The sequence below is a fragment of the Peromyscus californicus genome, unplaced genomic scaffold (genome assembly GCF_007827085.1).
Source record: "Peromyscus californicus insignis strain IS unplaced genomic scaffold, ASM782708v3 Scaffold_2__1_contigs__length_46816999, whole genome shotgun sequence".
Taxonomy (NCBI): domain Eukaryota; kingdom Metazoa; phylum Chordata; class Mammalia; order Rodentia; family Cricetidae; genus Peromyscus; species Peromyscus californicus.
The window spans coordinates 25,513,014-25,654,769 of NW_026294540.1; the positions used below are offsets into that span (position 1 = coordinate 25,513,014).

Genomic DNA, 141,756 nt, shown 5'->3' on the forward strand with positions numbered 1-141,756 from the left:
TCTTTGGGAGGTGACAGTTGCTCTGGTCATATCCCTGGCCTCACAACTTTCCTCTCCTCATCAGGGAAGTTCATCATGACAGCCTCTAGTGACACGACTATCCTCATCTGGAATCTGAAACGTCAGGTGCTATCCACGATCAATACCAACCAGATGAACAACACTTACGCTGTTATCTCCCCATGTAGCAGGTAAGGAAGAGAAAGAGGATAGGTAGAGAGCAGAGGTAGTTTTGAGAAATGGGGTGGGGACACCTGGATGTAAGCCCTAGCTCTCCAAAGCATGAAAGGATTTCCCACAAGCCCCCATCGTCCTTAGTGTCTGTTTCTTCACCTACAGTGTGTTTATTTTTGCAGTGCTGAGGATGGAAAGCAGAGCGTTGTGCACGTTAGGCAAACACCCAAGCACTGCACATCGGAAGCCCCTCATCATGGGCTTCATCCCACTTGTTTTGTTTTGAGTCCAGTGCTCACTGTATATCCCTGACTGGCCTGGAACTCACTGAGATCTGCCTGCCTCTGTTTCCTGACAGCTTGGATTAAAGGCTGTGCCACCATACCAGGCCTTTTAAAAATATTTGTTGGTTTGGTTTTATTTGTTCTGAGACAGGATCTCAGTGTGTAGACCTTGCCAGCCTGGAACTCACTATAAAAAACCAGGGTAGTCTCAAACTCACAAGAGATCTGCCTATTCTTGCCTCTTAAGCATTGGCATTAAAAGTATGCATCACCGGGGCTGGAGAGATGGCTTAGAGGTTAAGAACACTGGCTGTTCTTCCAGAGGTCCTGAGTTCAATTCCCAGCACCCACATGGTGGCTCACAACCATCTGTAATGAGATCTGCCTCCCTCTTCTGACCTGCAGGCAGAACACTCAGTATTTACATAGTAAGTAAATAAATCTTTAAAAAAAAAAAAGTTTGCATCACCACACCCAGTCTTATTATATTAATTTTAATTTTAGTTTGAGACAAGATCCTGGTAAGTTATCTATACTGCCTTCCTGTTTACTCTGTTAGCCCAGGAAGGCCTTGAACTAGAGATCCTCCTGCTTCAGCTTCCAGACTAACTGGGATTGAAGGGTCACACCTCCTTGCCTGACACGGAAACACTTTAAAAAGGTTCCTTAGAAGCAGGGCTGTAGCTGTAGATGACTTGCCTTGTGTTTATGAGACCCTAGATCCATGCCTAGCATCACCACAAGGTGCTGTTTCTCCAAAGAGAGATGGCTAAGAGCTGTTAGGACAAGATGTCTTTAACATTTGAATTTTAAGAGTGTGGGTTATGTGACAGGTTTGTGGGTTCCTGTGGCTTCACCCCAGATGTGAAGGTCTGGGAGGTCTGCTTCGGGAAGAAAGGGGAATTCCAGGAGGTGTTGCGAGCCTTTGAGCTGAAGGGCCACTCTGCTTCTGTCCACTCTTTCGCTTTCTCCAATGACTCTCGGAGGTGAGTACATCCGTGCATTTTCTTTCCTTTGTTTTTTTTGGTAGTTTGGTCTTAGTACAGATAGCCAAGGCTGGCCTTGAAGGCCTCATCCACCTCCCTCTCTCTTAAGTACTGAGATATAGGTGTGTGTACTTACCTGGCAATTTTTTACTTTGTCCTGTTTGTGTTTTTTGACACAGGGTCTCACCTGGTAGCCCAGACTGGCCTTGAACTCATATTGATCCTCCTGCCTTGCCTCAGCCCCCAGTGCTGAGATTATAGGTGTGAACCAGCAAGCTGGGCTGAGCAGTGGGCCTAGCTAGGCTACAGGTCTAGGCTGCCGGTCTGGGCTGCCGGTCTGAGAAGGGTGGAGGACTTGATTCCCAGCAGGCTGTTGACTTGGCTTCCTAGCTGCAGTCCCTTGGGCTGCTCCAGTGCCTTTCCAAGCCGGGGTTGTTGAGGCTCTAGCTGTGATTTCCCACATTACAGGATGGCCTCTGTCTCCAAGGATGGCACATGGAAGCTGTGGGACACAGATGTGGAATACAAGAAGCAGCAGGACCCCTACTTGCTAAGGACAGGCCGCTTTGAAGAGGCCAGCACCATGCCTTGCCGCCTGGCACTCTCCCCTGACACCCATGTCCTGGCCTTGGCCACTGGCACCAGTATTCATCTCTTCAACACGAGGCGTGGGGAGAAGGAGGAGTGCTTCGAGTCTGTCCACGGGGAGTGTATTACTGACTTGACTTTTGACATCACTGGTCGCTTCTTGGCCTCCTGTGGGGACCGTGCAGTGCGGCTTTTCCACAATACCCCAGGCCACCGGGCCATGGTGGAGGAGATGCAGGGCCTCCTGAAGCGGGCCTCCAGTGAGAGCACCCGTCAGAGGCTGCAGCAACAGCTGACCCAGGCCCAGGAGGTCCTAAAGAGCCTGGGGGCCCTGAAGAAGTGACTCTGGCCCTGGGTGGCTCTGCCTGCCCCAGTGGTTGCCACTCTTTCCCAGGTGCCCCTGGGGTGGAGACCTGGAGGAACCTCCCAATTTCCTTCCTGGTGGCCCCTGCTTTTTCCCATTGAAACTATACTTGCATACTTAGATCTATCTCTCTCTCTCTCTCTCTCTCTCTTCTTGTTTGACTCCTCCCAGACTGAAAGGTGCTGTTTTCTCACAGGCCCAAGGGTGGAATCTGTCTTCACCCAGCACTAAGAAGAGGGGTAGAGAGAAGTGAGACAGAGAGAGCAGAGTCTTTGACTGTGTGGCAAAAGACCCTGACACCCAAAGAAGTTTGTGAGTGTCGAGGTCAAACCTGGGGGACACCAGAGAACAAGGTGGCTGTTGTATAAGGAAGGGTGCAGAATGTGTTTTATAATGCTGCAAGGTGAGTCTCCACCTGGACCAGGCTCCTGTTTCCAGCAGGAAAGAATTCAGGACTGGTCTTTGTTGGCAGTGGTCTATAATCACAGCACTGTACAGGCAAAGGCGGGAGGATCAGGGGTTCAAGTCCAGCTTGGACTGCTTAGTGAATTGCAGGACCTCCTGGGCTCCATATGGAGAGAGAGCTTGACTAGAGTTTTTTTCTCTGCATTTCTTCAGTTTTCCTATTTGTAAAATGGGGAACGATGCTCTCTGTGGCCTGAAAAGATGTTGTGAGGCTAAGAGCATTCTAAAGTTCCCATGCATGGAACACAACAGTGCTGTCCAGTGTCATTAACTCTCAGATAAACTTGTAACTCTAACTTTGGTCTGCAACCAGATTAGAAAGAATCACAGCCCTCGGGAAGGCTGAGGCTCCTGGGGCTTGGCTTGCTCATTATCTTGGTTGAATATGGTGGTTTGGTTCCCGTGCCTTGAGAAGTAATGCCATCTTAACATGGCACTCCTCTCTGTGGGAGACCTCGTGGACTTATCACTTCAGTGCCTGTTACATGGGACTAGCTAGTGATGCGGGCTAACACACACAAACAAGACTGGCTCTGCTGCCGAAGACCCACGTTGGTGGGAAGGACCTGGAGGCTGGTGTCTGTGAAGTGCTTTTTGGTCATTCCCAGCTGCAGAGGATGGTGTGGACATGGGGAGGAAGTGGAATACACCCAGTGAGAGATTGGGTCTCAGCCATGTAAATTGGAAGACCGCTTGGATCCAAGGGATAGGGAAGATGTCAGGTCAGGAATCTGGGAGGGCTTGAATCTAGCAAAAAGTACCCATTTCGGTTAGTTTTGATCTCTCGCTTCAAAGGAGGGCCTCTTGCAGCCGTCCTCAGCGCTACAGAATGTTTGAATAAGGCACAACCCTGAAGTTGACCTTGATGGCTCCCTTGTCGGCACCCTCTCCTTCCGCCGCCACTGCTGCATCCAGATGGCCTGCAGCAGCCGCTGTCTCTCCGTCTCTTCTGTTACCATCCTGGTCTTCTCCACTGTCACCTACTCTAGGTAAGGTATTTGTTTCCAGCCACATGATTTCAAGTCACTTTCCTACATAGTTTAGCCAGCTTTTGAAAAACATAAAACAGATCAGATCGTGCCATTCCCAGTTACAAACCCTTCAAAGGCTTCCCTCTGTTCTTGGACTAATAAACCCCTGAGCTCGCTCTGGCCTGCATAGTGTACTGACGTTTTTCCCCTCCTGTGGTCTTTCTTTGCGATGGTGCAGCCCACCCCATTCTTCCTGTTTCTTTACTAACCCAAGCAGTCGACAGGCTCCAGGCACGGGCTGGCCCTGCTTGTGTGCTGCAAGCATTTTTCCTTTCTGTTGGCAGACTTGCCGGTGCGATCCGGTCCTTGGTGACTTTGACTCCAGGCAGTTGCCTCCTCAAACACTCCATCCGAAGTAGCCCTTTCCACCAATCCTGTCCTATTGGTGACATTGGTGCTTTTCTTTCTTTTGTATGACTTGGTGCTTTCTGAAACCATCTTGTTTGGCTATGTATTTGCTCCAGTGCCAGTGATGAGGGCAGTCGAGCGTGTAGCAAAAGGGGGCCTTGGGCAGTCACCTGATGGTGAGATGGAAAGAAATGGTAGAGACTGCAGTGGGCTGCTGGGCATGTGTCCTGGATGCACAGTGGTTGGTAGCCGCTACATGTTGTTTAAGAATTCCCCAAAGTTGCCAGTTTCGGAGAAGTTAGATGTTGGCATCTTACTTTGAAACGAGGCACCACTGTGAACTGGACCAAACACTGATGTAGGACTTTGCGGCTCATCAGTCTCATTGGCACTTAAGGATTGTTCCTTGCTTTTCATTTTGCAGTCCTGGGGATGGAACCCAGAGCTTTCTGCAGGGTAGACAATTGCTCTGCTGCTGAGCCATGCCCCAGGCCTCATTAGGAGATGCTAGACAATGACTCTCCTGCTCAGCCCCAGCTCCAGCCCTCACTATTAGATGCTAGACAATGACTCCTGTTCAGCCACAGCCCCAGCCCCTCACTGGAAGATTCTAGGCAAAGGCTCTCCAGCTCAGCCACAGCCACAGTCCTTACTAGGCAATGCTAGACAATGACTCTCCTGCTCAGCCACAGCCCCAGCCCCTCAGTGGGGGATTCTAGGCAAAGGCTTTCCCGCTCAGCCACAGCCTCAGCCCCTCAATGGGGGATTCTAGGCAAAGGCTCTCCAGCTCAGCCCCAGCCCCTCAATGGGGGATTCTAGGCAAAGGCTCTCCTGCTCAGCCCCAGCCCCAGCCCCTCAATGGGGGATTCTAGGCAAAGGCTCTCCAGCTCAGCCCCAGCCCCAGCCCTCACTGGGCAAATAAATGCTCTGCACTGGGCCTCCAGCACTAGTGTGTGAATTGCTGAAGAATGCATTGGAACATGAGCTTCACAAAGGCAGAATTCTTGATGCCTTGTTCTGGGTCCCAAGTCAAATAGCTGGGACAGAGTAAGCTCTCAATAAATAGAACTCAGACTAGAAGTAATTGACAAAAAAATTGAATTTCTTTTGTTTTTCTGCACTCGGCTCTCCACTGTGGATTGAGGTTTCTGATGAGATCAGCCATATTGAGGGCAGTATGGCCACATAGAGATTTGGGTTTCTGGATATACAGCTCTGCCTTATGCTGTGTGTGCATGTGGGGTCTGGTGCACGTCTACTTTGGTTGTCAGAAGCAGCTGGAAAGGCTTTCACTTGCTTTTGAATGTGGGCTTTGAGAAGTAACTGGTGTCACGGCTGCAGAGGGAAGGTAGGGAACCCAAGAATGCTGAGCCACTGAAGTCAGAAGTCTGTTCTGAAATCAGCCACGTCACTCACCTGGGGCTTGGAGTGGGGTGATCACATAGGCTGTCTTGAGCTTGTCTCCTCGTCTGTAAAATGGGAATAAATGCTGTCCTGTCTACCTTGCTGTGTTGATTCTTTGTGTGTGCGTGTTTGTTTACACTGGGGATTAGACATGTGGTCTTGCCCCAACCCCATTTTTTTGTGTGTTTGTTTGAGACAGGGTCTCACTTTGTAACCTTGGCTGGCCTGGAATTCATAGAAATCCACCTGCCTCTGCTTCCTGGGTACTGGGATTCAAGGCATGTGCTACTACACAGCTCTTTTTACCTTTCTTTTGAGCTAGTATCTCATTAAATACTTTGCCTTTGAACTTGAGATAGCTGAGCTTGACCCTCTTGAGTAGCAGAGCTGCATCTTCATGCCTGGTAGCTGCTATTTCCTACTAGTGAGAGCCTTACAAAAGGTCATTGCATAGACTTCCCAAGGTTAGAACAGTGCTGTTCATGCCCTAGGAAGTGTCTGGCTATTAACAGAGACTGCCAAGTTTTTATGGTCCTCAAGGGTGGAGGCAGCATTGATAAATACTGATTTTACACAGCGTGGGACGGCGCATGCTTGTAACCCAGTACTTATCTAGTTGAAGTTGAAGAATCATGAGTCTGCCCTGTGCTACATAGACTCCAAAACACAAAATTTAATACTACTTCTGAAGGTTTTTAATTTTGCAAAACAAAAAGGTGTGGTACTTACCTTATAACCCTATCACTCAGGAAGCTGAGGCAGCAGGACAGCAAGTTTGGGACCAGAGAGATGGTTCAGTGGATAAATGATCTTGCTACCCAAGCCTGTATCCTGAGTTCAATCCCAGGTTCCACATGAAGGCGTAAAGAGCAGTGACTCCCTGTTTACTGCATGTATCATGCATATACACTATAAATTTTTAAAAACTTAAAAGGCTGGAGAGATGGCTAAGTGGTTAAGAGCACTGGCTGCTCTTCCAGGGGGCCCAGGTTCAATTCCCAGCACCCACAATTGTGGTGATATGTTGTGTGCCCTAATAAACTTGCCTGAGGATTAGAGGACAGAGTCAGCCACTAGATTAGACATAGAGGTCAGGCAGTGGTGGTACACAACTTTAATCCCAGTGCTGGGAAGCACACGCCTTTAATCCCAGGAAGTGATGTCTGGGCAGAGAAAGGTATATAAGGTGTGAGGAAACAGGAACTCACTCTCATTAGGCTGAGGATTTTGTAGCGGTAAGCTAGTGGCTGGCTGTTCTGCTTCTCTGATCTTTCAGCTTTTGTCCTGATATCTGACTATGGGTTTTTTATTAAAAGACCATCTTAGATTTGAACAACACATAATGGTGGCTCACAACTGTAACTCCAGTCCCAGGGGAGCTGATGTCCTTCTGGCTTCCACAGGCGTGCATTCAGGTAAAACACCCATACACAAAAATGACATATTTATGTATATGAGTCATCTATCTGCATGTATGACTATATGCTAGGAGAGGTTATCAGATTCCACTGTAGATGGTTGTGAGCTACCAGGTGGGTGCTGGGAATTGAACTCAGGTCCTCTGGAAGAGCATCCAGTGCTCTCAACTGCTGAGCCATCTCTCCAGCCCCCCATTTTTTTTTTTTTAATTAAAAGAAAAAAATGACGGGCTGGAGAGTTGGCTCAGTAGCTAAGAGGACTTGCTGCTCTTTAGTGGACCTAGTGGATTCCCAACACCCTCTTCTGACCTAGGCAGACATCAGGCACTCACATGGTGCATGTACATACATGCAGGCAAAACATAAAACAATAAAATAATTTTTAAAGACAGGAAAGAGAAATAACAATGTATAACCTGTTTTTACCAATCACTTAAAATTGAAGAAAACTTGGAAAAGTACATAGAAAAGCCTGTTGATTCTTGATGATATGTCCAGGTAAGGAAAGTATTCATGTAAAAAATTACTCTAGCCACTGTGGTGGTGCATGCCTATAATCCTAGCACTTGGGAGGCAGAAGCAGGAGGATCATTTCAAGACTTGTGTGGTGGGTATATAGCCAGGTCCAAGTCATCCATGGCTTTTATCAAAAAAAAAAAAAAAAAAAGAAGCCAGGCATGGTGGTGCTTGCCCTTAATCCCAGGCCTCGGGAGAGGTAGAGGCAGATGGATCTCTGTGTGTTCAACACCAGTCTGGTCTACAGAGTGAGTTTAAGGCCAGCCAGAGCTATTCAGCGATACCCTGTCTCAAGGAAAACAAAAATGGCTAATGATAGATGGCGTAGTAGGTAAAAGTGCCTGCTGTTGCCGGGCGGTGGTGGCGCACGCCTTTAGTCCCAGCATTCGGGAGGCAGAGGCAGGCGGATCTCTGTGAGTTCGAGGCCAGCCTGGTGCCTGCTGCCATGCCTGACAACTCACTTCGATTCTGTCCCCACTGACTCCTGCAAGTTCTCCTCCGACTTCCACTTGTGCTATGCTATGTGTACATATACACAACAATTTTTTGGTTTTTCGAGACAGGGTTTCTCTGTGTAGCTTTTGGAGCCTATCCTGGATCTCACTCTGTAGCCCAGGCTGGCTTTGAACTCAGAGATTCACCTGCCTCTGCCTCCCAAGTGCTGGGATTAAAGGTGTGCGCCACCACTGCCTGGCACAACCATTTTTTTAGTGCTTAAAAAAAGGGAAAAAAAAAAAACAAGCTGGGCGGTGGTAGCGCATTCCCTTAATCCCAGCACTTGGGAGGCAGCAGCAAGTGGATTTCTGTGAGTCCGAGGCCAGCCTGGTCTACAAAGTGAGTTCTAGGACAGCCAGGGCTGTTATACAGAGAAACTCTGTCTCAGAAAAAAACAAAAACGAAAAAACAAACTCCTGGGAGATAGCTCAATCAGTATAGCACCTAAAGAACCTGAGTTAAATCCTAAAAGCCCACATAAAAAACCTGGAGAAGCCGGGCATGGTGGTGCACGCCTTTAAATCCCAGGATTTGGGAGGCAGAGGCAGGGGGATCTATGAGTTCGAGGCCAGCCTGGTCTACAAAGCAAGTTCCAGGACAGCAAGGGCTACACAGAGAAACCCTGTCTCCAAAAGCCAAAACAACAAAAAAGAAAGCTAGAGGTGGTGATGCATGCTTATAATCCCAGAGATAGGAGTATCCCTGGGTCTCGCTGGCCAGCCAGTGTCGCCCAGTCAGCAAGCTCCAGGCCAACAAGAGTTCCCTGACACCAGAAACATCTGGCCTTCACACCCAAACATACAGACACACACGGGTATGTACACAGAGTTGTTACATTCAAAATGTTTTGTTTTAAAGATTATTGTAGCCACACATACTGGTGCACACGGGCAGTCTCAGCACTGAAGTAACTGAGGTAGGTCACTTGAGTCCACAAGTTCAAGAGTAGCCTGGCCTGATCAACACAAACCCCATCTCTTACTTTAGAGACAACAGATACAAAGTCTCTGTTTTATGATTGGGGAGCAACTTTCTTTGTGCTGGATCAACCCAACCTTGTCTCCACTTGTCCCAATATCTAGAAACTTAATCTGGAGACTCGGGTCTTCTGTAAGTTACAGAAACAGGTCTTCCTTAGCTTGCTTTTGGGGCCTACCTTTTGGGACTGAGGGTCATGGAACAGAACTGGTATAATCTGCAGCTGCAATTATCACAAACGTGCCTGTCTTGTGATGTTGGGCCTGTCCTCAAAGTCTTCCTCTGCCCTTCATCTTACACAGGCTGTTTCCGGAGTTCAGGGCAGTTTAGGCTTGGGAAGTAAGTATGGTTTCTACTTGCCTTTTGGTATACAAGTAGCTGCTGCTGCTGCTGCGTGCAGTTCTTGTGGTTTTATTTAAGCACAAATAAATCATACATGTGAGTGAGCCATCTATCCATTTTCTTCAGTCTGGCCTGGGCGTTGGTGACTCTGATGGTGCTCTTTCCAAGATGGCTTGCAGTTCTTGGAAGCACAAACATGTACATGTACGCATACACGCACGTGCCTGCACACACACACACACACACACACACACTCACGCTCATATATGAAGTATCTATTGTGTGCTCCTGAAGGGCTAATACAAGTGCACCACATAAGAATGGCCAATATAGCCAGGCGGTGGTGGCGCACTCCGGAGGCAGAGGCAGGCAGATCTCTGTGAGTTCAAGGCCAGCCTGGTTCTACAGAGGGAGTTCCAGGACAATCGGGGCTGTTACACAGAAAAACCCTGTCAGGAAAACAACAAAATAATGTTAAAGAATGGCCAGTATGAGGGCACGCTGAAAGGAAGAAAAGACGGGCGGGTGAGACAGCTCCACGGATAAAAGGCACTTGCCTTTTTCTTGTTATGTTTGAAGCACTCAGCATAGGAAGAGTGACTGTACACCAGGAGCAGGAACTGCTCCTTGATGCTGTGGACCAGAAATTTCTGGAAGTCACCGGGCAGCGTGTGCTTGGTGTTCTTGCTCCCCTAACCAGTGCTGGACCTCAGGATCTGTTGTCAGATAATTATGGGTATCCGCCAGTTGCACTTGACTTTGACACAATGGTCTGACTGGTGCAGGATGAACTTCTTGGTCCTCTTGGATGACTCTGTTTGACCAGATGCCAGAGGGCAGCCGTGATGCTTGAAAAGAGATGGCAGCCACCTCACTGGCATCTCGGAAGAAGAAGGCATATCTGCTTTTTAAATTTTTGGGTTACTTGTTTTGGTTTTCTGAGACAGTGTTTCTCTGTGTAGCCCTGGCTGTATGGGAACTTGCTCTGTAGACCAGGCTGTCCTCAAACTCGGAGATCCGTCTGCCTCTACAAGTGCTGGAATTAAAGGCTTGTGCTGACACTGGGTTATTCGTGTTTTTTTTTTTTTTTTATTAATTTATTTTGCAATACAATTCAGTTCTACATATCAGCCACGGATTCCCTTGTTCTCCCCCCCTCCCGTTATTCGTGTTTTAAGACAGTATTTCACTATGTAGCCCTCGCTGGCCTTAAACTTGGAGATCTGTCTCCTCCATCTTCTAAGTGCTGACATTAAAGGCATGTGCCACCACACCTAGCCAAAATTTGTAGTTTTATGGCAGGGCCTTGCTGTGTAGCTCTGGCAGCCTTGAACTGCCTCAGTTTCCCAAGTGCTAGCGAGTCACCATGCCCACCTAGTTTTTCACATCTATTTGTGTTTAGTGAAATACCACTTCCAAACTTACATAGCCTAGGCTGGCCCAGAACTTCTGGCAATCTGGCAGCTTCAGCTTCCTAAGAGCTGAGATTACAGGCATGAGACACCATACCATACCCAACACAATCAGTCTTTTAAACTATAGAACATAGATAAAAATAGTGGTACCATGTAACAGTGACCTGTCATATTCGAGAGTGTTTATGTGTGTGAGGGCACACATGTGCTAGAGCATGGATGTGGCAGTCAGAACAACTTTCAGGAGTAGGTTCTCTCCTTCCACTGTGGAATCCAGGTATCAAACGCAGGACCTTAGATGTACACAGCAAGTGCCTTTATCCACTGAGCCATCTCACCAGCCCAAGTCTTCCCTTCTTCCTTTCAGCATGCCCTCGTGGTCGCCATCCTTATGTGGTGCACTTGCATTAGCCCTTCAGGAGCACACAGTAGATACTTGATATATGAGTGAGTGTGTGTGTAATGTGGCGATGGGGATAGGCATTGTACATGTTTACCTCACACTCTACTTCTGACCTACCCTCCAAGCCTGGATATTTCATATTTGTGGCTTAACACAGTAAACATATATGCTTATTCCCTGATGCCAAGGGGATGGATGTACACAGAGATGCTGACCATTTAGAGCTCCAGAGAGTAACTTGCATATAGCACTTTCCAAAACACCTTTTCAGACTCTAACATCTTAGGAATGACACATCAAGTTTTATTTCTGTGTTACATGTATTTTCTACAGCAAGCATGCCTTTTCCTAAAATCAGTAACACTGGAAGCAGTACTAACCTTTGAAGGCTAGGGATGTAGGTCAGTGAATAAGTACTTGTCTGTATGTGCAGGACCCTAGTTTTCATGTTCAGCACCATCACAGCAAATAATCTCTTGTAGCCTCTCTTTTCTGTGTGGCCTAGGCTGGCTTAGAACCTGAGATCCTCCTGCCTTAGCCCTCTGAATCCTAAGACTACAGGCACATGCCACCATAGTCAACTCACTTTTACTTGTATTAGTTTTTCTGAGGTAGCACAGAACTATGACCACACTGCAGATGGAGGAATGGAGACTTCCTGAGCTTAAGTGGCAAGCACAAATTCAATCCAAAGTCCGAGCGTAGCGCTCAAACTTGTTCCTAGTGTTTCTCTCTGTAGAGTCTTTGACTTTGCCATCCACGAGGTGATCCCTTAAAGGCAGGGGCTTTATAAGCCTCAGGAGTCCATTTGTATGTGTTTGTGTACATGTGTGTTCATGTGTGATACTTGGGATAGAACTTAAGGCCACATGTTCTAATGCTGAGCCATGTCCTTAGCCCCTCACTGGCTGATTCTAGCAGGTGCTTTACCATAAGCCACACTCCATCCTTTATTGGATGATTCTAGGCAAGTGCTGTATGACTGAACAATCCTCTAGTTCTAAGCCTACCTCTTTCTTTATTCCTCAAAACCTAGGTCTTAATGGAGCCCAGAGTGGTCTTGAAACCACAGTGTAGCTGAGGCTGGCCTTGACCTTGAATTCCTGATCTTCTAGCCTCCATCTCTTGAGTGCTGGGATTAGAGGTGTAGGCCACTGTGTCCTGCTTATTTCAGAAAGGGTCTTGCTGGGTAACTCATGTTGTGCAATGTACAGTTCCAGGCTACACAAGGAGACCCTATCTCAAAAATACAAAAGTTTTTAAAAAGGAAGGTTTGCACAGAAACGTGAAGCGCAGAGGGAAGGGAGTTCCTGGTGGCAACGGCTTGGACTCTGGGGGAGAGAGGATTAGACATAGCAGTCAGGTGGTGGGCCTCCTCGTACCTCTTCTAGGGTGGGGAGTGGGTGTCCGTGAACAACATCGGTGAACTTACCACACCGCTATTGTGCCTTGCATTCTTTTCCTGTTCCCTACTCTCATCTCAGTGGTGCTTAGAGCATCTCCTTCATCCCTGTGTCCTTCAGTGCAGGGCATAATGTTTGGGCAGTGCCTGGCTTCACTTATGTTGGATCAGCCCGGTGTGGGGAACAGATTTACCACCTTCGACCCTGTTATTTCAACGGTAATCCTTTCCCTGCACTCGCTACTCAGGCTCTTCCACCCACCAGGTAGGAGCTGTTCAGGAACCCGTTACCAGCAAACATCATAGACTTTTCCAGCCATGGTGTTCCTTAGCTGAGAGGCTGACAGTCATAAATCAGAAGCTCTGTCAAGTTCAGGGTTACCTACACGTTTACCTGGATGTTTCTCATCCTCCTCTCCTTTGGCAGGGTCTCATGTAACCCAAACTGGCCACAAACTTTCAACGTAGCTAAGGCTGACCTTGAACTCCTGATTTCCCTGGAACTGCAGGTAAAATTCTGTCTTCATTCAAACAAGCACCTATGGAGCACATACTGACAGCTGCAAGGTCACTGTGTATACTTCTCTGTGTTGTTTTTGTTAGCACGGTCTTTCACACACCTGTTTTCTAATCTGCATCTTCTACTGTATCAGAAGTTTGTTCTTTCTGTAGCCTTGGCTTGCCTGAAACTCACTCTGTAGACCAGGCTGTCCTCGAACTCACAGAGATCTGCCTGCCTCTGCCTACCAATTGTTGGGATTAAAAGTTGGTCACAATCCCTGGTCTAGAGTTCTTCCAAAGGAGAAACACTTAGGACCTCAGTAGTTGGTCCAGTGCACAGGAAATAGGCAACGCTTTATCCAGAATTGATGAGTTCCATGACAGTAGAGTACTAAGTATGAATCAGATGAAGAATATTCAGGAAAAGTTGCAATTTGAGCAGGCTGTTGGAAAAGTAGTTGATTCAATGAGAAGAAAATTCCAGATGGGTAACAACAGATGAATACAAGGATGGGAAGTCAAGATGAAGAAAGGTGTGAAATTAACTCTGGGACACAGCTTTTTAGCTGAGGAGCAAAGATGTTCTGGACAGTGATGACACTGGTCTTCGGTTCCATGAAGGGCCGGGGACCATCATGGGGTTAATGTGTTTAACGGCAACAGAGTCTGACAACCTGACCCTCAGGGGAGAACCGACTCTCACAAATTGGTCCTCTGTACCATACACACACTTAAAAAAATTTTTTTTTCTCAGGTGTGGTGGCACACAACACTCCGAGGCCGAAGCAGGTGGCTCTTGAGTTCTAGGTGGGCCTGGTCTACATAGCAAGTTCAATTGCATAATGAGACCTTGTTTCTTTTTCTTTTTTTTTTTTTTTTTTTTTGTTTTTTTTTGTTTTTCGAGACTGGGTTTCTCTGTGTAGCTTTGCACCTTTCCTGGAACTCACTTGGTAGCCCAGGCTGGCCTCGAACTCACAGAGATCCGCCTGGCTCTGCCTCCCGAGTGCTGGGATTAAAGGCGTGCACCACCACCGCCCGGCGAGACCTTGTTTCAAAGGAAGGAAAAAAAAAAGTTCATGGAAGCTGCAGAATAGGGAAGTGGCGACTTTGGGATCTCATCCCACCACCGGCACCATCGCAGCCTCGCCTGGCACACACCACGTGCGGGCTGCATTAGGCTCTGCCTGCCCGGGAGGAACCCACGGGTCTCTCGAGGCGCACAGCAGGGACGCCCCGGGCGGGGTGCGCAAGCGCGCTGAGGCCTCAAGGGCCCAAGGGGCGGGCGGGTGCGCGCGCGGTCCCTCGCGCACGCGCGCTCGGAGGGGGGCGACGGTCGCGGTGACGTGCCGCGGCGGCGGCGGCGGCGGCGGGTGGACGGAGGCGCGTGAGGCGCGTGATATCCCGCGTCTTGGGAGCAGTGTCCCAGGCCCAAGCCACTCCCCGCCGCCGCCATGTCGGGCCGTTCGGTCCGGGCCGAGACCCGTAGCCGGGCCAAAGATGACATCAAGAAGGTGATGGCGGCCATCGAGAAAGTGCGGAAATGGTGAGGGGCGGGAGCGGAGGGGGTGCCGACGTGGGGTTGCGGGAAACCCGGCGCGGAGGATCGCCAGACGAGTACAGGCAGAGTGGGAACCAAGAGGCCGGCCCTTGGGGGGGAGGGGGCCGGAGCAAAAAAGCGAAAGGAGGGCGCGCAGCGTCTGCGTGAAGTCAGAGTCCGCCCCGCAATAGCCAATCAGAAGGACTGTCAGCCCGTGGCCCCTCCCACTGGCTTTCATTTGTTTGTTTCCGGCCGCTGTAGCTGGGCGGGACCTGGCGCTGCACTTCCTGCGGGTTACAGGACCTCGCGGAAGGGCCGTCTGGCCGCTCCCGGTTCGTCTTCCGCTCCTGCGCATCACAACTGCCCGGTGATGTCCGTTGTTGCCAAGTCTTATGTGGGATGAGTGGTTGAAATTGAGTGAGAGTTTGTAAACACATGACTGTCGGAACAGAAATGCCTGATAACCGTAGATCAGCGGCCCTCAGCCAGTGCATTTTCGATACCTGAGCTCTCAGCGCCCAGGCGGCTGTGCCTGCAGATGTTTAGTGCCAATCCAGATGGAGCGAACAGTCTAGATCAGAATCCCATTGCATTGAACCGTTCTGAACCAACTCTTGGAGCCTATTCCCCCTTACTTAATGATTAGTAGTTTCATTACTGTTCTGTTTTTTACACTAGAACTTAACTCACAGAGATCTACCTGCCTGCCCCTGCCTCCCAAGTGCTGTAACTAACAGCATAGTGGCGATTCTTGATTTTTGTTTTTTCAACACAGGGTTTCTTTGTGTAACAGCCCTGGCTCTCCTGGAATTCACCCTGTAGAACAGCTGGCCTGGAACTCAGAGAGATCTGCCTGCCTCTGCTTCCCGAATGCTGGAACTAAAAGCGCCACCACCATCCGGCAAGATTTTTTTTTTTTTAATCCACATCTCATGGCATTCCTCTGCCTCCTATGTAATTCCTGATCTCCCCCTTTTATTTTTTAGGGTTTTTTTTTTTTTTTAGTGGTAAGGAAATGAATGAAGCAGGCTACCTCTGTGCCCAATTAACTTCTAGCTGTGTTGAAAAGTCTGGGCTGAAGTGATGGGCTATTGGTTTGGAGTATATACTTGAGAAGACACAGGCATATAATTAAAATTTTTCTTTTTTTTTTAATTTTTTAAGTTTGGATGCTGGAGAAATGTCTCAATGGTTAAAAGTTCCTGGCTGCTCTTGCAGAGGTCTTGTTCAATTCCCAGCTCCACATGGCAGCTCATAACCAGCTGTAACTCGTTTTATGGGATCCCACAACCTCTTCAGCATCTGTGGGCACAGCATGTGCATGACACACAGACACACATACATATAAAACACCCACACACATAAAAATAATAAAATAGGGGGCTGGAGAGATAGCTCAGTGGTTAAGAGCACTGACTGCTCTTCCAGAGGACCTGGGTTCAAGTCCCAGCACCCACATGGCAGCTCACAACTGTCTGTAACTCAAGATCTGACATTCTCACACAGTCATACATGCAGCAAAACACCAATGCAAATAAAATAAAAATAAATAAATTATATAAAAAAATAATAAAATATTCAAAAAAATTTTTTAAAGTATTGGTTCCTCAGAGCCCCATTTTGAGATTCAAGATCAGGTCCCCTCATAGACTTTTCCTTAATTGTGTTAGGTTGAACTTCGAGACATTTCACATTTAAACCCACCCTTGTTCTCCCAGTTCTGGGGATAGAGCCCACAGCCTTGTTCATGCTAGGTGGTTTCTCTACCACTGAACTATATACACCCCAGTCTGGTGTTTGACTTTTGTTTTTTTTAACTCAGAAATACTGAGCTAAATGCAGGAAAACACTCCTGCCCTTCCCCAGCTACTCTAGGAAAATCACTTACTTGAGTCTAGGTGCTTTAGACCTAAACGACATAGTGAAATACCTCTCTTTTTTTAAAAAAAAAGTTTAATCACTCCGGAGGCAAAGACTGGATGACCTCTGTAAGTTTGTGGCCATTCTGGTATACATAGCAAGTTCTAGGCCAGTCAGGACTACTTAGTGAGACCCTGTCTATCTCAAAGACAGAGAGAGACATTAGGACGGGAGCGATGACTCAGTGGGTATTGCAAGACAAGCAGGCCTGGAATTCAGCTCCCCAGTGCCCAGGCAACAAGCAGGGAAAGTGCTGTGGCTTCTGCTTGTAATCAGGTACTCAGAAAGGGGAGACTGCGGATCTCAGAGCAAGCTGAGATAGACCGGCCAGAGTTGCTGAGCTCTGGGTTCAGCAAAAGATCCTGGCTTCTTTATTTAAAAGTTCCTTATTTTATGTATGAGTGTTTTGCCTGCATGTGCACCAGGTCTGCACCTGATGCTTGAATAGGCCAGAAGAGGGCATTGGATCCCCTAGAAGGAGAGTTCCGGACACCTGTGAGCCACCATGTGGGTGCTGGAATCTAACCTGTGTCCTCTGCAAGAACAAGTGCTCTTAACTGCCAAGCCATCTGTAGCTCCCCAGGTCCTGACTTAATATGAATGGAGAATGATCAAGGAAGATAATATGACATCTATTCTGGGTACCCACACAGGCAAAACATAGATGCAAATACTAAAATTGGAACCATATGGAGAAGATTAACATGGCCCTTGCTCAAGGATGACATGGAAATTCATGAAGAATTCAATACTTAGAAAAGTTCAAGGACTGGGGGTAGAGCTCAGTGGTAGAGCCCTTGCCTACCATCAGTCCCCAGCACTGCAGAAACAAAAAAGAAAAAAGCTTGAAATGGGCCTGATATCATAGGCATGTGATCCCAGCTACTTGGGAAACTGAGGCAGGAGGATCACAAATTTAAGACCTGTCTAGGCAATTTACGAGTTCCTATCCCCCCTCCTCTCTCTCTCTCTCTCTCTCTCTCTCTCTCTCTCTCTCTCTCTCTCTCTCACACACACACACACACACACACACACACACACACACACACACACACACAAAACAAATAAACAGAAAAGAAGCATTTTTGAATGACTAGGGATGTTGCTTGATGGTAGAGCACTTGCCTAGTATGTGCAAGACCTTGGATTCCATCCCTAGTTCTCACATCCCCTGCTCCAAGCAGGAGTAATGCTGAAAGCTGATTGGTTAGCCTGGTTCAGTTGAGCCTAGAGACTGGTGAGGCCTTAATTTAACTTAGGGTGACCTTGCTTTGCTAGAATGGTGGTAATTCTGCTATTTCTACCTTACCAGGACAGAGAAGAGTGTTGGGGGAGGGGATTGGTTTTGCTCCTGTGCTGGGGATGGAGCTCATAGCCTTGGCCATGCTAAACTGGTGCCGCCCACTATGTTGTATTCCCGGTTCAGAGACACAAGGGTAGCTACAAAGCTTTGAACTTCAAGATTAAAATCTGCGAATTTCTTCAGTGTGGGTTTTGGCTGTGAATAGTTTTGATTACCCAGCATGCAAATGCTGCTTGTTCTTTTCCCGTGATTGTTCCCCCTTTAGAGGGATCTTAAGTGGAAGATAAACACAACAAGTCCGGAGAGCTTAGAAATCATCTCTACGGTCCTCATTGACCCCCCCCCCCCCCCCCCCCCCCCCCCCCCCCGGGGATCATAATCAGGATCTGTGAATGCTAAGGGAGCCCTCTAAGACTGAGCCACACTCACTGCCTATCAAAGCCTCCCTCTACCCCCAATTTGTGGCAGTCCTCCTGCCGTAGCCTCCCACATGCTAAGATTAAAAGCATGCACCACCACTGCTGCTTCACTTTATTTACATCCTGTTATACAATCCTATCTTTAGGTGTAATTTGATAAGAGAAGTATAGAAGGCATTCCAGGGACTGGAGAGATGGCTCAGCAGTTAAGAGCACTGGCTGCTGTTCCAGAAGACCTGGGTTCAATTCCCAGCACCCACATGGCAGCTAACAACTGTCTGTAACTCCAGTTCCAGGGGCTCTGACACCTTCACACCAATGCACATAAAATAAAGTTTAAAAGAAAGGCATTCCAGATCAAAGTGCTGAGAAGCAGAACAAGAACCACAAATGTGCTTTCTTCTAATTCATGTTCCTCTTCCAGGGAGAAGAAATGGGTGACTGTGGGTGACACCTCCCTGAGGATATTCAAGTGGGTGCCTGTGACAGACAGCAAAGAGGTAAGTGAGGGGACCAGCATCAGACGGTGGCATATTCTTTCTCTCCAGGAACTGAGTTGAAAATGCCCCAGGCTCTCTCGTCATGGTCTGTGCGAGACCTTCCTTTGTTCATAACTCCTTTGGTCTCTCTGTAGCCAGACTGTAGTCTAAGCCCCGTTCCTGTGTTTGTTTGCACAGTTTGTTGTTGTTTTCCATTATGGGTGTTCTGCCTGCATGTATACAAGTGCACCACCATATCTGTGCCTGATTCCCAGGAAGGTCAAAAGAGGGCATCAGATGCCTTGGAACTGGAGTCATGGATGGCTGTGAGTCACTAAGTAAGTCCTGGAAATAAAACCCATATCCTCTGCAAGAGCAGTGAACATTCTTTAACTGCTGAGCCATCTCTCCAGCTCCTCCACATGTTCAAACTATTTATTATTTATTTATTTATTTATTTATTTATTTATTTATTTATTTATTTATTTATTTGGTTTTTCGAGACAGGGTTTCTCTGTGTAGCTTTGCTATTATTTATTTTTATCTTATGTGTTTGTGTGTTTTGCCTGCATAGCACATATGTGCAGTGCCTGCAGAGCCCAGAAAAGGGTGTCATATCCCATGGAGCTGGGATTACAGACAGTTGTGAAATACCATATGGGTGCTAGGACTCAAACTTGAGTCCTCTGGAAAAGTATCAAATGTGCCTAGCCACTGAGCCGTCACTCTGGTCCCATATTTTGGTTTTTAGACTAGATCTCTCTGTGTAGCTCAGTTTGGACTGAAAAAGGGTTATGTAGCCCAGACTGGTTTTGAACTCACCATCCTCCCCCTTCCCTTCCTGAGTGTTGTGATTCCCGCTGACACCCAGCTGTCAGTCTAGTTTTGTGGACACAGTATGGTTTCCTTGCTGTCAGTGACTGTTTCTGAGTTAACAGGAGCAGTTAGTTACTTTAAAATTCACTGGCTCACAGAACCCAAACAATATTTATTATCAGACCATTGAAGAAAATTAGCAGCCAGATGTGGTGGCATACACTTTTATTCTCAGCACTTGAGAGACAGACACAGGAAGAGTGCATGATGTTCAGGGCCAGCCACAGCCACATTTACAAGACCCTGTCCTAAAAATAAAGAGGTAGTTGCCTCCTGCTGTGATCTGGTTAGCTCTCCCTGCAGTGTATAGATGGTATGCTTACACATCTGATTGTGCTACATGCTTGTCTGAGTCATTGCCCTGGGTTCATTTGGGCGTCCATGTGTTCATGAAAAATGCCTTGTTTATATGTAGATTCTCTGCAAAACCTATGTCTAGGGATGGGGTGTATTATTCAGAGGTAGAACATTTGCAGAGTGTGCAAGGCCTTGGGTTCCATTCTCAGCTTTGGGGAAATACATACAGCATGGACTATGAGCCCCTTCCCCTTTCTGGTTTTTCTCTTAGCCTTCATTCTGAAGGCTCCACATGTATGCATCACTATAGATAGAGCTCTTGCTTTTGAGTCTCAAATTGTTTTCCCATTTCCATTGACCACAGTTAGTCACACAATTTTCAGGGTGATAAAATACTCATATTGTCTATAGTCTTTTTCTTTTTTCTTTTTTTAAAGATTTATTTATTTATTATGTATACAGTGCTCTGCCTGCATGAATCCCTGCAGGCCAGAAGAGGGCACCAGATCTCATTACAGATGGTTGTGAGCCACCATGTGGTTGCTGGGAATTGAACTCAGGACCTCTGGAAGAGCAGCCAGTGCTCTTAACCACTGAGCCATCTCTCCAGCCCTATAGTCTTATTCTAACATTCAAATATAAAACTCAAGATGAACATGTTAATGTACATCTGTGATCCTTGCACTTAGGAGGTGGAGGCAGGAGGATCAGGAATTCAGAGCCAGATTCAGCTGCAGTAATTAGTTCAAGGTCAGCCTAGGCTACATGAAACTTTGTCTCAGAAAACCATATATACTAGTTGAGATGGCTAGTAGTTAAGGGTACTTACTACCCTACCAGAGGACCAGAGTTCTGATACAAGAACTCACATCAGGCAACGTACAAATGCCTGTAACTCCAGCGCCAAGAGACTTGATTCCTCTTGTATAATATTAGAGGGACCAACCTTAATATTATACATCCCAGAGGCTCAGGAGAGAGAACTACTAACGGCAAGGACTATTTTTGGGAAATAGAATCTCAGCACACCGAGCTCTATAGTTCACTTGCTTTAATTCCTCTGACATAACATCCTATTTACACAGCTTCAGTTCTGTTCTCATTCCTAGCTCCTTTCTTGTCTGATTTCTCTATATTTATCTATTACTCCCTCTAAGTTCTATCTTAATTCTCTCGTCTTAATTCTGCCTCATCTAGGTCCTTTTCATCTCGTTCCTACCCAGCTAGTACTTCCCCATCTGACTCTTCCTCATCTTCCATCTCGTCCACACTTTCTCTCTGGTCAAAATCCTCCTTATCCCTCTCCATTCTCTGTCTCTCTGTTCTTTCAGTCCCCCCTAAGTCTCCCAGGAATCCAGTTATAAACCTAAGCAATAGCAATCCCCTGGTCGAGCCAGTTCACCAGGCTTGAATTCTACGGGGTCATAAAGACAGGTAAGAATTTTCCTCAGGCAGTGACCACCAGGCTTTCTTTAACAATCCAAAATGGGAGTGATAAAAGTGGAGGTCAACTGAGTGCTAATGACTGGTTAGTATATCATAAAGGGGATCTACGTGCTCAGTCTACATTCCTAGAAGTGGTTAGGTAAGAAGTTAGGGGTCTATTAGTAAGATTGTGTAAGAAAGGAGGGTCTCACCCTAAATTGCACAAGAAATAAAGCTATCTGCCTGACCTAGGAGACAGGTGTTGTTTCATTTGGCCTTGGATGCTTGATAGGCAGTTTAGATAAATACACTGTTAGGAGTTCTTGGAAGCACACAAGAAAATCATTTTAGGAACCAGCAATATATATACAAAAGCTAAAATATCACCAAGACTCCTTAAGCCATGGCTTGACCTTTGGAGAAGTCCTTGACTTTTCCAAGTAGTAGCTTTTGTGATAGTAGCTGAATTCCATTATGTTTTCCTGCAGCTTGCAGCAGATTCCCTCTTCTGGCCCCCATAAATGGGCTAATACATACAGACACACACATAAATAAAAAGTAAAATAGATCTAGGCTGGGTGATAGTGGCACATGCCTTTAATCTCAGCACTTAGGAGACAGGGGCAGGTGGATCTCTGAGTTTGAGGCCAGCCTGGTCTACAGAGTAAGTTCCAGGATAGCCAGGGCTACACAGAGAAATCCTGTCTCGGAAAAATAAAAACAGGTAAAATAAATATTTTAAAGAAAAACGTATAGAGTGCTGAGATTTGCTGCATATGCCTGGCAGCCTTATTTCAATACTTGGAACCTATGTAAAGGTGGAGGGAGAGAGCCGACTCCACAGAAGTGTCCTTTAACTTCCACATACATGCCATGGCATGTGTCATCCCATCTTATATTTATAAAAATATAAGGCGAGGGCTGGAGAGATGGCTCAGTGGTTAAGAGCACTTGTTGCTCTTGTGGAGGACCTGGGTTCCATTTCCAGCACCCACATGGTGGCTCACAGGCTGCCTGTAACTCCACTTCCAGGGATCCAGTGCCAGGCATGCACACGGTGCACAGCCATACACACAGGCAAAGCACTCATGCACATAAACAAACCTTTTAGAAGGACACGGAGAACGCTTGGGGTGTAGCTCTGTGGTCAGTCTCCCCTAATGCTTGAGGCTCTATTCCTTCTCTAGCACTGAAAAAAAGTCTATGTCTATGTATAGAAACATACTTGAAACAGAACTCTGCAGTCTAATAAATACGGGTCTGTGTCCTTGTAGTATACCTCTAGGTACAGCTGGGTGGGTGGTGCACACCTGTAATCCCAGCACTTACTGGGATTAGGAATTCTATGCCAGACTCTGCTGCAGAGTGAGTCCCTGTCTCAAGTGAATAAATGGAAACACTGTGGTCCAAGCATAGAGCATCCTTGACTCTAAGGACCCTGTGCCACTCTTCTCTAGGAGTGACCACTCCCTTGTCTATTTCTTACTATCACTCTGATCATTTTTAGGGATTTTGAACTTTATACAAATGAGTCATAGGGCTGGAGAGATGGCTCAGCAGTTTTGAGCCCTGGATGCTGTTCCGGAGGACCTGAGTTCAGTTCCCAGTACCCACATGGTGGCTCACAACCCTCTATAATTCCAGTTCCAGGAGATCTGATACCCTGTTCTGGCCTCTGCTGACACCAGATACACATGTGGTGCACAGACATACACAGGCAGTGTACCCATACACAGAAAATAAAAATTCAAAAACCAACCATAAAGTGTCTATTTTTATGTATGATTTTTCTTTATTGTTGTTTTTCATTTCTTTCTTGTTTTGCCTAGCACTATAATTATGATATAGTTCATATCACAATTCCTGTTGTCTTTGGTCCTGTTTTTCCTTTTCCTTGTAGTATTGAACTTACTTTCTTTTCTCTCTTTTTCTATTCTTTGTTTACAGTTTTTCTTGATGAGGGTGAGGGGTGAGACAATGTCTTTCTATGTAGTTGTATATTCTGGAATTTGCTGTGTAGATCAGGCTGACCCTGAACTCACAGAGATCTGCTGCCTCTGTCTCCTCAGTGCTGGGATCAAAGTTGTGCGCCATTATGCCTGACTATGTTTTGTTTTATTGATAGAGGATTTCTGTCTGAGTTGTAGGCTGACCCTTTGATATCCGGTCTGTATCTCCAGAGTACTGGAATTGCAGGCATACTCCATCAGGCCTGATCGTTATTACTCCCTCCTTCCACATGGGTGTAGTGTGCATGTATGTCAGGCCTGATCCTCCTTCCACATGGGTGTAGTGTGCATGTATGTTTACACATGAGGGGCCAGGAGTTGATAACAGGTGTCTCTCTGTTACTCTCCACCTGGTTTACTGAGGAGGCTCTCTGAATTAAACCCAGCTAGTGTAGCTGGCCAGATGGCCTCAGGGATCCTGTTCCCACCCCCCTAGCACTAGGGTAGCAGGAAGGGCTGCCTCTTCTGCCCAGCTTTCCTGTGGGAGCCGGGGATCTAAACTCCCTCACGGTTACACAGCAAGCCTGCTGTCCACCGAACCATCTCCCCATCTCTCTCTCTTAATGTCCTGTATGTAGATGTCTGGCTTCTGGCTTGTGTGTCACAGAACAGTGCCCCCAGAGCACTTGTGTTCAGTGTGGAGATCAAGAAGCATTCCCAGCATTCCAGACGATGGATCCCCAATGTATATTTTGGCCTGTAGTAACTAATGCTGAACTGTATTCCAGAGTGGCGACACCAGTTTCGTTTCCACCAGGACCACACTGCAGTGGAAATGTGGCTGCATACCAGGCTGGGTGCGGCCTCGCCAGCCCTAAGCATGTACTCACTGGTGACGCTCCTCTGGAGCAGAAGCCCTGTCAGTGCCTCCTCACCAGCTTTCTGCATGTCCTTTAGGGAAGGGAAGCCTGTGCAGGTCTTCTGCCCGTCTTTCCCTGTGTGCACAGAGTCCTTTTCTTGTTTTCTTTTTTGAGGCAGGGTTTCAGGCTGGCCCAAACCCACAGAGTACACTGGGAATAGTGTGAGTCTTTTGAAAATTCAAAGCCCACTCCAACTGACACACCTTCTCTGTATTAAGAGTTTTCATTGATGTGATAAAGACCATGACCATAAGCAGCCCGGGGAAGAAAGGTTTATTCTAGCTTACAGCTCTGGGGTCAGTCAGTCATTCTCAAGTCATAGTCATCAGAGGAAGTCAGGGCAGGAACTCAAGTGAGACTCTGGAGGCAGGAACTGAAGCAGAGGCTGTGAAGGAATGCTGCTTTCTGCCTGGCCCACCAGCCTGCTTTCTCCTAGTACCCAGGACCACCAGCCTAGGGTTGCCCCATCATCAAGCAAGGCAATGCACCACAGGCCAATTTGATGGAGACACTTTCTCCATTGAGGTCCCCTCTTCCCCAGTGACTCTGGCTTGTGTCAGGTTGACCTAAAAACTACCTAGCACTTCCTCCAGCAAGGCCACATCTAATCCTTCCCACAACTTGGTACTTCCACCAACTAGGGACCAAGTATTCTCATTGAAACCACCACACACACGGAGTTCCAGCCATGGGCTACATAATGAGACTCAGAAACAAAACCCAGAAAACCAAAACTGGAACCAACATCGACATCAACCAAACCTCACCTGCTAGTTTGCTGTGCCTCTCACTCATTTGTGGGGTCTTTGTAGCCTTCCCACGGGAGGTGATTTTTTTGCTCCTGAAACCTGGATAAAGAGCTATTCTGTCATTTTTATCAGTCTTTGGTTTGGTTGCTTTTTGCTATTACTTCCTTTTCATTTATTTGCTCTTAGTCTTTTTCTAGTTTGTTGAATTGACTGTTTGCTCCTGTGGGGCAATTTTGTTTGTTTAGTTATTTTATTTTGTGTGTATGGGTGTTCTGACTGCATGTATGCCTGTGCACCATGTACATGCCTGGTGCCAGCAGAGGTGAGAAGAGGCCAGCAGATAGATCCCCTAGAAGTGGAGTTACAGATGGTTGTGAGCTGCCGTGTTGGTGCTGAACCCAGGTCCTGTGGGAGAGAAGCCAGTGAGTGTTCTTACCTGCTCTTCCATCTCTCCAGCCCCTGGTTTTTTTTTGTTTGTTTGTTTGTTTGTTTGTTTTGTGAGATAGTCCATGTAGCCTAGGCTGGCCTCATACTTGCTATATACACATATACACCCAAGGACAACCTTGAACTTCTGGTCCTCCGGCCTCCCAGGTGCTGGGATTACAGTCATGCACCATCATGCCTGACTTCACGCAGTGCTGGGGATGGAGCCCGGGCACACAAATGCTAGGCAAGCACTCTGCCACTGAACTCTCAGCGCGCGCGCGCGCGCGTGTGTGTGTGTGTGTGTGTGTGTGTGTGTGTGTGTGTGTGTGTGTGTGTGTGCGCGCGTGCGTGCGTGCGCGCCACCTGCATGCCTCTACCCCTGGCTTTTAGGTGGGTACTGGGGCTATGGACCGAGCTCCTCATGTCTCCCTGGCTAACACAACGGGACTGAGCCATTTCCGCAGCCTCCAGCAGTTTTTTTAAAGGTGGATTTTCTTCGTTGTGTTTTTTAAAAATTGATTTGGTTTCTTTGTTGCCTAGTACAGCTGTCTCACAAATGTTGGCATACGTGATTGTCAACATGTCTCTGACAGAGTTGTCGTTACAAGTTTTTCTTAAGCTCTTCTCTGATTTTCTCTTTAACTCTGAGGCTTATTTACTGGGAGAGTTTTGAGATTTTTTTTTTTTTTTTTTTTTTTTTTTTTGGTTTTTCGAGACAGGGTTTCTCTGTGCAGCTTTGCGCCTTTCCTGGGACTCACTTGGTAGCCCAGGCTGGCCTCGAACTCACAGAGATCCGCCTGGCTCTGCCTCCCGAGTGCTGGGATTAAAGGCGTGCGCCACCACCGCCCGGCGAGATTTTTTTTTTTTTTATAGTGCACTGGCTCCATGGTGAGTGCTTGAGTTCTTAGCGTGCATGAGATCCTGGGTTCAATCCCCACTGCTGCAAGAGTGCAAAAACTAGTACAAGACATAGACATCCCAAAATACTAATACTATGGTTACACTTTTTGACCTAAAATGAATAGGGCTCTTTTGTTTCTTTTTTTTCAATATTATTGAGAAAAAGTGAAGTTATTCTGGTCTTGTTCTTTGTAGTAATAAACATATTTGTAACTAGCTTAATGGTAAATATCCCATAGCTGGGGAGTGTTTGGGTAAATCATGGCATATAGGATATTGTGTAACTACTGAAAAGTGTATTTATATAGGTAAGTGGTGAAGTGTTCACAATTACATTAAATCTAGTTCTGCATGGGCAGACAGGGTGGCTTAATGGTAACGGCCCTTGCCACCAAGCCTGGTGGCTCAGGTTCAATTCCCGGGAAGGGGAGAACTGACTCCCACAAGCTGTCCTCTGACCAACACACAAGTTCACATATATACACACACAAAATAAACAGTTAACTGTCATTTAAATCAGTTAAAGAATAGTTCTAACACCTTTAATCCCAGCACTCGGGAGGCAGAGCCAGGGAACCTCTTGAGTTCGAGGCGAGCCTGGTCTATAGAGAGAGTTCCAGGACAGCCAGGGCTACACAGAGAAACCCCCGGAAAAAAAAAAAAAAAAAGAAAGAAAGGAAAAAAAAAAAGCGGTAGGCCTGTATATGAAAATGAAGGTGAAGGAAAAATAAATATTGGTGATTTATGTGTAGGGCTCGACTCGAGGCTTACCAACCACTGCTTTGTATCGCTAGGGCAGCTGCAGTGACTAGGTATGAAAAAATAAATATCGGTGATTTATGTGTAGGGCTAGACTCGAGGCTTACCAACCACTGCTTTGTATCGCTAGGGCAGCTGCAGTGACTAGGTATGAAAAGCATGAGTTGGTGTGTCTGAGACTACAGATTTCAGCCTTGCCTTTTGGTATGCCCTCTGCTGAGGGGCCAGTCCTCATGCCTCCCCTGTGGCCCCTTAGGAACAGCCTCATTCTGTGTGAGGGAAGTGCTGTTACCGGGAGAGCAGAGATGAGGCGATCATTCTGAGAGGATGCTAGCGATTACAGTGGAGCCAGTAGGCGCTTTTCCCTGGCCCTGCCCTGCCCTGCCCTGCCCCGCCTTGCCCTGCCCTGCCCTGCCCTGTCCTGCCCTGCCCTGCTACATCTGTATTGTTTCCTTTTCCCTAAACTAGAGGTCAAAAAAAAAAAAAAAAAGTCAGAGTCCAGCACTCGGGAGGCAGAGGCAGGAGGATCTCTGTGAGGCTGAGGCCAGCCTGGGCTACAGAGCGAGTTCTAGGACAGCCAGGGCTGTTACACAGAGAAAGCCTGTCTCGAAAAACAAAAAAAGCCAAGGGTGTTTCTCAAATGCCCCTGTTTTTTCGTCACTCCTCCACACAGGGAAGGGCTGGTTGAGCGCTGTGGTCAGGGTAGAAGAGAGCCATGGGGCTGTAGAAGAGGCTGAGTTCCCTGACCCCCTGTTGCCCAGCTGCTCTGCTTTGGAGTTCCCTTTGTCATGCTCCACCTCCTGCGTTCCCAGTTTCCTGCTACTTCCGGTCAGACCTCTGGGGACTTTTAGAGAGCGAGTGTCCTTGTCTGTCCGTGTGTCTGTCCCCCTTCCCCCCCCCCCCCCCCCCCCCCCGTGAGTCTCCTGCTTAGCTCTGTCATATTCCTCTTTTTTTTTTTTTTCTTTTATAGAAAGAAAAGTCAAAATCGAACAGTTCAGCAACCCGGGAAGCTAATGGCTTTCCCTCTGATGCCTCAGCCAATTCCTCTCTCCTTCTTGAATTCCAGGGTGAGTTGATTCCATATGTCTTCCTTGCAGAAAATGGAAAACTTGGGGGCTAGAGAGCTAGTTTAGGGGTCTCACTTGTTGGTCTTGCAAGGTCACAGGTTCAATTCTCAGCACCCACATGGTAGCTCACAACCATCCATAAAGGCACTTCCAGGGGGTCTGATGCCCTCTGAGTTGCACAGGCACCAGGCACACGTGTGGTACGCATACACACACACAGGCAAAATGTTCACACACAAAATAAAAATACATCTAAAAAATAATTAGAAAACTTGAGTGAAGTCACAAGAATTAGAACATACCTGGAGCCATGTGTGGTGGTGCACTCTAGAGGCAGAGGCAGGTAGATCTGAGTTCAAGGCCAGCCTGGTCTGTTATAGAGTGACTCCCAATACAGTCAGGATTACACAAAGAAACCCTGTCTCGGAAAACTAAAAACTGGGTTGGAGCAATGGTTCAGTGGCAAAGAGTATGAACTGCTCTTGCAGAGGACATGAGTTCAGTTCCCAGCACCCACATCAGGCAGCTTACAACTAGCTGCCTGTAACTCCAGCCCCAGGGAGTGTGACCTCTTCTAGTCCCCCTGGGCGCTTGTACACACACACATACACACACACACTGAAAAATAAAAACATACATAGGGGAAAAAAAGGACATGGCGCCTGCCTGGGCTGGCAGTATGGCTCAGCAGCGCTGCCCAGCATGTTCAAGGCCCCGGGATCCCTCCCCAGCACTGTGAGGTCTTCTCTCTGGAAAACTACCACCTAGCATTCAAGTCCTGTGCTTTCGCTTGGATTTCAGTTCCGAGAGCCTTTCCTTTAATCCTGATGATAACCCTGCAAGGTAGATGCTACTGTTCTCATTGTCCAGGGTTGGGAGGTGAGGCTTGGAGCAGAGGCTGGCTATCTACAGTTCTGTAACCAGTGGGTGTTACCCCTGGCTGTCCTGGAACTCACTCTGTAGACTAGGCTGGTGTCTAACTCAGAGATCCACCTGCCTTTTCCTCCTAGGTGCTGGGAGCGAAGGCGTGTGCCACCACTGCCCGCTAGAAGCTCTCTCTTTTTTAGGGTGTCTGTTTTATCATGCTGCTTCAGAGTGGGCCACTCCCAGTCAAGGCTGCTGCCTCCGGAGACAGCCTGCCTGCGTGACCCCTGCTCCGGCACCACGGCCTTCTAGTACGGTGGTTTTCAGCCGACGGGCCTTGGCCCCTCTGGGGTAGAATGACCGTTTCACTGGGGTCTCCTCAGCCCGTCCGAAAGCAAAGCCACTTACACTACAGTTCCTAACAGCAGCCAAGCCACAGTTAGGAAGGAGCAACAAGATAATTTATGGTTGGGGTCAGCGCAGCATGCGGAACTGTTTTAAGGGTCACAGCATTAGGAAGGTCGAGAACCACTCTTGCCTTTCCCGCCTACACAGCATCTTACTGACAAGGTAATTCATGTCGTTCCTCGTTTTCGCCCTCTGTCAGCCCGTGATACAAGCACACGGCTGTTGTCACCCACTTAAAGAACCTGACATTCCCAGAGCCACCTGCGCCAGTGACAAAACTTCGCCCTTCCTTGTTCCCTGAAGCAGTGCTTGGGGTTGAATGTGCAGCCTCATGAGTGCCAGGCAGGCTTCTGTCTCGGGGCTGTGTATGCAGCCCCATTTTCATTTTCATTTTGAGATAGCATCTCAGTAAGTTTCCCAGGCTGGCCTTGAACTTGAAACCCTCTGCCTCAGCCTCCCAAGTGGCTGATGTTATAGATAGGTCTGTGCCACCAGGCCTGGATCAGAACTTTTCGCTTTTTCACAAAAAAGGCCACTTCCGCTGTAGTGTGGAGGAGAATGGTCTGAGAGAGGAAGACTTACACTGTCTCTTGGGAACTGCATTCGAAGCTGCAGTACAGTTGCCTCTGCGGTCCTCCTTCCTCCCACCAAGGTCAGTGTCACAGAGGAAGGAGGCACAGGGACAGAGTGTCCAGGAGACAGGAAGCCGCAGCCTGCTGGTCATCACCTCATCCCGTTGGTTTGTACTGCCTGGGCCTGGCACTGGGATGCTGGGGACAGGCCGCTCCAGAGACTGCCCATACAGTGTGAGAAAGGTGACCGGTGTGTGTGCATCAGAGCTCATGGGATGGGCCTTTCCACCCTGGTGAGCACAGGGGCTCCACAGAGAAAGTGATGCTGTCACGGAGTGGTGTTGCAAATGTATAGGAGCTTTCCAGGGAGTCTGGGAAGAGAAGCCATACCAGCCAGCAGCAGGAATGTCGGCAGAGATAGGGTTCATGGAGCTACACTTGGTCAGCTTCCTCCTGCTGGAGCCAGGCTACAGGTTAAAGACTGGCAGACAATGAGACCTGAGGACAAAATCGTCCTCTGTCTGCTCTAAAGAGTGCAGGGGCATGGAGCATTCTCCACCTTAGCATCCTTGCGCAGCTGGAGTGTTTGTTCACTCTGTCTGTGGTATGAGGCCATCAGGTTCAAGGCCGTCACATCAGGCTAGGCCAGTGGTAAGTCTGAACTGAGGCTTCATTCAAGGAAGGAACAAGTGCGAGTGGCCAGGACTGGGACTCTTGGAGGCGATGTTGGAGGGGGAACAGTTGAAGCCTCTGCTTTTAGTTTACTTGGTGATCTTAAACCTTTAGACAGAGCCTCGGGTTGTAATCTCTCATCCTTGGGGCGGTCATGTGGCTGAGAGCCTGAGGTGACCACCTCCAGATACCACAGCCTCCTTCAGGAATCCGGAGGGCCAGACACGTGGTGCTGCCATTCTGTGTGCCTGGGGAAGCACAGATGGTCGGTCCCCTGCCTCCCACTGTGCAGTGAGAAGCTACCAGGCCAGAGCTGTAATTGGTAGGCAATAGAAAACATGCTTATATAAGCAGAGTTCCACATTCCTGGGTTAGAAATGGTGTGCTCATAGGTTTGGGCTGCATGTACTATATATTGTCAAGTAGAAGATGCTTGGGTTGGGATTATGGCTCAGTTGGTAGAGTGCTCACTCAGTACACAGGAAACCTGGGCTCCATCCTCGGCACCACACAAAGCAGGTACATGCCCCTGAGCTCAGCACTCAAGAGGTGACAGCAGGAAGATCAGAGTTCATAGTGAGTTCAGCTACATAGTGATTGTTGCCAAGTGTGGTGAGTCATACCTGTAATAAGAACCGGGGAAGCAGAACCAGGAGGATCAATGTAATGTTGAGGCCAACCTGGTCTATGGAGTGACACCTGTCTGTAACACCAATTGCTAAACGGTCTTATTAATAAAACAAACAAACAAACAAACAAACAAACAAACAAAAAAACCCAAAAAAACAACCCAGAGCCAGATATTGGGGTGAAAGCTGAAAGATCAGAGAAGCAGAACAAGCCACAGCCAACCTCACCTTGCCATTTCCTCAGCTGATCCTGTTTCCACGAATCCTTAGACTGAAAGCCTCTGAGTCCTCACCCTGAAGGTCTCAGTTGAACTGCTGCATACATAGTTCCTGTCTCCTCACACCTTATATACTGTTCTCCAACCAGCCATGTCACTTCCTGGGATTAAAGGCCCGTGTGCTTTCCAAGCAGAGGCATGAGATCTCAAGCACTGGGATTAAAGGTGTGTGCCACCACTGCCTGACTCTGTTCCCAATGTGGCTGTGAACTCACTCTGGATCTCTGTCTCTCAAGTGATAGGATTAAGGATGTGTGTCACCACTGTGTGGCCTCTATGTCTAATCTAGTGGCTGGCTCTGTCTTCTGATCCCCAGATCAGCTTCAACTCTGCAGTTAATTCCCAGGGTACCAGGAACTCCACACAGCCTTTTTTTCTGTTTTGTTTTCAAGACAGGGTTTCTCTGTGTAACAGTCCTGGCTGTCCTGGAACTCACTTTGTAGACCAGCCTGACCTTGAACTCACTAAAGATCTACCTGCAGGGGCTGGAGAGATGGCTCAGAGGTTAAGAGCACTGACTGCTCTTCCAGAGGTCCTGAGTTCAATTCCCAGCACCCACATGGTGGCTCACAACCATCTGTAATGAGATCTGGTGCCCTCTTCTGTGTACATAAATAAATAAATCTTAAAAAAAAAAAAAAGATCTACCTGCCTCTGTCTCCCAAGTGCTGGGATTAAACCACCACCGCCCAGCTCAGGCTTCCTTTTTAGAGGCATCTGTATCAATGGTAACTATTGGCAGCCCTGGCTGAGCTGCTTGGCCGGCGTCACCCCAGCTGTTACTTTACTTTGTTTGGTTTCCAGATGAGAACAGCAACCAGAGCTCCGTGTCGGATGTCTATCAACTCAAGGTGGACAGCAGCACCAACTCAAGCCCCAGCCCCCAGCAGAGCGAGTCCCTGAGCCCTGCACACACCTCAGACTTCCGCACTGATGACTCCCAGCCACCCACACTGGGCCAGGAGATCCTGGAGGGTGAGTTGTGGGGGTGCCTCCTATACATCTTTGGCCCTTGTTAACTTCTGGTTTGTTTTTTTTTTACCCGTTACCAGTGAGCCACACAATTGAACTTGTTTGGGTGTGGATAATGTGTTTGCTGTTAGCTGTGTGCTGTTCTGGCTCCTTCCATCTGTTTACCTAATGTTGTAGCAGCCTCTCCTAGGACAGGGAGGCCTAGTAGGAATGATGATGTGTGGAATGGCAGGTGAGCTTTGCTTCCCAGTGTCTGCCACCCAGGCTGGGATGGTGGTCCTCTGTGGTCTAGTCACACCTTACCCATCTTACGTGAGGGCCGGTGGCTCCTCAGCCAGGCCTGCACATGTGCTTCCAAGGCCTCCATCCTCCTGCCGTGGCTCAGGAACTCCCCCGGGGCTAATCTCTAATCTCGCTGCTGTTGCAGAACCATCACTGCCTGCATCCGAAGTCGCAGATGAACCTCCCACCCTCACGAAGGAAGAACCGGTCCCACTAGAGACACAGGTAAGAGGGCCGTTCTAAGGAAGAGAAGAAAGAGCCGAGGAATTTGGATCGCACAGCTGTGCTGTGGGAGGGGAGAGTCTGCTGGGGAAAGAGAGTCACCAGGTTCTAAAGTAGGGTCAGGGTTTGGTCACCTGTGAGCAGGCAGAGGGTAGGCTTGAGGCTGCAGTGTGATGAATGGGCAGGGCTACTCAGAGGGATGGCTTATCATGCTCTGTCCTGCTATTTCTAGACCACTGAGGAAGAAGAGGACTCGGGTGCCCCGCCCTTGAAGCGCTTCTGTGTGGACCAACCCACAGTACCGCAGACCACGCTGGAAAGCTAGCAGCGTCCCGGCCCCTCGCCTCCCGGCCCCTGCCTCTATTTATTGCATCCTGGCCTGGCCGAGCTCTGATGCCGGGGTCCAGGCGAGCACGAGGGTCCAGAGCCTGTGTGGGAGCCCTCTGGGCTAGAAGGCTGACGGAGGGCGTGGGGTCGTCACCTCATCTTCCTGTCCCTGACACCTGTGTCTGCTTGCTCTTGAGCAGAAGAGCACTCATGTCCTTTCTGCACCCCAAGTAGGCCAGAGCATCAGGGGGTTCATTTGTCACCTCCAGAACCACTGCACGGAGCTGCTGGCGCTGCCTCGCGGAGAAAGGTGTGGAAGGCACCCAGAGAAGGGTGCTTAGATTACTTGAACTTGAAAGGAGACTGTAGAGTCCTGGACTGAGCCACAGGGCCAGGGCCCTGTGGGCTGCTGCTGGAAGAGGGGCTGATCGGTCGATGTGGAGAGCCTGGGGAGAGGCTTTCCCAGGAGGGAAGGGCTTTCTCCACCTGTGGGCAGGCGGCGACCCATGGGGGAATTGCATCCTGTCCCTGAGGCAGGCCTGCCTCTGCTGGGTGCCCCCGCTGCTCCCAGCCCTGTGCCTGCCAGAACCTTCCGCCTCCCCACACTCACTACGCGCGCACACACGCAGCTTCCGGTTTCACTGACCATTTCACGCCAGCATCCCTGCCTCCTGCTGCAGAAACCCCAGCCAGGATTGGAGGTTCTGACCACAGTACCTGCTTCAGCTCAGACTTTCTAGAAAGTTCCCTTTTCTTTGAAATCTGCATGTTTAACTGAACTTTATGATTTTATTTTTTGTCGGAAAAAAGAAAAGTTTAAGAAAAAATGGAAATGGGCAACAGCAAGTGAAGACCTATTTTAGCACTGAATAGAGTATTTTTAAAATTAAACTATTTGAAATATGTCTTGTTAGCATCTGGTTGCTTCTTTCTGCAAGGTTGTGGGAGCAGGCTTGGGGTGGGTGCCTGCTTGTGAGGTCAACATAGCTGGTCCTGTCCACTGTTTTACTCCCATGGAATGTTTTCAGGACCTTTGAAATTAGTGTGAGGGGTAAGTATAATAGCAGCCTGGAATGCTAGCGCCCAGGAGGCTGAGGCAGGAGGATCTTGAGTTTTGAGTCAGCCTGGGCTACTTAGGGTTTTCAAGGCCTGGTTAGGCTTCATGGAAAGACCCTATCTCAGGAAAAAAAAAAAAAAAAAAAATTAGGGTTGAGGAAATGGTTGGAGTGGGTAAAGCATTTACCTCGAAAGTGTGAGGACCCGAGTTCCAGCCCTGCCTACATAAGGCCAGATGCAGTGGTACTGTCCATAAAAAAATCCCTGTGTTCCTATGTGAGCTGGGAGACAAAACCAGGAGACTTCTGGGAGCTCGAGGGCCGGCTAGCCTGGACTGTACAGGTGGACAAGAAATGGTGGAAGGTGAAGACCAAACTTCAGGTGATCCTCTGACCTCCACATGAGCTCTGGCACATGCTGGCACTCACATGAACATACATATGTTATATACATACGTACATATATGTTGGAGATGGGGCTTGCTGGTTAAGGACAGTGAGTATTGCTCTTCGCAGAGGGGACCCAAGTTTAGTTCCAGCCCCCCAAGTGGCAGCTCAGCAATCAGGGCTTCTCTCTTCTGCACCAAGAACAAGGCACACTAGTGTACTCACAGCACTGGAGATGTGTAGGCAGGAAGACCAGACATTCAGGGTCAGCCTCAGCATGGTGGCACACACCTTTAATCTCAGTGCTTGGGAGGCAGAGGCAGGAGGATTTTCTGTGAATTCAAGGCTGGCTGGCCTACATAGTTCCAGGACAACCAGGGCTAAACAGAGAGAGATGCTGTTTCAAAAGCACTTAGAAGGCAGAGGTGTGTGTGTGTGTGTGTGTGTGTGTGTGTGTGTGGTGGAGGGGGTTGAGGGAGGGGGTACCTGGTTCAAGCTGCCTAGCCATATTGGTGAGCTCTGGGTTCAAGTCAGAGATTCTACCTCATTGAATGAGATGGAGATCAACGGAGGACTTTTGAAATCAACCTTGGACACACACACACACACATATACACAAGTGACCACACACTTCAGAGGTGGAGGCAGGAGGATCCGAAGTTCAAGACCATTTTGGCTACAGAGTCAGATCAAACTCAGTCTGGGCTTCATGAGGCTATCTCAGAAATAATTTTTTTTTGCCAGGTGGTGGTGGTGCACACCTTTGATCCCAGGATCCAGGAGGCAGAAGCAGGAGGATCTCTGAGTTCGAGGCCAGCCTGGTCTGCAAAGCAAGTGACAGGCGGGGTTATTGAACGGAAAAACTCTTGTCTCGAAAAACAAAAAGTAATAATAATTTTCAAGTGTGTGTGCCTGAAATACAGTGGTAGTGGAAGTCAGAGGACAACCTGCAGAGATAGTCAGTTCTCTTTCCAACTCGTGAGTCCAGGGTTCACGCTCAGGTCCTCAGACTCCACAGCAAGATCCTCTACCTGCTGTGCCTTTTTGTTTGTTTGTTTGTTTGTTTTGTTTTTGTTTTTCTCGAGACAGGGTTTCTCTGTGTAGTTTTGGTGCCTGTCCTGGATCTTGCTCTGTAGCCCAGGCTGGCCTCGAACTCACAGAGATCTGCCTGGCTCTGCCTCCCGAGTGCTGGGATTAAAGGCGTGCCATTTTGCTGCCCCTTCACCAGAGAAAATTTAAAGCAGAAAGTCATTATAATATGGTTTAAGCCAGAAATAATAACGGCCCCCAAGTAGGAGACTGTCGGGAAGGCAAGAGAGGGAGCTAGCTGTAACATTTTAAGGCCGCAGATTCGACATCATCTGGCTGCCCCCTGGCTGCTAACTCCTACATAAGAAAGAGGTCAAAGTTGTGCCCGTGGAATTAGTAGGAAGGTGGGCAACGGTATAAAAGATTGTAGACTATGGGAAGGGGTTTGTTTCATCGTTCATTCATTCTTTGTGTGTGACAGAGGACAACCTGAAGAAGGGTTCTCCTAATATTCGGGTCCCAGGGATTGAAGTGAATGAAAGGCCTTGGGCTTGGCAAGACGTGCTTAACCTCTGAGCTACCTCAGCAACCCTATTTTTGTTCTTTTTATCCTATTGGTTTAGCTTGTTTTTCTGAGGCAAGGTCTCACTATATAGTCCTGGCTGATCTAGTGACTATGTAGACCAGGCTGGTCTGGAACTCTCAGAGATCTGCCTGCCTCTGCTTCCGAGTGCTGGGTGAAAGGTGTGGGCCATTTCACCTGGCTGTTTGTTTTTAAGACAGAGCCTAAGGTAGCCGAGGCTGGCTGCCAACTTGCTATATAGCTTAGGATGAGCCCGACCCCCTAAATCTTCTTTCCCCCACTTCCTAAGTTCTGGGAGTATAGGGTCTCACTACCATGCCCCACGTTTGAGATAGTTTGAGTCTGAGCTGCTTGGGTGAAGGCTTGTGAAGGGATCCATGGGGAATGAGTGGGTGACTGCTCCATGGGACAGAGTATAAGGCAAGCCCTAGGCTGGGTCCGTGTCCTGTGGGGGACTGCAAGAGGAAGCCCATGGGCATCTCGAAATGGTGCTTTTCCCAGCAGGAAACCAGTTCCTGCTGACTAGGAACAGACACAGGAGGAGGGCTGTAGAGGATGCCTGGGAACCGCCAACTTTAATCTCTGTCCTTTAGTACTAATTTGTTTATTCAAATGGGAGAGAAGATATATAGCATGAGTAATCATGCTAAAATTATGATTAAAAAAAAGTCTTGCACGGGGGTGTAGCTCAGCTGGTAGAGAGCTTGCCTAGCGTGCATGAAGCCATGTGTCTGAACCCCTGAGCAGCAGAAACTGAGCACGGTACACCTGTAAGCCCAGCTCTGGGGGGTGGTGACCAGAGAGGTTCAAGGTCATTCTCTCAGTTACACAGTAAGTTAGACGCCAGCTTGGCTTAAAAGAAACCCCGGTCCCAAAAACAAAATGAAAGCCTTGAGTTGTGACTGTCTGCATATGACCTTCAAAAGCCTGGCCACATTCGAAAGACAGGGACTCCAAGGCCCTGGCCCTCCCTGGGGATCTGTCAGAGCCAATGGCTGCCGGGGGAGTCAGAGGCATCTTCAGTGGTGTAGTAACTGGCAAACTGTCCATGCTCCTGAAAGCAGCCGTCATGAACCTCATTGCGTCATACACATACAAAAACCACAGAAAAACAAACAGCAAAAACAAACAAACAAACAAAACCAAAGACAACAACACCAACAGCAAACCCAACATGGAAGGGATGCGCGTGGTTCTAGTTCAGAATAAAGAGTCAGAGGGAGCAGGAGGAGGACACGAAAGGGTAATGGAGTGAGTATGATCAAGCCTGCAAGATGGCGTAGTAGGGTGCTTGTTGCCAAGCCTGAGGACCCGAGTTCAATCCCCAGGATCTGCGTGGTGGAAGGAGAGAATTGACTCCTGCCAAATTGTCCTCTGACCTTCCCATGTGCACAGTAGCACCCATGATTCCCCCTACAAATAAATAATAAATATAAAAACACGACAAACGTGTATAAAAATGTTATGAGGAAACCCATCATCATGTAATTACATATAAATCATATATGCTAATAGGAAGCCTTGATCAAAAGCCCTGATCATGGAATGAAAGGGGATGTGCTTGGAAGAATTAGAGGGAGGAATTCAGAAGGCAGTGAAGTGAGCAGAGGCACAGGGTGAAGCCGATGCAGCCGGGGAAACTGAGGCAGCATGCCTATGAGTCTGAGTCAATGCAGCAAAATTCTGTCCCAGCCAAGTAAAAGCCTTTTTCTTTACCTTTCCTTTTGTACTTTGATTTCTCTTCTCCTTCTCTCTCTCACCCCCACTTTTAAGACAGGTCATAGTCCTGACTGGCTTTGAACTCACAAGGATCTACCCACCTCTCTTCCCCACTGCTGGGATTCTGATCTCCATGAGCACTAGGTGTCAAATCCCCATCTCTAAAGCCCTATTATTTTATTTTATGTGTGTGTGTGCTTTGCCCAGCTGTGCCCAGTATGTGTGCAATGCCCATGGAGACCAGAAGAGGGTGTCATACCCCCGGGATTGGAGTTAACAGGCTTTTGTGAGCTACCTTGTGGGTTAACAGGCTTTTGTGAGCTACCTTGTGGGTACTGGGATTCAAACTCTGGTCCATCTCTCCAGCCCTGTAAGTTTAAATTTATTATTGTTATTATTGATTTTAGAGTCTCACTATGTACTTATTTTTTAATTATGGGGGAGGGGTTTGGGGGTGTGTGCACGGGCCTTCAGAGTCCAGAAGAGGATGCTGGACTCCCTTTGAACTTGAGTCACAAGCAGTTGTGAGCCATCCCATGTGGATGCTAGAACTCAACTCAGATCCTCTGCAAGATCAGTCTTTTGTTTGTTTGTTTGTTTTTAATTCAAGACAGGGTTTCTCTGTGTAGCCCTGGTATCCTGGAACTCACTCTGTAGACCAGGCTGGCTTCAAACTCAGAGATTCACTTGTCTCTGCCTCCAGAGTGCTGGGATTAAAGGCGTGTGCCACCGCCACCTTCCCTGCCAGTATATGTTCTTAGCCTTAACCCATCTCGTTGTTAGACCTCTTTAATTTTTGTTTTAAATGATGCCCATGGGGGTATGCCAGGGTTGCTCATGTCGATCTTTCTGGAATTACAGGCAGTTGTGAGCCCTCAATGTGTTGTGAATCAGAACAGGAAGTGCTCTTAATTGCTGAGCCACCTCTCCAGCCCCAATATCTTTATATATATTTACATATAAAATTATATATATATATAATATTTATATAATTTTAATACAATTTTACTTATTTACTTACTGTGACAGGGTCTTGCTATTCAGCCCAAGCTTGCCTGTGAGACTCTTTGTAGACTCTTTGTAGCCATGAACTCACTCAGGATCCTCCAGCTTCAGAAGCATGCACCACTTAGTCTGACTCATACCCCCCCCCGTATATTCATATACATATATATACACATATATTTCATATATATATACATTTCATATATATATGAAACTTTTACACTATCCTTTCACTTATTTTTTATTTATTTTTAAATTGTGTATGTGTGCGCGCACGGTAGGGGTGTAATGTACGTTTGAGTACTGTTGCCCGAGGAGGCAAGAGGAATGGGAACTCGGAGCTGCAGTTACAGACAGTTTCGAGCTACCAGATGTGGGAGCCCGGGAACTGAACTTGGGTCCTCCGAAAGAGGAGTTACACGATCTTAACCCCTGGGCCAGCCCTGCAGCCCCTCTTCCATATATTTTTTTTTAAAAATAAAAAACTTCTACATTATCCTTCTCCGTCAATCCTGAGAAACAAGCCGGCTGTTAATCTCCGTTTCGCAACCACACGGATGTCTGTCTGGTCGAGCAAGGTTGGGGGTCCCAGTCGCCCTAACGCGGAACCTCTGTTTGGGGAGGGCCCGAGTTACTTCCCGCCCAGCCCAGTTCCACTCGCGTCTCCCCGGGCGTGGCCGAGCACGGCCCCTTTAAGAAGGGGGCGGAGCGCGAGTGGAAAGACAAAGCCCCTGGCCGCGCGCTCCCCCTCCCCCCCTCCGGCGCACCACACGGACAGCGGGTGCCCGGATGTCGGTGTCGCCGCCGGTGACAGATGGCGCAGTGTCTGTATCGATGACAGGGCTTTCTGCTCTGACCTCTTTGAGTCCTCCACCTTTCGTCCTCCCCCTCTTCCTCACTGTCCCATTACTTTTTAAGTCCGCCACCGGAGGCCCGGCCGCCAGTCACCGGCTCTTACATAACGTGACCTTTCACCTCTTCAGACTGCCCTCTAGTGCGCTGCAACCAAACTACACGGCTGGGCCCCCCCCCCAGGGGGCGGGACTCGGGCGCGGAGCGGCAGCCGCTCGGAGCCAATAGACTATGAACGCCGACCAGCCCTCCGCCTATCGGAGCGTCCGTCCCAGGGCGCCACGGAGGAGCAAGTTAGTGTGTGCGCTGGCCCGGCCGCGGGGGGGAGGAAGGGAATCTCCCGCCATTTTTCAATAATTTCCTCCCGTGCCCGCTGGAGAGGAGTCGTGACTAGCGGCCGCCGCGGCGGAGATCGGCGTGAGGTGAAAGCCGCCGGAAGGAGCGAGGAGAATCCCTCGGTTTCTTCCCCTCGGCGGCGTTCCCCTTGCTTCCATGGCCGTGGCGCGGTCCCGCCGCCAGCTCTGAGGGAAGCCGGAGTTCGCGCCGCCCTCTCACCCCTCCCCTCCCCCATCGCCCCGGGAGCCAGGCGCTTCGCTCGCTCGCTCGCTCGCTCCGCTCGTTCGCTCGGAGCCGCCGGGGCCTAGCTCTGCGAGGCGGAGCGGCCGAGCCTCCGGCGCTCCGTCCCCGCCGCCGCCGCCGCCGCGATGGCGCCGCTGCTGGGCCGCAAGCCCTTCCCGCTGGTGAAACCGCTGCCGGGAGAGGAGCCGCTCTTCACCATCCCGCACACTCAGGAGGCCTTCCGCACCCGGGAGTATCCTTTTTTTTTTTTCCCCCCCCCTGTGCGCGATGTGGACGCCCGGCCGTGGCTGCGCAGGGCCAGGGATGGAGATGGCGAGATGCGAATGGGCCGCGCGCGGCTCGCGGGGCAGCTGTCACCGCACCGGGCCATCCGCGGGCCGCGATGCCCGGGCCCTGCCTCCCCGGGCTGGGATCGCCGCGGCGCGGCGGAATCCATCGGGCCGTCTCCTGCCGTCCTTCCCGGAACCGCGCGCCTCCATCCTTTCTCCCTTACTTTGTCCCCGGGGCTTCGGTGACGATCGCAGCACCAATTCCCTCCTCCCCAACTTGGCTCCGGGCCCTAAGGGACTCGGGAGGGGAGCCGGGTTTCCTATGCGCATTTTATTTCTCTTCCTTTCCTCTAAATGAAAGCGGCAAGTTAAGTTTTTGAAATTGGACCGGCGCGGCCGCGTGATCCGGCTTGTGCAGGCTTCCTCCGCGTCTTGTCTGGGCTGTGCAGGGACACTGATGTGGGTTGTGGGTTTCGTTTTTCTCCTCCCGAGTGGACTTCAGGCCAGGGATGAACTGACAGAACCGTAAATCACAAAACCTGGCGTTTACTTCTCACCCACTGAAGGTGGGAGGGAGCAGGACCGTGCCTTGATGGTACTGGTGGCATTTTCTTTCCCAGAGAACAAGCAGGTTTGAAATGTACAAGTTTCATTTTTTTTTTCTTTTTTGAGAGGGTGCTTTGTGTAGCTCTGACTGGCCTCGAACTCAGTATGCAGTCGAGACTGGACTTGAATTCCTGATCCTTCTTTTTCCCCCTCCCCAACTGGCTTGCTTTCTTTCCTTTTCTTTCTTTTTTTTTTTTTAATTTTATTATTTCTTTACTCATTTATTTTTTGAGACAAAGTCTTACCATGTTGTTCATGTTGTCTTTAAACCAGTTGCATAGCCTGCAGTAACCCTGCCTCGGCTTGATCAACCTTACATACAAGCCTGTGCCACCATTCAGTAGAGTTAAAAGTAGGTAAAAATACTGAGACGTCCTTAACGTTTTTGTTTTAGGAATGTGAAACTGGTGTTTTAAAATAGGAAGTCTCTGCATTTCTGATCATTGCTTTAAGATTTCTTGACCAAGCATAGCCTCTTAGTTAAAAGTTGTATCACTTTTTTTGCAGGGTTGGGGAAATGTAAGATGAATCTTTTAAGGCTTATTTGTTTTTTGAGACAGGGTTTCTCTCTGTAGCCCTGGCTGTCTTGGAACTTGTTCTGTAGACCAGGCTGGCCTTGAACTCACAGAGATCCACCTGCCTCTACCTCCTGAGTGCTGGGTTTAAAGGCGTGCACCACTACTGCCTGTTCATTGGCTTGTTTTTTAAGAAGATAGATTTCGGTATCAAACTACTTTTATCATCCCCTTTCCTTTAACAGACTAGATTTTGTTGTAATTTCTGCTGTACCTGTAGATCAGAAAGGATTCTGGTGAACTGCTTCAGTGTACTCTTGCCCTTTGCTTCATTGGTGTTTGTTTTAATTTTCTTGTAGCCCAGGATGACTTCTAATTTATGTATTGGAAGCTGGCCTTGAATGCCCAGTTCCCCTGCCTCAACCTCCCAAGTGTCCACCTGCTCAGCTTGATCTTGGCTTTAATAGAGTGTTTTGAATACTTGGGGTATTTCATTCCCTTCCCCTCCTCAGTACTTGGGGGATTGAACCTAGGGCCTTGCTCTGCTAGTAAACTACATCCGTAGCCCTCTGCCAGGGCATCATTAACATGCTGAGGCTGACTCTGAACTCACCGTGTCCCTTAGGCAGGTCTTGAACTGGGCTTGTAAGGCCTTTACCCCAGCACCGTCCAGGACAGCTTCGTTTTTGTTAGTGTCCGTTCTGAATCCCAGTTCACCTACAGAGAGTCTTGGACCAGAGTCTTTTTTTTCCTTCCTGTTAGTTTTATCTGTCTGAGTGTTTTGCCTGTGTCTGTATCTGTATCACTCATGTTCCTGGTTCCTCTGGGGGCCAGATGAGAGAGAGCATTGGATGCCCTGGAACTGGACTTAAAGATGATTGTGAGCACCGTGTAGATGCTGGGAATTGAACCCAGGTCCTCTGCACTTAACCTCACTGTTGACTCTAGTCCATGTATGGTTGTTGTTGTTGTTGTTGTTGTTGTTGTTGTTCTTTTTCAACAGGGTTTCACTGTGTAGCCCTGTCAAGCCTGGAACTCATTTTGTAGACCAAACTGGCCTGAAACTCACAGCTGCTCCTACCTCTCCCTCCTCTAAGTGTTGGGACTAAAGGCGTGCGCTACATGCCTGACCTCCGTGGGGTAATTTTGATCATGTATGCCTGTAGCATGTCTGAGCTGAAATGGGTCTTAGAGGTGGTCTAGATCTCCTGCCTGCCTGCTGATCGACCCAGGAGAGTTAAAGTTGGTGTGTTAAAGGTCATACACTCTGAGTGTAGATGATGAGAGTTGGTTGGGGTTACAATCCAGTGCTCTTTCAACCATGTCACAGTAAAGAACAAGGGAAGAACAAGGAATTGTGGTACTCGGGATGGAACCCAGGGCCTTGCGTGTGCTAAGTACATGCTGTACTACTGAGCTGCATGCAGTGTCTGGGACACAGCTCATGTTGCCCTTGAGCTCTAATCCCGCTTCAGCCTCCCAGGTGAGGGATTTCTGGGTGCTAGGATCAGTCTTGTGCCACCAGGCCTCACCTCCTCCTTTGATTTTAATTGAATTAAAAGTTTTTTAAGACTTGTGTATTTTATGTGCATGTGTGTTTTGCCTACATGTATGTATATGCACCACGTGTGTCTGTATATGGTTGTCACTATGTATTATTAGCTGAGAACTAAACCTAGATCCTTTGCAAGGACAACAAGTGCTCCTAACTGCTGAGCCGTCTCTCTAGCAATGCTCCCCACATTTATCGAAATATTAGTCTACTCTGTCAGTTTATAATATAAGCTATGATTAGATGATATTAAGTGTATTTAGCTCTACTAAGTACATTATTTCAAAGGTAACATACTTGCTTTTTAAAACAATTTCCATGATATTGGTAGAGTAAAAGTTTACTTCTGGGACTCTAACATAGTCTCTTTGTATGTCATTCATTCATGTATTTTTTTTTTTATTGAGGCAGGGTTCTCACTATGTAGCACTGGTTGGCCTGGAACTCATATGTAGTCCAGGCTGTCCTTAAACTCACAGAGATTTGCCTGCCTTGGCCTCCTGAATGATAGTATTACAATTGTAGGGTACCACACCCAGCTATTGTTTTTGAACTATTGATGATTACACTAATATCAGAGGTGGTTTTGTTTTTCAATCTGATTCTAGTGCAGTATGATAAATACTTCAAAAAAGAGAGAAATTCCAAGCCAAGAGGTATACTGAGCCATTTGAAAAATGGCCATAGCCAGCTAATTAAGAACTACTAACAAAGGCTTTGTTTATTTATTGTATGGGGGAGTGGGTGTGTAATCCTGTGTATACATACCATTGTGGAGCATGCTAGGCAGGCATCATCATAGTACTATTTCCCTAGTCCTACAGACATTTTCTTAATGAAAAGTGAAACCTGAATCACTTTAAATGGTATGTATTTAATAAACATTCTTTTTTTAGAGTTTCCTATACCAGTGTTTAGAACTTTTTAACAGAGGAATTCTTTAAACCGATTATATTTAGAGCAAATTGCTCTCCTGGAAATTTCCAGAAGTGGGGGCACTTTGAGGGTGGTTTAGAGAGCTCTGGACTGTGTGGCTGGCTGGTTGGCATGTTTCTTTATGAGGCTATTAGTGGTTCCATAGAGGAGAGCAGATGTATGGTTGAGCAACAGCTGTATTTGAAGTATTACCACTCCTCAATTTATGTTTATGGTTATATTTTTAACAAGATTAATTTTCTCTTTCTTTTGATTGCATGTATAGCTACAACAAGTTTTTCTGTTTCACCTTAAAGCAGTGAGCCTGTGTGTTCTTGACAGTACTTGGTATTCTTCCTTGAATTTACTGTGTAAGCTGACTGGTGGCTCATGGCTGTAATCCCAGCATTCTGAAACTGAGGCAAGAGGAAAAGGGATTTTAGGCCAGCCTGGGTACAAGAAGACCCTGTCTCAAAAACGAAAGGGCTGAAGAGATAGTTCAATGTTAAGGGCACTTGAGGCTCTACCAGAGGACCCCAGATTGCAGGCTCACAACCCTGTGTAAATCCAGCTCCGAAGGAATATAATGCCCTCTTCTGGCTTCTGTAGGTACTACACATACATAGCATGCATTCATTCACACATTCACAGACACCCCCCCACACAAATTGGTTTTAATTTTTAAAAAGAAAATGAATTTGAGGATAATTCATGCATTTAATGATTGCATATTATCACTATTGTAGATTGTATCTATTGTATTCTCCCTTTGAATCTGGGCTATTCTTTGATAGGGTAGTACCATAGGCAAGATACTCTTGCTAGAACATTAGTTTATTAGAATCAGGTTTGGTATATATTTTTTTTTGTTGCTTTTAGATTTATTTTATGTGTCTGAGTGTTTACCTGCATAAATGAATCACACTAGGTGTGTTCCTGGTACTCATGGAGGTCCAAAGAAAGAGTAGGGTTCCCTGGGACTGTAGTTACAGACAGTTGCAAGCTGTCATGTGGGTACTGGGAATTGAACCCGGATCCTCTGGAAGAGCAGCAATCAGTGCTCTTAATCCTTGAGTCATTTCTCCAGCTTTGTTTGTTTGTTTTGAGACAGGGTCTTACTATGCAGCCCTGGCTGTCCTGGAACTCACTATGCGGACCAGGCTGCCCTCAAACTCACAGAGATCCACCTGCTTCTGCCTCCTGAGTGCTGGGACTAAAGGTGTGTGCCACATGTCCAACCCTTCAGCTCTGTTTTTGTTTTTTTTTTTTTTGAGTTATAGTCTGACTTAAAGAAATCCAGACTGGCTTTTACTTGGTTTTTACTTTGTTTGTGTATGTCTTCTTTAGCTCTGGCTGGTCTAGAACTTTAGGCAGTTCCTCCAGCCTTAGCCTTCTGACTGGTGGTACTGTAGGTATGCATCACTAGACCCAGCTAACAGTTTTTGATATTATTTGGCCATAGGATGGTCTATTAAGTAAAGCTGGGTTTTAAGCAGGAGCTGGAGCTACCAACAACCTGTTGTTGACTCATACTTTTGTTGTGTGCATCAGTTGTGGTATTTGCTGAATTTTAGAAACAACCATCTTAGGAGTTTTGTGGTGTGCTACAAGAACTCTTAGATGCCTTAATGAGGGACTGTTGTTACTTGCACAGTATATCTGACTCTTAGACTGAGCAGAGCATGTTTGAAGAGTTGGTAACTGTAAATAGAATTAGGTTACGGTTTTTTGGTTTTTTTTTTTAAGATTTATGTATTTATTATGTATACAGCATGTATGACCAGAAGAGGGCACCAGATCTTATTACAGATGATTGTGAGCCACCATGTGGTTGCTGGGAATTGAACTCGGGACCTCTGGAAGATCAGTCAGTGCTCTTAATCTCTGAGCCATCTCTCCAGCCCCCAGGTTATAGTTTTAAATAAATCTTTTTTGTTGTTGTTGTTTTGTTTTGGTTTTGGTTTTTCAAGACAGGGTTTCTTTGTGTAACAGCCCTGGCTGTCCTGAAGTTCACTTTGTAGCCCAGGCTGTCCTGGAACTCAACAGAGATCAGCCTGCCTCTGCCTCCCCAGTGCTGGGATTAAAAGCATGTGCTACCATACCAGGCTCCGAATAAATCTTTAAAAATTAAAATAAAATTATTTTATATGTATGGGTGTTTTGCCTGCGTGTGCCTAGTACCTTCAGAGGCCAGAAGAGGGGGACAGATTCCTGGAAACTGGAGTTAGGGATGGTTGTGAGCTGTCATGTGGGTGCTAGGAATAAACCCCCAGGCCCTCTGATCTAAAACACGGAGCCATCTCTGCATCTCCCAAAGTTGTAGTTTTGATGGGGTTTATTTTTCTGTTGCATTATAGCCCATGCTGGTTTCAAACTTTGTGTGTGGCACAGGCTGGCTTTGAACTTGGGGCAGTCTTCCTGCCTCCACCTTTCATGTATTGAGATTACAAGTGTATGACAATGCCCAGTTAATTTAATATAATAGATTATTCCAGATTAGAGTTGTTAATTGATTGGCAGTATGATCCAAAGAGAGAAAAGATAGAATTAAAAAGCAAATCTGAGAGTTGGCTTTATTAGTATTCTTAGGACTATACTTGTGTGTGTTTGTGACAGACTCCAGCCTCTGGAATGCTGGGATTGCAAGTATGTACCACCATGCCCATCTTTAGTTACTTTGGTTTCTTGTTTGTTTGCTCGTTAATTTATGTGCATGGGTGTTTTTCCTGCATGTGTGTATGTGCACCACCTGTATGTCTAGTGTCTGGTGGTCAGAAGAGAATATCAAGTCTCCTGGAACTCTACAGATAGTTGTGAATTTGGATTCTGGCAACTGAACCTAGGTTCTCTGCAAGAGCAATAGGTGCTCTTATCCACAGAGCCATCTATCCAGCCTCTTTAGTTATGCTATTTAAACTTCCGTATGTTGTTGGGCCACTTTTAAAGACTGTCAGTGTCTTGGTCAGTGTTCTATTACTATGAAGAGACACCATGACTACAGCAACTTTTACAACAGAAAACATTTAATTGGGGCTTAAGACAAAATGTCAAAGCAATTCTCAAAAGGTTAAGCCATCTATAACTGATAAGGTATTTACAGTTTCAGAGGTTTAGACCATTATTGTCATGGTGGTAACTGAGAGTTCTACATCCTGACCCACAGGCAGCAGATAGATCAAGACACTGGGACTAGTTTGGGGTTTTGAAACCCCAAGCCCACCCCCAGTGACACACTTTCTCCAACAAGACTATACCTACTCCAGCAAGGTCACACCTCCTAATCCTTCTCAAATAGTGCCACTTCCTAATGACCAAGCATTCAGATATATGAGCCTAATGGGGGCCAGTCTCATTTAAACCACCACAGTCAGGTACTTTTGAAAGAAGTAAATATTACTAGGCTAAAGAGAATACAGCAGCATATTGTGGTAAGAGTAGTTGTTCAAGTCATGAAAAGTAAATGCATAATGACACAGTCTAGGATTTGAAAATACCTTATCAGTTATAGATGGCTTAACCTTTTGAGAATTGCTTTGACATTTTGTCTCAATTACATGTACAGCAGTTGCTGAAACAAAAACCTCAATTGACATTTTCTGTGAGTGGTTGCTTGGGAGTGAGTGACTTCTTTTGGTAACCTAAAATCTAAAATAGAATTTAGAGGCTCCTGACTTAGTAGTCTTTTAACAGTTGCCCTCCCCTCCCGTTTTAATTTTGTTTTTTGTTTTTTGAGGCAAAGTTTCATGTGGCCCAAGTTGTGTAACTGAGGATGACCTAGAACTCCTGATCTTCCTGCCCCTTCCTCCTAGGTGTTGGGATTACAGGCGAGTGCCACTACTGGCTTTAACTACTTTGAGCCAAGATAAAGCATGTTGCTTGGAACACACTGGGATTGGCAGCTAACTCTAGTTGCAGCTCCGTTTGTGTTCTCGTATAGCATCTGTTACTATTGGTGCGCAGAAGTAAACTAGTCACTTGCTATTGGAATTTGAGTATGGCTGGCTGAGAGGGAGCTCCAGTTGGGATGGTGGGAAAGGCGCACTATTCTTTTTCCTCTCCCGTCTCACTCAGGAAGACTGAACAACTAGTTAATGGTTTGGTGAAGTTAGTGTTAGCAGAGCCAACATAAAGACTGGAATAAATTGTATAGCAAAGTCATGTTTAGGAGTGTATGCAGTTGGCTTAATTATTTTGTCTTGTGATACTGGAATTGGACGGACAGTCTGACGCATGCTAAGGCAGATGCCCTACCACTGAGTGACAGTCCCAGCCTGGAATTTGTTTTTTAAGTCTTAGGAAGGAACAAGTGTTTTCAAGGTAGATAGAAGGGCTGATGGCATTGACCCCAAACTGCCTGTGGCATGTGGTCATTTTATCTTACTGTAGACTGAATTTTTAAAGTCCATTTTAGGTTTCTTTATTATTTTAGGTTTCTTTGTTTTATTTTAGAAGTGTTTCACTTGCATGTGTGTGTGTGTATGTCCCATATTCGTGCCAGGTGTCTTAAGGAAGTAAGGAGGTACTGAATCCCTTGGAATTGGTGTTATGAATGGTTGTGAGCCACTGTGTGGGTGCTGGAAACCTAATCTGAGCCCTCTGCCAGAGCAGTAAGTGTTCTTAACTGATGAGCCATCTCTCTAGCCCCTGTGGGATAAACTATTTATTTTTTCATTTGTATTTTATGTGTATTGGTGTTTTGCCATGGATATTGAGTTCCCTGGAACTGGAGTTACAGACAGTTGTTAGCTGCCATGTGGGTGCTGGGAATTGAACCCGAGTCCTCTGGAAGAGCAGTCGGTGCTCTTATTCTCACTAGCCCCTGTGGAATAAACTTTGTGACCATCTGAGTTGTGTTACAGTTTCATTTAACCTTAAATCCTTATTCCTGCTGGGTGTGGTGGTGCATGCCTTTAGCACATGGAAAGGAGAGGCATGCGGATTTGATTTGGATTTATGGCTTCATTCACTTCCTGAGTGAGATGGGAGAAGAGAATAGAGTAGTGCCATACATGCATACACCATGTCAACTTTCCCACCATCCCTGCTGGAACTCACTCTCAGCCAGCTAGTTACAAGTAAAAGACCCTTGTCTAAAAAAGTCTTTATTCCTCATGACTTGTATTTTATTTTATTTTTAGTTTTAAATGGTTTGTTTATTTTTATTTTATGTGCATCAGTGTTGTACCTACATGTATGTCTGTATGAGGGTGTCGGATCCCCTGGAACTGGAGTTACAGTTGTGAGCTGCCATGTGGGTGCTGGGAATTGAATGTGAGTCCTCTGGAAGAACAGCCAGTGCTCTGAACAGCTGAGCCATTTCTCCAGCCCCATGACTTGTATTTTGATTTGCCATTTGCCATGTGCCACCATGACTGGCTTTTTACAATTTTCTTTTGAATTTTTAGTTCTGTAAAAATTGTGAAATGAAACCTTGGTGAGTTCATGAAATTTCATTTGTATCAAAATATTAAAATTTCTTTTTACAGCAGTTTATTTATTGTGCATGGTTCACATGTGGAGGTGAGAGGACAGCTTGTTTGGGGGGTCAATTCTTTTCTTCTATCATATGGATTCTGGGGGTCAAACTCAGTTCATCAGGCTTGGTAGTGATTTCTTCAGTCACTGAGACAACTAAATGGCCCATTATTATTATTTTGTTGTAAAATGTGGCCAGCTGTTATCATGCTTCAACTATGATCATACTTTGGATTTATGACTTAAACAGATTCCATTCTTATTTTATCTTGCTCTACATTATAGAAAGGATACTTGGATTTTTTTTTTTCTATAGATAGGTCTTTTCTGAGTGTTTTTTTTTTTTCTTTTGTTTGTTTTTCGAGACGGTTTCTCTGTGTAGATGTGTTGGTTTTTTGTTGCTTGACTATTTTCCTGAGCTACTGCTGACAGAGAGTATGAAGCCCGCTTGGAAAGATACAGCGAGCGCATTTGGACCTGTAAGAGCACTGGAAGCAGTCAGCTAACACACAAGGAGGCCTGGGAGGAGGAACAGGAAGTTGCTGAACTGTGAGTAGCAGATGCCTTGCCCTTTGGCACCGTCTTCCCTGTGTCACGAAAGTTGAGTGAGGATAATTGACCCTTAAGGCAGTGTTTGTATGTAGAGGTTTGGGGCATGAATGGAATACATTGTGGTAGTGTACAGTACTGGTGTCTGGGTGCTCTTGCTTAGTAGCGTTTTGCTGGTATTTAAAAGTGTGCACTTACTGGGTATTTTACTAGGCCTTTGGGTGTTTTTTTTTTAACCTTGTAAGTACTTTGGAAATACAATTCTAAGTAAAGGGCTGATAAGATCTAGAAGTAATATCAAGCAACAAAAATTAGACTAAAACTGTATTGGCCAGAAGTTCTGCAAAATACACTTGGGAAATGTTTGATGTGATTTGGTAACTAAGAATAGAATGTAAGAAGCGATGGCGGATTATTGAAAAAGAGCGAAGGGGACTGACGAGATGGCTCTGTGTTAGGAGTACTTGTTGTTCTTGCAGAGCACCTGGGTTCAATTCCCAGCACCCACATGGTGGTTCACAACCATCCATAACTCCAGTTCCAGGGGATCTGATGCCCTCTTCCGACCTCCTTGGGCATCTGGCATGCGTGTAGTACGTGTGTATTTAGTTAAGGTAGAAATCTTTATTTTCTGATTATGGCAGTATTCTGGGGAATGTTATTCAATGGTATAACACTTGCCCAGCATGCTCAGGGTCCCTGGTTTGATCTCTAGCATTGTTAAGAAAAAATAGTGTCCAGTTTTATTTTAAAAAGATATGTGGGGCTGGAGAGATGGCTCAGCAGTTAAGAGCACCACTGCTCTTCCAGAGGTCCTGAGTTCAATTCCCAGCAACCACATGGTGGCTCACAACCATCTATAATGAGATCTGGTGCCCTCTTCTGGTCTATAAGCATATGTGCAGATAGAACACTGTATACATAATAAATAAATCTTTAAAAAAAAGAAAGATATGTGATCTAGAGTAAAAGAATCTGAACACTTACCATTCAGCCTCTCTCTCCTGAAATAACCTCAGACAATGAACTTTTAAAACTTGATTGACTTGAGAGAATTAATGGAAAGAGATTGACTTTGTAGGGTATAGGTAGCTATGGATGGCATAGAGTGAAGCAAGATAATCCAAACCTAACACAAGGCTGAAGGTGCAGCTCTTCGGAAGGCTTACTGATATTCCCCTGGTTCAATCTCTAGTACCTCAATAGGCACACTTAACCCTGGCATTTCTATGATTGTTCCCATACTTGATCCACTCCTCCCCAGTGCTTCAAATAAGTATAAAATGATAGGGTTGAAATTGCATGTCTAGTTATCCATTTAGTTTGCTTTGTATTTTCTTTTAAAGGAATCCAACTGTGAATATCTTTGCATATATAGCAGTTTTGATAAGTGTTGCCCAGTTGCTTTTTTTCTTTTTTTGAGATTAACCTTATTTTCTGTGTATAGATGTTTTGCTTGCATGTATGTCTGTACACTATGTGAGTGCAGTGCTCTCAGAAGCTAGAATTCTCTTGAACTGGAGTTTCAGATATTTATGAGCTGTAATCTGGGTGCTGGGAATTGACCCTGGGTCCTGGAAGAGCAGCCAGTGTTCTAACAACAGAGCCATCTCTTCATCCCTCCAGTTGCTTTTCAAAAGGACTGACACAGGCTGTTATCAGTGTCTGAGGACCACTTTGTGGTGTTCACTGCCATCCTTGGTGTGACAGTTACAATTACTTTTTGCTAGATAAATGAATGAAAGTGGTAACTTGTTTGACTTTGCTAGGGCTTTGGATTAAAGTCAGGAACTAACATGTAACCTTTCCTGGGGCAAATGTGATGGTGCACACCTTTAGTTCCAACAATCCAGGAGGCAGGGGCAGACAGATCTCTAAGTTCAGTGCCAGCTGAACAGGGTTTTGCTTTGTTTTTCAATTTTTTTAGATTTGTTTATTTTATTTTGTGCATTGGAGTATTTGCCTGCCTGCATGTATGTGCACCACATGCTTGCTTGGTACATAAGGAGGTCAGACGTTAGATCCCCTAATACTTGGGATGGTTGTGAGTTGTTGTTTCTGTGCTGGAAACTGAAGTTGGGTCCTCTAAGAACAGCAAATGCTCTTCCCTGTTGTGAGCCCTCCCTCCAGCCTGCTGTGTGCTCTTTAATCCTTGTTTCTTTTCCAGTGCTCTGCATGTATTTGCTGCAGAAATGTTTGTTTTGGGGGGAGGGAGTGAAACACATTGTCTGAAATCCTCAAGTAATAAAATTTTTCTTTTTTCTTTTTTTTTCTTTTTTTTTTGGTTTTTCGAGACAGGGTTTCTCTGTGTAGCTTTGTGCCTTTTCCTGGAACTCACTTGGTAGCCCAGGCTGGCCTCGAACTCACAGAGATCCGCCTGGCTCTGCCTCCTGAGTGCTGGGATTAAAGGCGTGCGCCACCACCACCCGGCAAATTTTTCTTAAGAAGTATTTGTTTTACTGTTACCTTAAAATTGCCCTAAAATGCTAAGTCTTTTTTAAAAGAGTTTGAATGAATCTCTGGGTGAAGTTTCTTGTGTTTTCTTGCTAACCTTGACATTTATATATATATATATATATATATATAGTTTGAAGGAAGAGTTCCCTACCTGGTACGAGAAGCTCGTTCTGGAAATGGTTCACCATAACACAGCCTCCCTAGAGAAGTTAGTGGACTCTGCCTGGCTGGAGATTATGACCAAATATGCTGTGGGAGAGGAGTGTGACTTTGAGGTAAGTGCCTGCATTCTTGTTTACCTTTTTTTTTTTTTTTTTTTTTTTTGGTTTTTTCGAGACAGGGTTTCTCTGTGTAGCTTTGCACCTTTTCCTGGAACTCACTTGGTAGCCCAGGCTGGCCTCGAACTCACAGAGATCCGCCTGGCTCTGCCTCCCGAGTGCTGGGATTAAAGGCGTGCGCCACCACCGCCCGGCCTTGTTTACTTTTGTTTGTTTGTTTTTTGAGAGAGAGTATATCTGTAGCCCTGGCTGTCCTGGAATTTACTCTGTAGACCAGGCTGGCCTCAAACTCAGATATCCACCTGCCTCTGCCTCTGCCTCTGGAGTACCAGGATAAGAGGTGCGCGGTGCAACCACCCGACGATGAAATACTTTTTGAGAGAGTTTTATCTTACTCATTTTTTTGTTGCTTTGACTTAGGATGTTGCTCTACATCCCATGCTGGCTCAGAACTTATGTGCAGCCCAGGCTGTCCTCTGAGTTGCGGGCATCTTCCTGCCTCAGCCTCCCCAGTGTTGGGATCATAGATGAAGAAGAACGTGCACACATGCTTTCTTGCTGTTGCTGCTGCTGCTTCTTTCCCCTTTCTCTTTTAAGCAGTGTGACAGATTTATTTCACACAAGTTCTCATTGTGTTTGTTTACTTAGATATTGGTGTTTATATATGTGCGGGCACTCCTGTACAACAGTACAGAGGTGGAGGTCAGAGAACAGCCTATGGGTGTTGGGTTTTGACTTGCACAGCTCAGATTGTCAGTTTGTTGGCACATGCCTTTATCATTGAACCATCCTGCCAGCGTGAACATAGGTTTATTAAGAAAAAGTGAAGCCGGGCCGTGGTGGCGCACGCCTTTAATCCCAGCACTCGGGAGGCAGAGCCAGGCGGATCTCTGTGAGTTCGAGGCCAGCCTGGGCTACCAAGTGAGTTCCAGGAGAGGCGCAAAGCTACACAGAGAAACCCTGTCTCGAAAAACCAAAAAAAAAAAAAAAGAAAAGAAAAGAAAAAGTGAGAAAGAACTTTGGTGAGTAGAAGTGGCTCCAGGAAATGCTTTTCCAAGTAGGAGGAGAAAAATGTTTCCAGAAACAAAATAAAGCAACCCCTTATCTTTGCATGCTATTACTTAGATGTTGATTTAAATAACTACCCATCTTTGCAAACCGAGAATGTGATTGTTGGTTTTTTTAAGTGGCTGGCTGTCTGCTCAGTGGCAGAGTGAGTATGCTGTAGTAGCCAATAAGTGATGAGATCATTCAGTTCATATATGTCTGTCTGATACCTCACTCTGCTTGCACTTTATTTCATTAATGTATTTAATGAATTTACACTCATTCTCTGTGTTTTATCTTTTTATTTGTAATGTCTGAGGTTATCAGTGATTTTGTTTACCGGCTGGTTTGGTTTTGAGATGGTCTCACTATATGCGAGGCGGGCCTTAGTGTTTAAGCAGTTCTCTGGCCTGGTCTCTTTGTATTTGTTGTTTTTGAGACAGGGTCTTTCTACATAGTCTTACCAGTTCTGGAACTCACTTTGTAGACCAGACTGATTTCCAACTCAAAGAGATCCACATGCCTCTCCCTTTAAGGGCATGCTATATAAACCTGGCTGGCTATTGAGTTCTAATCACATTCCTGGTATCAGTCACATCTTGACAAAAAACAGATGGTGGACTTGAATGGTGTAATTGAATTGAGTTTAGTAAAGGGACTTTTGAAGTCGGGCAACAGTCTGATCTAGCACAAAGAACACTTTACCAGAAGTCCTGGTTGCTATGAGAAGTAGGGAGATTGTCATTTCTAAACAAACCTCAAGGAAACAAAGGAAGGCAGTGGGTCCAGAAAGTAGAAATGAGTTAGGCAGTGGTGGTTCACGCCTTTAATCCCAGTACTCTGGAGTTTAGCAGTTCTTTTATTTCTTTTTAATTACCCGTGTGGGTATGAGTATGTGAATGCAGATGTCCATGGATACCAGGGTGTCTGATTGATCCTCCTTGAATTGGAGTCAAAGGTGGTTGTGTGAATATTTGGATGTGGGTGCTTTGAACCCTCCCGAGGTTCACTGTAATCCCTGAGCTCTCTCTCCAGTCTCTGCTTTTGTGTCTGTTTGAGACGGGGTTTGATTGTAGCTCAGGCTGCTCCGTAAATCCGTAGGACTAGGTTTGCCTTTCCTGTGTCAGTCCTTCTGCAACTTCCTCTAGAGTTCTGGGATCCCAGTCACGTGCCACCATGCCCAGCTCGTTTCGTTTCTGTGGTGAGACAATTAGATAGTGCAGTAGACTGACATTCAAAAAGAGACCAGACAACTGATCTGTAATGGGCACTGAAGGGTAAGTAAGTGGGGAAAAGGTAGTCCTTTAGCAGATGGGTTCTGTAACGACTGCATATGGATTTATACAGTTTCTTTTTGAAAAATGAAAGTAAGTTCTTGTCTGGATATGGTGATACACACTTGTAATCCTAGTACTTGAGAGAAAAGGACAGGAGGATTACCACAAGGGTTAGGTGAGTTTGCTCTGCATGGTGAGTTCCAGGTTGCACAGGACTACAGTGAGATCCCCTCTTAGAAAATAAACCAAAAAGCACACAGGCTCTTGAACTGTACTTGGTATATATTAAGCTACCACTGCAATTACTCTTAGTACATTAGTACATGAATTATGCAATAGTATTATTTCTTTAAGATTGATTTTACTTTATGAATGTTTTGCCTGCATAAATGTATGTGTACCAAACACATGCCTGTTGGATTACCTAGAACTGGGGTTACAGATAGTTGTGAGTACCATATGGGTGCTAGGAACCAAACCCCTGTCCTCTGCAAGAGCAAGTGCTCTTAACTGCTAAGCCATCTCGCCAGCCCTCTGTTTTATTCTATTTTAAAATTTTCTGTTGTTGAAACAAGGCTCTGCTGTATAGCCCAGGCTGACCTTGAACTCACTGTGTAGGGGGTGCTGGAGAGGTCCTGATCTTCCTGCCTCAGCTCCTGGAGATTGTAGATTGGCTTAATATTTTTGTACCAGATCGTTTGTTTGTTTAGTTCAGTGGTTCTCAACCTGTAGGTCAAAACCAAATATCCTGGATATCAGATATTTACGATTCATAACAGCAGCAAAATTACAGTTATGAAGTAGCAATGAAATCGTTTTATGGTTGGGGGTCACCACACATGAGGTGTCACAGTATTAGGAAGGTTGAGAACCACTGGTTTAGTTGATTTTTGAAACTGGGTCTTTGAAGTCCAGGCTGGCATGGAGTTCACTGTGTATTGAAGACTGGTTTTGAACTCAAAGCAATCCTTCCCCACCCTTCCAAGACATGATACTGTGTCAGGCTCATTTTATTTGCTAAGATACTTTATTTAGGCCTAGAAATCTGAGAAACAAAGTTTACCGTGCCTGGATACTTCAGCGTTTTCATGAATTTTTTGTTTGCTAGGTGTCTTAGTCACTGTTCTATTGCTGTGAAGAGACACCATGATTAAAGTAACTTTTTTTGTTTTGTTGTGTTTTTCAAGGCAGGGTTTCACTGGGTAGCTCTGGCTGTCCTGGAACTTGCTTTGTAGACCAGGCTGGCCTCCAATTCACAGAGATCTGCCTGCATCTGCTCCCGAGTGCTGGGATTAAAGGTGTGCGCACTACCACCCAACCTAGAGTAACTCTTGTAAAGGAAAACACTGAATTAAGGGCTTGCTTACAGTTTCAGAGGCTTAGGTCATTGTCATCATGGTAGGGAGCATGGAGGAACACATGGCATGGGACAGTAGCTGAGAGTTACATCCTGATCCATAGGCAGAGACAGACAGACAGGCATACTGGGACTTTGGATTTTTTTTTTTTTCTTTCATTTTTTTGAGACAGAGTTTCTCTGTGTAGTTTTGGTGTCTGTCCTGGAACTCACACTGTAGCCTAGGCTGGCCTCGAACTCACAGAGATCCGCCTGTCTCTGTCTCCCGAGTGCTGAGATTCTTAGCTTGGACTTGGAAACCTCAAAGCCCACCCCCAGTGACACACTTCTAACTAGGCCCTACATTCTAATCCTTTCAAAGAGTGCCACTCTCTGGTGACTTAAGCGGTCACCAGAGCCTATGGGGGCCATTCTTATTCAAATCACCACATTAGGCGTGTGTACTGGGTCATGTTTTCTATTTCTTTAGGTTTCTCGTTCTATTTACTTATTAAGTATCTCTTAATTTTCTCTACCACTTGTATAGGTTGGAAAGGAGAAAATGCTCAAGGTAAAGATTGTGAAGATTCATCCTTTGGAGAAAGTTGATGAAGAGGCTGCTGAGAAGAAATCTGATGGGGCCTGTGATTCTCCATCAAGTGACAAAGAGAACTCCAGTCAGATGGCTCAGGAGCACCAGAAGAAGGAGGCGGCAGTGGTCACAGAGGATGAAGGCAGGAGAGAGAGTATTAGTATGTATGAGGCCAGCGTGCTTTTCAGTCGAGACTCTCCTCATTTCTTACACAGAATAGAGCATGCTTTAGCAACCACATGCAAAAGTAGGTTTTCATACAGACGTGATTGTATTTGTTATGATTCCAAAAGCCACTAAAACTCCCTAATTAAGACTATTCCTAACTAAGATGTAAAGAAAATTGGATTTCCTTTAATTTTCCTTTTTTTTTTCCTTTTGATTCAGAGTCTGAATATGTAGTCTAGGTTGGCCTCAAATTTGGAGAGGTCCTCTTGTCTCTGTCTCCTAAATTCTAGGATTACAGGTATGCACCAATATTCACCCAGGATTCTTTCCTACTCTTTGGTGGTGGTGGTTTGTCAGTTTGATATTTTTTTTTTTTTTTTTTTTTTTTTTTTGAGACAAGGTCTTACAATGTAGCCCTGGCTGGCTTGGAACTTACTAGGTAGGCCAGGCTGTCATGGAACACACGGATATAAGCCTGCCTCTGACTCCATAGTGCTCAGATATAGGATGTGTGCCACCACACCCTTCCCTCTTTCCTTTTTTTAAAGATTCTATTTATTTATTTATTTTATGTATATGAATACTGTATCTGCATGTTCACCTTTATAGTGGAAGAGGGCCTCAGATCCCACGATAGGTGATTGTGAGCCACCATGTGGGTGCTGAGAATTGAACTCAGGACCTCTGGAAGAGCAGCCAGTGCTCTTAACCGCTGAGCCATCTCTCCAGCCCTTCCTTTTACTCTTAAAGCTGAAAACATGTAGGTGTGGAGAGAGGAGGCAGTGGTCCAGGTAGACAAAGCACATTCTTTTTTCTTTTTTTAAATAATTTATTTAAATTGATTTCATGTGCATTGTATGAGGTGTCAGGTCCCTGGAACTAGAGTTATGGACAGTCACGTGCTGCCATGTGGGTGCTGGGAATTGAACCCCGGCCCTCTGGAAGAGCAGTCATGCTCTTAACCACCGAGCCGTCTCTCCAGCCCCATTTTTTTTTTTTTTTTTTTTTTTAAATAGACAAAGCACATTCTAATCCTTCCTATTCTTTACAGTGCAAGCTAGTGTGGTGGCTTTCAGCTCCTCTGTTTTTCTGTTTGTCTCTTTTTATCTAACTCTTAGGTAGGGGCCACTAGAATCACTCACTGTGATGTCCAAAAATAATTTTTACAGAGACTAAAATAATGTTTTACAGTTAGAAGAACTAAAAACATTGCTCACTAGGAAAAGTACGCTTGAGAGTACTACATATCCTATGCCTTTGTCGTTTACTTAATTTGACTGTTTAGATAAGGAAATTAACTGCAGTAGAATCCTTTTGTCTCAAAATGATTACACAGTGTTTGTTGTACATGATCTGTAACTGTTGATCAAATAATTTCACTTCACTGTTTGAATTGCCACTTTGTCTGCCATCCATTCTGTCATGTTCAGGTGGTTTGGATCCATGCTGATTATTTTGGAAGGCCTTATGTAGTCTGAAGGACACTTCTGAGACTAGTTGTAGCTGGCCTTGCAGTGTTATTTCTGTTGTGAATGCACATGCCTACCATTTCCAGTTTCTCTCCTGAAGTTTTGTTTATTTATAAGTTTATTCTATTTGTATCTATGTGTATGTGTGTGAGTCTGTGTAAGTGTGTGCCACATGTGTGTAGGTACACAGAGGCCAAGAGAAAGATCCTCTGGATCCAGAGTTACAGGTGGTTGTAAATCATCCAGTGTGGGTGCCGGGAACCGAACTTGGGTCCTCTGGAAGAGAACAGCAAGTGCTCTTAACTATTGAGCCCCATCTTGCCAGCCCTCAAAATGTGGGACTTCTGATTACCTGAGGTTGCAAATTGTTTTTGTGGGGTAGGAAAAAGAGTTAATATATGAACAGGAACACAGCGTGTTAGCTATGTGTTCTTATTTTGGCTTGATGTTTTATTCTTTGTTTTTTTAACACTGGATCTCTTGTGACCAAGACTAGTTTGAATTGTAGATAGGTGTGTACCACCACACCCAATGATACTCTTAGGTCCTGGTGAGAATATTGTCTGCTCTTCCTACTGACCAGTGGCTAGTTCCTTTGTACTGTTAGGATTTAACTTCTATCTTACTTTTTACATTTTTTTACTTCTTTGCTTTGCAACAGGGACTCAAGTAGTCTAGGCTATCCTCATGCCCACTGTAACTGAGGGAGATGTTCTTGACCTTTCCACCTCTACCTGGAGAATACTGGGTCATAGGCTTGTGCACCAAGTGTACCAAGTACTTGGCACTTTTTCTTCACAGGCTCCTTGACAGCCTAGGACTGTAATTTGCTCTGTAACCCATACTTACTCTCTTGAGTTCTGGGCTTACAGGTATATCAAATGTTTACCACCATGCCTGTATTAATTTCTGCCTTCTAATGACTTACGATACAGTTTTTAATCAGGTTGCAGATGACCTCTTACTTGCCAGGTACAGAAATTTTTTTTTTTAAGACTTGTTTTACTTTTTGAATTTTTAAAAATTGTGTGTGTGTGAGTGTTTTGCCTGCATGTATGTCTGTGTACCACTTGCATGCCTGGTGCCTATGGAGGCCAGAAGGTGTCAGATTGTGTGGAATTGGAGATATAGATGTGAGCTGCCATGTGGGTGCTGGAAATCAAACCCAGGTCTTCTGGAGAAATAGCCAGTTTGTTTTTTGTTTGTTTGTTTGTTAACTTTATTTTCGTTGATGGGTATTTTTCACCTGCATGTATGTCTGTGCACCACATGCATGCAGTGCCCACAAAGGCCACTAGAGGGCATTAGAGTTTCCTGGAACTGGGATCACCTTTGCTTGTGAGTCCTTGTGAGTGCTGGGAACCAAACCTTGGTCCTCTGAAAGACCAACCTCTGCAGCTCTGAACCTCCGAAGTATCTCACCAGTCCCAGTTGTTTTTTGTTAGATTTAACACTGGCGGTTATCCTGACTTTTTTAACCTTGTTTTATTATTTCCTTATTTTATGTGTATAGGTGTTTTGCCTTCATGTATGTCTTTACCATATGGATGCCTGGTGCCCACAGAGGCCAGAAAAAGGCATTGGGTCCTCTGGAGTTACAGACAGTTGTGAATCACCATGTGGGTGCTGGGAATCTAAGCCAGGTCCAGGCCATCTTTTTAGCCCATTACTCATACTCTTTTTAGGTGTTTCATGCTCACCTTCCAGAGTATTCCTTTTCTGTGCTCAGAGTATCTGTGCTTGTCAGACTGTATTGTGGCTTGTAACCATTTATTTACTTAACTGACTTTTTGTGTAGCTAGCTCCTTGAAGTTACAGGTATCACATCTCATCTTTGGGTCACATCACCATTGCCTGGTGTAAGTGAGGAACTGAGTCAAGTTATTAGTTGTGAGTGAATAAGCTGAATTAAAATAATTTATTATTATTATTTGCTAATTTTCTATTGATTTGACTAGATGACAGAGCACGTAGGTCTCCACGAAAACTTCCTACTTCGTTAAAAAAAGGAGAAAGGAAATGGGCTCCTCCAAAATTTCTGCCTCACAAATACGATGTGAAGCTACAAAGTGAAGATAAGGTTGGTTAACCCTCTTCCATTAGTAGATTTTAAGACAGTATTAGAGGGCTGGTTTTCTTGGAGAAAATGTGCTAAGGAAAAATGTAAAGGAGTGTCTTCATCATAGAAATTTGGAGTGTTTTCTGACTTTTTCCTTTAGAAGGTAGTATGTACGCCTTTTCTTTGTAGGAATTGGCAGACTGTAAGAATAACTTTGCATTTGAGCATCTCAGTTTGGAAACTAGAAACTTTTGCTATTAGTCACATCATTGCTAAGGAATTTTCATTTCCTTTTTTCAAAGTAAAAGAAGAGGCATTTGTAACATAAGTGAGGTTACAAGAGGAATCCCTCCTACAGTGCTTTTATGAGGAATCTTGTAAAGCTCCAGCTAATGACTTGCCCTAGTCGGCGCCCTTAACGTCACATAGTACTGCTCTTTTTTACTTTTGCTTTTTTTAAACTCTTCCTACTCTCGTGCCAGGTATTGAACTTAGCCTTGCTGTGGTCAGCAAGTGTTCTATACTGAGTTACATGCCCAACTGTAAGGTGTGTGGCTTTTACATTTTTAATTTTTCACGTGGGACTAAGGCTCAATCCCAGCCCTTCCTGCATGTTAGACATGTGCTATCTATCGTGGAGCTATTTCCAGGCCTGCTTTTTAATATGTCCTTTAACATGTTCAGAGTCGGGATGTGTTAAAAAGCAGCTGGCAAGGGTTTATTTCCTCGCTCTAATCCTGGTAATTGGGTATGGAAGCAGGAGACTCAGGAGTTGAAGGTCATCCTTTGTCACACAGTGGGGTTGAGGGAGCCTGGGCTACATGAGACCTTGAGTCAGAAAACAACAGTTCTTAAATTGTAAATAAACTGTATGGGCTGGGCGGTGGTGGCGCACGCCTTTAATCCCAGCGCTCGGGAGGCAGAGGCAGGTGGATCTCTGAGTTCGAGGCCAGCCTGGTCTACAGAGTGAGTTCCAGGATAGGCGCAAAGTTACACAGAGAAACCTTGTCTCGAAAAACCAAAAAAAAAAAAAAAAAGAAGAAGAAGAAGAAAATATATATTTCATTGATTATACCTTAGATTTAAGAAATACTGGCATATTATTTTCGTGTTTCTACATGTACATGAGTAGAATTTTAAATTTAATTGGAAAGAGAACTAGGATGTTGAAGGCAATCATATGTTTGTTTTCATAGATAAGCCTTTCATACAAGAAGGTGCTCAGCCCTGTGAGGTTTAACACTGGCAAAGATCTTCTATGGGAAGACTCGCCAACCAGTTTTTTGGCCTTTTGCTTTGAGGCAGGGTCTTGCTGTATAGCTGTGGCTTTGCCTAAAGCTGACTGTGTAGTCCAAGCTGGCCTCAAAACTTGTAACAATCATCTTGAATGCTGGGATTACAGAAGTGTGGTACCATGGTTTTTTTGGAGGGGGGAGTAGGGAGGAGAAACTTTTTTGTTTGTATTGTTCTCTCTCCCCGTTGCTTAGAATTTTGACAGCTCCTACTGTTTTACAGTTAGTGATCTGAACACATAGGTGAATTTCTTACCTCTCATTTAATGATTAGCTAGTTAAAACATGCTGGGCAAACTCATCTACTTTCATTTATTTTCCTAATGATGGTACAGATTGTTCACAAGTCATAAGCACTGGTTATGGGAAGATAAAGTTCAACCAAAAAATAAATGATCTGTCATCCCACACTTGGAGATAATCATTGGTGCATATGAATTGGTTATCAGTAGTTAGGACTCCAGTGGCTTTTAAAGGTAGAGAAAAAAATATAATAAATATATTGTTTGTATCTTGCCCCTTTCATTAACTTAGAATAAGCATCTGTGGTTTTCTTTTGTTTGTTTGTTTGCTTGGTTTTTGGTTTTTCAAGACAGGTTTTCTCTGTATAACAGTCCTGGCTGTCCTGGAACTCATTCTGTAGACCAGGCTGGGCTCTAACTCACTGAGATCCGTCGAACTCACTGAGATCCGCCTCTGCCTCCCAAGTGGTGGGATTAAAAGTGTGCGCCACTACCACCCAGCTCATTAAATATTCTTTTTTTTTTTTTCATTAAATATTCTTTTTGGTTTTTCGAGACAGGGTTTCTCTGTGTAGCTTTGCACCTTTCCTGGAACTCACTTGGTAGACCAGGCTGGCCTTGAACTCACAGAGATCCGCCTGTCTCTGCCTCCCGAGTGCTGGGATTAAAGGCGTGCGCCACCACCGCCCGGCTTGTTTTCATTAAATATTCTTAAACTGTGAAGTGAGATAGTAGTGTGTGAGATAGTCACTGGAGTAGCTTATGAAACAAGGAGACTCCTCCGCTGTCCTGCTGGGACTGCCTCTGACTCAAAGCTTTTGGGGAAGCCCAGACAACTGCTTTGTTTTTCTTGTGTTTTTGTTGTTTGGTTTTTGAGACAGAGTTTCTCCGAGTAGCCCTGGCTGTCCTGGAACTCCCTCTGTAGATCCAGGCTGGCCTCGGAACTCAGAGATCCACATGCCTCTGCCTCCTGAGTGCTGGGAACAAAGATGTGTGCTGCCACCACCTCTCGGTTTTCTTCTGTATTTTTGAGACAAGGTTTGGCTATATGTTACCCAGGCTGGCCACAAGCTCACTGTCATCCTCCCTCAGCCTTTCAGTGCTGAGATTATAGGAATGCACCAAGCATGAATCCTTGATGGATGGATCTTTAGGTAATCCTCATCCTCTTCTACTAAAAGACTTCCTGTTTACTTCCGAAGATAAAGTCGTAGCCAGAGAAGTTGCTGGTGTGAAGTTGGAAAGTGTATACTCATTTTAATTGACATTTTATGGACAGATTACCCAGGGATTCTTTTAAGTTGAAATTCTATCTCAAAATTCTGCTTTTTCTTCTAATTTATAGGTGGCCGTCTGTCCGTTCCCCTCCCCCTCCCCCATGGAGTTACAATTCATCCTTTCTCTTTTGGAGACGGTGTGTTTGTTCTCATTCTTAATTGCTTATGGTCCCAGTGCTGAGTTCTTTGTTTCTTTTTCACCTAGATCATCAGCAATGTGCCAGCAGACAGCTTGATTCGAACAGAGAGACCACCAAATAAGGAGATACTTCGGTACTTTATTCGGCATAATGCCTTACGTGCCGGTACTGGTGAAAATGCACCTTGGGTGGTAGAAGATGAATTGGTGAAGAAATATTCCCTGCCTAGCAAATTCAGTGACTTTTTACTTGACCCGTATAAGGTAAGGTCACTGTTAATGTTGGACACCTAAATAAAGCATTGCTAGATAAGTTCCTGTTCTCTAGTAACTCACAGTAGAATTAGATTTATGGCAGATTTTGAATTCTTCAAGCCGGGGTTTCTTTTTGTAGCTTTGACTGTCCTGGAACTAGTTCGGTAGACCAGGCTGGCCTTGAACTCAAATGCTGGCATTAAAATCGTGCACCACCACTGCCCAGATAGATTGTGAACTCTTAACAACCGATAATTCATTCAGGAACTGAAGCAAAGATCATGGATGGATGATGCTTATTGGCTTGTTCTCTGTGGCTTGCTTGGTCTGCTTTCTTATACAACTTGCAGCCACCCTCCCAGCTGTGGGGTGGCACCACCCACAGAAAGCTGGGCCTTCCCAAATCAATCATCAGTCAAGAAAATGCTTTATAGTCTTGCCTGTGGGCAGTTTGATGGAAGCATTTTCTCAGTTGAGGTTTCTTTTCCAGATAACTCTAGCTAGGGTCAAGCTAACAAAATACTAACCAGGATGTTAATAAAAGTTTAAAAATTGTATTAACTAAACTGAATTTATGTGCTGAACATAGTGATGCACACCTTTAATCTGAGATGCAGAGGCAGACAGATCTCTGAGTTAAGAGACCAGCAAGCACTAATTAGAACCAAATAAAAGTGGGTGACAGCCAAGATTTTGGCTTAGGCACCTCCCCCAACTCCTTTGTTTCCATTCTTCTTTCTCTCTGTGGGAAGTTCTGGGCCCAGTATCCAGCACTGCAGCAAAATGAAACAAAATCAAAAAAACCTTCCCAACTAACTTACTAAAAACAGAGAGATGGAGATAAGTTCTTTATGAATATTGCCTTCAAACTCCTGCTGTGTTGTTTGAGTGACTGAGAAGAGTGGGAAAGGTTGGGGTTGTCTCTTGGTGATAGAATACTTGTTTATCATGAGAGGCCCTGGGTTCTGTCCCTGTGCAGTGAGTAACGAAAGAGACGAGATATGTGCATGTGGTAGCTAGCACCTGACTTCATTCCCAACACTCAGGAAGTAAGTGGATCTCTGTGGGTTCAACTCTGTAGTCTGGTCTACACAGTAAGTGCCAGGATTACATAGCGAGACCCTGTCTCAAAACAAACAGACAAATAAAAAACCCAAACTAGAGCAATAAGAATCAGGCATGTGAGTCTGGAGAGATGGCTGAATGGTTAAGAACACTTGCTTCTCTCCTAGAGGACCCAACTTCAGCACGTCATGTCAGGCAGCTCACAACTGGCTGAGACTTCACTCCTATAAATGTGACACCTCTGGCCACTCAGCTCACCTGCACTCATGTGTACAGATCACATAAAGACAGAAACATACACACCTACAAAGATACCAGGCACTCATTGACAGTGTTTCCAGTTGGTCTGACTGCTTAGATAAGCTGCTTTTATTATTAAATTCTGTTTCAGATTGAATTGCTGCAGATTATTTCCCCATTGTTATAGACCCAGAAACATTTTCTCTGCCGTACAGTCCTGGTGGTCCTGTTCTTTGTGATGAGAACAAAGTAGAATACTATACCTTCTTTTTTTCTTGTGGCCTCTCATGTTACTGTCATAACTATTTAGCAGTGAGAAAGGGCCTTCGCCCTGTGCCGAATGGAAGATAGTGGAGACCCTTAGCACATAAGTGGTTTTATACTTTTTCAGATCCCCCTGAGTCCAGCCATGCCGGCTCCCATTTGGCTGTGACTACCCAGCATGCTTCATGCTGAGATGATCCAGCTACTGAAGGACTGCTCACGCCGGGAGCCGGCCTGTTGGGAGGGGGTTGGGTGAGTTTATTTCTTCATTTTTTTTTTTAGGAAGAAACAAATTTTTCTTTTTTAAATGTGGTGTGACTTGATGAAAATAGTGGCTGGAACTCTTCTCAATTAACTGTCCATATTATTTCTTCTTAACAGTATACTTCTAAGCAGAAGTGAAAGCACCTTATTTTAAATTGTATTTAAATTATTTTATGTAATTATTTAAAAAAAATAGAAATAGAATCATTGAGTTGGACATCCCAGTTCTAATGATACCTTTTAAAGGTATATATTTAAAATCTTAAAATGAAATTTTGTCTCTTTTTCTTTTTCTCTCCCTTTTGTGTTTTTTGTTTTTGTTTTTGTTTTCCTTTTTGGTTTTCGAGACAGGTTTTCTTTGTGCAACAGCCCTGGCTGTCCTGGAACTCACTTTGTAGACCAGGCTGGTCTCGAACTCAGAGATCCACCTGCCTCTGCTTCCTGAGTGCTGGGATTAAAGGTGTGAGCCACTGCTGCCTGCTAGTGTCTGTCTGTCTGTCTGTCTCTCTCTTCTCTCTTTTTTGGTTTTCGAGACAGTGTTTCTCTATGTAGTTTTGGTGCCTGTCCTGGATCTCGCTCTGTAGACCAGGCTGGCCTCAAACTCACAGAGATCCGCCTGGCTCTGTCTCCTGAGTGCTGGGATTAAAGGCGTGCGCCACCACCGCCTGACTAGTTTCTTTTTCTTAAGACTTTTAGTATGCACCTGAGCATCAGCTGGAGTGTTGGTGTGTTTGTCCTGTTGTGCAGTTGTTTGGACTACTTGAAGAGGAGGCCAGTCTGAAAGCATACACTTGTTTTCACTTGCTGCTGGGGTTTGCCAGACTGTCTCAGAAATACTCCACTATTTGAAATACTTATATTATTATTGTCTATAAATGAATGTAACCTTGGATAAGTTATTGACTTTTGCTTATTCCTCTTTAACATTTTGATATTTAGTTCTGGGAAACTACAACCAGGAAATTCTACTTTGGGGGAAGGTATCTTAGGAGTCATGGTTAGAGTTGTTCTGTAAGATGGTGAAACCTTTGTCCTGAGAAGGCTGCTATGGAGCAAAGCATTCAGTTTTAATTGGGCACTAAAGCAGCCAGTTAAAAGACTAACCTATGGGGCTGGAGAGATGGCTCAGAGGTTAAGAGCACTGACTGCACTTCCAGAGGTCCTGAGTTCAATTCCCAGCAACCACATGGTGGCTCATAGCCATCTATAATGAGATCTGGTGCCCTCTTCTGGCCTGCAGGGATATATGCAGACAGAACACTCACTATACATAATAAATAAATCTTTAAAAAAAAAAAAGACTAACCTATAGTTGATAGGGCTTTTTTTTTTTTTTTTTTTTCCATTTTGAGACAGACTTTCATTATATAGCCAGGCCTGCCTCAGCTTCCTGAGGGACTGATTGGTAGGCATGTGCCAATATGCCCTGGAATTCTGAAAAGTCAGCTTGGGCTTTAAAGTTGGTGGGTTTAGTTACTAACTAGCCAGAAGAGTTTAATTGTGGCCTAGCCTCTCAAGTCCAACTGTTTTGCTTTTCTGTTTTCTTGTGGTTCTATGGGCTTCTTTCTTTGATTCTGTCCTTAATGTTTAATTTTTTTCTTATTCTTTTTTGAGACAGAATTTTGTACAGCCCAGGTTGTCCTCTTTGAACTGCTCCCCTTCCTTCCCTCCTGAATACTGGGATAACACCCATGTTCCCCCATGCCTGACTAAACCTCAGTTGACATTGTTGGACATCTTAGTAACAGTTTCTAACCCTGGCAGCTCTAGCACTCTCCAGAGCATCATACTTTTACCTCTTGGTTCTTAGGTTTCTATCACCTTAGCTATTCCCCTGTGCCTATCTTAGGGGCTCTCAAGCTCATGTTTTGTAGTCTCTATCCTGTTCACTGGCCTGTGTGCAATCCACTCCCACAATTTTCTTCAGTTAACCCTGTCCATTCACGAATGGGAAGTCTCGTGGGTTGTCCTCATGCATAGCTGCTGCCTGGAGTAGAAGTTGTCATTAGTCTTTTTCCTAAAGTGAACTCTTGTTTAACTATCTCATTTCACTTTGGCTGGCCTACAGAGATCTGCCTGCCTCTGCCTCCCGAGTGCTAGAAAGGTGTGTGCCACCAGCTCCCGGCTTAGTTTGTATTTTAATTGTCAACTTTACTATTTGGCTTATTCTGTTCCTTTTTTTGTTTTGTTTTGTTTTGAGACATGGTTTCATGTAGCCCAGGCTGACCTTGAACTCCTAACCCTCCTGCCCCTCCCTGTCTTTCAAGTGCTGGGATTGCAGTCTTGTACATTTCACACCTGACTTACAATTTCATTCTTTAAAATATTAAAATCAGTTAAAAATTTAATACATAGTGAATCAGAAACTGCTATTGTGTCCAGTGGACCAGATTCTAAACTCTTAAGTCTTTTTGGTTTGTGTTTGAAACTAGGTCTGACACTATAGTGAAGTCTGACTTTGAGCATGAGAAAATCCTCCCAGTTTCCCAACTGTTGGAATTTCAGGTGTGTGGTGTGATTCCACACTAGCCCTCTACCCCACCTACCTTTTGTTTTATTTCTGATAGACTATCTCACACTAGTCCAAGCTGACCTCAGACTCATTCGTACATGTCAGTCTTTCAACCTCAGCCTCTGGAGTGCTTGGATTGTAAGTATGAGCAACCATGCCAGGCCACCTCTTAACTAATTGTGTGTGAGGGAAATGAGGTCTGGAGGCTTGAGGAGCCAGAAGAGGTGAGTGTAGTAGTGGAAAGGGGAATGGACTCGAGGGGAACGTCCTGGGAGTGTGGGGCCAGCTAGGGTCTCTGGGTGTGCCAGCAAGGGATTTGTTGTAGTTTCTGTTCCAACCATGGTTATGATGAACATGTACAGCCTGGGGCAGAGTCTCTGGGTGTGCCAGCAAGGGATTTGTTGTAGTTTCTGTTCCAACCATGGTTATGATGAACATGTACAGCCTGGGGCAGAGCAAACTGGGGTTTTCCAAGTAAATGCGGAATATGACGAAAATTGTAGGGTTCTATGTGATGGATTGTAATGATTGCCTAGAATTAAATTGAGGTGAAGTAGGGTGGAAGCCAGTCATGGTGGTCCATTTGCTGGGTCCTGTCTACTACTCAGGCTTGCTTAGGAGCATGGTTTTGAGTCCAGAGTCTTGAGGTCATCCTGGGCACTATAATGAGATCCTATTTTTATTTATTTGGAAGGGTATTTGTTTTTGTTGTTTTTGTTTTTGTTTTTGTTTTTTTTCAGACAGGGTCTCCCTGTGTAGCCCTAGCTAGCTGTCCTGAAATTTGGGAATCCCTCATGCTTCTCAATCCTGAGTGCTGGAATCATAGGTGTGAGCCACCATGCCTGGCTCTGACACCCCATCTCTTAAAAAAGAAGAACCAACAGGTTGAGATGTTGAAAATGTGATAAAAAGGGATGGATTTAAAGTCTTGTGAGATTGGAGGATTGTAAACTAGGGTGCCAGAGAGAACGAATGGGGGGCATTGAAATTATTATAAGCAGTTGGGGCTGGCAATAGAGCCCAGTAGGTAAAGATACTTGTGGCCAAGGCTGACCATCTGAATCCAATCCCTGTGACCCACATGGTGGGAAGAGCCCCAACTCCTTGGCATTTCTGACCACACACCCATCATGGCATATGCATGCCACCCCTAGCACACAGGATGAATAAGAGCTATATAAAATAAATGAGAAATTCTAGAGCTTGTAGTTCATGTATTCATAGAAGTGAGTTTCTCATCACGGGAGAGGACAAGGAAGTCACTCTCCATACTTATGTTTTCACAGTAACATGTGCCTCTGGGTTGAGACAAATGTATTTAGATAGTATATTCTACTTAAAGCACAAACTATTGAAGCTGAGACATAAAATTAAAGGATTAAGATCTGACTTTTCATTTCAAGTGCAGGACTACTCCCAAACCCCACGTTTTCAGGGATCGAATACAGGCTTTTAGTGTTAGGCATGTGAACTACATTGAGCCACATCCCAGCCCCTCACTGGGGGAGTCTAGGCAGGGGCTCTACCACTGAGCCACACCCCAGCCCCTCACTGGGGGATTCTAGGCAGGTGCTCTACCACTGAGCCACACCCCAGCCCCTCACTGGGGGATTCTAGGCAGGTGCTCTACCACTGAGCCACACCCCAGCCCCTCACTGGGGGATTCTAGGCAGGTGCTCTACCACTGAGCTATACCCAAGGTTGAGAGTAGTAGTCTGTTTTTTATTTATTTTTATTTTTGTTTTTACTCTCATATATTACATCTCAACTACAGTTTCCCCTCCCTTCTCTCTTAGTCCTCCCCTCCCCCAGAGTGGTACTTCTTAAAGTCTTGTGATGCTGGATCAGTTATTTCCTAATCTGGGGCTCACTGATAGACTTTGGAAATTGTAGGCATAGTTTTTATATGTTGTTACAGCTGGAGAAAGTGTTCATGGATTTCATTAAAATATTTGAGAACCTCATGCATATCTAAACACAGAGCTAGCTGTGTAAAGCATCTAATGTCAAAGGATGATGGGTTTTTGTTGTAGAGCTTAAGGTGGAACCCAAGTGCTCACATAAACTAGAAAAGCATCCTATCACTGAACCGTACAGCTCCACAGTGCACATTTTAAGGGACCGGGGATATTGAGACAGAGTCTAAGGTGAGTCAGGCTGGCCTCACACTGGTATGTAATAAAGATAGACCTCAAACTTCTGGTTCTCTTGCTTCCACTGCCTAAGTTTTGGGGTCACAGGTCTTCCTTCACCACATCAGCGGAGTGTAGTTTTGTTTGGAGACACAGTCTCACTGTGTCAGCCCTGGATGTGTAGCTTTACTTGTGTAATGGAGAAGAGCACCCACCGTTCCAGTGCTTAAATATTGCTTGTTACCCTTCATTTTTAAAAGTAATTTTGCTCCTATTCTTAAATTTTAGTATATGACTCTCAACCCCTCCACCAAGAGGAGGAATACTGGATCTCCAGACCGGAAACCCTCAAAGAAACCTAAAAGAGACAATTCTTCTCTGAGTTCCCCACTCAACCCTAAACTGTGGTGCCATGTGCACTTGGAGAAGTCGTTAAATGGCCCACCACTTAAAGTGAAGAACTCAAAGAATTCCAAGTCTCCAGAAGAGCAGTTGGAAGAGGTGATGAAAATCATGTCCCCCAACAAGCTCCACAGCTTCCACATTCCCAAGAAGGGCCCAGGCACCAGGAAGCCAGGGAAGCACAGTGACAAACCTCTGAAGGCCAGGGGCAGAAGCAAAGGCATCCTGAACGGTCAGAAGTCCACAGGCAGTTCCAAATCACCCAGCAAGTGCGTGAAGACTCCCAAGACCAAAATGAAGCAGATGACTCTGTTGGATATGGCCAAAGGGACCCAGAAGATGACTCGAGCCCCACGGAGTTCTGGGGGTGTGCCAAGGTCCTCTGGGAAACCTCATAAACACCTGCCTCCTGCCGCCCTGCACCTGATTGCCTATTACAAAGAAAATAAAGACAAAGAGGACAAGAAGAGCGCCCTGTCCTGCGTTATCTCCAAAACAGCTCGTATCCTCTCCAATGAAGATAGAGCCCGTCTTCCAGAAGAGCTGCGGACTCTGGTGCAGAAACGCTACGAGCTCCTGGAACATAAAAAGAGGTGGGCCTCGATGTCTGAAGAGCAACGGAAGGAATATCTGAAAAAGAAACGACAGGAGCTGAAGGAGAGGTTGCGGGCAAAAGCCAAAGAACGGAGAGAGAAGGAAATGCTGGAGAAGTTAGAAAAGCAGAAGCGATATGAGGACCAGGAGTTAGGTGGCAGAAACCTCCCGGCATTCAAGCTGGTAGATACCCCTGAAGGGCTGCCCAACACCCTTTTTGGGGATGTGGCCCTGGTGGTGGAGTTCTTGAGCTGTTACTCGGGGTTGCTCTTGCCTGATGCTCAGTACCCCATCACTGCTGTGTCCCTAATGGAAGCCCTGAGTGCAGATAAAGGTGGTTTTTTGTACTTGAACAGAGTGCTGGTCATTCTGCTCCAGACCTTACTTCAGGATGAAATTGCAGAAGACTACGGAGAACTGGGGATGAAACTGTCGGAGATCCCCCTCACTCTGCATTCTGTCTCAGAGCTGGTCCGGCTCTGCTTGCGCAGGTGTGATGTGCAGGAGGACAGTGAGGGCTCGGAAACCGAGGACAATAAAGATTCCACCCCATTTGAGGATAACGAGGTGCAGGATGAGTTCCTAGAGAAGCTCGAGACCTCAGAGTTCTTTGAGCTGACCTCAGAGGAGAAGCTGCGGATATTGACAGCTCTGTGCCACCGGATTCTCATGACGTACTCTGTGCAAGACCACATGGAGACAAGACAGCAGATGTCTGCAGAGTTGTGGAAGGAGCGGCTTGCTGTGCTGAAGGAGGAGAATGATAAGAAGAGAGCGGAAAAACAAAAGCGGAAGGAGATGGAAGCCAGAAATAAAGAAAACGGCAAAGAGGAGAACGGGCTAGGCAAGATGGACAGGAAAAAAGAAATCGTGAAGATTGAGCACCAAGTCGAAATGGAAGCAGATGACATGATCAGTGCTGTCAAGAGCAGGAGGCTGCTTAGCATGCAAGCTAAGAGGAAGCGGGAGATCCAGGAGAGAGAGACCAAAGGTAAAATTTGTCCTGAGAGGGTCAGGAAAGCCTTTTTGTGGGTAGGAGAAGAACAGAAAGTACTGGAATAATGGTAGGGTATCTGTCATAACTATTAACTTGTTCTGTGTGTAGTAACCTAGCACTCTCTAAGATATTTTTGTTTTCTCATAGTTTTGAAACAAGCTCTTATTATTAGCCCAGGCTTTCCTGACACTTACTGTGTAGCTTCCGTGCTCAGCTGAGTGGCTTTGTGCACTTCCACATAATTGTGTGTGTGTGTGTGTGTGCTGGAGAGATGGCTTAGCAGTTAAGAGCACTGGCTGTTCTTCCAGAGGACCTGGGTTCAATTCCCAGGACCCACATGGCCGCTCACAACTAATTCCAGAGGATCCAACCCCCCACTTCTTGCCTCCACAATCATGCAGTGGTGCATAGACATACATGTAGGCAAAACACCCATAATACTTATTAAATAAAGAAATAAGGGGCTGGAGAGATGGCTCAGAGGTTAAGAGCACTGACTGTTCTTCTAGAGGTCCTGAGTTCAATTCCCAGCAACCACATGGTGGCTCACAACCATCTGTAATGAGATCTGGTGCCCTCTTCTGGCCTGCAGGGATACAGGCAGACAGAACATTGTATACACAATAAATAAATCTTTAAAAAAAAAAGAAAGAAAGAAATGAGCAAACAAATAAGTGGGGGGCCTGGGGATGGTAGTAAACCAGGTAATAATAACCTATGTAAATAGTGTTTTGCGGCAGGTGAGATATATGCCTAGGAATGAAATTACTGAGTTCTGTAGCATGCTTAGCTATTTGAAGTGTTCCCGGGCCATTTACAAATCGGCTGTACAGTTTTACATTCTTATCACCAGGGTGATGAGGGTTTTGATTTTCCATGTCTTCACCAGCTCTGTCTTTAACATTTACTTTTGTACTTAATCTCTTCTGTAACTGCTGTAATTATACTGTTAACCAGTCTAGAAAACTTTATTAAAGGCCACAAATTTTATACTTGAACATATTTTTGTGGTTCCAGGAATCAAATAGAGGGTTTTGAATGGGCCAGGCAAGCACTGTACCACTAACCACTAGCCCAAGCTTTTCCATGTTGTTTAGTTTTTTTTTTTAAATAACTTGAAATTTCTAGGTATAGCTTTATTTTTTTTTTTAAAGATTTATTTATTTATTATGTATGACCAGAAGAGGGAGCCAGATCTCATTAGGTGGTTGTGAGCCACCATGTGGGTGCTGGGAATTGAACTCAGGACCTCTGGAAGAGCAGCCAGTGCTCTTAACCTCTGAGCCATCTCTCCAGCCCCATGTTGTTTAGTTTTGTTGAGGCGGTATCTTACTGTGTTCCCCTGGCTTGCCTGGAACTCAGAGATCTTCCTGGCTCTGCCTCCCAAATGCTGGGATTAAATGCATATGCTACCATACTGAGCTAATTTTAAAAAATCAATATTAAATTTTAAATAAATAGATTTTTACTTTATTTTTTCAAAATCCTATCTGTTGATGAATGTTTCTATATTTTCCCCATATTGTAGATATGATCATCAGAGATGGAGGGTCTGATGTAAGCATTATGACATTGTAAATAGCAGTCTTCTGAACATTATAGTACTAGAATTTGACAGGGAAAAACTTAAAGTCTAGATTGATAGACTTGTTTGGTTTTGGTTTTGTTTATTTGTTGTTTTTGTTCGTCTGTTTTTGATTTTTTTTTTTCAGGACAGAGTTTCTCTGTGCAACAGCTCTGGCTGTCTTGGAACTTCATTTGTTTGCCCTGAACTCACAGAAATCCTCCTGCCTTTGCCTCCCAAGTCCTGAGATTAAAGGCATGCACCACCACTGCCCGACCAATGGACTGTTTTTATTGAACAAAATTCCACATGTCAATCAAGTTGGAGGCCAGCCTGGGCTATATGAGACTCTGTCTCAACTCTCCTAACCCCATGATTTTTCTTTCATCATAGGAAGTAATAACATTAATTCTTGTATTACTCTTTGTTTTATATGTTTATATAAAACAGTGCTTTGTCTGTACGTATATATGTGTACCATATATCTGCCTGGTGCCCCTAGAACTTAAGTTACTTATGGTTGTGAGCTGCCATGTGGGTGTGCTGAAAAGTGAATCGAGATCCTCTGTAAGAGCAGGAAGTGCTCCCAACTCTGAGTCATTTCTCCAGCCCCCCAGGTAATGACTTTATTTTAAAGAAAAAAAGTAGTGTGGTAGTTGTGCTGCATGCCTTTAAACCCAGTGGGGTGGGGTGGGGTGGGGGCAGAATCAGGCAGTTCTGTGAGTTCGAGCCCACTTGGTATAAATACTGAGTTCCAGGACAGTCAGAGCTACACAGAGAAACCCTGTGTAACCTGTGAAACCCTGGGAAAACCAAAAAAGAGGAATGGGAAAAGCAGGCACAGTAGCCTACACATTTAATTTCCACACTCAAGAATAAGATCTCCCTAAGTTCAGACCAACCAGGGATACATAGTGAGATCCTGTCTGAAAAACGAAAAAAAGCATCAGCTTTCTGATTAGCCAAGTGTTAGTTTGTACAATATTGTGTGTGTGTCGTTTGGATTTGAGTGCTAGGCAAATACTCCCACTGAACTATACTCCCAGTTCTACAATAATTACTGCCTCTGTTTCCCTGTCCTTACTTTCTTTTTGTTTGTTTGTTTGTTTGTTTTTTTCTGTCAGTGACATTCAGGCAATGGGCAGTGGTGGCACACACCTTTAATCCCAGCACTCAGGAGGCGGACGCAGGTGGATCTCTGAGTTGAAGGCCAGCGTGATCTATATTGCAAGTTTCAGGCCAGCTAGAGCTACATAGAGAGAACCTGTCTGTAAATAAATAAATACATACATATTAAAGACAGATTGCTGTCAGGTTCTTCTGGACCAAAATATTTCTTTTTGGGGGGAGGAGGGTTGGTTTTTCAAGACAGGGTTTCTCTGTGTGGTCCTGACTGTCCTGGAACTCCCTCTGTAGACCAGGCTAGCCTTGAGCTTACAGAGGTTACTTGCCTTCTATGGGATAAAAGGCATGTGCCACCACATCCAGCTTGACTGAAATATATTCTCTTTAATTCATCCCGGTCTGTTTAGGGATCCTGTGGCAGTGAGGGGTGTGACCTTGTGAAGATGTAAGGACTGTAGGAGGATCATAGAGTTCCACCTTAGATGGCAGAGGAAAGACCAGTAAATATGTACTTCATACAGACACTTTCTGGTTTTTAATCTTTACCAGTGAGATTGGAACGGGAAGCTGAAGAGGAACGAATGAGGAAGCATAAGGCGGCTGCTGAGAAGGCTTTCCAGGAAGGGATTGCCAAGGCGAAGCTCGTCCTCCGCCGGACGCCTATTGGTACAGACCGCAACCATAACAGGTAAGTTACTTGACTTAATTTCTGTGTCTTGTGGATGGTCATTGTTGTTACGAGTTAGGTGCTCGAAATGGACTGTTCTGTTCAGTTTTCTACTTGTTTGTAGGCATGATTGCCTGTTGTCCCTTTATTAACTATTACTGGTGCTGATGCTGGCTTTACAAAGTTAGGTAAGACAATCTCCCAGGCTCGCTGCTAGCTTATGGCAGAGCTCTTGCATAATCCTTGGGTTCTATTCCCAGTGCTGGGGGTGGGGAGAATCTGCTCTGGTCCTTGAAGGTACCATAGATAGGAAAATTAAATAACAGACAGATGAACTGTAATCCAAATACTTCTTTTAAAATGGTTTAATATTTTGGGGCTGCAGAGATGGTTCAGTGATTAAGAGCACTTACTGCTCTTGTATAGGACCTGGGTTTGGTGACTCACAGCCTTTTGTAACTCTAGTTCCAGGGCATCTGACACCCTCTCTGATTCTAGTGGGACACCAGTCACATATACATACATGAAGAAAAAACACTGACATACATAAAATCATTTTTTTTAAGTAAGTATTTTAAATTCATGCATTGTGTGGAACCTAAAGATACAGAATAGACGTTACAGAAATGACACAGGCCTTAGATGAGTTCCTGATGCCAAGGCATCTTTGTTACCTTTTCTTTCTTTACAACTTCTCTGTGTCAGATTGGGAGGAAGGCACTGCCAGCTGGGATTCCTGCTCCTCCCTGTCCACGGTCCCACTTATCGTGGACGTTACTAATTAAGTGCTGGTTGTGCTTTGTAGATACTGGCTCTTCTCAAATGAAGTCCCAGGGTTGTTCATTGAAAAGGGCTGGGTACATAACAGCATTGACTACCGATTCAAGCATCACCGCAAAGACCACAGCAATTCACCTGATGAGGATTACTATCCCCGAAGTAAGTATATCTGCTGCAGAGGCTGTTCACTTAGAGTATGGTGTCAGCCTGTCACAGGTGGGAAATGTTGATGTCCAAAATACGTGAAGTCTGAAGTATGGAGCAGCACAAAGCACTGTGGAGTACTGGTTCTCCTTTGTGAGGTGTGACTTCTGGGATCTGTGACTACACCATTGCTCCAGAAACAAACAGCTGTTTGCTCCAGAACCAAAACTGTGAAACAGTGTCTTGCTCTATAGTTCAGGCTATACTAGAACTATCAATACTTTGGCCTCAGCCTCTAAGTGCCAGGATTGCAGTTGTACACTTCTCCAGACGTTGAGGTGGGAGCCACATTGAGGACTGCCTTTCCTGTCACGTACCCCAGGTGCCTGTGTTCTTCATGACCACCCTAGCTTCCGACTCAGCTTGGTGAAGATGAGCGTGTAGAGAGGAAGAGAACCTAGTAGCCCTGTTCCTAGCAAAATGAGAGAAGAGCTGATGCATGTGGTTAGAGATTTTACAGAAATAGTTTCCAGATTTTGTATCTTAAAAATGTCTGTAAAGCCAGGCAGTGGTAGTGCACACCTTTACTTTAATCCCAGCACTCAGGAGGCAGAGGCAGGTGGATCTCGGTAAGTTCGAGGTCAACCTGGGCTACAGAGTGAGTTCCAAGATGGGCTCCAAAGCTACACAGAAAAACCCTGTCTCGAAAAACTGAAAAAAGTAAATAAACAAATGTCTGTAGGGGTGTCAAACCTAGAATTGAGGTAGGAGACCAAGGAAACAGTTACATGCCTTCTTTCTCTACTTTTAAAATTAATTATGAACCATGTATTATGCAAAGCAAATTTAGGTGTGCTGGGGGTTTGACGGCAAAAAAGTCGAGCTCCTGAATGTCACTGCATTGTAGCTCTAGTAAGGAGAATATAGACAATATTTAACTTTATATAAGTGACTGATTGTTGTGAAGGTAGTCTCAGCTCTTAGGATCCTGAGGCAAGAGGGTTGTGATTTTGAGATCAACCTGGACTACATGGTGTGACCCTGTCTCAAAGGTGCAGAAGGTTTACGGGGACTAAGGCACAAAGACTGGAGTCTGCAGTTGCAGTTCCTTGGAAGGCTGAAGCAAGGGGATTGCTTGAACCCAGGAGTTGAACGGGACAAAACAGGGAGACCACCACCTGCTTGGGATCTCATAACTAGGATGGTTTTGAAGACTTTTTTTTTTTTTTTAAGGTTTTATAAATAAGCCAGGTGGTGGTGGCAGCCCACACCTTAAATCCCAGCATTCGGGAGGCAGAGGCAGGTGAATCTGTATGAATTTGAGGCTAGCCTGATCTACAGAGCAAGTTGTTCCAAGACAGCCAGGGCTACTCAAAGAGGGAAAAAAAAAATTATAAGTATGTGTTTTGCTTGCATGTATGTGCAAGGTGGTGCCATGTGCATTTATTACCAGTGGAAGTCAGAAGAGGGCATCAGACTGTCTGGACCTAGAGTTACAGATATGTTAGCTGCCCTGTATGTAGGCTCTGGGATTTAAACCCTGGTCCTATGGAAGAGTAGCCAGTGCTCTTAGCCCAGGAGCCCTGGCTTTGGAGTCTTTTCTGTAGCCTAGGACAACCTTGAACTCTTGATTCTCCTGCCTCTACCTCTCAAGTCTCTGGGATTACAGGCAAGCAACATCTTGCCTGATTTTTATTCCTTTTTGAAACAAAAATACTTTTTTTTTTTAGGTTGACAGGGGTGGGTATGGAATTTTTTTTTTTTTAATGTCCGTGGCTGTTGTGCCTGTGTGTGTCTGCACCACATGTATACAGGCCTGGTGTCCTCTGAGGCCCAGCACTTGTGAACCACCCTGTCTCCAATAAATAAATAAATGGGTGATTTAGAAGAGTTATGAAGAATCACTGATATTTTTCATCTGAATGCTGGTTATGAGGTATATTAATTGGTAAAATAAGTGTAAGTGTACTCTTCTGGATACATTATTCTTTCTTCAATTGTGTGTATATGTGTTGAATATTCAAAAAGAAAGAAACTTTTTCAGATTAGAAGATGCTTGAGTTAGGCGATTTCTTTGTCATTAGAAAATGTCCTATGGGCCTTGATAGGAAGTTTGGTAGCGTCTCCACCTCAACCCCTAGATGTCAGTAGCCGCGTCCAAATGTCTCCAAACCCTGCAAACGGCCTGTGGCAGGCAGCTCCCTCCCTGTTAAGAGTCATTGGGTTATAATAACTTTAGAGACACTCCTAATGCAAACTTAATATTTGCGGAATTATTAATAAGAAAACCACTCATTTCTTTGTGCAGTGAAAACATTAAGGCTTTTTCATGGTAAATTTTTATTTTACTTTTGTTTTGTTTTGTTTTGGTTTTGGTTTTTCAACACAGGGTTTCTCTGTGTAGCCCTGACTGTTCTGGAACTCACTCTGTAGACCAGGCTGACCTTGAACTCAGATATCCACCTGCTTCTGCCTCCCAAGTGCTGGAATTAAAGGCTGAGCCACCACATCTTGCAGAAGGAACAATTTCTTTATTTGCTTTGATACAAAGTTATTTAGTCATTTCTATCCTGATATCTTTTTTTGTGTGCGTGCATGCATGTGTGTTTATGTAGCTCAGCTATCTTCGAACTCACTCTGTAGATCAGGCTGGCCTCAGACTCACAGAGATCTACCTTCTCTGCCTCTGAGTGCTGGGATTAAAGGCTGCACCACCACTGCCCTGAAAGGTAGTTTGCCTAAGGTTTAAACTGTGCAGCTGTTGAACTGTAGAGAATAAATGTAGATGTTCTCGGCAGTTGTGTCTGATAATCCCATTAAAAACGTAATGTACTGTGTATTGATTGTGTGTATTATACATACCCTACCAGATGTGGAGTTTAGCTCCATAGCTGCTACTTGCAGTGTACAGTGCCAGCTGTTTACCCTGGTGGCTGCCTAGCATTATGAAAGTCTAAGACTACTGTGCTAAAATGCCAGCCCTGGAAAGGGCTTGAAAATACAGTTTCCAATAGGAACTGCTTGTCACTATTACTACAAACAAAAGAGTTGGGGACCATGCATACTACATAGACGATACTAATATCCACTGTTGTTTTTTGGTTTTTTTTTAAGATTTATTTATTTATTATGTACACAGAAGAGGGAGCCAGATCTCATTACAGATGGTTGTGAGTCACCATGTGGGTGCTGGGAATTGAACTCAGGACCTCTGGAAGAACAGTTGGTGCTCTTAACCTCTGAGCCATCTCTCCAGCCCAATATCCACTGTTTTAAAAACTTTTTGTTTGTTTGTTTCTTTTTTATTTTTTTGAGACAGGGTTTCTCCATGTAGCTTTTGTGCTACAGGCTGGCCTTGAACTCAGAGATCCACCTAGCTCTGCTTCCCAAGCGCTGGGATTGAAGGCATGCACCACCACCGCCCAGCTAAAAACATTTTTTTTTTTTAAACAAGCAGATACTTTCTCAAAGTTTGGAATTTCATTTTTCCTCATAATATAACTTTGCATATTATGTAATGGTCCTACATAACATGAATACTCGTGAATAGGAGTATTTTAGATAGTTCTTAAATTTTATTAATTAAAATTTAATCGTTTAGTAATTATAAACATGTTCTGTGATTAATAGGCAGCATCTGTATATTGTGGGGCTGGGCATGGAGTCTGCTTAGGTTTATAATAAGGAGTTGGGTTTTTAATGTTAAACTTAACATTTGCGTTTTCCTTAGGTAAGAAAGCAAACTTAGGCAAAAATGCGAGTGTGAATGCACACCATGGATCAGCACTAGAAGCTGCTGTGGAGACCACGGTGCCCAAGCAAGGACAGAACCTATGGTAACAGGAACACCCATTGGCTTGCTCAGTTTATTCCTTTCCAATGCTGAGAAGAAAACAGTTAAAACAGTGACATTAAGGATTGTTTGTGTTGCTTGATTTTTGCATATCAAAGCTTACTGTTGGTCAAGGGGTGTGGCTCTGTTGGTAGAGTGCTTGCCTAGCATGAGTGAAGCCCTGAGTTGTATCTCAAGTAGCTCATAAGCTGTGTGTGGTACATTCCTGTAATCCCAGCACTCAGGAGATGGGAGCAGGAGGATCAGGGGTTTATTTGTTTGGTCTTTTTATTTGATTTTTTTAGAGACAGGATTTCTCTGTGTAGCCTTGGCTGTCCTGGAACTCAGATCTGCCTGCCTGTGCCTCCCAAGTGCTGGGACTAAAGGCCTGCGCCACTACTGCCTGGCTAGGATCAGGAGTTAAAGGCCAGCCTGGGCTACATGAGACCCTGTCTCAAAAGAAACAAATCAAAAAAAAAAAAACTCACTGTTTTAAAACCAAATGTGATTTTTTGGTAACAAGCTATTTTTCTCAAAGTTTAGGATTTGCTTTTCTCTGCTTGTTCTTGTTTGGTTTCTGTTGCTGTAATTAAGCACTGTGGCCAAAAACAGTTTGGGGAGGAAAAGGTTTATTTTGGCTTATAGGTTGCAGGCTGTCTTCCAGGAGAGCCGGAGCAGGAGCTCATGGAAGGAGTCACACAGGGATGGTGTTGACTGACTTGCTCCCAGGCTCACCTGCAGCTGCCTTCTTTCCACCTGCTTTGGGATGGTGCTGGCCACAGTGGGCTGGATCCTCCTATATCAACTAGCAATCAAGAAAATGCCCCACAGACATGCCCACAGGCCTATGATGGAAGCAAGTCCTCATCTGAGGGTCTCTCTTCCCTCTTGTGTCCAATTGACAACCTAGATTAGCTATCAGACCCTTTATAATAGAATTTTGTATATTATGAGCTGAATTCATCCCAGAGAATTGAGACACAGCGTCTTACACTATAGCTCAGGCCAGTCTGAAACGCACTGTGTAACCTAGGCTGGCTTTGAGCTCACTCAAATCTTCCTGCCATAGCAGGAATCCCAAATGGTAGGATTACAGGTGTGCACCATCAAGTCTATGCAGCATTGCCGAATGCTCTTGTTTCGGGTCAGAAATACGAAGTATTTTGAATTTGGTGATTACACTTTACAGACTATGTATAAAGTAAAATTAAGACACATACAGTCATTAAGTGAATTTTACTCATTGAAAACATTTTTTAAATAGCTATTGGTCTCTGTGTATGTACAATTCTGCTTTAGGCAAAGAGCTAGATTTTGAGACAGTCTTTGCTACTTTTGATTACATAAAATATGTTTGGTGCAATCACCTATATCTTAGCTATTTTAGTTTGAGGTATAAATTTACTTTTTGAAGTTGCATGAGGAGGTATAAAGTCTGTCTCTGGGCTGAGCAGTGGTGACTCGCTCCTTTAATCCAGCACACGAGAGACAGGGGCTAGCCTGGTCTACAGAGCAAATTCCAGGACAGCTGGGACTACACAGGGAAACCTTAACTCAGAAAACATTCAAACAAACAAATGTCTGTATTGTAGCAGGAGACCACGTTGGCCTCGTGGAAATAGTAAATTAGGTGTCCTAATGGTGAACTTAGACGGAAAGCAGTCTGGAATTCTGTGTTTCTCACTCACTGTCAGCCTGAGACTCCATACACTGTTTGATTTGAACTGTTTTTCCAACTTGTAACGTTTGTTATGCTTCTGCAGGTTCCTGTGTGATAGTCAGAAGGAACTGGATGAGTTGCTAAATTGCCTTCATCCTCAGGGAATAAGAGAAAGTCAGCTTAAAGAAAGACTGGAAAAAAGGTAAGGGTTTCCTCTTGTTTACCACATCTTCTCAGTGTAAATGTCAATATCTGAGCAATGTGGTTTTGAAATAGGCTCTCTGTGTAGACTAGGCTGGCCTCAAACTCAGAGACATCTGCCTGCCTCTGCCTCCCTAGTTCTGGGACTAAAGGTGTGCACCACGGTACCCAGCAGTAAGATGTTTTTTTGGTTTGGGCTTGTTTGCATGCTTTCTTTTTGTGTGTGTGCGTTTTTTTTTTTTTTAATTTACTGATGTTTTGTGTTTGAGTGTTTTGTCTTCATGTATGTCTCTACCATGTGTATGTAGTGTCCTGAAAGGCCAGAAGAAGGCGAGGAATCTCCTGAGACTGGAGTTACATATGGTTGTGAGCCACCATGTAGATGTTTAGCAATCAAAACTTGGGTCCTCTGGAAGAGCAGCCAGTGTTCTTAATGGCTGAGCCATCTCTCCAGCCTCAGCTTGTAAGCTTGTTCAAAACAGTGTCTTATGTAGCCTAGACTAGCTTTGAACTCACTTTATAGCCAAAATGACAACTTCAAACCTTCCTGCCTCTACCCTCTATGTGATGGTGTAGGTCTCAAGGAGCTCTTGGCTAGAGCTGTGTACAACCATACCTGGCTTTTTGTTGATAATCTATTAAAGTTATAAAAATAAGTCTGTAATTTTGATGCTGATTTAACTTGTAATTTTTTGTTTTGTTTTGTTTTTTAAGATTTATTATGTATACGGTGTTCTGTCTGCAAGGCAGAAGAGGGCGCCAGATCTCATTATAGATGGTTGTGAATCACCATGTGGTTGCTAGGGGTTGAACTCAGGACCTCTTGTCGGCAGCCAGTGATCTTAACTGCTGAGCCATCTCTCTAGCTCCTAACTTGTAGTCTTTTTGAGCATGTTTGTTTAGATAAAATACACATTTTAGGTCACATGATCCAGGGTAGCATATTTGATCTTTGGCTAGTGTGTGCCCTGCACCAAGCAAGCTGTGAACCACGGTAGTTAAGAGCATTGCACAAATGCTTTCCTAGCTGAGTTAACGTTCAAACCTGATCTGTCAGTATTCACAATAGACCAGAGGTAGAAGTACCATAAATACCTATCAGTTGATTAGCAGAAGACAGAATGTGACCTGTCTAAACAGCATATTCGCACGAGAAGGGACGGAAGCTGGAGAGCTTGTTGCACAGAACACATACAGACAAAAGACCCATAAACGTTAAAAAAAAAAATAAAGAGTGAAGCACTAGTTTGTGTTGCCACCTGGGTGTCAAAACATTGTGCTCAGCAAAAGAAGCCAGACATGAAAGGCTGCATATTGTATGATTCTGTTTGTGTGAAGCATCAACATCAGTATGGATAACAGAGAAACTGAGAGCCAGTTATTTGCCTGTAGTTATTACACTGGGGCATGTAGAAGTGCCTCTAAATGTTTCTATACTCCTTTTCCTAATCCTAATTCTTGTAGGTACCAAGAAATTACTCACTCCATTTATCTGGCTCGGAAGCCAAATCTGGGTCTAAAAGCTTGTGACGGCAACCAGGAGCTCCTGGACTTCCTGAGGAGTGACCTTATTGAAGTGGCAACGAGGCTGCAGAAGGGAGGCCTTGGCTACATGGAGGGGACAGCAGAGTTCGAAGCCCGGGTAAGAGTGCAGGGAAGGACCGTGAATGCTGCTGCTCCAGAAGCTCAGCAGGGAGTCACTTCCAGAGCTGGTGTCTTACCTGCTGAAATAAAGCGGGTCGTGGTTCCATTTGGGGGTGTTGTGCATAATATATGTGGGAGCAAAAGTTGATGCATATAATTGTTTTCTTTGTCATCTCTTTTGTTTGCTAAGTATTTATCAGGAAATGGGCCAAATTCAATTCTTTCTCTTGCTGAAATTGAGTTATTATTCTTTCTGGCTTGCCCTTTTTTTATTAGGCAGGGTTTATGTGACCCCACAAGAACTCACTGTGTAAGATCAGGCTGGCCTCAAACACAGTAATCTCTTGATTGTGCTTCCCAAGTGCTGGCAGGAAAGGTGTGCTCCACCATGCCTGACTATATAGTTTTAAATTGGTATGCCTTATGTAACTGACAAGATAGTAATGCACGGTGTGTAATGCAAGTTTTCGAGCCAAGGGGGCAGTTCAGTGACTAAGAGCACGTACTGCTCTTACAGAGCACCCACATTCAGTTCCCAGCACCCACATCAGGCAGTTCACAGCCACCTGGACCTCCAGCTCTAGAGGATCAGACACCTCTGGCCCCTTTGGGCATTGCACTCTTGTACACGTACTCCAAGCAGACACATACATACAATTAAAAATAAAATGAATCTTTATAAAAAATGTAAGCCCAGTTTGGTATTGCATGCCTTTAATCCCAGTACTTAGGAGGCAGAGGTAAGCAGGTCTTTATGAATTGGAGGCCAGCCTGGTCAAATAGTGAATTCCAAGCCAGCCAGGATTACATAGTGAGACCCCGAACCCAAAAAAACTATTTATTTATTTGTTTGCTTGCTTATTTATTTATTTATTTATTTATTTTCCCTTTTCTTTTGAGACAGTGTGTTACTATGTAGCCTTGGCTGGTGAGAAACTTGGTATGTGGATCAACCTGTCCTCCAGCTTAAGAGATCTGTCTCCTCTGCCTCCCAAGTGCTAGGATTAAAGGCTTGTACCACCACTCCCTGATAAAAAGTTTATTTTGGTTATGTGTTAGATATGTGCATATGTTCTTGTCCTGGAAGCCAGAAGTGCTAGATCCCACTGGTGATTGTGACCCTCCAGACATGGGTGCTGGGATCTGGTCCTCTGCAAGAACAGTGCACTCTCTTCACTGCTGAACCATCTCTGCAGCTTCAGAAAGAATATAATTGTGATAGTGTGACTGCCTCTTCATTCATAAAATAAACAAAGGTTTAATGGAGATGGAGAATGGAAAGCTCAGTGCCTGACCTCAGCCAGAAAGTGCCGAAAGCTTGAGCCTTCTCCAACTGTCTTTGCTTTTCTTGCCTGTGTTTTATTTCTGGTTTTAATTTTGTGGTGCTGATGTTTAAGCTCACAGCCGCACACATGCTAGGCACACCCTCTGCCTCAGCCCTTTAGTTTGTCCTGCGTGTCATGGGTAATAAGGACTGAATGGAAGAATTCCTTGGAGCAGATGGAATTTCAGCGTTCTGGATCCTTTCACTGGGGAAGTGGAGGTAGTCAGAGGCACTGTTAGATATGGAGTCCTTCTAACTAAGACAGCAGTAGTTCATGGTAGGGAGTTTAGAGACAGACTTCTTTCTTTGTCCTCTTGGCCTCCACTCATTTTTAAATTCTTTCCTGTAGGTCATTTCCTTAGAGAAACTGAAGGATTTTGGTGAATGTGTCATTGCCCTTCAGGCCAGTGTCATAAAGAAATTTCTGCAAGGATTCATGGCTCCCAAACAGAAGAAAAGAAAACTCCAAAGTGAAGATTCCATAAAGTGTGAGGAAGTGGATGAAGAGAAAAAGATGGCTGAGGAAGCAAAGGTATTCAGTTACTGAGTCTGAGCTGGGGATTCTTGCTTTAGGGAACTGAGTGTGTGGGATGAGAAGTGGGGAGGCCGTTAGAATAGTAGGACAAGCTGTCTGTCGAGTTCCCTGTGTGTGCTCTAACCAGTCTCTGTGTGTCGGTATAATAAGGTAGAAAGGACGCGGAAAGTGCTTGTCCTGGGCAGACACATCATCACCACAGTAGGCTGTGAAGCCCCAGTTCTTTCCCGCAGTGGCAGTGTCTGTCCCAGCTGACTGCTGGGACTCCCTGCTCTTTGCTCAGCTTCACCAGAGAGGACTGCACTTGTGTGTCATCTCATCACAGCTCAGAAAAGATGGACGTTTACATAGGGTTTCTACTAAACAAAGACTGTCGTGATGTATGTGCACCCTAATAAAATTTGTCAAAAAGATCAGAGGAAACAAAGGAACAAGCCGCTAGAGAGATTGCTTTCCACTACCCAATCATCAGGCCGAAATGGAGGCGAGATCTTGTCTCCACGAACCCTCTGAGTGTCTGTGTGTCCTCAACTGAAAGGGGTCCATCTGAAAGGAGTTTCCAGCTGAAAAAGCTTCAGCCGAAAAGAGCTTCTGCTGAGAAGGCTTTGTTCCTGTCTCCTCACGCCTTGTATACATTTGTCCAGCCATAGTGCGTCCTTCCTAGTACTGGGATTAAAGGCGTGTGATTCCCAAGTGCTGGGATTAAAGGTGTGTGCCACCACTCCCTGGCATCTATGTTTAGTCTAGTGGCTTGTTCTGTTCTCTGATCTTCAGGCAAATTTTATTTGGTACACAATATATCACCACAAAAGATCCCTTTCATACCATTTCAGAACCCAAGACACCTGGTGTGGTGCAAGCAAGCTTTTGGTGAGGTGGAGGCAGGCAGGTCTCTGAGTTCAAGGCCAGGGCTACATAGAGACTATCTGAAAAGGGAAGAAAAGAATTCAAGCCATCACGAGTTCAGGCTTTCTGTGCTGATGAAAAGGAGCAGTGCCTAGGCTGACTTGTGAGGGTTGCCAAGGTGGTCAGAGCTTCCCAGCCATGGGCATGGGAGCTGGGTTCTGAAGTTTAGATTGAAATGAAATTTGTCTCTCTGTCATGGAAAAATCTAATTTTTTTGTTTGTTTGTTTGGGTTTTTGTTTGTTTGTTTGTTTGTTTTGAGACAGGGTTTCTCTGCATGACAGACAGCTCTGGGTGTCCTGGAACTCACTTTGTAGACCAGGCTGACCTTGAACTCAGAGATCCGGCTGTTTCTGTGCTGGGATTAAAGTCACGTACCACCACTGCCTGGCAGGCCTGGAACTCTTTATGTAGACCAGACTGGCCTTAAACTCAGAGATTCTGCCTGCCTCTGCCTCCCAAGTGCTGGGATTAAGGTGTGCTCTGCCATGCCTGGTCTTTGCTTTTTTTTTAATCCAGGATCTTATGTAGCCCCAGCTGAGTTGAACCCTAAATCCTCTTACCTTCAGCTCCCCAGTGGTGGGACTAAAGGCAAGCATCACCACAGCCAGGTAGTTTAAGAATAAGTCTATTCTCAGAGGCTACCAGGCTAGCCAAGGCAGTTGGAGCATTGACTGTTCTTCCAGAGGACCTGGGTTCTATTTCTAGCACCCACATGGCAGCCTGAGCTGTCTGTAACTCCAGTTCTAGAGGATCCAACAAGTCCTCTTATGTGTGCATATGTGATTGCAAGCAAAAATGTTCAAGAGTAAGACTACTGCTCTTTCCGAAACACCTCTAGAGTTTGTACACAGTTGTGTTTCTCCTTACTTTTCTTAGGCCACAGGTGGAACGTGATTCAGAGAGGATTATTTGGAGTAAGGGGGGTTGGTTTACTTCACAATGGTGCCTCCTGCCTATGTCGGTATTTTACTGGGACAGTCCTGAGTTGCTTTTAGTGGCTTTTAGCACCCAGATAACCTATGTGATGTCTAAGACAGCTCCTCCCTCAGGCTCCCAAGTGCTGAGGTTACAGAACTGAGCCACCAGACCTGGCTTAAATTTCTTTATTATTGTAGTTGTATAAATTTATGGAGTGCAGTATGATAATTCAGTCTGTGCACAGTGTGTATAATGATCAAATCAGAGTGGCTAGCATTTCCTCTCTTTTAAACACTTTCTAAAGTTCATTGTACATATTTATGAGGCACTGTTTGCTAAATGCTGTGTGGGTTTTGTTTTTAACTGAAGTTTTTTGTTTTATACATTGTGTGTTTGTGGGGGGGGGGGTGTGTACACATACATACACATTTGTGTTCCACAGCTAGTGTGTGGAGGTCAGAGGATAACTTGCAGAAGTCAGTTCTTGCATCGTGTAGGTCTTGGGGATAGAATTCTGATTGTCAGACTTGGTGGCCATCACCTTTACCCTGTGAGCCATGTTGCCCTTTAACCCAGCTTTGTATAGGCTTTTATTGGTAAACTCTCAAGGGAAAGAGCCTCATCTTCCCTTTCTATTTCTTTTTCCTGAGGACCAACAGGTGATTAAGTTCCATTAAGGGCACTTTGTGTTCTAAACCCTGAGCTGAAATAAAATGTAAGCCCTTTAAGGGTCCACACAGTGTAGAGATGGAGAGCTTCTTGGAGAGTCAGGCAGGCCACTTGCTGAGTGGGTCTGCTGTCTTCTGTACCAGCAGTATCCTGCCCTGCAGCTCCCACCAAAGGTCAGCTTTGCCACAGCTCAAAATTTTCCACTGTCCTCTGCTTTGAAAGTTTCCACTTAGCAAGGGCCAAGGATTCCTTGGCTAGTATCAGGCTGGTACATGAGTTTATGTCAGTCTCTCTTCTGGGCTCCAGTTTCTTTAGTTCTATGAGATTGTTTCTCAGGTCCTTTTTGTAGTAGGGGTGTGTATTTTTTAAATTTTAAAACAATTTGTTTCTTTTCACGTAGACGTGTATGACTGCTTGTTAGTATATGCAGCATGTGCGTGTAGCATGCAGTGCTCTCCGAAGCCAGAAGGCATCAGCTCCCCTGGAACTAGAGCTATCGGCAGTTGTCAGCTACCTGATGTGGGTGCTGGGGACTGAACCACAGTCCTCTACAAGAGCAGCAAGTACTCTGAGCCAGCTCTCCAGTCCTAGTCTGGTATACTGTGGTGGGCCAGCCCACCCCCACATTTCCCCAGAGTACTCTTGAGTAGAAGCAGCAGGAAATATTAGATAGAAGGATAGAGGGGAGAGAAAAAGATAGAAAATACAGGATAGCAGCCGGGCGGTGGTGGCGCACGCCTTTAATCTCAGCACTCGGGTGGCAGAGCCAGGCGGATCTCTGTGAGTTTGAGGCCAGCCTCGAGTTCCAGGACAGGCACCAAAGCTACACAGAGAAACCCTGTCTTGAAAAACTAGGAAAAAAAAAGTTTATAGTGTGTAATATAACTCAGTATGTGTACACAGTGTGGCTAGTAATCAAATCAGAGTAGCCAGCAGTCTCCCTCTTTAAACACACATTGTTTATTTTTATCTTATGCATATGAGTGGCTTGCCTGCTATATGTATGTATGTGTACCACATGTGTTTTTGGTGCCCACAGAGGTAAGAAGAGGGAGGATGTTGGATCCCCTGAACTGAAGGTACGAGTTGTTGTGAGCTACCCTATGCGTTCTGGGAACTAAACCCAGGTCCTCTGCAAGAGCAGCAAGTACTTTTAGCACCTTGCCATCTCTAGCTCCATTTAAACACTCTAAAAGTTCATTAATATTGCCGGGCAGTGGTGGCGCACGCCTTTAACCCCAGCACTCGGGAGGCAGAGGTAGGTAGATCTCTATGAGTTTGAGGCCAGCCTGGTCAACAGAGCGAGGTTCCAGGACAGGCTACAAAGCTACACAGAGAAACCCTGTCTTTAAACAACCCCCCCAAAAGTTCATTAATACCTAATAATTGTGCAAATTTATGAGGTACTGTACAGTATTTAAAAGTGTGAACTCACAGCTGGGTGGTGGTGGTGTACACCTTTAATCCCAGCACTTGGGAGGCAGAGGCAAGCTGATCTCTGTGCCTTTGAGGACAGCCAGGGCTAGCTACACACAGAGAAATCCTGTCTCAAAAAAAAACAAAAGTGTGAACTCGCTCATGAATATGCTTGTCTTTCTTATGCAAGTACTATTATGCTATTTCCTGTAGTAGTCCTGTGTTGGTGTGTTCTGTCAAGGCAGCAAAGTTTTCCATTTTGAACGGTGTATTGGGAAAGACTTGTACAGCCTTCCATCCCTTCTGAGTCAGGATAGCTGTCTTTCTAGTGTGGGGCAAAGGGACTGATGGTGTGCTTTGTTACCATCCACTTCTAACCAGAGGCTCACTGGAAGCAGTCCAAGCTGGGAGACTTAAATGTTCTAGCAAAGTAAGGTGCCTGCTGAGCCATCTCAGAGTTTTGTAGACCAAACATTGATGTTTATGCTGGTGTTTATTCCTACTTCTAAAAGATACAACATTCTTATGATTTCACTAGAAGAGACATGTTGCTTCTCATTCCCACTCCACACTTAATCTTGGTGTGACCTTTGCCGAGTTTGTTTGTTTGTTACCTTTGAAGGCTTGGGGTGGGGGCTCTATAAAAAAGTGGATGGTTTTAATGAAACTCTAGGAGGCAGATAGCCTCAGAACTCTATGTCTTCACCCATTCCTTGCCCTCTTGTTGCTTTGAGGTCACGGTCATAATGCCAGGCTGCTTTACTTGCTGCTTAGGTTGCCTCTGCACTGGAAAAATGGAAGACAGCCATCCGTGAAGCCCAGACCTTTTCCAGAATGCACGTTCTACTCGGGATGCTTGATGCCTGTATCAAGTGGGATATGTCTGCAGAAAACGCTAGGTGCAAAGTCTGTCGGAAAAAAGGTATGCATCGGAGTGATTGGGACTAGGCTCTCCATTCTCAAAATCCTTTTCCTCTGAAGTAATTTTTTGGTGTGTAATTTCCCCACCTCTCCTTGTGTACACACATTCTGAGTGTGGTGCAGCAGCTTTTTCTTTGCAGTCTCATGCTGGTGAGTCTGTGTTCACATCTGCGGTGTATGGCTGGAGCAGCTGCTGTCTCAGTCTTGAGAGTTTCTACAGGAGCAAATTAGTTATCTAAAATCTACAATCCTTTAGACAAATCTTAGAGGTAGGTGCTTCCAGCAGGGGGCAGTCTTTGCACATTGTGCACACAGACCTCATCCTTTAGCCCTGAGTACAGAGCATTTGGAAATGTTTTGTCCTTTTTTTTTTTCTTTCAGAGCTAAGGACCGAACCCAGGGCCTTGTGCTTGCTAGGCAAGCGCTCTACCACTGAACTAAATCCCCAACCCTTTTTTTTTTTTTTTTTTTTTTTTAATGTTTTGTGCTGAGATCGTCCTAATGATTTACTTCTCCTTGGTTAACGCTACCTTATAAACTAGCTTACTGCTCAGTTTCCAAAGAGTGAAGCACTATGTAGACTCAGTTGCTGTAAAACTGACCAGGGATGGAAGTTGGGAAAGGGAGTTAACCATATGAAGTTCATACTGTATACTTTCAAAGGGAAAGAAACAAAGTCACTCAGGACCCATGCCAAACGTGTGTGGGATAGTTTAGGGTTCCAAGAAGAACAGCAGTCTCAAGCCACTGCTTAATTTTTGCTGCCTTTTAGTTAAAACACACACGTACACAATTTAAAATTGTTTTATTTTATGTGTTTACTTATTTTGGGATAGAGTCTCATTATGTAGCTCTGGCTGGCCTGGAACTCAAAAATATCCACTTGCTTCTGCTTCGTCTTAGAGCCCAGCCACCTCTTAGTAAATATTAATTGTCCTGCCTCGGTTCCAGGTAGTTCTGAGGAGATAAGTTAGGAACTCTCCCTAAATTGCCCTATTTTCAGAAAACAAATGCATTTTAAGAAACAAGCAGGCTGGAAAGATAGGTCAGTAAAACGCTTGTACAGAAGCATGAGGACCATAGTTCCATTGCTGCCCCCACATAAATGTTGGTTGGGCATAGCAGCCCACTTGTGCTGGCTCTTGGGAGATGGCGACAAAAGGGATCTCACAGAACTAGTGTCCAGTTCTGGCTTCAAGTAAGAAACCCTGCCTCGGGACAGCTGTTAAATGAGACACCTGCCGCCAGCCTCCAGCCTCCACACGCACACGCACAACAAAGAGGCAGCAGAATTTGGTCTGTACCTGTAATCCCATCATTTGGGAGGCAGTCAGGAGGACCCCTCCTCCAAGTTCAAGGCCAGCATGGGCTAGATGATGAGACCTTGTCTTGAAAGAAAGAAAGGAGCTGGAGAGACAGCTTAACCCTCACGGGTGCTTGCTGCTCTTGTGGAGAACTCGGGTCAGGCGGTTCCCTGGAACTCCAGTGCTCTCTGCTGCTTTCCCAGGCTCTGGAACACACATCCATGGCCATGAATAAAATGAGAGAGAGAGAGAGAGAGAGAGAGAGAGAGAGAGGGAGAGGCGCTGTGCTGCGCTGTTTGTTGTGCCGCCAACAATGTGTGTGTGCTCTGTCTCTGCAGGGGAAGATGACAAGCTGATCCTGTGTGATGAGTGTAATAAAGCCTTCCACCTGTTCTGTCTGAGGCCGGCCCTCTATGAAGTACCAGATGGTGAGTGGCAGTGTCCAGCTTGCCAGCCTCCTACCGCCAGGCGAAATTCCCGGGGCAGGTGAGAATTTTTTTCTTTCAAAAATAAGTGGAGGGCTGGGGAGATAGCTCACTTGGTAGAATGCTCACTTAGCTTATACAAGCCCTGGCTTTGATTCCTGTTGCTACTACAAAAGTCAGCCATGGTGGTCCATGCTTATAATCCCAAACACGGAAGGTGGGGGCAGGAGGACAGGAGTTCTGAGTCATCTTTGGCTACAAAGCAAGTTCAAGGCCATTCCATGCTATACTAGCCATCAGATAGGCTGATAGTTAAAGTAGCTTCAGTTACTCAAATGGAGTGTTTGTTTCCAAGGAGCGTTAAGCTCATTTGGGTGCAAAGCTTGGTCATTTGTGGTACAGCAGTAAGAGCTTAGATGCTGTTATCTCGCTTTGGTTTGGGGTACGTTGGGGGTGTGTGGTTTTAATTTTCTTTTTTATATATGAGTATTTTGTCTGCTTGTATGTATATAAATAAATAATGTGTGTGTGTGTTACCCATGGAGGTCAGAAGAGTGCATTGGCTCCCCTGAAACTGGAGTTGTGATAGTCACAGGCTGCCGTGTGGGTGATGGAAGTGAACCTGGGTCCTACAAGAGCAATAAGTGTTCATATCCACTCAGCCGTCTGGTTTTGTTTAATGTTGACATTTCTGCTTTTCACTGTTAATACCGCCTCCCCCCCCCCCCCCCCCCCCCCCCCCCCCCCCCGCTTTGTTTTCAGTTTCAAAACAGGGTTTCTCTGTGTAGTCCTGGATATCCTTGAACTCAGAGATCTATGTGTCTGCCTCTACCTTCCAAATGCTGGGAATAAAGGCATTTACCACCAAGACCAGCTGTCTGTTTCTCTTCTGGATGCACTCTTTTTTTGCACAATTTTTTTTTTCTTTTGGCTTTTCGAGACAGGGTTTCTCTTTGTAGTTTTGGTGCCTGTCCTGGATCTCGCTCTGTAGACCAGGCTGGCCTCGAACTCACAGAGATCTACATACCTCTGCCTCCCGAGTGCTGGGATAAAAGGTGTGTGCCACTGCCGCCTGGTGGGTTCTTTTTTTTTTTTTTTTTTTAATGTGTGTGGCTATTTTGCCTGCATGTATGTGTGCCTGGTGCCCATGGAGGCCAGAAGAGGGCACTGGGTCCCCTGAAACTCAAGTTACACTTGGTTCTGAGCCTTGCTATGTGTGCCAGGAATCGAACCTGGGTCTGTGGAAGAGCTGCCAATGCTCTTAGCTCTAAGCCATCTCTCCAGCCCCTTGATACGCTTTGTTCTCGGGTAGCAGTGGCATCTCCTGCCTTTACTCCATTGCTTATATCATAGCTGCTTCTACCGGCGGTCATTTCTGCTTATCTGCAGCCAAATCATGGCCTTCTGTATCCATGCTTAGTTTCCTTTCCCTGGGATCTGTTTGGACATGAACTTCCTTTCTTTTATTTATTAGCCAAATACCAACCTGGTGTCAGCTGTCTTTGAATCAGTCTCCTGCTCCTCGTTCTCTGTGGCCCCCTGCTGTTCTTCCCACCTATCTCTCTCGGGCTTCTAAGGTGGCTGTCAGCCCTTCTCCCTCCCATCTATGGCCTCTCACTGGTGGAGGACAGCATGGCCTACAGAAGACAGCTGTTGCAAAGTTCAGACTCCTCGTCCTTCCTTTGGAGGCCCTGGTCTCCTGTTCCTGTGCCTGTTACAGACCGGGTTACTCTGTCCCTTGTGCTTCCCAGCATCTAGCATCTTCTCTGTTGAGCACTGTCTGCTGGGTAAACTGCCTGAGGCTGGGCTGAAATTGCATGGCTTCTTTCAGAAGTCCTGTACCCTTGGACTGGAGGCCCCTCCTGAGCAGCCCAGCTGTCAGTTCTCAAACAGTGTGCCGGGTGCCCTGCAAATAGAGGAGCCGCCTTGCTGTGCACCTGCAGCAGTACAGCCAGACCACACCTTGGAAGGCACCTAACATTTGCCCCGTTGCTGCTGTTGCCCTCCATTGACACTGGAGGTTGTGGAAGGGTGTGCTCACAACCACTGGCTTGTCTTTCTTGTAAAGGGCAGAGCTGTTTGATCCCACCCACACCGTAACAGCCTTGCTGGTTAGTTCTCCTCCTCCACCACCTCCCAGTGGAGGGGCCCAAGGCCTGCTGCTCTAGAGACAGGCTGTGGACCAGCTCTTCTTAGTCGGGATTAGTTGCTTTGTTGTGTGGTCGTCTGCAGCTTCTGGAACAGAGCCATCAAGGTGCAGTAAACACCTGCCTGGGCGCTTAGTCCTCTCAGTGCGCCCCAGAGTTGGGCAGCTTTGGTGTCTGGAGTGTTAACTTAGCGGATATTTTGTGAAGCAAAAGTAATCGTCTTTTATACTGTTGGTGGAGAGAAGTAGAGGTTGTATTTTGTTCTTGATCTCCCCCTCCCCATTGGTGTCCCCTAAACCCTTTTAGACTGAGCAGAGGGGGGCAGACTGCTGAAGCACGGTAGAAACCACTGGCCTGCACTCTGAGGGTCTCTCCCTCACTGTCGGCTCCATGAGGTCCGTGAGTGGACCTGGCGGGATTGTGTGGGGTGTCAGGTTCTCTAACTAGGACTGAGTCTCTCCTTGGCCTTTCCTCTCACAGGAATTACACCGAAGAGTCTACCTCTGAGGACAGTGAAGGTGGTGAGAGTGAGGAGGAGGAGGAAGAGGAGGAAGAGGAGGAGGAAGAGGAGGACTATGAAGTGGCTGGCTTGCGGTGTAAGTGCCTGGTGTGGCATCGTTGCCCTCCGTCCTTCTGACTGCCTGTCTTCCTCTTCTCCCTTGGGGCTGTGGGCGACTGAACTGCCGTGTGTCTGTGTTGGCTTTCAAGATGTCGGGGGAAAGGGCCGTGCAGATGGCATGGAGCGATGCTCAGCAGTTAGGAGTCTGTACTGCTCTTCCAGGTGACCAGTGTTCAGTTCCCAGTGTCCATGTTGGGCAGCTCACAACTGCCTGTAACTCCAGTTCTAGGACCCTTACTTACCTGGACTCTGGGCACCTTCACTCAATGTGCACATATGTCCATGCACACATAAGCTCACACATATACATATAATTAGAAATAAAATCTTTTAAACTCTCAGGGAAAAGGTGGGTTGGTCTCCAGAGCATCAGCCAACAGCAGAGCACTTGCTTTAAGAGTTAGTGGAACTGAGGGTCTCACGCATGTTTGTGACAAGGTTGCTGGTCTGGCCCCGTCCAGCACAGTGACAGTGGCCAGGGAGGTCTTTGGCTGGCGGTGCGGGGCTGGAAAGAGAGAGCTAGTTTTCCTGTGGTTCAGTCATAGGGATGGTGGGAAGGCCCAGTCTGTTCTCTGGGATGGTCATCAGCAAAAGAGAGCTCATCATTGATGCTCACAGCATCCACTCATCCTCTGGTGCTCTTTCCATGGCTCTAAGTATTGTCATTGATGAAGCCAGTGGTTCCAGCCAGCCTTTCAACAGCCTTTTCATAGGCCATAGAGGTAGACCACGGGTCTCAAGCAGTGCAGCTCTGAAGACTTGTCCATGCTATGAGCAGCAGGTGTTTGGGATGACCATCTCGTACTACAGTGGTGCATGTCTGTTCTGGCCTCCATGTCTGTATTAACTTACCTCCTCTCACAGTCTGGACAGCTATTGAATGGTCTTTCCCATCTCAGGCTCTTTTTTGAAATGGGAACTCACTGTGTAGGCCAGGCTTGCCTCAAACTCACAGAGATCTGCCTGCCTCTGCCTTCTAAATGCTCTGATTAAAGACATATTTCCAAAGCTGTCCTGGAATACCTCCCCATTGGTGGGACTACAGGCAGGTGCCACCGCACTGGACTATTGGTTCACTAGGTATGGCTTCAGGTGTGCCAGGGCCGGCCATCCGATGTTATGAAGAGACTCCTCATGCTGACATATGGCATGGATGCACATTGTCCGAAGACAGCTGACGGCAGCAGTGTGTTGAGTCTAGTTTCATGCTAGGGGCTGTTTCCCACCTCTACTCCGTGGAGGCCCTGGTTTTCTCTGGGCTTCTAGGGCTGTTGCCTCCCAGAAGAGTCTAGAAAGTCTTTGGTACTTGAGAGCCCTTGATGTCCTCAACCTTCCAGGCCACTAGTGTAGGTTCCCTGGTGCAACTTCACGCCCTAGCACCTGAGCGTCAGCTTCTTCCCCTTCCTCATGAACCTTGTCTGGAGCTAGAAGCCTTAAAATAGCCGCTGAAGGGTTAGCATGGTCCAGAAATAGAATGGGAAGCATCATTCATTGGTTCTCCACATGGCTGCCTCGCTAAACACATTCTCTACCCACATGTCATCTCCCCCCACCCCAGGTATTAGCAAGAAAAGGTTGTGGAAAATGGTTTAGTGGAGGAGAAGCCTTCAGCTAATCCTTGCCGAGAATGCTCCCAAGGGCATCCCAAGGAATGTTGGTTCGCCTGCCCCTGAGCACCTGTCATCGGCCGAGACACGAGTAGTCTGAGTGCCTTCAAGTGTATTCTCTATAGGGATGCCAGGCAGGACTCTCAGGGAAATGCCCTCAACTACCATCTTGGTTTTCAAAGACATGAGAAAGAGGACCTTGACTTGGATTTACAGGATGCTGTGGCCCCTTGTGTGAGTGCACTTCTCACTGAAAACACGGGGTACTGAGCATAGGGTAACAGGAAAGTACAAGGCAAGTGTGGATTCCCTTGTACACGTAGGTCCATGCATTCTCTCGGGCTAAGTCTGGACTGCAGGAGAGCCATGCTGCCATGTTAGCAAACATGTTTTCCTGATGACGTACTTGACAGTTGACTCCTGCAAAGACGCTGTCCTGACTATAACTGAACCAAGTACGGACAGGCTAGAAGTGCTGGGACCTGGCCTTCCGCAGCCCCAGAAAGTCACTGTCTGCTTGCTTGTGTGGTCTTGCCCCTCCCCCAGCGTACTCACACCATGCTGCTCTCCACCCTGCTCTGAGCCCATGTTTTATTTCAGTGAGGCCTCGGAAGAACATCCGAGGCAAGCAGAGCGTCATCCCTGCAGCAAGGCCAGGCCGACCACCGGGTAAGAAGTCACATTCTGCCAGGAGGTCACGGCCAAAGGCCCCACCTGTGGATGACACAGAAGTTGATGAACTGGTAAGAATTCCTTAGCCTCCCTCTAGTCTTTGTATTCTGTATGTTCTAGTCCACCATGTGGAATTCACAAGGCGACAGGTGGAAGGGAGCCTCCCTTCCCCTCCCCTCCCCCTGGGTTGGGGGCTGAGGCGGCAGATGGATGGGCCTCTGGGCAGACTAGGCAGCAGGCCCTCCAGGAGCAGTTATGCCCGGCATCCTGCCTAGCCTTCAGACAGTCTCCCCTAGTTAGCAGCAGCCTGCAGCTCGTTGGGGATTTTAAAATAGTATCCATGTGTCTCTGGTGGGCCCAGAGGGGTGGGCCTCCCTGTGGGAATGCCAGCAATGCCAGAGCCACTAACTGTTAGGCTGCAGCCACAGTTGTTGAGACATCGCCCCCACCCCTCTGTTGTCAGCCGATGTCGTTTTTGTAGTTTAGTTTTAGATCTCACTTGAACTTGAAGAGGAGAAGGAAGCTCTCAGGAACTGGCTTGTTTTCACAGACCAGTTTGGACTTGAGGATATAAAGCAAGCCATTAGGGAGAGGAACAGTCCTTAAGTTGCCAGTACCTTGTGTGAGGTTCCTACCACTGGGAGTCCCAGCTGCTTGTGACTGCCTGGAAGGGTGCCCCATCCCTTATCTCCGTAGCCACCTCCCACGGCCTGGAAAAGCTGAGGAAGGGAACTACACCTCCTGCTTTTCTTCCTGAGCATCCTCTGCCCCACAACGCTGGCTGCTGGGGTCAGCTGCCGCCTGACTTCCTGCGATTGCTTGTTTATGCCCATAATCCTGGAGCCATGTCACAGGGTTAGTGTCCAGTTGCAGTGGCTGTCTCCAGCCACTCTCTGTTCTGAGCACCTGCTGCCTGCCCTCCGCTGCTGTGATCAGTATCTCTGACCTGAGAGCACCACCCATCTTGAATATCACCCAACCTTGATGCCCCAAGAAGTGATGAAACTGCTTCCTTTTTGTTTAGGTTTTTTGTTTTGTTTTGTTTTGTTTTCTTTCCCTGTCTGTCTACTCTTACACTCTGCTTCCTCTGGTGCTAGGTACTTCAGACCAAGCGTAGCTCGAGGAGGCAGAGTCTGGAGCTGCAAAAGTGTGAGGAAATCCTCCACAAACTGGTGAAGTACCGCTTCAGCTGGCCCTTCCGGTAAGTGCCCGCACTCGGGCTGCTCTAGCCCCTTCCTTTTGAGACGTGTCTTGGCAAGGGAATGGGAGTGACAGCCCTTAGAAGGTGAGCACCCCTTGCCCCTGGGTTGGCTTATCTCTGATTGATCACGGCTGCAAGCATCCTGGGGCTGGCTCCCCTTGTCTGTAGTGCCCTCCAGCCTATGCATGTTTCTCCTTTGGTGTTTTCTTACAGGGAGCCTGTGACCAGAGATGAGGCCGAGGACTACTACGATGTGATCGATCACCCCATGGACTTCCAGACCATGCAGAACAAATGCTCGTGTGGGAACTACCGATCTGTCCAAGAGTTCCTCAGCGACATGAAGCAAGTGTTTACCAACGCCGAGCTCTACAACTGCCGTGGCAGCCATGTGCTGAGCTGTATGGGGAAGACAGAGCAGTGTCTGCTCGCGCTGCTGCATAAACACCTCCCTGGCCACCCCTATGTCCGCAGGAAACGCAGGAAGTTTCCTGATAGGCTCGCCGACGATGACGGGGACAGTGATTCAGAGTCTGTTGGACAGTCCAGGGGACGAAGACAGAAGAAGTAACGAGGCAGGGCCCTAGTGAGGCAGCCGTGGAGGGGGGTTAGGAGGAGAACACCGAGGGGTGTGGGAGAGGCAGGAAAGAAACAGGGAGGGTTAGAGGGGAAGGGACTGTAGCATCCAGAGATGCCTGTCATGCCAAGCTCTTGGGGAGTGTGATGCTGGCCTGGGAACCCTGCCCAGAAGGGCTAGCAGCAGAAGTGGGCCTCCCCCTGAGTCCTGAGAGCTGGGAAATGCCTGGGCATGGCTTCTCCTGTGAGCTTTGCCTAACTCCTCCTCTTCCTCCTCCCGCCTCATCTTTACAGCAGTGCCAAGCCCCCTGGTCTCCAGAGAGGGCACTGTACCCCACAGTAGGAAGGAGCGTCGTCCGGCCATGCTGGCCGAGGTGTGGATCTTTTTGAATTTATATTTATATACAGTCTTATTTCTTTATGTCCGCACTCTCTTCCTCCTCCACCCTCTCAGGTGACAGTATCAGCTAGTGCCATACAGAATTCTGTGTTCACCAGCATCTTGGGACAGTGTGGGCTTTGAGTTGATCATGGCAGAGTCTAGGGACATTTTCTGGAGCTGTTCCTGAGCACCCTCTCCATTGTGGCAAACCTTCCCCATCCTCACCCAACTCACCGCCTCATTAAAAAACAAAGCAAACTAAGGCACTTCCCATAGAGACTGGAGTCCTGCTTCTAATCATGCTATGACCTTGGCTTTGACGGGTCTGGCCAGAGGGGTGTTGGAGCCCAGCCCACCCACAAACCAGACAAGCCCCTAGGGAGCCGAAAAAGAGCAGGAAGAAGTTCAAATGTTTAATTTTTTAAATTGACTTTTGTAGTTACTAAAGTTGCTTGTTTCCGCAGTGATATTGTATAAAGAACATCTTGTAAAATAATTGTCATCTTGCTTTGGCACATGTACAGTACAGTTTCTATGATACGTGTTCGCTTCACTCCCCTCCTCAGAGAGGCCAGGGGGCAGTGGGATCTGGGGTTGGAGCCCTCTCTCTGCCCTGGTGGCACTCTACTTTGCTGTGGGCGCCTGCTCCTCCAGGACCCACTCTGCAGACCTAGTGCTCCTTCCGAGGAGGGCATCTCCTCAGTGGACGGGAGCTGGTGTCAGCAACAGGAGGAAGTGGGGGGCCGGCTCTGCCCTACGTAGCCAGTCTAGCCTCGTGTTGTATTTAGGCAAAAGTTTGTAGTCTGCTTTCCCTTTTATGCCAGATTTTGATAAAAGTACAAGACAGGGTTTAACTTTCTTTTCTATCAATTTTGAATTTGGAAAATGTGAGCCCCTCAGCTCTCCTTATTTAAAGGAAGCCCACCAGGTCAGGAGGCTTCTATGTGTCACCCAGTCCAGTGGCTGAGGAAGGGTCCCTTCCCTTCATCTGCAGGCTTGGTTGGAGTAATCCCTGGCACCACTGCCTCCCTGCTTTTAACTGGTGTTTTAGCAGAAAGCTGGTATTTCCACTGCAGTGACATCTGCACAGTGGCTTCTTAAATCGTCTTAAAGGAGGAAGGGCTGCGGTTAAGGGTAGGCTTGTAATAAATTGGATTTCAAATAAACATTATGGACTTGTGTTTATAAAGAAGAGGCCACTCTGACGACTCCTTTTTGCTCCTGGGGAGGGGGGGGGTAGTGCAGCCCTGGGAGCCGGGTTAGTTAAAGATGAGCAGCACAGAGTTCGCATGCACTTGGCTCCTGCAGTTCTGCCCTGCAGCTCCGTGCTTTATCTCTGCTTCAGTTTGGAAAGTCAGTGGATTTGAGTGGTTCTTGCTGGGCCTCTGTCACCCTACAGAAGCAGTCAGGAGGGGTCTCAGAGAGACACCGGCCTGCCTACGGGTCCTGTTACTGACTTCCACCAGCCTGGCCTGTCCTGAGTATGGGAGGAAACGGCCCCCTCAGACACTGCTGCCCGCTCACCCACTCAGAAAGAGCTGTGCTTGATGTCCCAGGCACGTAGATGTGGAGCCATGCCATCCTCCAGTGATGATCCTGGCCCTGTTCTGTATCCTCCCTTTCCCTAAAAGACCTTTCTTGCCACGGGGTATGGTCAGTGGCGCTAAGTGGCATCTGGATGTTAAAGTCACTACTGAAAGCCACGCCTGTAGAGAGGCTGAGGAAAGATCAGAAGTTAAAGCTGGCCCAGGAAATTTAGACCTTGTTTCAGGAAGTAACCGTGGTTTAGCACCCGCCTGGAGCATACACCTCACACCCACCCCCTGCCTTCAGGCTCCAAACACATCCCCACCATAGAACAGGGGAAACAGGATCTAGGCATCTAAAGCTCCGGGCAGTACCTCCAGGGTCTGGGTCTCCCAGCATGCTCCAGAACTGAGAAGCTTATGCTGACATGGCCTGCCTTCCCTCCCCCTGACTGAGAAGTCTTGAGGCATCCCCTTCACTGCCCATCTCTGCTTCCCGATCTCCCTCCCGGTTTCTCTAGAAGCCAACAGTCTTGTTTCTGTTGCACAGACAGCCAAGTACCCCACAGACTGGCAGGGACAGAGCTGTGTACTGGTTGCCCATTAAGTACTTCCCTCAGTACAGCCCCCTGCCTTTCCCTTCCCAGGTGTCAGGCTGCCAAAATCCTACTACAGGTCCATGAACAAGTCCTGAGTAACCAATACCTTCCCATTCCCAGCATGGGCTATAAAAGCTCATATGCAAGAACCCTTGTATGAGATACAAGGCAAGGCCACTGGCTTTGTGGGTCAGACATGGGATGAACCAATGCTCCTTACAGAGAAGAGGTGGAGGGTATTCTACATGCAATAAACTGTATAAAGAATTTCCTAGGAAAGCCTGAGGGGGTGACTCACATGCCCGGAGCTCTGGGTTCTTCCCTAGCAAAGCTAAATTAAAGTATTCTGTGCATCAAGTGTCTGGTTCATATGGTTCAGTTGCATACACATGCTACTCCCAGAGAAAACTTCATGTAATTGAGGTGTTTCATGTTTCCTACTCCCACTTCAACTAGCAAGGTAACAAGAAGACATGAAGTGAAGGCTGAGGTCTAATAAAACAATTTCTAAAACCTTCCTTAGCCAGGTGTGACGATGTGCACCTTTAGGCCCAGCACTCGGGAGGCAGAGGCAGACAAATCTGAATTGGAGGCCAACCTGGACTCCATAGTTCAGGACAGCCAGAGCTATGTAGAGAGACACTGTCTCAAAACCAACAACAACAAATAAGCCAACTTTTTTTGAGGGACTGCCTACATGTAGAATACATCCAGGCCCAGTGATCAAGATTTTTGCCTGGGGACTGGGGAGATGGCGCAATGGACATGTGCTGTGCAAGTATGAGGACCCCAGCACACAGTGAAAAAGCTGGGGTAGTTCAGTGAGCTGATAGACTTCTGCCACTCTCCTGACCCCCCCCCCCCACACACGCACACAACACATTCTCTCTCTTCCCCCCACCCCCCACTTTGACCTGGTTGCCATCCACAGCCTAGATAGAGGCCAATTTGGGCTGAAATGGACCTCCAAGACGACCACACACTTAACGGGACAGGGATGGGGCAGGTCCCAGTAGCCTGAGCTTCTTTAACAGACAGACATGGTGCTCTCCTGACCTCCCACACACACGTGTGCCAACTGGCCCCCGCACAGCTGTGCACATCCCTGTGGACCTTTATTCTCACAGCTGCGGTCAGCACCCCAAACCTTTCCACACATTCTGGTGCCAGGGACACGGTTCTCACTGACGTCAGTAGCTCCTTACCTCCAAGACCGCTACCCAGATGCATGTGTAGTCAAACCATCTTGCCCTCCATCCAAAAACAGGAAGAGACAGCTTGGGGCTCCAACTACCAAAAATGGTTTTGTTGCTGTTGTTGAAGGGCTTTGTTGTTGATGATGTTGTTAACGCTGTTTTTTTTTTTTTAAGACAATGCTTCTAACTTGACAATTCTTTGGAAAACATTTGTACATCTATTGATGGGGGGTCAGAGGTTTGTGGGAGTTGGTTCTCTCCTACCAAGGGAGTTCAAAGGATTGAACTCAAATTAGGCTTCGTGGCAAGCAACTTTACCTGCTGAGCCGTCTGGCCTGCCCCTTCCCTTTTAATTTTTATTTTATTGTTTTCTTCCACGTAGAGTCTCGTGGAGCTGGGAGATGCCCTTGAATTTTTATCTTCCTGCCTCCACCTCCCAAGCGTTTGGGTTACAAACATGCTCAGCCATGCCTCTTTTAAGCCATGTTGGAGATGGACCCCTGGGCTTCGTGCATGCTGGGCGAGCGCTCTACCGACTGAGTTGCATTCCCAGCACCCAGCAATCTTCATAGAGAATGAGGATAGCCATCCTCTGGACGCAGTTGAGGCGATGACTTGGAAAAGTCTTAACTCTCTCGCTTTCTTTTTAAAAGACGCCACATTTCTTTGTGTCTTAGAAGGGAGTTTTCCACAGTGCACGTGTGGATGTCCAAAAACAATTGGTGTGACTCGGTTCCCTTCGCCCACCGTGTGAGTTCCAGCGACTGAACTCGCGTCCTCAGCCTTGGCGGCAAGCACCTCTACCCACCAAGCCATCCTGACAGACTTGACCCCCTTATTTTTTTTAAAGGAAAGCGTGAAAAAGCAGCTTACCTGTTTCCCCAAAAAGGCTGGAAGACACTGCTAGGGCTAGACATAACCCTGTCGCACCCAGGGGTTCCCGGAGTATTCCTGAAGGTGTCCTTGTTCCACTTCAGAGGCGTGGGTCTCAGTCTTGAGACAAGTGAGAAACCACACACACACACACACACACAGTCTAGGACACCAATAATGCACAGAGACCCATGGTTCCCTCTCCTTCCCGGAGCCTCCTGGCCTCTTTACCCCCAGCTGTTTATGAAGTTTCTTCTGTCTTGTCTGCCCAACTTTCCAGCCCAGATAGGACACAGCAGTGCCACACGAGGGTTTATTCCAGTCACAGCTTCCAGAGAAATGCCACAATAAATTACATCATTAAATAAACTCCACACTGGACCCTGCCCTCTTCGGCTCCTTCTTATCCTAGGACCCTCGGGGGCCTCAACTAGGTCCCCTCCCTGCGAGAGGAAGAACAAGGTTATGAGCCTTACTGGGTCCCCACCCTAGTCCTTAGCCCCCTGTGTCTCACTCGCCTGACCTTGACAGCTGGGCAGCTGTTACTCAGCTGTCTCTGCAGGGGGGGGAGGGGAGGGCAAGGAGGGGGCAGCCACAGCCTATAGCCAAGCCTATGTCCCTAGAGGTGTGTGGGGTTCTCCAGAGAGGGATCTGTCTTAGTCATGTGCAAGACCACCGTGGGGGCCTTGTAGTGGCAGTGGGTACCGCGGCCATAGCCCCCTGGGGCCCGGCAGGCCTTGGCCCGGGCTCGGCCAGCTGCCATTTTTCGGTAGCACAGGCTCTGCCATGTCTGGAAAGTCTTGGAACTCCATACCCAGACTCCACTGGTGATGCCCACCACCAAGGACATGAAGATTTTGAGCATGAAGACAGCCACAGTGGGCACCGAGCCGCCTGGCAGCGAGCAGTCTCTGCGGCCTCCGGGCACAGGGGCGGCAGTGCATGGTTGCTCGGTGGCCCGAAGGCGCCAGTAGTCCATGTTCAGGCGCTCGTAGACGTAGCAGACAATGACGCAGGTGGCCGGCACTGTGTAAAGGATAGAGAAGACTCCGATCTTGACCATCAGCTTCTCCAGCTTCTCCGTGTTGGTGCCACCGGTCTTCATGATTTTGCGGATATGGAAGAGAGCCACAAAACCGGTCAAGAGGAAACTGGTGCCCAGTACCAGGTAGCAAGAGAGGGGCACCAACACAAAGCCAGTGAGGGCGGCCGGGTCCATGCTGGCTACATAGCAGAGCCCGGTCAGCTCATCCCCAGCCACCTTGCGCAGCGTCAGGACCACGATGGTCTTGAGAGCTGGCAGGCCCCAAGCTGCCATGTGGAAGTAGCTGCCATGGGCCTCGATGGCCTCATGGCCCCATTTTTTGCCTGCAGCCAGGAACCAGGTGAGAGTCAAAACCACCCACCAAAGTGAGCTGGCCATCCCGAAGTAATAGAGCAACAGGAAGACCAGGGTGCAGCCTGTGTTTTCCAGACCCTCCTGGATCACATACAGAGCCCCTGCCTCCTGGTCGCAGGCCACACTCTGTGCACCTGCCACCGCTCGGATCAGGAAAGCCAAGGAGTAGACGTTGTAGCACATAGAGAGGAAGATAATGGGGCGCTCGGGGTACTGGAACCGGTGAGGCTCCAGCAGAAAGGTGAAGACGGTGAAGGCTGTGGAGAAGAAACACAGGGCAGACCACACAGCCATCCAGACGAGCGCGAAGTCCTTGTCGCGCCGAGACCAGAACACCTCGACGCCGGGCCCGCAGCGCGGAGCGCACGAGCGACTCTTCTCCACGTACTGGAACTTCTCGGGGTTGTCACAGGTGCCGCCGCTGCCGGGACCTGGGGCTGCATCTCCCGGTGGTCTCGCGGGTCGAGGTGCCACGGGTAACATGCCCAGGCCCTTGTGGGGTTCGGTGGGGCCTGCAGTAGCGTTCTCGGGTGCCTCCATGCACAGCGCGTGCGGGTCGTTGCGCGTGGGGAGCCGGGCGCAGTCGAGCGAGTCTGGCCAGCCGAAATTGAATTGCTCCATGATGGGGGCGCAGCGCAGGCGAGCCTGCTCGCACATGGGCCGGCAGGCGGGGATGGGAGTGGAGACCTGGTCGGTGCACATGGGGGCGTAGAGCGAGCAGAGGAAGAAGCGCAGGTGGCTGTGGCAGCCGTACTGCACGAGAGGCGCGAACTCGGCCAGCTGCGCAGCCGCCTCGCCCTGCGACGTGTGGCCCAGTAGGTTGGGCATGCGGGTCAAGTTGTAGCCGATGCCCCGGCACATGGGGATCTCCACCGCTTGGCACGGTGCGGGACCCCGGCCGCGCTCCGGATCGAAGCGGCCGATCTCCAGCGCCTCGCTGCCCGCCGCCAGCAGCTGCCACAGCAGCAGCGCCCCGCGGAGCAGCGGTGGCACGGCCATCGCCCCGCGGCGCGGCCGCCCCGGCTCACTCGCGCCCCTCCATCCCGCGTCCCGGGATCTGCGCGCCACGTCGGGAGCCGCGCGCCATCTCCCGGCCGCCCACGTGTGTCCCGGAGCGCGCGGCGCCTTTGGAGGAACAGCCGCTGCCGCCGCCGCCGCCGCCGCCGCTACCGCCGCCGCCACTCCAGCCAGAGCCGGCGCGGTCTCCGCCAGCGGCCGCCGCCGCCGCTCCGAACCCCGAGGGCGTGGTCACTGGGAAGACACGCCCGGGGGGCGGGACAGTCTCGCCGGGCACGCCCCCGCCGCGCTTTAAAGGTGCCGCGCCTTTCTGCCACGCTGGAGGTGTGTGGGCGACATCTCCTTTCCATTGCTCTGCAGACGCGACTGTCCGCGGGAACATACTCATGCGTACCCCCTCCCATGTCAAGTGCGCCCTTTTCTCCCCAGGTGGAAGGGGGTCACCCTAAAGTCTCCAAGCCCCAGGCAAGGCCCTCCTCCTCTTCCTCTTCCATTTCAGGATGTTTTTGTTGTTGATTTTGTTTTTGAGATAGACTCTCAGATAACCCCGGCTGCCCTCAAGCTCACCTTGAACTCTCCTGATCCTCCTGCCTCGTAAGGGCTGCCACCACTTGAGTTTTATGCCATTCGTTCTAGGGATGGAACCCAGAGAGCCTCATGTCTGCTCTACCAACTAAGCCACTTGCCCAGCCCAAGCTTTGGTGGTTTGGTTTGGTTTTCATGACATTTATCTCACACACACACACACACACACACACACACACACACACACACACACACACACTCACTCACAAAACTGCACGCACATGAGGACAGTTTGGGGGCATCAGCTCTCTCCTTCCACCAAGCCCACTAAACTTAGGTCATCCAGACGTTTATGCTGAGCCATCTACGGATTCTCCTTTTGCCTGGTCCACTTTGTTTTTCATTTTTCAATTTTCTTATTTATGTGTGTGGGTGTTTTGCCTGTGTGTAGGTCTATGCACCGTGTGTGTGCCTGGTACCCTTGGAGGCCAGAAGAGGGCCTTGGAACTGGAATTGTGAGCTGCCATGTGGTTGTCAGGAATCGAACCCAGGTCCTCTGGAAGAGCAGCCAGTGCTCTTAACCCCTGGTCCATCTCTCAAACTCCCCGTTTGTTTGTTTCTGAGACTTTCATGTAGTCCAATAGTCCAAGCTGGCCTTAAACTCGCTGTGTATCCAAGGATGACCTTGAACTTCTCACGCCCCTGCCTGCTTCCACCTCCCAAGTGCTGGGATGATAGGCATGCACTACTTCCTGCCCCTGAGCCAGGCATTTCAGAGCGATATTTTCAGTCCTCGTGATGGTCCGACAGGAAAGCCTGTGGCCACCGTACAAGTCTGAAGGTGAAAGTATTTACTCAGATTCACATGCCTCCTAGGGGTCAGGGCTGGCAGGCGTTCTGTTTCCCTGCTTGAAGTTGCCTGTCTGTCTGTCTCTCTCTTACACACACACACACACACACACACACACACACACACACACACACACACACACACACACGGAAAGTCAGATGCCCAAATGTTCCGACTTGACCAATACCCTCCCGCTATATTTAGAGCTGGGATTCAGGAAGGAGTTGGGACAGGGCTGATGGCCACAGTGAGAAACTGGGGTAGTCACTTCCCACTGTCTCCGGGCTCCCTGAGAGCCGAGCTGGAGCTCGGCGGGGACAAAGAAAAACATATGCTGTCACTGGCATGCGCCCAGCCCCTCTACCTCTGAAAGAACTGAGGAGAAGGGGCTTTGTGAAGATCCAGCCAGCCCTGTGCACCAAACTCAGCCCTGGGAGTCCCCAGAGGTTCTGCTGCAAGATCCTCAAAATGGGCCTGGGGAGATGGCTTAGGCAGTCAAGAACTTTCCGGGCAAGCGTGAGGACCCGGGTTCGGATCCCCAGCCACCCATGTACAAAGCCAGGCCGTGTAATACACACATGTGATCCTCCTGCTGGGGAGCAGGAGACAGGAAGGTCCCTGGAGGTGGCGTCCTCAGAAGCCCTACCAGGCAACGCCCCCCCCCCCCCCATATTACTCCTCTCAACTCCACAACCTACCCTCACACCTCCATTCTCTAAGGTTTTGTTGTTGTTTTGTTTTGTTTTCGAGACAGGGTTTCTCTGTATAACCGCTCTGGCTGTCCTGGAACTCGCTCTGTAGACCAGGCTGGCCTCGAACTCACAGAGATCCGCCTGGCTCTGCCTCCCAAGTGCTGGGATTAAAGGCGTGCGCCGCCGCCGCCGCCGCCGCCGCCGCCGCCGCCACCCCCCGCCCCCAGGTTGAGGTTTTTGGGTTTTTTTTTTTTTTTTTTTTTTTTAATTTCACAAACTCCCCAAGGCCTTTCCTCTCTATCACAGTAGACTCAATGATCACCCGCTAGGGGCAATCCCCACCTCTTCTGGACAGAGGTGAAGGCTCAGCTCTGGGGTCCCCAGAGTCCCTACCCCCCCCATGAGCCCTCTGTCCATCTTTCCCTTCCTTTTCGCCGAGCGCCAACAGCCACACCGGGCAGCAGGGTCAGGGTGTGTTTCTTTCTTATCTCAAGGGTTAGTCCTGCCTCCTGCACACCTGTCAGGATGACTAGGACTCTCTCGAGTAGTCCCTTTCCACAAAGCCAGCTAGGAGGCAGAGCCTGGCCCGGGAGGAACCCTATTTTGTATGTCCCTGCCTCCCACTCCAGGGCGCAAAAGAGTTGGGGGCCCTAACTCTGGCAGCCACAGTGGGGAGGGTACTCCAGGGGCCAGTGGGATGCAAGGCCTGCCTGTCACTATGGCAACAGCCAGCTCCTGGGAAGCCAGAGGTGTATGTATGGGACATTGCCCAACCGCCTACCCCTCAGTGTAGATGCTGCTTGGGGAGAGAAGAGAAGAGGCCCCTCGGGCTGCCTGCCCACCCACCCGGCTTTGTTACCCGATCCCCCTCTTTACAAAAGAGGAACAATACCTCAGGCATACACTGAAAGGGAGATGATGAGGAGGACGGGGATGGAGGGAGGTCACCATCAATGCCCGCCCCCACTGGGAGCCCCCCGAAGCTCCACCTCCCTGGAAGATGCCAGCCTTCCTAGGGGCCTTGGCTGGGGGCCCACTATGGGAAGGGACAGCCTTCTGTCGCGAATTCCCACCCTCACCACGCTCTGCCTGCAACCTTCCCGGAGGCCTTTCTTGCATTTGTAACCACCAATCACCGTCCCTTCAAGGGGGAGCCCATACCCCCTCCGCCAGACCCCACCTCAGCTCGGATACAGACTCTGTTAGGATGAGTCCTACCCCGCACCCCATTGGCGAGTGCAGCCAGCCGCTCCAGAGCCTGTTCACCCCTACAAAACCTGGGAGCTCCTGGAGGAAGGCACTGTGCTGTGCCCCAAAAGGCTTTGGCTCCGGGCCTGGAGCTGGCGCCTGTAAATGTCCACTGTGTAAAAAGAATGTCTGAATGAGAGGGACCATTAAAAAAGCTTAAAGAGGGCGGGGGAGGCAGCCAGGCAGCTGGCTGTGTAAGTGTGAGGACCTGAGTTCAAGTCTCCAGATGCCTCGCGAAGCCACGCATGGTCGCCAGCACCTGCAACCCCAATGCTTCTTCTACAGGGAGATGGGAAGGTGGAGACAGGAGAATTCCCATAAGCTAAGGCCAGCTAGCTTGACGTACATGGCAGCAAAGAGCGAAAAAACCTTGACTCGAACCCGAGGTTGTCCACTGGCTTCTACATGGACGGTTATGTTCACACACACAAACATCCCCCCTCACACACACACACACACACACACACACACACACACACACACACTAAGAAAAAGCGATAACCAAGCAAGGTGGCATATAACTCTAATCCCAGCATTTAGGAGGCAGAGGCAAGTGGACTCCTGTGAATTTGAGGCCAGCCTGGTGCCTGTCCTGGATCTTGCTCTGTAGACCAGGCTGGTCTCAAACTCAAAGAGATCTGCCTGCCTCTGCCTCCCGAGTGCTGGGATTAAAGGCGTGCGCCACCACCGCCCGGCGAATTTATTTTTATGTATGTATCACTGTGTGTGCGCACATGAGTGCAGGTGCCCTTGGAGGCCGGAAGAGGGTGTGAGATGACCCTGAAGTTGGACAGGTGGTCGTGAGTAACCTAACATGGCCATACAACTGGAGTCCTCTGCAAGAGCAGTATATGCTCTCAACTAGTGAGCCATCTCTCCAGACCCAAATCGCATATATTTTAAGAATATAACTCAACTGGGTGGTGGCGGTGCACACCTTTGATCCCAGCACTCTAGAGGCAAAGGCAGGTGGATTTCTGTGAGGTTTGAGCTCAGCCTGGTCTACAGAGTGGGTTCCATGATAGCCAGGGCAACACAGTGAAACCCTGTCTCAAAAATAAAAAAGAAAAAGAAATATAACTTGAGTTCTGGCATATGACTATAATATACTTATGAAGTTGTTACCATGCTGGGTCCGAATAATGAGTATCTTGCAGCTAAAATACAAGCATCATACTGCAAAATAGTTAATAACCAGAACTGACCAATATATCCATAACTGTTACCCATCTCAGATGGGGTGTAGTAAACTTAAACGTAAACACCATTTATTCAGAATTAATTTGCATCTCATTTAATTCCCATAATGCCTTATAAGGCACTTTGCGTTTGTGTGTGCATGTGTGTGTGTGCCTGTTTGTGTGTGCATGTGTGTGTGCCTATGTGTGTGCATGTGTGTGTGCGTGTGTGTGCATGTGTGTGTGTGCATGTGTGTTGCATGCTGTATGCAGTGTGGATGGGCATATATGCCAGGGGTGGGTGCTGGGTGCCTTACTCTATCGTGCTCTGCCTTACACCCTTGAGACAGGGTCTCTCACGGAACCTGAAGCCAGACCGCACGTCTCTGCTTCCCCAGTGCTGGGGCTACAGACAAACGTGGCCATGAGAGCGTCTATGGGTGCTGGGGATTTGAACTCAGCTCCTCGTGCCTGCACAGCAGGTATTCTTACCCACATTGAGCCCTCTTCCCGAAGGACTTATTTATTGGTTGTAGTTATTTAATAAGGAAACCGAGGTATAGAGAGTCTTGAAGCTTCCTACCTAAGAGTAATAATACCAGGATTTTCTTTTCTATCTGTCTGTCTGTCTATCATCTATCTATCTATCTATCTATCTATCTATCTATCTATCTATCTATCTATCTATCTATCTATCTATCTATCTATCTATCTATCTATCTATCTATCTAATCTATTGAGACAGGGTCTCACTATGTAGCCCTGGCTGGCCTGGAACTCACTTATGTAGACCAGGCTGGCCTCAGACTCACAGGGATCCACCTGCCCCTGCCTCCCGATTGCTAGGGTTTAAGACCTGTACCACTATGCCACTAACGGGCTTTCCTTTTCTTTTTGCTTTGTCAAAGATCCGCCTGCCTCTGCCTCCCGATTGCTGGAAATGAAGGCGTGAGCCACAACGGCTTTCTTGGTGCCAGGCAACGCGGCTCCTTTGCGCCCCCTGCGGTCCACAGCCCTCACTGCACAGGTGGGGACTGAGGCGGAAAAGATGCCCCTGGAGTCCCAGCTAATGTCTAGAAAGGAGAGTGGAGACGTGACACTCCCCGCCCCGCTGAATCTCAGTCCTAAAGGGGAGCCATGGAGAAGGGAAGAGAAGGGTGACCAAGATGAGCAGCGTGGGTGCACAACTCCTTCCAGCACCTGGGAGGCTGAGGCAGGAGGATCATGAACTGCAAGTCATCCTCAGCTACATAGGGAATTTGAGGTCAGCCTGGGCTACAAGAGACCCTGTCTTAAAACACCAAATAGAAGAAAGACCTAGGATGAGATGAGGGCTTGAAAAGGAAGACGAAAGAGAGGAGGAAGAGGGGAGAGGAGGAGGAAGGAAGAGAGAAGGGGAGGGAGGGGGATGGGAAGAGGAAGAAAAACAGAGGGAAGGAGGGAGGGAAGCATCATGTTTTGCGGGGGCATTGGTGGAGTAAAGAGGAGGTCCCCAGACAGAACTGGGGTATCCCCCCTGGGGCAATAGAGAGCCAAGGGAAGCTATATAAAGGAGGGAGCGCCTTCTAACACGGGAGGAAAGGACCAGATTCTGCCGGGGGCGCTGCTGGGAAAAGGCGTGGGCGAGCATGAAGCCAAGTGCAGCCGGGCTGGGCTGGGGGGAGCCCCGACAGCCCGGGGCGCCTCCCTCCCGCCTCTGCTCAAAGCGGCTTTTGTGCAGCTGAGGCCTGAGCGAGCTCCTGTTTCGTTGACGTTGGACGCTCCTGCTTATTTATCCAGTTCGGCAGCGACCCGGGCGGGTGAAAAAAAAAAAAAGCCTCAGCTGCTGAGTTAGCGAGGAGGAAAGAGGCCCTGCCAACTTCCACAGCCCTTCCCAGCCCGGAGGGGGCCTCAAAAAGCCAGGCAGAGAAGCCTCAAGCTGCCCTAGGGGTGCCCACACTCCCTGAGGTTGTGGCTAGTGCCCTAGGCCTGTCGTCCACCAGCAAGCCTCTCGCTACAGGACACCAGCCCTCCTCTGGGGTGGCGAATGGCCCAGGGGGGGAATCAGCCTGGTGGGAGGGGCGCCCAGCCTTTGCCAGGGCCGAATCTTGTCCCAGTAACATTTGCCAGGGCCTGGCTGGACTTCTTGGCTTTACCAAAGAGTCCTCCACTTTGACTGGGCAGCCGCAGGAGTTCACCCCTGGGATGGATGAACTTTGCTATCCCAAGCCTCATCTGAGGTCTTTCCCATCTAGTCTGAGCAGTTACGGCTGCTCTGGTTTGGAAGTTGGAAATTTAGTGACCAAATTCATCCAGTACTGGTCCGCGGAGGTGGCCATGAGAGGAGGCGGATAGTACTAGATCACCAGGATGTGGCCGCATGTACCTGTGATCCCAGCACTCTTTAGGCTGAGGCAGGAGGTCTGGCATGATTTCAAGGCTAACTCCAGTGTGTAGCAAGATCCTGTCTCAAAGGGAAAAAAAAAGGTGTGATGCCTGCGTGCGCGCGTGCATTTGTGCGTGCGTGTGCATGTGTGTGTGTGTGTGTGTGTGATGGCTCATTGGATAAAGGGGGCTTGCTACCAAGCTTGAAGACCCGAGTTCAATCCACATAGTAAAAGAAGAGGACATACCCCGGAAAGTTGCCCTCTGACCTCCACTCACCTGCTGAGGCATGTGTATCCCCGGACCCCCAATAAATAAATGTGAAAAAAATGGGGGGGGGGAGCCAGGTGTGATGGTGCGTGTCTTTAGTCTCAGCACGCAGGAGGTGGAGGTGGGAGAATCTCTGTGAGTTTGAGGTCAGCCTGATCTACATAGGGAGTTCCAGGGCGAGGGTACATAAACACACACAGGTGGCCATTTGTGTGGGGCCCCATGCGGATGTTGGTAGAATTGTGGGAGGAGACTGGAGCGGGCAGCACCCGTGCTTAGTGAGGATGAAAATGAAGAGTGAAGGCTTGGGGAGCCTGGGAGGGCCCTGCAGGGGTGTGAGCGCCCGCCCGGTGTTTCCGGGGTCTTATTGTCGAAGAAAGAATTCAGAGACAACGAGGCAAGGAATTGGGACGAAGCTGGCTATAAGACAAAAAACGTACACACTCTAGTGGTGAATGTGGGGTTCTCAAGAGACAGGGTGGTGCGGGCCTGGAACCCCAGGGTACTCAGGATGCAGAGGCAAAACCAGGATAGACCAGTGGTTCTCAACCTTCCTAACGCTGTGGCCCCTTAACACAGTGCCTCGTGGTGTCATCCTCCAACCGTAAAATGACTTTCGCTGCCACTTCGTAACTGTAATGTTGCTACTGTTATAAATCATCACGTAAAATCCGTGTTTCCCGGTGGTCTTGGGTGACTCCCGTGAAAGGGGCTGCGACCCACAGGTTGAGAACCACTGGGTTAGAGCCGTCAAAGCCTGTCTGGGCTACAGAGTGAATTCACGGCCAGAGAGGGCAACTCAGTGAGACTCTGGTAGCGCAGCTGACTTGGAGGCACACACGTTAAGAGGAAGATCCCGGGAGAAGGAGAAGAAAGAAAACGTACTCCTGGGTGGTGACCCGCTACTGTGTCCCCTTCAGAGGTGGTCCAGCGGGACTGGCAATCTTCTGGCCAAGGAAGCGCTTCTCAGGAAGGAAGCACTTCCCCAAGCCATACCGCAGAGGTAGGAGGAATAATTAGCCCTTTAATGAGATAATATACTTTTTCTTCCCAGAATTCCCGCCCCTAACACAGTCCCTAAGAGCTACCGTGACTCAGAGAGGGCTATTTCTCCCCTGTCTGTCTGTCTGTCTGTCTGTCCTTTCGTAATCTGGCCCCAGATGTGCGTTTCCTGGCACTCTGGGCTTTTTCATTCTCTCTCCGAAGCTCCCCTCCCCGCCATGTGGCTGCCTGTCCACCACGTGGCTGACCTCCTGGCTGGTTAAACTCAAACACTATGGCCTTTTCTCTCTTTCTTCTCTGTCCTTCCTCAAGGCAGCTGCCAAGATCTGCAGATCAACCGCCTCACGAACTCTCTTTCTTTTAGATTTATTTACGCGTCTGAGTGCTTTGCCTTCATGTCTGTGTGTGTACCATTGTGTGCCCGGTGCCTTCTGGGGTCAGAAGGTGGTGGTGGATCCTCAGGAACTGGAGTTACAGGTGGTCATGATGTTTTTGATGTTTGATTCTCAACAAGAGCAACATGTGCTCTTAACCCTGCAGGCCCGGGTTTTTCTTAAAAAGCATCCTCACGCTTCCATTTGAGTCTGCTCTTAAATCTTTTCGTTAATGAGTCTAAGAACCCCAAGAAGGGACCCCAGTTTCCTCAGTATCATTGTCTCAGAATAATAAAGAAAAGGGATCAGCCTGAGATGGTGGCACAAGCTTTTCATACCAGCCCCTGGGAGGCAGACGCAGGCCCACGTCTGAGTTGGGGGCCAGCCTGGTCTACATAGTGAGCTGCAGTTTAGCTAGAGCAACATAGTGAGACCTTGTCTCAAAACAGGGTTCAGGGGCTGGTGATGTAGCTCAGCAGTCCAGGTTCAGTACTTGTCTAGATCCCATGAAGGTCTGGGGGGTACCTCCGAGGCCCTCCTGCAGAGAACCAGAGTTCAATTCCAGCACCCATGCCAGGTGTGGGAGTCTGGGGGAGTCCAGCTCTGACCTGCTCCCGCCTTTCGAAGGGTTCTTGGGTGGAGGAGAAAGGAATGAGAAATATTAGGTAGAAAGATAGTGATGAGGAGAAAGACAGCGACGCGGGATAGCTTAGGAGGGTCCTGGGTCACTACCCAGCCGTCCAGAGCTTTATTCAAAAGGGCTTTTTATAATATGCCAATATAAAAGCCCTCTCTCTTGCAAGATCAAAGTGCACCATACACCGAGCATAGCCCCTTCCAAACACCTGGTAACCACGCCCCTGGCCAGATCATCTCATTAGGCAGCCCTGCTGGGTAAAGCAAGCTCAGATTCTCCCATCCTGAGTAAGATCTCACTAGACAGCCTCTGTGGGCCACCAGAGCCAGGCAGCTCACGTCCGTCTATAGCTCCAGCACCAGGGGAAGCTAACGCCTCTGAACTGAGGGCACCTCCACCTGAGTGCACCTCCTCCCACCCCTCAGGTCTAATTGAAATAATAAAACAAAAATTTTTTTTTTTAAACCCAAGAGCTGGAGTATAGCTCAGTGGCAAGAGTGTGGTGAGGACGCATTTGTTTCTCTGAGACAGGGTCTCCATGTGTAGCTATGGCTGGCCTTGAACTCACTTCAGTCTCTGAGTGCTGGGATGAAGGAAATGCCTAAGAATGCTTTCTTGCTGGGCGGCAGTGGTGCATGCCTTTAATCCCAGCACTCGGGAGGCAGAGGCAGGTGGGCCTCTGTGAGTTCGAGGCCAGCCTGGGCTACAGAGAGAGTTCCAGGACAGGCTCTAAAGCTACACAGAGAAACCCTGTCTCGAAAAGCCAAAAAAAAAAAAAAGAATGCTTTCTTGTGTATAATGATTTCTAGCATGCAGAAGGGCATAAAAAGAGATACGAGAGAACTCAGTGGACAGAAGTGCTTGCCGCCAAGCTTGATGACCTGGCTTCAGTCACTGAGACCCACACGGTAGAAAGAGAGCATCAACACCCCCAAGCTGCCCCCTGACCTCTAAATTCATGCTCTGACATGCATGTGTCTCCCCTCCCCCAATAAAAAATACATAAAGAAATGTAAGCAGGAGAAAATAGAAAGGAGACTGTATTGTTAAAGACGAGCATGCTGGTGGCTGGGGAGATGGCTTAGTGGGTAAGAGCACTTGCTGTGCAAGCAGGAGGGCCTGAGTTCAAGTCCCCGGCACCCACAAGAAAGTCAGGCGTGGTGGTTGCATAGGCCTCTAACCCTAGCTGGCATTACGGGGCGGAGACAATCGTATACCAAGAGTTTGAAGACCGGGCAGCCTAGGCAGAGCGGTGGGCCTCAGGTTCACAGAGAATTCCTGTCTCAAGACAAGGTGGAGGTGGGCCAACAAAACGGCTCGGTGGACAGAGGTGCGTGCAGAGACTGACAACGTGAATTCAATCACCGGTACCCACACGGTGGAAAGAGAGAACCACCTTCGTACAGTGCTGTGGCATGCTCCTCAGAATAAATAAAGGTTCTTTTCAAAACGTCAACAAATCCTTAAAAAAATTGGGGAGCATGCCGGGTGGTGGTGGCGCACGCCTTTAATCCCAGCACTCGGGAGGCAGAGCCAGGCAGATCTCTGTGAGTTCGAGGCCAGCCTGGGCTACCAAGTGAGTTCCAGGAAAGGCGCAAAGCTACACAGAGAAACCCTGTCTTGAAAAACCAAAAAAAAAAAAAAAAAAAAAAAAAAAAATTGGGGAGCAATAGAAAGAGACACTCAGCATACTCTTCTGGTCTCCACAAGCACACACACAGGGCTTGTTTGAGTGCACAAACACACATTCGAAAACACACACACACACACACACACACACACACACAATGTGTAACAACATTTTTTGATCAAAGAATTAATTCACATGATTTTTTTTCCCTTCTGATTTTAAAAAAATTTTAGAAACCTCTAGAAGTGTGTCCAGCCTCTGAGCCTGGTGCCCAGGGTTCTGAGAGATGGCCCAGTTGCTCTGGCTTCATTTCTGTTGCTGGTTCCCACAGGCCCACAGGCCCACAGGCCCACCTCTATATTAACCAGGTCTCATGTCTCATCTTGTCTTTTTTTTTTTTTTAAGACAGGGTATCATGTAGCCCAGGCTGGAGCTTATGATGCATCCAAAGATGACTTGAACTGTTGATCCTCCTGCCTCCGTCTCCTGGACGCTGGGATTATAGGCATGCCACCAACACACCCAGCATCTGTGCTAAAGGGATTTGAACTCAGGGCTTTGGGAAAACTAGGAAAGTACTCTACTAACTGAGCTAGGTCCCAAGCCCAGTTTATTTCTTTGGTATTTTGAGACTGGCCCTTACTTTATAGCCCAGGCTGACCTTGATCCCTGGCTTCTTCAGTGAGGGACTCCTAGTGCTGGGATTACAAGCATGTGCCACCAGGCCCGGCTCCCAGTTCCATCTCTGAGGTCTATGGGCTCTGTCTTCCGGCTGGATAGACTCATCCATCACTCGTCCTCCCTGATCATTGGGTTAGGAGCAGGGACCCCCTCCTCCATCCTCGGTCCCTGGGATCCCAAAGAGCGTAATTTCCGTGTAGACTGGGGTAGTGGTATTTGCTCTGCCCATGACCTTGAGCTATGACTGGGGCATGAAGATCCAAACGGACAGTGGAAGGAAGGGATTCTTGGGGGCTAGTGTTGTGGACACTGCACAGTCATATGTAGAAGTCGGCCATTTTGTAGAACGGCTTACAAAATGTAAGTAAAATTAGGTTTACTTTATTTTATGTGTGTCTCAGTTAGGGTTTCTATTGCTGTGAAGAGACACCATGACTGCGGCAACTCTTATAAAGGAAAACATTTAAGTGGGGTGGCTTACAGTTTCAGAGGTTTAGTTCATCATCATCATGGTGGAACACAGTGGTGTGCAGGCAGACATGGTGCTAGAGACGTAGCTGAAAGTTCTACATCTTGTGCAGGAAGTGAACTGTGACACTGGGATTGTGGCTTGAGCACATATGAGACCTCAAAGCCCACCCCCACAGTGATGCACTTCCTCCAACAAAGCTATACCTCCTCATAGTGCCACTCCCTTTGGGTGCCATTTTCTTTCAAACCACCACAGTATGTATGAGTATTTTACCTGCACGTATGTGTATGTATACCATATGCATGCCTGGTGACCATCAGGTTAGAAGAGGGTGTTGGATCCCCCAGAATTGAAGTTAAAAATTGTTGTGAACCATTATGTGGGTGCTCGGAGCCAAACCCAGGTCATCTGACTCACCAGCTTCCATGTTTTGTTGATCTTTTGAGGTAAAGATGACATTATCATTGGGGCTAGAGAGATGGCTCAATGGTTAAAAGCACTTGCTGCTCTCCCAGAGGACCCAGGTTCAATTCCCAGCTCCCACATGGCAGCTCACAGCTGTCTGTAACTCCAGAGGATCTGACACCCTCACACAGACAAATGCTTAGGCAAAACACTAATGCACGTAAAATAAAAATTTTAATTTTAGGGCTGGAGAGGTGGCTCAAAGGTTAAGAGCACTGACTGCACTTCCAGAGGTCCTGAGTTCAATTCCCAGCAACCACATGGTGGCTCACAACCATCTGTAATGAGATCTGGCGCCCTCTTCTGTATACATAATAAATAAAATTTAAAAAAAATTAATTTTAAATATTTTTTTAATAAATCTTTTTTTTATTTATTATATACACAGTGTTCTGTCTGCATGTATGTCTGCACACCAGAAGAGGACATTAGATCTCATTATAGATGGTTATGAGCTATCATGTGGTTACTGGGAATTGAACTCAGGACCTCTGGAAGAATAGCCAGTGCTCTTAACCTCTGAGCCATCTCTCCAGCCCTTAAATATTTTAATAAACATTAAATTTTAAAAAGATGTCATTATCAGAGCTGGGCAATGGTTGCACATGTTTTTAATCCCAGCACTCAGGAAGCAGAGGCAGGCAGAGCTCAGTGAGTTCAAGGCCAACCTGGTCTACAAAGTGAGTTCCAGGACAGCCAGGGCTGTTACACAGAGAAACTCTGTCTCAAAAAACCAAAACCAAAACAAACAAACAAAAATCAAAAATAAAACAAAACAAAAACAAAAATCAAGATGACATTATCAGAGCCATATTTCGAGCTGGGAAAGAAGCTGGGTTGGTGGTGTGCTTGCCTGACATACATGAAGCCCTGGGTTCAGTCTTCAGTACCACATAAACCAAGGGTGATGGTTCAGCCTGTAATGTCAACACTCAAGAGACGGAGGCAAGGGGATCAGGATTTCCATGTCATCTTGGACCACATAGCAAGCTGGGGGACAGGCTCAGCTACTTGAGACTCGGTCCCCCAAAACATATGAAATAAAAGTACAGAGTACAGAGAGAGGGAGGGAGGTGGCTGTCAGCAGAGGTGCGTGGTGGGACAAGAGTGAAAAGGTGATCCTGGTCTAATGGACAGGAAGACTTGAATTGCATGCATGCCCAAATGAATGAATGAAGGAATGTATGCATAAAAATGTGAATGAATGATTATAAATGGATGTATGGTATATATATATATATATGAATGCATACAAAGTGAATGAGTGTATACACGAATGAATGCATGAATTAACAAATGTGCACGTAAGTGAGCAAATGAGTGTATGAATGGATGAATGCATGTGTGCACGCATGGATGAATTGATGAACAGATCACGAGCATTGACTTGTCAGGGAAGAATATTCGAGTTGGGGTAGGTCAGTTTTCTCCAAGGCTCTCCACATGACCTCAGGTCCGAAGGCCCTAGCTGGCTCTGACCACAGCGTTGTCCAGCCTCCGGCCCCTGAAGTGGATGGATAGGACGACGAGAAGTGGGTGAGGTGTGGGCGAGGATGCGAGGCCCTAGACTGGACCCAGGATAAGCATCATCAGCGCCAGGTTAGCCGCCTCTGGAGGCTTCTTCCCTGCACCCTGGGCTCACGGTCGGCCATAGGGTACCTTAGCCTGTGACTGGAACTCTTCGATCCCTTCCTCAGCCTTGGTCCATCCCAAGTGGTGCCATAAGCAGCAGCCCTCCGTCCCACCCCACAGAGAAGCTCTTTCAGAGGGCTGGTTCTGAGCGCGGGCAGCTCGGGGCCACGCCTCCTTCCTGCCTGGGCCCCCTTGCTGCCTCCTGTCCCAGGGCTTCTGTGGCTGGCCCAGGGTGGGGAACGCAGTCAGGGAACACAATGTGGCTCCTTGTTCCCTAGCTCAGCCTGCTGGAATTGGCCCATTTCCTGCCTAGGCCTTGGGGCCTTTTCCAAGGTAAATAAACAAATACAGAGAAGTTGGGGCCTGGGGTGGAGAAAGGGGAGTTGGGGTTTTCCTTCCCCGGCACCCCACGGGCTGCGCCCTTACTCTCTGAGACTTTTTGACCTCTGGGAAGTCAAGATCCTCTTGAAGGTTTGGGTGCTTTGCCCTGGGCACCCTACCCTGCCTCCCTTCCAGGTGCTACCCCCAAAGAGGAAGCCTGGGCCTGGGCAGGGGGCTAAACCAGCTGACGAACTTTCCGGAAAGGGGATCTGGGGTGCATGGCAAGCTCTGGGTTGCTGTGCCTGCTTGGCGTTGATTTAGGAAGGAAATGACTGCCATCCAGCTTTGGACATGGGTTCCTCCCATGGGACGCTTCCTGGACAGCCACAGCACCTGGTCCCCAGCTCTGACGTGGATCAGTTGCTTGCTGTCCTCTGGCTTCGGTTTCCATGGCTTCAAAATGGGGGCATTTCCTCCTTTAGAGTGGTTGGTTACATAATGCAGGCACTCAGCAGGCTCTGTGGGTTTGGGAGTGCGAGACCCTACACTTTTTCATAAGAAATGCCCAAGCAGGACTTGATTTTCTTGTCCAAATGAGGGGAAGAACCGCCTGGTGGCAGGCACTTGACACCCGGCATTTGAGAGGCTGAGAAAGGAGAACTGAGAGTTCAAGGCCAGCCTGGGCTACAAAAAAAGACTCTGACCGAAAGAAAGAAAGAGGCTGGGTGGTGGTGGCACAAGTCTTTAATCCCAGCACTCAGGAGGCAGAGGCAGGAGGATCCCTGTGAGTTCGAGGACAGCCTCATCCTTCCACGGTCCATCATCAATCCACCATCCTTCCACAGTCCACCATCCACCCACAGTCCACCATCCTTCCACAGTCCACCATTCTTCCACAGTCCATCATCCTTCCACAGTCCACCATCCTTCCACAGTCCATCATCCACCCACAGTCCACCATCCTTCCACAGTCCACCATCCTTCCACAGTCCATCATCCACCCACAGTCCACCATCCACCCACAGTCCATCATCCACCCACAGTCCACCATCCACCCACAGTCCACCATCCACCCACAGTCCACCATCCTTCCACAGTCCACCAACCTTCCACAGTCCACCATCCTTCCACAGTCCATCATCCACCCACAGTCCACCATCCTTCCACAGTCCACCATTCTTCCACAGTCCATCATCCTTCCACAGTCCATCATCCTTCCACAGTCCACCATCCTTCCACAGTCCACCATCCACCCACAGTCCACCATCCACCCACAGTCCACCATCCACCCACAGTCCACCATCCTTCCACAGTCCACCATTCTTCCACAGTCCACCATCCTTCCACAGTCCACCATCCTTCCACAGTCCACCATCCACCCACAGTCCACCATCCTTCCACAGTCCACCATCCTTCCACAGTCCATCATCCACCCACAGTCCACCATCCACCCACAGTCCACCATCCTTCCACAGTCCACCATTCTTCCACAGTCCACCATCCTTCCACAGTCCACCATCCACCCACAGTCCACCATTCTTCCACAGTCCACCATCCTTCCACAGTCCACCATCCTTCCACAGTCCACCATCCACCCACAGTCCACCATCCTTCCACAGTCCACCATCCACCCACAGTCCACCATCCTTCCACAGTCCACCATCCTTCCACAGTCCACCATCCACCCACAGTCCACCATCCTTCCACAGTCCATCATCCTTCCACAGTCCACCATCCACCCACAGTCCACCATCCTTCCACAGTCCATCATCCTTCCACAGTCCACCATCCACCCACAGTCCACCATCCTTCCACAGTCCACCATCCTTCCACAGTCCACCATCCTTCCACAGTCCACCATCCTTCCACAGTCCACCATCCTTCCACAGTCCACCATCCTTCCACAGTCCACCATCCACCCACAGTCCACCATCCTTCCACAGTCCACCATCCTTCCACAGTCCACCATCCACCCACAGTCCACCATCCTTCCACAGTCCACCATCCTTCCACAGTCCATCATCCTTCCACAGTCCACCATTCTTCCACAGTCCACCATTCTTCCACAGTCCACCATTCTTCCACAGTCCACCATTCTTCCACAGTCCACCATCCTTCCACAGTCCATCATCCACCCACAGTCCACCATCCTTCCACAGTCCATCATCCATCCACCATACTTCCAAAGTTCATCATTTTCATCTACCATTCTTCTATAATCCATCATACTTCTATCATCTTTCTGTAGTGCATCATCCATCATAGTCCATCATCCGCCCATCCTTCTTCTGTAGACCATCATCCATTCATCATCCATTTATCATCCTTATAGTCCATTGCTCACTCACCAGCCTTTCATCATCCCTCTGTCATTCACCACTGTTCACCTATTACCCATCTACCACCCACCCACCTGTCTCTCTGCAAGCATTTGCCAAGTGCTTACTTAGTCCTGAACTCTGTAGACAGAAGTGGTCCATGCCTTGTCACCAGGAGCTCTTACTGTGTGCAGATGATATAATAGAGACTTGAGGAGGTGTTTGAAGACTTTCTCTAGTCTTTGAGAATTTATATGTTCAGTTTGATTGGTACTGGGGATGTGCTCATCTTGTTTCCTATTTCTGGGATAAAGACCATGCCCTAAACAACTTGGGGAGGAGAGGGTTTATTTGGCTTCCAGCTCCCAGTCCATCAACAGGGGAAGCCGAAGCTGGAACTCAAGGAAGGAACCGTGGAGGGACCCTGCTTAAAGGCTTGTTCCCCATGGCTTGCTCAGCCTGCTTTCATTTCTAATTTTATATCTTAATTCACTTTAAGTGGATGAGTATTCTGTCTTGCATGTATGTCTGCTCATCATATGTGTACCTGGTCCCTGTGGAGGTCAGAAGAGGGCATCAGATCCCCTAGATCAGGAGTTACAGGCAACTGTGAGCCACTCTGTGGGTGCTGAGAACCAAACTCGGGTCTCACAGTAAGAGCAGCCAGTGCCCTTAACCGCCGAGCCATCTCCCCAATCCTTCAGCCTGCCTTTTTTTTTTTTCTTTCTTTTAATTTAAAAAAAATTTTCTGAGACAGAGTTTCTCTATGTTGCCTTGGCTGTCCTGGAACCCTCTCTCTGTAGACCAGACTGACCTCGAACTCAGAGATCCACCTATCTCTGCTTCCCAAGTGCTGGCATTAAAGGTGTGTGCCACCACCGCCCAGCTCAGCCTGCTTCCTTATAGCAACCAAGACCACCTGCCCAGGGGTGGCACCACCCACAGTGGGCTGAGTCCTCCTACATTAACCATCAATCAAGAAAATTCACAGACTTACCTGGAGGCCCATCTGCTGGGGGCATTTTCTCAGCTGAGGTTCCTTATTAGACAAACCACACCCTCGCCTTTGAATCAGGGCCTTGCTACGTCATCTAAGCCGGCTTCAAATTCTCAATCCTGCGGCAGGCAGTCTCTGAAGGGCTGGGGCGACAGGTGTGTGGCACCCACGGGTTTCAAGGCTTTGGTTTGTTTTGAATTTATTGTGGGGAGAGGCAAGTGTGCCCTCGCATGCTTGTGGAGGCCTGAGAACAACTTTGTGAAGTTTTTTTCCCCTTCCAGCTTTCTGTGGGTTCTGGGGATCAAACTCTGGTCCCCAGGCTTCTGCAGCACGGACCTTTTGCTGAACCATTTTCCTGGCTCAAGGCTCTTAATTTCACCCTTTAAATTTATTACATTTATTAGTCTATTTTTACGGATCAATGGTGTGTGGCGGCGGCACACATGCCACGGTGTGTGCGTGGAGATCAGAAGACAATTCGTTATCAAGTCTCTCCTTCTACCCTGTGGGACCCAGGGATCAAGCTCGGGTCATCAGGCTGAATGGCAAGTGCCTTTACCCAAGAAGCCATCTCACTGGCCCAGGCTTGAGTTTCTTGTGTGGGTGCATTCTGAATATTGGCTTCATGAATTTGTAGATATATATATATATTTTTTTACAGTTTCTGCCTTTTTGTTTGTTTTTCCAGACAAGGTTTCTTTGTGTAGCCCTGGCTGTCCTGCAACTTGCTCTGTAGACCAGGTTGGCCTCGAACTCACAGAAATCCACCTGCCTCTGCCTCCCGAGTGCTGGGATTAAAGGTGTGTGCCACCATTGCCTGGCTAGTTTCTGCGCCCCCCCCAGTTATATATTTCGTGTACATGTGTGATTTGCATTGTGAGTGTGTGAGTGTAGGTGTCCATGGTGTGCCCATGTAGAGGCTAGATCAGGGTGTCAGTCAATAGCCTTCTCTATCATTCTCAGCCTTATTGCTTTAGATGGGGGTTGGGGAGTGTCTTTTGCTGAGCCAGGAGCTCACCATTTCAGCTCATTGGCTGGCCAATGAGCTCTTGGGATCTATCTCTCTGGGCATGTGTAGTTATGCTCAGCTTTTTACGTGAGTGCTAGGGGATTTGAACTTGGATCCCGATGCTTGCAAAGGATGTGCTTTTACTCACTGAGTCATCTTCTCAGTCCCCACAGCCAGCTTTTTAGGTGGATTCTAGAGACTAGACTCAGGCCCTCATGCTACACAGGAAAACATATTATGGGTTGAACCCTCTCCCCAGCCCTGAGGAACTAATGCATGATCCGTAGGTTTGAATATCCACGTCTTTGTATCAGAGAGAGAATAGAATGAGCTCTGTCTTGCCAGTGGTCTTTTGTATCAGGCTTTTTCTTTTGGGCCACCATCCAGCTCCCAAATCATGACATGGAGACTTCTTATTAGTTATAAATGCTCAGCCATCGTTCCTGGCTAGCTCCTTTAACTTAAATTAATCTGTTTCTCTGTATCTACCTTTTGCCTCGGGCTTTTTCCTTTCCTTTCTTTCTGTGTATCTTACTTTCACCAGTATGTCTGACTGGCTGGCAGCTGCCTGGCTTCTTGCCCCAGCATGGCCCTTGTTCTCTCCTACTTATTCTCTCTGCCTGCCAGCCCCACCTGTCCTTTGCCTAGCTATTGGCCATTCAGCTTTTTAATAGACCAATCAGGTGCCTTAGGCAGGCAAGGTGAGACAAACATAACACATCTTTACATCATTAAACACACATCCTTACATGTTAAACAAATGCACCATAAACAAACGTAACACATCTTTGCCTAGTTAAAGTAATATTCCACAACTGCCCTTGAACTGGTGGACAAGCAGTCAGGCCTGCCTTCCTGGTGGGGAAAGCAGGGAGGTATGGAGCAGGGAGGTATGGGGCAGGGAGGTATGCTGGGAACTTTGGGAACGAGGCTCAAATAAAACCAGTGATGTCAGCCAGGGCCACTGGCCCTGGAAATGTCCTTGTTCAATCCAGACCTTCCTAAATGTCATGCCTATCAGCCCACAAGAAATACAGCTTTTTGAAAATAGTATTTTACTCATTTCTTTGGTGTGCATGTGTAGGGGTGGTGCATACCTCTGCGCATGTGTGCAGGTCGGAGGACACCGTGGGGGGAGTCACTTCCCTCCTTCCACCTTGTGGGTTCTGTGATCAAACTTTGGTCTTCAGGCTTGGCAGCGCATGCCTTTCTTTACTAGCTGATCTGCCTCTCCAGCCCCCCTCCTCCAACCCCCGGAAGGCATCAATGGCCGTTTTCAGAAGGAACCATAGAGGAGAAGATAAATGTTGTTTAGAAATTCTTCCGTTACATCTGTTTATTTTGTGTACATGCAGGTACATGCGTGCTGAGACGGAGGTGGAGGTCAGAGGTCAGGGGATACGAAGGACTGGGTTGGTTCTGTCCTTCTGCCATGTATGTCCTGGGGATTGAACTCAGGTCATCAGGTGTGAGTGGCAAGTGTATTAACCCTCTGAGCCGTCTTGCAAGCCCCAAGGATCAGAAAAATGAATAGGACTTGCCTGAGCTCCCACAGCTGGCACATGGAAGTGTGTCTGAGGCCGGACTAAAGGAAGGAACAGGGTCTGGGTAAGGCCAATTCGGGGCCCAAACACCCCTCGGAATCGTTTCTGGGAGGGGCTTGCTGTTGGAATGCTGCTCAGTCAGCCACTCCTACCTCCTGCCTGGATCCTGGCTCCCTTCTAGTGCCCTAACTTGTCCATCCATCCTAATCCAAACGCTGGTTCTGTGTGTCTCTCTCCTCTGCAAGCTGTATCCCTGCCCCCACCCCACCCCACCCCACCCCACAACAACTGGGTTTCCTGGCCTTGGCTGATAAACTAATTTATACTAAAGCCTGGGGGACTGAGGTGAGTGAGCCTCTGAGGTGGCAACCAGGCCATGCGGGACAGGGCCTGGGCTTCCTCTTCAAGTGAACGAGAGTGTGGGGCCGGGTGTATTTATAATCTGGCCTTGAAGGGGACCAGGCCGCACATAAATCACACTGTTTCCTAGCGGGAGTAAAAATAGCCTGTGGCAGGCTGCTTAGGCGGGCCTGTGCATGGGACAGAGTTGGCCTAGCCAACCTGCCACCCCCCAGACTCAGCCCCGGTCACGCCTGCTTTCACAGTCGGGGCCAGGTTTCCATTCCTCTCATGGCACCAGCCTGCTGACTCCGTTCATCTCCCGAGACAGGAGTGCCCCCCAACAGGGCTGGAAGGCCCGTTTGAGGAAGGTGGGGTTAGGGGAAGCTGGCTAAGAGATGGGTCATTTGGGCTGGCTCTGGCCTGCGCAGAGAGAGACAAAAGACAGTGCAAAGTCAGACGGAGGGAAGGCCGGAGCCAGGTGGCCTGCTTTGGTCTGCCACACCTACCCCCTGCCTGAATCTTCCCAAACTGCCATTGTCCTACCCTGTCCTTTGAAGGAAGTGTGAAAGCAAGATGACCGTGGGGTGGTGTATGCTGAAGAACCCAAAATATGCGTCCAGGTGCGTGTGAGGCCTTTGTCTTCTGACAGCAGGGGAAACTGAGGCAGAAGGAAAGGGGACCTTAGCAGAACCTGAATCAAGATTCAGATGGGAGACCCCTTTGCCCTTGGGGAGGAGTTTGAGGTTTGCAGCAAGGTCATCTGGGGTGATTCATCCTGGATACTGCCAGGCCTCAGGATCTCCTGCAACATGGACCCTGTGGGGGTGTGGCCAGGACAGCGTTTGACTTGGGGGATTGGTAGTACCGGGGTTCAGATCTAAGGGCTTCATGCCATGCTAGGCTACTTTTTGTTTGTTTTTAAAATGGGGTCTTGAGCCAGGCAGTGGTGGTGCACGCCTTTAATCCCAGCACTCAGGAGGCAGAGAGAGATGGATCTCTTTGAGTTCGAGGCCAGCCTGGGCTACAGAGTGAGATCCAAGACAGCCAAGGCTACACACAGAGAAAAAACAAAACAAAACAAATCTAAAAAATAAAAATAAAAATAAAATGGGGTCTTAAATAGCCCAGGCTGTTCTCAAACTCACGACATAGCTAAGGATGACATTGAACTCTTGCCCTTCCTAAGCACTCTGCTTCTTGGGCACAGGAGCTTACAGGTGTGTATCATCACACCTAGTTTATGAAGTGCTGGGGGATTAACCCAGGGTTTCGGGCATGCTAGGCAAGCACTCCACCAAGGAGACACATCCCTAGCTCCGCTTGTTTGAAGACAAGTTCTCACTATGTAGCCCAGGCTGGCTTTAGTCTCTCTGTCATCCAGCCTTGGCCCCCGAAATGCTGGGATTAAAGGCCACACCAGTGGTACCCGGCTTTTCTGTGCGATCTGAGATCTGAACTCTGGAACTCAAGCTTTCAGCATAAATGATTTTTACACAGGTAGGAATAGGGTGTAGGGGTGTGTGGGGTGTGTGTGTGTGTGTGTGTGTGTGTGTGTGTGTGTGTGTGTGTGTGTGGTGGGTGGGGGAGCCTTCGGGTACTCAGTTCATCTTCCCAGGCTACAGCTGTAATCTTCTCCCCAGTGGCTCTTCGAGGCCTGTCCCCGCCTCAAACCCAGCCTCCTGCCGCTCTACTGATGTTCAGGGAAGGCAGGACAGGGTCAAGGCCACCTCTCCCAGCCTCCTTCTGTCCCTCAGTCCCTCCCACTTGAGCCAGCCAGTTTTCCAGCTGTCTGTGGGTCAGCTACTGTGGAAAAGAATGACCTGCTGGAAAAGTGACCTATTTGGGGTATGATCACACCCGACCCCAGCTGCAGCTGGGGGGTCAGGAGAAGTGGCCTTGATGTAAGTGAGGCCTTGGGTCACATCTGGGAGGAGTCACAGGGAGAGACCTGGGGGCCACACTCCAACAGCAGCTCTTTTCTGTTTTGTTAATTGACATATTTTTTTGAGACAGAATCTCATGTAGCCCAGGCTGCCCTCCAGCTCACTATGTAGCCAAGGATGACACAGAATTTCTGCCTCTCCTGCCTCCATCTCTTAAATGCCGGGATTACAGGCTTGTGCCACCACACCCAGTTTGTGGGATGCTAGGACTGGAGCCCCGGGCTCTGTGCAGGTAGGCAAGTACTCTGCCATACCCAAGCTTCGCTGTTATTTTTTTATTTTTTGGTTTGGTTTGCTTTTTTCTGTTCATTCTCTTTCTGAGACAGGCTCTCATTATGCAGTCCAGACTGACTTTGAGCTCGGGACTCGTGATCCCCCGCCCCGCCTGCTAAGGAGTGCTGGAGAACAGGCCTGCACGACCACGCCTGGTTCTACTGCCCCTCAACTTACATACAGGGGTCTCCCTCAGGGTCTCTTTGATAACAATCCACATGGTCTGAGTCCAAATGGAAAAAAAAAAAAAACGCACCATTTCTTTCTTGTGTTCAAGCTGCTCTTTGTCACCAACCTGGCCACAGCATCCCCCTGCTGTGATGTTCAGGATGTCGGCATCCAGTTGAGCTCAAGCCAGAGATGGCAAGGTGCCCTGCCCTCCCTCCACCTTCCCGGGGCACCAGCCTCTGCCAGGCAGAACCTCACTGTGCCCCTGGCGCGCTGAACTCCTGCAGCGCCTTCGGGTACTTAATTCACCTAATTAGACTTGAGCAGTGGGTTCCGGCCACACCAAGCCCTGGGAGATCCCAGGGACTTAATTTCCCCAAGTCTGATAAATTGGAATCCAGCCGACAGCCTGCTGGTGCCCAGCTCCAATCCGGGATGTTTTCTTGTATTCTATACATGCCCTGCTGAGTGAGAGTAAGATAAGCGAGTTTCCTGTTCACACCGTTAGATTTCAAATCAGGGACAGAGGGCTGAGGTGCCTATTTAACATATCAAAGTGACCACGGGCCACCATGTTCTCCCTGCCTCCCTCAGTCCCTACCTGTTACAGGGTCCATCTGGCTGGCATATCCCACCCCCTACCCTAACACTCCAGCTCAGCTCTTCCTTATATAATCTAACCATTATTATTATTATTATTTTATTTATTTTGGTTTTTCGAGACAGGGTTTCTCTGTGTAGCTTTGGAGACTGTCCTAGAACTCACTCTATAGACTAGGCTGGCCTCGAACTCACAGAGATCCACCTGCCTCTGCCTCCTGGGATTACAAGTGTGCACCACCACAGCCTGGCTATAATCCAGCCATTTTGGTTATCTGCTCTCTTGATACCTTTGGGCCTCCTGGCTGCTGCACCTGGTTCCCCTTTCTCCCCTCTCCTTTCCCCTCCCCCTCTCCTCACAGAGGGTCGTGTCCACTCTGGACTCTCCCAGACGTCCCTGCCTCTGGCTATGCTCTCCCACATATCTATAATAAACCTTCTCCCCCTCGCCCCCCATACCTAGGAGCTGCCATGTTTCCTCTCCTTTTTATTTCTTTTTCTCATTCATCTGGTGCCGAAACCCAGGACCAGACATTTCCTTTCCTTTTTATTTATTTTTTTCATTCATACACGACACTCCTAAGGAACATTATATAACGAAGGTATTAAAAGCAGAGATTCTAGGAACCGGAGACTGCGCAGTCCGCTAAGTGCTCCCGTGCAAGCATGAAGGCCCTGGTGCAGTCCCCAGCAGTCCTTACAAGTCCAGTGTGCATGTGCAACCCCAGGGCTGGGAGGAGCAGAGACAAGTGGATCCCCGGAACTTGCTGGTAAACCCAGCTGACTTGATGAGCTTCCGGTTCAGTGAGAGGGCCCTGTCTCAAAACCTACGGCAGGGGGTGGGGATTTAGCTCAGTGGTAGAGTGCTTGCCTAGCAAGCCCAAGGCCCTGGGTTTGGTCTTCAGCTTTGGGGAGGGGGGATGACAAAAAAAACAAAACCAAAACCAAAAAACAAACAACAACAACAAAAAACAAAACATTAAGTCGGAAAGCAATAGAGGAAGACACCAATGTGAACTTGTGGCCTACACACACATGCACACACCCACATAGACTAGACCATACACACACACACACACACACACACACACACACACGATATTCTAGAATCATCTGAGATTAAAAACTACACCTGGCTGGGCAGTGGTGGCGCACACCTTTAATCCCAGCACTCAGGAGGCACAGGCAGGCAGATCTCTGTGAGTTCGAGGCCAGCCTGGGCTACAGAATGAGTTCCAGGAAAGACACAAAGCTACACAGAGAAACCCTGTCTCAAAAAATAAATAAATAAATAAATAAAAAAACCCATAAAAACTACACCTGATCCATCTAAGGTTGTGACCTGGGACAAAATATTAACCCCTTTATGCTGTGACTCTCCCGGCTACTTCTATATCCTGGGCTATGTGACACACACACACACACACACACACACACACACACACACACACACACACACACACATACACACACACACACACACACACCGTGGGGGATGGGGAGATACATCCGTTAATAAAATGTTTTCCTTTCAAGAATGAAGACCTCTAAGTCTGGTGTGGTGGTGCACACCTTTAATCCCAGCACTTGGGAGGCAGAGGCAGACAGATCTCTGTGAGTTTGAGGCCAGCCTGGTCTATAGAGTGAGATCCAGGACAGACACCAAAACTACACAGAGAAACCCTGTCTTGAAAAAAACAAAACAAAACAAAAAAAAGCTAGTGGAGAGATGGCTTGGCAGTTAAGAACCTGGCTGTTGCTCTTTCAAAGGATCCAGGTTCAATTCCCAGCACCCATACGACAGCTCACAACTGTCTGTAACGCAAGTTCCAAGGGATCCGACACTCTCACACAGACTTACATGCAGGAAATTAAAAAAAAAAAAAACAATGCTGGGATGTGTCCATACATCTCAGTGGTTAGATTATTCAATTATAGTGGTAAACATACTTATTGCTCTTACAGAGAGGATCTGGGTTCAGTTCCCAGCACCCACACGGTGGCTCACAACCATCCATAACTCCAGTTCCAGGGGATCCAACACCCTCTTCTGAACTCTGAGGTACCAGGCACAAACATACATTCAGGTTAAACACTCATACACAGAAAATAACAAAAGAAATCTAAAATAATTTTTAAAAAAGGAATACTCAGCTAGATTTCTCTTTATATGCAGCCCAGGACCAAGGCCAGGGAATTGTGCAGTCCTCCTTCAGGGCGGGTCTCCCCACTAACGTAAGCGTGATAATCTCTCACAGGCTAACGCATCTAAATGATCCCTCCCAGGTGAGCCCAGAGACTAGCCTCCTCAGCAATTCTACGCTCTGTTGAGTTAGTAATCAATATCAACCCTCCCAGGATACATTAATCTTATGGAGGCTGCTTCAGTTCCAAGTGTTATTCTGAGCACATTATAGCCGCTTTTAATACCTCCTGCCTGTCTTAGGGAGTCAATGCTATTACTCTGCAATTTGCCCTCCACCACTGCAGGCTGGACCGTAGAGCCCCTGTGCGAGCCTGCTCCTGGCCTGCAGCAGGGGCTGCCCTGGGAACACGTTAGAAATCTGATTTCTCAGACTGTACCCCATCCCTGGATTTGGATGCTCCATGGGTGGGGCCTGCGATCCCCATTGGAACAAGACTTGAGTGTCTGTCTTTCTTTCTTTCTCTCTCTCTTTCTCTTTCTTCCTTCCTTTCTTTTTTTCTCCTCACTCTCTATTCTTCTCCCCCTTTCCTCCTCATCCTTCTATCAATTTCTCTTTCTCTGTGTGTATGCATGCAAGTTTGTGCGCACTCTTGTGTGCAAGAACGTGATGTGAACGTGTAGGTTGGAACACCACCGTGGGCGTCTGTCTTCAGACACCGTCTGCCCACCTTTTGTTTGATATGGTCTCTTCTTGGCCTGGAACTTGGCCACACAGCCCTGGCCAGCAGGCTCAGCAGCCTGCAGCGATCCACCTCTCTCCGCCATGGCTGGAATCACAGGTGTGGACCACCATGCCTGTCTTTTTAGGGGGATCCTGGGGGTCAGAACTCAGGTTCTCAGGCCTGCCAGGGAAGTGCTTTACTGAGCCATTTCCCCAGATCCCTTCTTTTCTCATTCTCTCTCTCTCTCTCTCTCCCTCCCCCCCCACCTCTCCATTTGATTTTTGTCCCATTTTGAGACAGGATCTCACTTCTTTTTTTTTTTTTTTTTTTTTTTTTTTTTGGTTTTTCGAGACAGGGTTTCTCTGTGTAGCTTTGCGCCTCTCCTGGAACTCACTTGGTAGCCCAGGCTGGCCTCGAACTCACAGAGATCCGCCTGGCTCTGCCTCCCAAGTGCTGGGATTAAAGGCGTGCGCCACCACCGCCCGGCAGGATCTCACTTCTTAATTCTGTCTAGCCTGAAACTCATTATGTACATCAGACTGGCCTCGAACTTCCAGAGATCTGCCTGCCTCTGCCCTCCTCCCCTAGTGTTGGGATTAAACATATGCACCACCATGCCTGACTCCCCCCACCCCCAGCTAAGGACCGAACCCAGGGCCTTGTGCTTGCTAGGCAAGCGCTCTACCACTGAGCTAAATCCCCACCCCCGACTTTTTTTAAACATTTTTTTTTATAATTTAGCGTGTGGGTAAAGGCACCAGCACCCCTCATGTGGAGGTCAGAGGACAGCTTGTGGAAGTCAGCTCTCCACTTTCCCACGTGGGCACTGGGTATGGAACTGGGTGTGGGTATGGTTGTCAGCTTGGCGGCAGGAACCTGCTAAGTCACCTCCCCTCTTCCTCTCTCCCCTCTTTCCTCTCTTCCTTTCCCAACATCTCCCTCTATAGCTCAGGCTGGTCTAGAATTCGCTGTGTAGCTCAGGTTAGTCTTGACTTTGCTCTCTTCCTGCCTCAGCCTCTGGAGTGCCGGGATCACAGGTTTGCACCCCACCCCTGCCCCAGCTCTTCTGGCTATTTCTGGCTCCGTTTTGGGAATTCCAGGCCTAGATCCATGATGTCAGCAGAACCTCCCTCCTCTTGGCAGCAGAGGAACGTGTCTTTCTGGTCTTCTGGGGTACAGACAGGGGCGGGGGGGGGGGACTTTGCTCACCGCAGCCCCCTTTGGAATGGGTCCGAAAGGCATATAAAAAGATGAATAAACATTTATTCAAGAAAGTCTACTGACACGTGGGCAGTACAGTGAGAGCCTGTGGTTTTTGAGCTAAGATCCATTCCCCACTCCGTGTGCAGGACAGGATGGAAATTCCACTCCCAGCCAAGAACACGGCGGCCCCTCTCCCTGGCGAGCATGGGCTCCCACTTGGAAAGCTCTTCCCCAGGAGGGGAGCTGGGGATACTGGGTTCCTGCCTCTTCCTCTGGCTTGAAAGACAAAGGATCCACTGTTTCGTTTGTTTGGCTTTCTCGAAAGAGGGTCTCGTGTAGACCAGGCTGGCCTTAAGCTGCCTGTGTAGTGGAGAAGGACCTTGAACTCCTTGAGTCTTGAGTTCCGGAATTAAAGGCATGTGCCACAAGCCCGGCTCCCCTCTGTCAGCCCAGCGCTGAGAGGTGCACCCCCGGAACTCACTGACCAGCCAGCCTAGCTAATCAGTGACTTCCGGGTTCGGTGAGAAAGTTGCTCTCATCAACTAAGGCGGAGGGGCTGGCAAGATGGCTCAGTGGGTAAAGGCATCTGCTGCCAAGTGTGACCGCTGGAGTTCGATACCCCGGACCCACGTGGGGGAAGGAGAGAAGGGCAAGCTGACCTCTGACCTCCACACTCCCCCACATACATACAAGTGAATGTAATTTAAAAAGAACTGAACCAAGGCAGGAAGGAATGGAGGAAGGAAGATGCTGACCTCTGACCTCCAGACTCAATGCGCACCCACAGTGTGATTAATCTCCTTCTGGTCCTGGTATCTGTCTCTGTCTGTCTGTCTCTCTCCAGGGTCTCATGCAGCCCCTAGCTGGTCTCACCGTCACTATGTATCTAAGGATGACCCTGAACTTCTGATCCTTGTGCCTCTGCTTCCAGAGTGGTGAGATTACAGGTGCGCACAAACCCAGTCCAGTTTATGTAGTGCCGGGATTCGAACCCAAGGCTTCCTATCAGCTGAGCTACATCTCCAGCCTTTTTAAAAATTTTTTAAAAGACAGGGTCTCATGTAGCCCAGGCTAGCTTTAAACTTTTCCTCGGCCTCCTGCGTGTTGGGATTACATGCGTGTGTCACCACACTCGGATTTTACATGGGTCCTTATGTTTGCATGGGAAACACTTTACCCACAGAACCGGCTCCCCAGCCCATCACGCTCGCTGTTTTAAGGCTGTGCAGGGGTATCCCTGTACAGTGTGGTCTCCGTAGGTGGAACGGGAGGCCCGGGTGGTCTCTCCTTCCCCGACATGGGTCCCGCCAGTGTTGCTGACCGGGCAGCACCCACCTCACCACGCGCTTGGGTTGGCAGCCCGTTTCCCCTGGGGTAGTGGCAGTGGGGTGGTGGGAAAAGGTCTCCCAACTTCTCCCCAGAGCTGGGAGGCAGCAGCTACCCTGCCCAGGAAGAAGGCATTTGTCTCCTCCTCTGCCCTCCCCAGGGTTTGCATTTCCCGTGCCCGGGCCGGGACATAACCTTCACTGTGAGTGGTTGTTTCCCCCCCCCCCCTTTCTTCAAACACACACTCCACGCACGCACGTGTATTTTGGGAAGGAGGAGGAAAGCTTCCAAGCGCTGTTAAGAGTGATGGGAGCGGGGCAAAGCAAGCGCAGACAGAGGCCCCTTTCATCGATCAGGCCGGGCGCCCCCGGGCCGCTGCCAACACAAATGCGGGCGGATCCGAACCCGCGCACCGCCGGCCACGCTCCAGCCCGCGGTCCCGCCGCCCTGCGCTGGCGCCACGCTGCCTTTCTGCTGACGCGCTGGAATCGCAGGCACACGGCAGACCCCGAGGGGCCACAGGGCGAGCACCTGGCTCGGTGTCACCAGGAGACCGTGCACCACCGTGCCGCACCATGCTGCTCATCCTCAGCACAGCCCCCTGCGCCCTGGGACGGTCCAGTGGGTGAGAACCATCTCTCCCATGAAACCCACTTGGTTCCCAGTAGCCAGACCAAGTCCCCTCTGCAACGTTGGAGGGGACAAGAAACAGCTGGGGGGGGGGGGGAACGGGGATGGGAGGAGAGGGGGGGAGCCTGGCGGGATGGCTCAGTGGGCGAGCTACTTGCTTGAATAAAGCCTGAGGACCTGAGCTGGTTTGGTTCCCCAGCACCCATTTGAGAGGGGGGGTGTCTGTTTGCCCAGAGCTGGGGAGGCAGAGACAAGATCAATGGTGAGCTCCAAGTTCATTAAGAAACCCAGTCTGAAAAGTTGAGTGGAGGGTGCCGGAAAGATGGTCCGCGGGTGCCGGAGGTTGCTGCCCACTCTGACAACAGCCTGTGTTTAATTCCTGGGACCCACATAGTGAGAGGAAAACAACTCCCTCAAGTTGTCCTTTGACCTCCATTCATGTGTAAATACACACACACACACACACACACACACACACACATACTATACCACACACACACAGACACACACAGACACACCACACATACTATACATACACCATGCACACATAACACACACACACACACACACACACAGACACACACACAGACCACACATACTATACATACACCATGCACACATAACACACACACACACACACACACACACACACACACACACAAAGGAATTAAAAATAAGGTGGAGAGTGATTGAGGAAGACACTGATTGGGACCTCTGGCCTCCAGGTTTGCACACCATGTGCACCCTGTAGCGATGGACACGTACACACACGTACACCACCCGTTCACAAAAGATGGGGAGGATGGAAGGAAAAGGCACAGGCCAGCGAGATGGCTCCCGGGGCCACCAAGCCAGAGGAACAGAGTTTGATCCCGGACCCCTGAACCATCTCTTCAGGCCCATTTTCTTTTCCTTTGAGGTAAGCTAGCTATGGAGTCCAGGCTAGTCTCGAACTCACTCTGTAGCCCAGGCTGGCCTCAGGCTCACGAGGCTCCTGCTTCATCTCCCCAGCACTGGGAGCAGAGGTCTCTGCTACGGCGCCCTGTGCAGCGGAAGCTACTAGATCTCACGTGCATGATGCCTCCGGCCAAGTCCGCTCCTCTAATCTCAGAACTGCGGTACAGCTGGAAGAACACTGGTCCTTTTTCTGTTGTGACAGACATTCCTGAAACTGGGCCCTCAGACTTAGCCAGGACTCAAACCCGAACCTTGTGCTTGCTCAACAAGCCCTACATCACAAACCCTAAATGGAGAATCTTTGTTTGTTTCTTGGTGTGTGTCTGTGGGAGGACACTGTCAAAGATGACTCTCTCCTCTACCATGTGGGACCTGGGGAATCGAACTCAGGTCACCAGGCTTGCTGGCAAGCACCCTTACCCATGGAGCCATCTTGGTTGATCTAGCACCCAGCTTTGGGGAGGGTCTTAGACCAGGCAGTCCTGTCTGTTCAGTCCCCACCTGAGGAGCTTTTGGTTAGAGGTAGCTTGACGGCTGTGGAGGTCTCTCCCAGTAAGAAGGAAGCTAGAGACCAGAGAAAGGCCAGTCTTGTTTATTATTTGGAATAAGGACTCATGTGACCAGGTTTGATTTCAACTGGCTCTATCTCCCAAAATGACCTCGGCCTCTGATCTTCCTGCCTGTGGTTTCCAAGTGCTAAGACTACAGATGTATGCTGTCTGGTCAGCTGAGTCTTTGCTGCTGTTTGTCATTTACTGTTTATTATTTATTTATTATTATTATTATTATTTTGGTTTTATTTGTTTGTTTTTTGTTTCTCTGGGTAGCCCTGGCTTTCCTGGAACTTACTCTGTAGACCAGGCTGGCCTCAAACTCACAGAGATCCGCCTGCTTCTGCCGCCTCCAGAGTGCTGGGATTAAAGGCGTGCGCCACCACCGCCCGGCTTTGCTTGTTTTTTGAGATAGTGTCTCACCATGCAGCTATGATTGGACTGGAACTTGGTATACAGACCAAGCTGGCTTTAAATTCATATCAATCTACTTGCCTCTGCTCTCCAGCTCCCAGTGCTGGGATTAAAAAGAACCCATTCTAGCTGGACCTAGTGGTGCACGCCTTTAATTTCAGTCCTCCAGAGACAGAGGCAGGCAGATCTCTGTGACTTCAAAGCCAGCCTGGTCTATATACCGAGTCCCAGGCCAGCCAAGTCTACATAGTGAGACTCTGTCTCAAAAATTAAAAAAAAAAAAAAAATCCACGGACTGGAGAACTTCATGAACTTCTTACCAGGACAAAACCTCCTACCACTTCCTCTTTCAAAGGTCAAAGGTTCCATTTCCTGCTACTATTCTCCCTTTGGAGAAGAAGGTTTTAACACACGCATCCACCGGGGATGAACCATACAAACCGGAGCAAGACAGACAGCTCAGAAGCACAGGGTGGAAGATTCTTTTTCTAGAGGGTGTTTAATCCTAGCCCAGGGCGTTCTCTCTCTGGTCACTGTTCTCATCTTCCTCCTCATCCCTCTCCAAAATCATGCCTCCTACCCCCACATAAAGGAACCCTCAAGACTCCCTCTGTGGAAGAGGTTTGGTCACTGGGCAGTTTCCTGGCTCCCTGGTTTCAGAACCCCATCACTAAACTCTTACCCCCAAATCAGAGGAGGGCACAAATCCAGATGGCCAATCAGAGGTCACCGCCCAACTTCCTAATTAGTTCAGGGATGAGCAATGAACGCAGCCAATCAAAGCCGCACTTGAGCTGTCTGGGACACAGACCAGGGAGGTCAATCTCTCTCTAGTCCGGGTCTCACTGTGTAGCTCTGGCTGGCATGGGACTCAGAGATCTGGCTGCCTCTGGCTTCCACAAGTGCTGTGATTGAAGGTGCCACCACATCAGGTTTCCGGTTTCCGGTTCCCCGTTCCCACCTCGGGCACATGCGGTGGAATGAACAACAGTGGGCCTGTTGGAAATGCTTCAGTTTCCAGCAGTTTTCAAGGACACAATGTTTCTAACACCCTGAGCTCGTTGTTGTTTTCTCTCTGTTATGGAGCCAGGGGACCCGGCTGTCCCCAGGACAGGGTGTTTTGAAGGAGAGAGAGAGAGAGCTCCCTCACTAACCAGAGTTCCCCTTCAACAAAGGAAGCACATAGGGCAACTTAGAAATATAGTTTACAAGATGCACAGAGACAGGGCTGGAGGAAGAGGTTAGGAAGGATGGCAGATAAAGATGGAGGCCTTGGGAGCTGGGGGTTTTGCTTAGATCTGTGGTTATCAACATGTGGGTCGCGACCCCTTTGTGGATGAACGACCTTTTTTGGGGTCGTCTAAGACCATCAGAAAACACAGATATTTACATAACAATTCATAACAGCAGCAAAATGACAGTTATGAAGTAGCAAAGAAAATAATGTTATGGTTGGGGTTAGCACAACATGAGGAACTGTATTAAAGGGTCGCAGCATCAGGAAGGCTGAGAGCCACTGGCTTAGACGAACCCTCACAGGACAATCAAGGGCGGTGCCCTGATGTTGGAGGGACACGAAGAAGAAAGGGCAAGAGGAAGAAGATATCGTGACATTGAGGGAGAAGTCAGGACCCAGAGCAGAGCCAGGGAAAAGGTTCGTGGAAGTCACAAGAAAAGGAAGCTGGCCTGGAACTCACTCTTGAGCCCAGGCTGGCCATGCATTCAAAGGGTGATCTTCCTACCTCAGCCACCCAGTTCTGGTATTACAGGAGTGTCTCATCTCACCAGATTTTTTGATGCCTAGTCTGTGTGATCTGAGCTGGTCTTGAACCCTCAATCTTCCTGCCTTAACCATCCAAGTTCTGGGCTGTGCTCATGCTGGGCGAGTGACCCACTACCCAGCCAGGCTTCCAGCTGAGAAGGGCATCCGAGCAGACAACTACTGAGCCACACTCCCTACCCCTGACACTTCGAAACCATCTCATTATACAGACCAGGCTAGCCTTAGAATCATGACCCCACTGCTTCACCTTTGTGGGTGCTCCAATGACAGGTGTGCACCATCTTGCCATGTTCACAGTGTCACCATTGTTAATGTCACTTATGATTTGAGCCTAACCCCTTATTGTGACTGTCTTCTGCAGACACATTCAGGGGTTAGTTAGCATGTCACTGTCCCTCCTTTCTTTTTTTTTTTTTTGGTTTTCCAAGACAGGGTTTCTCTGTGTAGCTTTGGAGCCTTTCCTGGAACTCACTCTGTAGCCCAGGCTGGCCTCGAACTCACAGAGATCTGCCTGCCTCTGCCTCCCGAGTGCTGGGATTAAAGGCGTGCGCCACCACTGCCTGGCCCCTCCTTTTTGATTGTTTTCTTGGAATACTGGGTATGGAACCCAGGGCCTCATGCATATCAGACAAGCACCAGACCCCGGAACTATACCACCAACCTTCTTTATCTTTTATGGAGCCCGCGCGTTCCAATGCCAGGCCTTTAGCTGAGCTGTTCAGACTCACTCTCTCAGCTCCTGCTCCATCAGATGTTAGGGCTCCTTGTCGGTGGACTTCAGTCTCCATGGGCACCTTAGCGGACCTAACTGTCCGGTGGGCACCTTCCAAGTAGACCGCCCCCACATCTCAATAATCCTTTCTTAGACTCCCTTCTCTGGGTCTGCGACTCAGTACAGGCAACTCCTGTGCCAGCCTGGTGACCTCACTTTGATCCTTGGAACTCACATAAAGCTGGGGGGTAGGGAGGGAGAGAAACAACTCTTCAAAGTTGTCTTCTGACAGCCATATGCATGCCACAGCACACCCCACCCCATCGCACATTAATAGTAAATATTAAAAAAATAATCCTTATTTGGCTGGTTGGGAGTGTGGCCTCAGCAGGAAATCACCTGCCTAGAATCCCCCAGTGAGGGGATGGGGTGTGGCTCAGTGGTAGAACTCCTGCCTAGAATCCCCCAGTGAGGGGCTGGAGGTGTGGCTCAGTGGTAGAGCACCTGCCTAGAATCCCCCAGTGAGGGGCTGGGGTGTGGCTCAGTGGTAGAGCCCCTGCCTAGAATCCCCCAGTGAGGGGCTGGAGGTGTGGCTCAGTGGTAGAGCACCTGCCTAGAATCCCCCAGTGAGGGGCTGGGGCGTGGCTCAGTGGTAGAGCACCTGCCTAGAATCCCCCAGTGAGGGGCTGGGGGTGTGGCTCAGTGGTAGAGCCCCTGCCTAGAATCCCCCAGTGAGGGGCTGGGGGTGTGACTCAGTGGTAGAGCCCCTGCCTAGAATCCCCCAGTGAGGGGCTGGGGTGTGGCTCAGTGGTAGAGCCCCTGCCTAGAATCCCCCAGTGAGGGGCTGGGGGTGTGACTCAGTGGTAGAGCCCCTGCCTAGAATCCCCCAGTGAGGGGCTGGAGGTGTGACTCAGTGGTAGAGCACCTGCCTAGAATCCCCCAGTGAGGGGCTGGAGGTGTGGCTCAGTGGTAGAGCACCTGCCTAGAATCCCCCAGTGAGGGGCTGGGGTGTGGCTTAGTGATAGAGTGCTCTCCCGGCATACCCATGGTCAGGGATTCCTTCCACAGCTCCACAAAAAGGTTGGAGGAAGCAGAAAGTGAGAGGAAGCG

At 47.7% G+C, this 141,756-nt stretch overlaps 4 protein-coding genes and 1 non-coding gene across 7 annotated transcripts in view; 4 read left to right on the forward strand and 1 right to left on the reverse strand.

The window, feature by feature from the left end:
- The window catches only part of Tbl2 (transducin beta like 2), a 12,280-nt gene extending 6,538 nt beyond the window's left edge, over positions 1-5,742 (forward strand). For both annotated transcript variants that reach the window (XM_052753968.1, XM_052753969.1), the window contains 3 exons: positions 65-191; positions 1,292-1,444; positions 1,913-5,742. In XM_052753968.1, the coding sequence (XP_052609928.1) occupies positions 65-191; positions 1,292-1,444; positions 1,913-2,375 (743 nt within the window). In that variant the 3' untranslated portion in view covers positions 2,376-5,742. The remainder of the gene's footprint in view (positions 1-64; positions 192-1,291; positions 1,445-1,912) is intronic.
- Positions 5,743-14,423: 8,681 nt separating this feature from the next.
- On the forward strand, positions 14,424-34,274 carry Bcl7b (BAF chromatin remodeling complex subunit BCL7B). Its single transcript, XM_052753970.1, has 6 exons — positions 14,424-14,657; positions 18,718-18,793; positions 28,047-28,143; positions 32,371-32,541; positions 32,966-33,045; positions 33,275-34,274. The coding sequence occupies exons 1-6, from the start codon at positions 14,566-14,568 to the stop codon at positions 33,365-33,367; spliced, it is 609 nt and encodes a 202-aa protein (XP_052609930.1). The 5' UTR covers positions 14,424-14,565; the 3' UTR covers positions 33,368-34,274.
- LOC128121140 (U6 spliceosomal RNA) lies at positions 17,225-17,327 on the forward strand. Its single transcript, XR_008222085.1, has one exon. It is a non-coding gene; the product is annotated as a U6 spliceosomal RNA (small nuclear RNA).
- A 6,030-nt stretch (positions 34,275-40,304) lies between the features above and the next one.
- Positions 40,305-101,249, forward strand: Baz1b (bromodomain adjacent to zinc finger domain 1B). Of its 2 annotated transcripts, none has more exons than XM_052753971.1 (19): positions 40,305-40,810; positions 50,343-50,459; positions 53,047-53,191; positions 57,402-57,693; positions 61,042-61,163; positions 64,159-64,356; positions 71,113-72,811; positions 76,056-76,194; positions 76,979-77,112; positions 80,828-80,933; positions 82,693-82,791; positions 84,255-84,432; positions 86,108-86,290; positions 90,978-91,125; positions 92,767-92,914; positions 95,481-95,596; positions 97,827-97,969; positions 98,996-99,099; positions 99,313-101,249. In XM_052753971.1, exons 1-19 carry the CDS (start codon positions 40,704-40,706, stop codon positions 99,668-99,670), a joined length of 4,536 nt encoding a protein of 1,511 aa, XP_052609931.1. In that variant the 5' UTR covers positions 40,305-40,703; the 3' UTR covers positions 99,671-101,249. The 2 variants fall into 2 exon arrangements, with proteins under 2 accessions (XP_052609931.1, XP_052609932.1); XM_052753972.1 differs by having other exon boundaries at positions 57,402-57,606.
- Positions 101,250-104,550: 3,301 nt separating this feature from the next.
- Positions 104,551-106,816, reverse strand: Fzd9 (frizzled class receptor 9). The gene has a single exon (XM_052753974.1). The coding sequence runs from the start codon at positions 106,647-106,649 to the stop codon at positions 104,871-104,873; it is 1,779 nt and encodes a 592-aa protein (XP_052609934.1). The 5' UTR covers positions 106,650-106,816; the 3' UTR covers positions 104,551-104,870.
- Between the last annotated feature and the right edge of the window lie 34,940 nt (positions 106,817-141,756).

Bases quoted from the DNA above. Each gene is read 5' to 3' on its own strand.
- Bcl7b (XM_052753970.1), top strand. From the start codon at position 14,566: ATGTCGGGCCGTTCGGTCCGGGCCGAGACCCGTAGCCGGGCCAAAGAT. The intron at 14,658-18,717 runs GTGAGGGGCGGG...TTCCTCTTCCAG, and splicing joins ATCGAGAAAGTGCGGAAATG to GGAGAAGAAATGGGTGACTG. The intron at 32,542-32,965 runs GTGAGTTGTGGG...CTGCTGTTGCAG, and splicing joins GGGCCAGGAGATCCTGGAGG to AACCATCACTGCCTGCATCC.
- Baz1b (XM_052753971.1), top strand. From the start codon at position 40,704: ATGGCGCCGCTGCTGGGCCGCAAGCCCTTCCCGCTGGTGAAACCGCTG. The intron at 57,694-61,041 runs GTAGGTTTTCAT...TGATTTGACTAG, and splicing joins TTTAGCAACCACATGCAAAA to ATGACAGAGCACGTAGGTCT. The intron at 80,934-82,692 runs GTAACAGGAACA...ATGCTTCTGCAG, and splicing joins AAGCAAGGACAGAACCTATG to GTTCCTGTGTGATAGTCAGA.
- Fzd9 (XM_052753974.1), bottom strand. From the start codon at position 106,649: ATGGCCGTGCCACCGCTGCTCCGCGGGGCGCTGCTGCTGTGGCAGCTG.